This window comes from Ciconia boyciana, chromosome 2 (genome assembly GCF_034638445.1).
Source record: "Ciconia boyciana chromosome 2, ASM3463844v1, whole genome shotgun sequence".
NCBI classification, from domain to species: domain Eukaryota; kingdom Metazoa; phylum Chordata; class Aves; order Ciconiiformes; family Ciconiidae; genus Ciconia; species Ciconia boyciana.
In genome coordinates, this window is record NC_132935.1 from 102,871,600 (window position 1) to 102,997,956 (window position 126,357).

Here is a 126,357-nt window from a genome sequence, read left to right on the forward strand (position 1 = left end):
ACTGGCATGACCTGGTTGCAGACATTGATCCTTGGTGATATTTCAAAACATTAAAAAAAATAATTTAATAATCCTAGTGATTATTCTCCACACAAGCACACAATTCCATTTCCAGAAAGATATCTCAATTCTACCCAGCCTGTGAGCATTAAAACTGCAACCCATCAAGATATACATATTTGAAGCAATTTCAGTATGACAGCATTAGCATCACAGTTTAAGTGAAGGGAAAAAAAAAAAGTTATGACATTTCCAAGTCAGACCTAGGCAAAACACGTGAAAACACCTTCCCACTACTGCCCAGTGCTGCTGTTCACCTTTCAGTCTCCTCTGTGGCCTCAGGAGAGAAAGCTAAAAACAGTGTTGCTGACACTTTTACAGCTTATGAAATCTAAATAGCTCTCTTCCTGGTCAAGACTGAAAGATTTTTTTTTTATTATTATTATTATTAGTCCCAGCACTGAAAATTAGCCCACTCCAATTAAGGCTTCAACAAGAAGTAATGTCTCCCTTCAGGGAATACACTGACATTTTAAATTAAGAAACATTCCTGCTAACAAGCCTATAAATCTTCCCAATTAACTGTATTCTCCACTAGTTTATGAGTCTTCTGTTCAATTTGACAATCCTAATCTCCCAAGGGGTGCAGGGAAGGACAAGACCTTTGTGGAAGTTGCTTTCCATTTCTTGCAGCCAAAGGGGATACAGACACCCTCACTGACCATATTTTTATTTGGCACATCTGAGCCAAATGGCACCTCAAAGCCCAGGTAATTTTCATTGCTGTCAGGTGAAAAGGTTTTCAGTCAGCCAATAGCCCCCATGACACATTCCTCACTCAGTGAAGAAGCTCTGTGTCAGCACCTCTAGAAACACAGCGCCAACTGATTATCCCACAGGAGCACTTTGCACACTTCTCCTCCACAGAATATTATTTTTCTAACCAAAGCTTTCAGGGAACACATTCAGGGTCTGTCCTAGGAAGCAGTGTCATGCAACAGTGCTTGGCAGTGCCAGGTGAGGTAGGCTGGAGGAGAAAGCTAGCACAAGCACATCTGTCAGCAATATTAAATTTAACTTTTCCTTCTGTAATATAGATGGGTTTATTCCCTTTTAACACATTAAGAGGGTAGCTCAAAAGAACAGCTAAATAGTGGAGATAGACAAGAGACATCTGAAATAGTGATAAACAGTGAAGAACACAAGCCAAGAGGAGGGAAAAAGAAAGAACAGAATATATGGAGAGAGCCCTGCCTTTTTTGAAAGACAGATGTCAAAAGGTATGATCTCAAGTTGGATAAGGCAAGTAGGGGTACTGCCTGACACACCATAAAAACACAGACAGCTGAAACACCACTTTGGCGAAGGGAGCATGATAAGTCAGAGTGCAAGATGCAGTCATTACTCTAGGGTACAACAATGTGTCCTGATGTCAGGTACAAAATAAGAAGTGTCTCGCAGCTCCCCAGGAAAGTGTTTAGCACAGAAGTGGCAGAACAGTCCTCTGCCACAGCATGGCTTGTTACACTCCTTCTTTGGAAGGAATAGGCAATGATGTTCCCCACCAACACTGTTTCTTTTTTTGGTTTGTTTTGGGGTTTTTTTTGTTTTGTTTAGGCTTTTGAGGATTTTTTTAGGATTCTGAAAGAAAACAATCAATCTGATAAGCTACTGCTAGGGAAGATTGGTATGAGGTTCAAATCTTTGCCTCCAAGGGCAGTCAAGAGGAAGTCAGGCTGACACCCTTTGCCCTGCACCCAGGGATGCTGCAGGCACTCTCCTGTGTATTCATTCACTCAGCTGCAAGTAACAGCATCTCCCAGCAAGCCACAAGCCTTGTGCCCTACTATTTTGTCCAACTCCATGAACTTCACTTTCTGTTTTGTGTCTGGATTTCTTCTACTGCACAGAGGCAAAGAGCCAATGTTCTTCTTCCACTATCAAAGCTCAAGCAATCGACTAATATTTAGGCAATTCGTGCATGAGCCTTGCTTCTCAGGTATAAGATGGCCTTAGAGAGACTCCTCATCACATAAACATGTGTATCTCTACAGTCGTGCTGTCTGTGGCTGTAACCCACTTTCTCACCTATTTAATCCGAGCTATGCACTGAGGCAGACAACTGCTCTGTGCCACCCCACCACACATGCCGGCAACAACCATCCAGGGTGAGCGATTAACCACTGAGGCAGAAAAACCAGAACAGGACAGAAAAGAAACATCAAGTATTTAGAGCAACAACACACAAACATACAGCAAGAGACACACAGAAGGTAAAGGAAACACAAGTGACAGTGCCTGCCAACACTGTCACGATGAAATCAAGATGACAGCGTGTATATGTATATACATACACACACTACGTATTCCAACATAGTATAGACATCCACTTCCCAACACCAATACCCAATGTCACTCACAAATTCCCCAGGGTCAGAGCAGCACAGCCACAACAGCGCACCAAGCACAACAGTGCCAGAACAGCACATGTCTTGCAGAGGTGACTGTAGCTCTCAGTACTGTGCAGACACAGCCCCAGTGACCCCACAGGCACCATACCTGTTCACCGAGGAGTTTGCCTTCACTATGGTCATTTTCAGTCCAAGGCCACGGTACTACAAACTGGGCTCACAGACAGAGCGCCCTGTTTTGCCAATGTTTGTCAACTCTGCAGTCACTTCTGCATTCCTCTTTTCCACCCATCTCTGGCTCTTCTGTGAACACTCCAGACCCTTTGCTACATGGGGAAAACTCTACTAGGCTTTCCTTGGGTACAAACTCTGCCAGGAGCAGGACAAATGTAAGCAACCAGGAGTATATAATAACGTAAGTTAATTAGAATAAATAATGATAACTTGAAAACCTGTCCCAGAACATAAATCCTTTAGTATTTATATTTTGTTCTTCAAATTGCATGCCTTCACAGCTCTAGTCACACTTTGAGCCAGAAGGGCCACGAAGTTGAGAAAACACATCCTGATAGGTAAGGACTATTAACATGGGTACAGGCTGCTGCTCATGCAACAGTATGCTTTGGGGCTGGAAGCTGTTAGCACCTCTCCTGGCCCACAACACAGAAAGCACTAGTGCATTTCCTCCCTGGTACAACCACACAGGCACAAACAAAATATTTCAGAGACATTTTAAAAAGAAAATTTTGCTGATTTAAAAGAAAAAGAAACAAAAAAGATTTTCCCAAGGTTATTGTCCTGGGCAGAACTGGGGGCGGGCAGGGGGAAGGATGAAAAAAAACAAAATACACCACAGGTCCTCCCAGTGAAAATGCAGCACATGTCACTGCCTCCCTTAAGCATAACATGAAGCAGAGTTTCTGCAGCATGCCCTTTGCAAACCAAATTGCATTAGTGTATCACAATTAAGAACAGCCCTGTGCTGCCAGCTCTAGGGCCACTGCAGCTGACCTCAGACTACAAAGTGAGAAGAAAACATCCCTTCCCAAGAAGCTCAAGATTGCTGGAAAGGCAGGTAGTAAAGGAAGTGCAAACCTTCTGCAAACCCTCTAACCCACATTCTGAATCCAGCAGGTCTTACATCTGTCTGTATATCAAGGTTGTTCTGAGGAGCTTCTGTATTTAGAAGATCCTGGACAGAAAGTAGTAGACACACACGCATTAAGATTTCTCATTAAAAAAAAATCTCATTCCAGTAACAACAGAAATACACCACCAGCTAAGTGGGTCTGTGTTTACAAAACCTCTAATGCTCAATTAGGTCTGTTTATCACCCTGCATAGTTGTTGATCTTAATACAGCTTCTTCTATTGATCACCCTGCAGCAACTGCTATTGCTGCTGCGTAAAAATCTGTGCAGTGATAGAAACCTTTCCACATATGAACCTAAATGAGAGTGTTTGCCTCATTAGTCAGGAAACACTGTCATGCTCTAATTAATTCAGAAGAGGCAGAAAATGGATAACATATGGCTGTACTCTTACAGAATCAGTTAAAGAAAAAAAGTTTGCTTGTATTTCCACTACTAAGAGAACACCTCTACACATTTGCTAAGCATTTACCACCCTCCTAGAGGCACAGACAGCATCTTTTATACGTACAGTTCACTCTGATGTTGAACATGATGCAATCTCAGACCCAGAGGCAGACCACATGTGTGATTCATTGCTAGTTAGAACAACTATGGCCATTATAAATCCAAATAGAAAAAAAAGAATAATTCAGAATATAGGTTTGTAGTTAATCACTACAGTGATTACAATACCAAGAGTTGTTTCATTAACCAAACACAATGCAAAGATTCAGTAACATTCCAGCACATTTGTCCTTCATAACAACAAACCAAGAAAAACCACATAAGAGATTTAACATCTCTAGCAAGACAGATCTGGAAACTACTTCTTGGGTCAGTGAGCCCTACCTCTTGTTGTTAAAGTTTAAACCTCATTTAAATAAGTAAATAAATGAAGACAAAAAAGCACTTTCAAAGCAGCTGTGGTCTGGGTTAAGTTTTGGAAGTGTAGTTTTCAAAACTTCACAATTTTGCTTGGATAGGGAAATCAAGAATCAGAAAGTCTGTACAGACTCTGGACAATTGCTTTGTGGGACATTGCCCAACATCCAGGGGCCAGGGTGAAACACAGGTTCCTACTACTCCCCTATGTGACAAGGAGGGAGCTGGTGGGTGTCCGTCTGTTTTCCCAAGTAACAAGTGATAGGACAAGAAGAAACAGCCTCAAGTTGCACCAGGGGAGGTTTAGATTGGATATTAGGAAAAACTTCTTCACCTAAAGGGTTGTCAAGCACTGGAACAGCCTGCCCAGGGAAGTGGTTGAGTCACCATCCCTGGAAGTATTTAAAAGACATATAGATGTGGTGCTTAGAGAAATGGTATAGTGGTGGACTTGGCAGTGTTAGGTTAACAGTTGGACTTGATGATCTTAGAGGTCTTTTCCAACTTAAATGATTCTATACATTGCAGAAGTGCTTTGGACCTGCCTAACAGGGGAGAGAGACACCAAGGGCATAGTACACCTCCCTCTCAATGGCCAAACCAAGTGGAAGCTAAATTTGCTTAAAACCATATCCTTTGAGAAGGTTCTTCCATTTCCCCCTTGTCAGAGGCCCTTACTATCAGAAGGGGTTTCTGAAAGCTGCATAGGAAGCAATAGGTTTACACAATAAAACTTTTCCCACCCCCAAAGTCATCCTAGTAAGTCCTTCCATTCATCGTGAGTTGCAGAGCCTCACGCCAACAGAGAGGAAAGTGCCCTTGTGGGAGCTGGGAGAAGGACAGAGCAGCCCCTCTCCAGGCAGCCTACTTCTTCTGAAAACATATATAATTTAGAGTATATTATATATTTACTGTTATTGCTTCCCATAATAAGTTGCAAATCCCCAGGACAATCTCCAACCTTAACGTGGAAATGAGGTGAACTGCTAAAAGTGATGGGGCAGAGCAGAAGTATCACAGAGGGCTCCCAGATGTCCATAGCCTAGGGCCCAAGAGGTTGGGATTGCTCCACACATCACAGATCAACTGATAACCACCTAGCCCATGGATGCACTCAAAATAAAGAGTGAAAGAGATGGCACAGCTAGTTCAAACAGTGTAAAACATACAGAAGACAGAAGAGTTGTATGGATGCCAGCACCAAAGGACTCATCTGCAGTGAACATACTCCTTACTATACCCACCCGTTCGGGACAAGGGGCATCACTGGCACCTGCTGTTATCTTCCCTCTTTCTTGGTCTGGCAGCCACAGCAGGAAGCACCCCAGGTTCCCCACAGACAGGTGGCTTGTATCTGACCATCAGTTACCATCAGCTTCCCTCCAGCTGTGGGAAGTGTCCCTTCATCCCATGCATTGAAGGGAGTCTCCCTCTGTGGGAGCATCTTTTGGAGGTGCTGCTGAACTCCTTAAAAACTGAAGAGGTATTCAGAGAGACCCAGCCAGCAGAGAAACAGTATCAGCTAGCCTACCTCTTCTCCTGAAGCTGTCCCTGGGGGAGTTTTCCTCCCTCTGCTATGGTCATAAGTGATCTGTTCAATGAAAACTCCAGTTCTTTGCACTCCACATTCATTTGCTCTCAGCTACAGTGTTTTATCTCCCTTCAGTTTCTTTTATTTTCTTGCCCTGTCACTTGCCCCTTCCATAGCATTGTTTCTACTGTGGCAAAGGCTAATTTGAGCAAGTGTCACAGGGAATGAGGGGTGATGAACTCCCAGTGCGTTTGCCCACATGGAGCACTGGGCCTCCATCTGCTGGCTTCCCAGCATGAAGGGGAAGATTTAATGCCCTGGCTCTTCCTGAGCTGCAGATATAAGAGTGTCTTGGTCTCAAAAGGAATCATAAAAATGTCACTTTCTCATTCCTTGCACGTGCACTCAGACACACCTGGGCTCTTATCTTTCTACACATTTTTATGACCATTGAGGACTGCAACTTGATCTCAAGATTCATTTTTATACAAGGGATGATGAGCATATATAACAGGAAAAAACAAGAAGCAATAAAAGCAAGAAAAGGTGAAGTAAAAGCAACAAACCAAAGAGAAACACTTCATAAGAGAAGTTTTTAGTTCTCCTGAAAATAATCTTAACTACCCCATCTTACACCAGCAAGTATGAAGCTTGCTACAGTGGCACTTCATACCTCTCAAGGCAAAATTTTTACTTTCCCCAATTTCCCTTAGACTGAAACATAGCAAAAAATGCCTTCTTTGCCCCAATGTGCAGACAGAACTATATTTACATGTTTAACAGAAAGGAGCACTAAATCTTATTATTTCTTGCAAAAACCCAGACAAGAAAAGTAAACATGAATGATATTTTGATCTCCTTTGGCCTATTAAAATGCCACTATACAGTTTCCAACTAGAAGAGCAATCTTCTCTCCCCTCCCTTTCCTCAAAATAAACAAGAGAAAAAGCTGTGAAAGGAAGTACTGACTTGATTTCATCAGGAAAGCATTGCACTTGTCCACACTGACTAGCTCCTGCTATTGGAAATTTTAATAAGAAGTCAGCATGTCACAAATACATCTTGTCAAGAGAAAAAAATAAACAAAAAGATACTACACTGAAGAGTGCAAAAGTTGTTCTGAGATTTCACATTAAAACCTTAAACTTTCAGATTAAAACAGTATTTCTTAAAGCAGAAGCACTGTATCATTATTAAAGCTTCTGAAATCAATTCACCATTGCCCTGGGGCTTGTTTATTAAGTTACAGAAGTGCAAGATGGATGTAAAACATCATTATAAAATCTTACGTCGATTTGCATAGAAACCAAAGTACCACAAGGAATCAGGTAGGGCATAAGTGACATGATGAACAGATTTGGGATTCCCTACCATGGACAAAAGAAAGCTTAATTTAGGAAGGAGAGCAGGTGGAAGAAAGGAAGCTCGTGTGTGTGGTATGCTTAAGACTTGGTTTAAGGATGGGAATACTGAATATAAAGTAAAAAAGAGAGTCTTTTCTCCATACACACACCTTTTCTTGACATTCAAAGAGACAGACAATTAATTTTCTTACTTTCACATTTCTGTCCTTCCCTTTCTAGGGAAGGAGAAGTACCGATAACCTAGGGAAATATTTTTGGCATATCCAGAAAGACCTTGGAAAACTACAACTCTGAGTCTTACAAGATTATTTTTTAGACCACTGCAAATCATTTAATAATTTTTCCCCACAAACTTTCATCAGGCCTTTGGCAGTAGGTCAACTGGCACTCATGAAGAGCCAGGAGACAGAGTCAAGTGCTCAAGCAGTCACAACAAACAAGGCCCGCTTTGCTCACACAGTGAGGTTTACAAACTGCTCAGAAGGAAAACAGGAGTCAGGACACCAGTCAGGTTACTTCATTGTGGACAAACAGAAGGTGGTTGAAGAATGAAAATGCACAAGGAGGATGAAGGATTGTCATCTGCCACCTCTCCCCCACACAACATACTTTTCAAAATCCTCCCACTATATAGCCTCTAAATCTCATCCCAGCTTTTCCTCACATACACCTCCCACACTGGCAGGTGCTTCCAGCGTTCTCCGCTGGATAGCTCATGTTCTTCAAGCAACTCAACTCAAAGGTGCTCAAGAAGGAAACGTTAACAGTAGCTCTCATTCCTGGCACGTCACGAAGGAGCGGTCTACTTTTGACTCAGGAAACAAAGATGACAGCAATGGAAAAGCTGAAGGCAGAAGAGATGCTGGCTATGGAAGACGGGGCAGTTTGGAACTGAAACTTGGTAACATTAACTTCTACCTTTGAAAATGAGCACATCAGAAATCCTAGTCAGTGGCCTTGATCCTCTCAGTACACAAGGATCGCTTGTGCCTAAGGGAATCACCAAGGTTCATGGCCATAAGGTTTCTATATCTTATATCCCAAATACTAGCAGAACTATGTGGGATTTAAATTATATTGGGATATCAACACTGCACAGCAGCACCAGGATCAAAGGAACATGCAAGAAGCTTGATTTTTTTTGGTTCTGGGTTTGGGTTTTTTTGTTTGTTTGTTTTTGGTTTGTTGGGGTTTGGGTTTTTTTGTTTTTTTTTTTGGGGGGGGGGGGGTGTTTGGTTAGTTGGTTGGTTTTTTTAAGCCTTCTTCCGCAAGTGTGCTGTCCTCATCTCAGCAAAGACAGCTGCTCACATCAGTGAAGCTGCCTGGGTGTTGTAGTACTTCCAAGATTACATGCTGCACACAAGCGTGATTATATATTATATATATATAGGCAGCATGCTCCTAAAGGAGTGAATTAGGGACACACACTTACTCTGTATTGTCTCCGGAGAATGACTTTTTTTATTCTAGCACTGTGAGCTTAAAAGTCACAGCTCCTAGATGATCAGGATGACAGACATAGATTTGCTGTTGGGCTGGGAGCATTATTTCCTCCCACCCTCCATAGTTGCAGCATATATACACTGAATACTTCTGTACCATATGACACCATTATAGCTTCACAGCTCTTCCATAGTTACAAGACCATCCTGACCCCTAACACAATTATCGCTGTCCCTCCTTTTCTGCCTCCTGCCTTTTTTCTGTGATTGTTTTCTCTTTGATATGAATTTCCTTCCATCAGTGCCCATGGTAACATCCATAGAAATACCAGCAGGCTAGACAGTGGTCATGAACAGCTCCCTAACCATGGAAACCTGCCAACATTTATCACAAATATAATAAAATGTGCCACTGAAGCAAAAAGTATAACAGCACTTCTTACATTCTCTTGCACATTCTTCACACATTGTGGTAGCCAGAGCAATTTGTGAACACGGTGAACCACCTGTCTGGCCTTTTTACATTTATAAGCATATGGATGCACCTTAATAGCATGTTCAAAGATTCTAGGACTATAAATTCAACTAAATAGTTACCTTCACTTTAACCATCAAATAATACTTGAGTCACCATGCTGTCAAAGATGCTCTTGTGATATAGATGTACAACACACAGTCTGCCTCATGCTGAAAGAAACACTGAAACTGTTTTACGTTGGAAAATTTTGAAGACATGCAGTGAATATTTAAAATTCTCAGCAATTAAGGATATGGCTTTTGGGTATGGGGGGTTAGTTGGATTTCTTTTTAAGTAACTTTTGTTATGAGATTGTGATGGGGAGTGACACAATCATATCCCAAATAATTAATGATGATAGCCTGGAACCCTGCAGTGATTTCTTTTAAAATAATCACCAATTGCCTCCCAGAGTGTCTGTTTACTGAGAACATCTAATCATTAAGTTTACAATGGTGAGTCAGAATGAGTAGCAGACCCAGGCTTTTTTGAAAAGCAATCAAACTATATTTAGACTGGAAGATGTTGAATGCAATAAAACACAGATATGCATGCTGTTAGGAGGTTCCACACAGGGACAGAGAAACTTTCAGTGTGCAGCAGAGAAGTGGTCCATCCAGACCTGTGTGGGAATCAAGTCCAGGTCTATATGCATTTTAGAGAAAGGCACAAGAAAGTCCATGCCTGGCTGTCATGTGATGCTCAACTACTCAGTTTTTCCTCTCCTTCAATCAATTTAAGATAGCTTATGCCCCAGAGCACAGAGGTTCACATCCCTTATTTAACAATCAAGTTCATATCCTCAGCCGCTGTTTAACAGCCCTTGCCTTTAGGTTACATATTTTCATCTGAATGCTTTCCACTATTACTTGGAGTGCTTGCTCACCTGTAAAAATGCTTCTCCTTTCCAAATCCCTGTCAGTTTACAGGCTATAAGCCTGCGGATGCACCAAGCCTTGCACAAAAGTTTCTAACATGGAGACTTGCTAATGGCTGTATTTTAGCATTTCTGTACGCAGGACTGCTTACCAGAACAAGGAGATGATTACCATAATTGATAATACCATTGATAATTACGAGGCTTTATTTTCAGCCCCCCAAAATGTGCAAGATCTAATGTGTTCTGTATAATCCAAGGTATTAAACTGGTGTACTATATCAGTTTAACAGCTGCACATGTTCACACATACCTAAGCCAACACTTTCCCATCAGAGCATCCTCACATAGGGTTGTATGGATCTACCTACATCTATATAATTATATCCATATGACAAACAGCAGTACTTTTTTTAGAGGGGGATTCAGTCCTTCACCTCCAACATCCTAAATTAATATTAACTTCTTTCCAAGCCCCACTCTGAGCTCCTGAAGCTGCCTATTCCTTCTCTCACATATCCAGTTAAGAGGCTTATTATAGCCTCGGCGTGTCTAAGCTAGGGTAGGCGCTGCCAGCTCCCAACCTGCACTTTGCCACATCAGCCTCCTGACCCCTCCTTCAGGTTCACGGGGCCAAGAAAAAGGTGCATAGGCAGAACTGAATGAACACGCAAAGGTGGGGATCACAGTATCTAAAGAGGTGTTGTGAGAAGCAGCAGGTCCCTGCTCAGGCTGGAGTGGGAATCAGGGGACTTTCCATCACAAAAGTGAGGTGCCACTGTTCAGCCAGTCCACAGCATCTTGTCTCACTTCAAAAGAGAAACTCACTCTCTCACTGTGTTTTTTGCAGCACATGTAACTTCTAATTTGGGCGTGAAAAACTCCAACACACCACCTCAGAAAGGTGGTCTGCTCCCTTCCAGACCAACGTACAAGCAGAGTTTAGCATGAAAGTGAACTGACAGAGAGGACTGCAATAGCAGAACAGTCGTTTCACTTGTATTATTAGTCCTGTGACAAAGCCAGTCAGCCTTTATACTCCTGTAAGATCACAGGACTATCGTGCTTGGTCGGCAATTCAATATTCTCTGGTATTTTTCTTCTGAGTCATTCCTAACAGCCTCTGACTCACTAAGGAGGACTAAATACAACTTCTGCTTCATTCACTGTTACTACAACTGTGGGAAGAAAGCAAGCAGAGCCCAAGCACAGAGGTCTTAACCATACCACCCTCTCAACTCGCAAGCCTAACAAACCATACTGGTTCCCTCTAAATGCCCAATGAGTTAGGCACCACAATCCTAGAAACAGTTGTACAATCAGTAATAGCAAGTGAAATGCAAAAAATGTTATGTCTGTAGTTTCTAGCACTTCACTAATTACTGTCTGGGTAACGAAGCTTAACCTTTTCACACAGCTTGATGTTACTGCAGCAATTTGCCTGATGTAGCCTAAAGACTCAAAGAACATGGTATTTCTTTAGGAGTTAAGGGGGGTTAATATCCAAGTATAATTTAAATGATATAATTAAAATTCTCACTTTCATGCTTTTCTAAGAAAATAGTCGCTTAGGATTTTGAAGAACAAAACCTAGCCAGGCAGATGAGAAAGATTTTCACTAAGTAACAAAGCCAGAACATCAAGACAGAAATAAATTCTGTATGCTACCATCCCCAAGAACAGAAAGTAGCAATAAAGGGGAACCGAGAATGTCATTGTAGGGCTTGAGGGACAAGGCCTTATGATTGTATTTTTCAAAGCTAGCAATGGAATTGAAAATTTATCCTAATGATTTAAAATGATTTAAAATTTATCCTATCTCAAAAACATCTAGAAAAAGCACTGTTCTCTCTGGGTTTCTATAAGAACAGCATCCTCGGAATGAGACTTAGTGGTTATGGAAGATTCCTCCTTGATATTCCTTCTCAAAAGCTGTTGGGAATTCAACATATATATAGGCAAATACATAAACTAGATAGCACACTTTGACCATCTGGACTTCAATTTTATGTATTAGCTTATGTAAACCAAGTAAACTACAAGTTCTTGATATATGTGTGTAGCCTGCAATCTGCCCTTTCATCAGGTTTAGGCTGCATGCATTTGTTTTAATTTTAGGAAGTTGTCCACTTAACCTTGAACTCAAGGAGCAGCTATCACATGGATAATTGGTTTTGGTTACTTTCTTGATTTTCTTTCCAGTGAATACAGCAGGAGCACGTGCCCCTTTGACTTTCAAAATACAAAATTCAGAGTTAACATCTTTCCTGTTTCTGCCCTTTCCTGGTAACATCTTTTCCATTAAAAGCATCTTTGATAGAAACAGTCAGGGGTTGAGGCTGACTTGGGTGCACATAAGACTGATTAATCACCAAGAACACAGACGCTACCAGCACAAATGACTTTGACAAAGGATGTGCACACTTCTTACAGTGCAGTTGAACCGTGCTACAAACTGCCTGGGACAGAGACAGCATGGTTTATGCTACAGAAAGTGAGAGTATTGCTGTATGATAGAGAAAGCTTAAACCCAGTCCCAAAGCAGTTCAGACTAAGCTGTGGCTACTCTTTCCATGGCCTGTGGAACAGCATTCTAACCTGAAGTACCCAGAGCATCTGCTGTCACGGCAACATCCATCACTTGATTTTTGGTATCTTTTATCCCAAAGGCATCCTAGCTGTAGAACACCTGCATGCCCACAAAAGCAGTGCCTTACATTTCCTTTGCCGAGGAAAACTACGTTCTCATTTTGCTTTTAAAGCTTGTCTCTTAAAGTTATCTTCACAGTGATCGAGGCAGTGCACTGCCAGATTCTGGTGCCAATCTTAAGTTTTAAAAAGGGCATAGTTCTGTACCTACTTGCACTTACTAAAATTCCCGTTCTTCCTCTATCATTTGTTTGAGAAGTGGGTAGCCAATTGCTTATAGCATATAAAGCAGGCGAGCAAGCATGGCTTTTGAGGGGACTGGTGGAATACAGCCTTCTGTCAGTGGATTTGTTCAACACCTGCTTCCAAATTTCATTTGTGTTGTTCTAGATGTCTCACAGATAAGGACCAAAGCAAGGTACAGCTCCCTGCTTCACAGGCATTCAGTGTGCAAGAGGTCATGGAGCACTCTCAGAACATCATCCATCCTTCTCCAGATCTAGTGAGCACAAAAAGCCTCATACGTTACACGGTGAAGCTGTGTGCAACTTCACTTCTTACGCTAGAGGTTTCTGAGCTCAAAAATCAGAAGCCTGCAGATTTTTAAGCCTCATTCCTGCATCACAAAGCCAACCCAGCCTCACTGGAAGGAGATGCACAATGAAAGACACTGCAGGGGGGGAGAAGAGCGGAGACATTTGGAAGAAATCCTTCCCCCAAGTAGAATATGCACTCGTACAAAATCAGTACAAGGAAGAAATCAAGTTCAACCTCTCTCACGTGTGAAGATCTGAGAAAAAGGACAGAAGCCTTGCTAGCTAGCTTCAGATTCCCTCTCCCCACAGCAAGCAGTTTGCAGAACTGGAAACCGTTCACTCTATATTGGAAATAAGTAGTCTTCTGATGCAGAGGGGCTGGGAGGGTTGGCAAGCTTTACATAGAAGTGCTGAGCAAGTTGTACGCATGTACTGAAATGCAGAGCGAATGTGGTATTAGGAGGGCATTGGTGATGTTGATTATAGCTGTTAATGAGGCAATGGAAGAACAAGAGAAGCAAAGGTCACAAGCTTTAAATATTAACATGCTTGAATATCAATCAGCTCAAGAAAATATTTGCAGTGAGCAGAGAAATGATCTCATTGCAGGAAAGATGTTTCTAAAAGCTGACTAACCAGCAGAGCAGGATGATCATCCTGCAGCAAACTGGGTATTTTCAAAACCAGCCCAGTTTGAACAGGAGCTGTGGTGTCCTTGACAGATCTGCTAACATCCATTGTGAGAAGCACATGACAAAAATATTTTCAGAAGGCACCTGTGAGGCGTAAGAATCAATGGATGTTAACTTTTACACATGCCAGGGTTCATACATCAGTTTATGCTAGTACATGGGACTGAGAACCTCAGATCAGACATATTTAGGCACCTGTACCACAGGAAAGACAGTGTCCGAGGAAGCAGAGGTGGATCTCAAGGGGCTAGAGAAGCCTGTTGAGATATTCAGCACTTTATGAATTCCACTTTCAGAAAACATAGGAACAATTTATGCTCAAATTCAGGGCTCTTCAGTCATTGTTTTAAAACCTTGGAAGGCCTCATACTCGGATTTCTCAGGGGTATTTTAAGTATTTAAATCCTATTATCTTGTAGGGGCTTTCACAGATCAGCACCTCAGCATGTAATTCAGGGGATTTTCAAGCATGTCTTTCTCCCATTGGCTCCCGTGGGAGTTAGTCATAAAAAAAGATGTAGGACAGGAGTAGTTATAGAATAAAACCTGACAGAGGTGGTCTATCTTAAGGAATTTCTTTGGAATAATAATTTTAAGAACTATATTTAACTGTATAGCTGAATTCACAGTTAAAAAAATAGTCCCTATTATTCAAGACAAACTCTTGCTGTGCAGTATGTCTTGTTCTCTGCAGTGTTAGCGGGCAGCTGATTATCTCCATTTTTGTATCAGTCTTGAAATCTTATGCCCCAACTTCAGTTACTTTTTTTAAACAGAGCACAATTCCTGCATACTTCCTTTGAAGTGCATATTTCTGAAAGCTTTAGTTTTACTACCTCGGAATCTCCAACACTCTTTCTGGATGTTTCAAGACTAAACACAAGAATTCAGCAGTGTTTTAACATTGCCAAGAGAAATGTTACCTTGTACACAACTGTCCTGTTTAGAAGTTTTGGAATGGAAGCTCCCTCATGCAAAAGCATCATATTGATGATTAGTTATGTTTGTAGTCTCTGTTAGCTCTTTTCCAGGTCCTCTATTTCTATTTCCCCTTCAGCTTTCTTCAGCCATTTTAAAAATTAGGCCTCACACTTACCCTTTCCCTGTTCTCTGAGATGACACCCATCCTCTAATAGTCCTTATGGGGTAGCTGCTAATGGTATCAGACCTGCTTTGGCTCACTCTTTGACCACCCCAGAATGAACACATGCCAGTTTGAAGGAACTTGATTAAGCCTTTTGAAAAACACCCTTATAAAAAACACTGCTTAGAACAGTTATTCAATGGTAGATGCCCCATTGCAATCCCAAGATGTGATTGGAACTCATACAGATGTGCTCAGGCCAGACTTAAACCTGGTTATCTAGCTCCGTTTCCATGTTCTTACCAAGGCTCACTGACACCTGCTTCATGGCTCTGAAACCGGGTCCTAAGTGGCCTGGCTATGCATTCCTCCTGATGTACAAACACTGCAATATTTAGCTTCCAGATTATCCAGCAGATATCTCCTGAACCATTGGAAATGGCATCTTCCATATTAACCCAGGTGAGCCCTGTAGTAATGTCTGAACACCACAAAACATGAATACGAGGGGCACTAGTCCACAGTGTTTATATATGTGTATTCTCCCCTCATGTGTCTAGGGGAGAAAAAAGTTAAACACAATATATCTGTTTTCAAAAGAACCCCACATTTATTGCATTTCATTAAAAGATTTATAAATGGGTATGACTGTGAATGTATTTGCCTACATCACTGAAAATTCAGGCATGCAGAATCTAAGAACAGAGACCAAAGACAGAGGAAAGCAATGAGAAATGCCACATTGTGACCTTACCACCTGAGGAAGGTGTTAATGCCTAACAGAAGACATCTCTGTGGTAATCCAGTTAGCTCTTAAAATGCAATTATAACTTCACAGCAGCCTGGACCAGATAATTTACAATTTCAATCCTTCCAGGATTCAGGCAGAATCTTGCTGCAATTAAGCAATTTATTTCTCAATTAGCAATGAATTTAACAAGCACAGGTGACATGGGAGAAAATATGAAAGTGTAGGCTTTTGAAAAGTGAGACAGTTAAGGAGTTAATTATTTTATTAATTTATGTAGTGAGTTGTGCTCAGCTCTGCTGAGTCCGACCAGGAACCTGTATCTTAAGGAGAGAAAGGTGACCCCCTCTGTACAGCTAGTAAAGTAGTCAAACATGCAAAGGCCTCAAGTGACAAATCATCCTCTGGCTATATATAGCCAATATTTCGTCAAACACAAAATGGGGCTGGAGCCTTTCAAGGCTTCTTCCAACACACCCTGACCACGAGGGCTATTTTCTCCAGCCACAGCTGATTGATAAGCTCTTCTAGGCTCAGAGCTGAGAGAAAGTCAAGTTCCTTCAGATTCAGACAGAAGATCTGGATGTGAACACAGGAGCAGCAGAAGGGGGATGTCACTGAACAAATGACTCTGGAGCATGAACCTGGAATTTCGTGACTGTCCCCCATGGCCATGTCTATACTAGTGAACCAGCCAGGGCGCAGGTATGAGCACTGTCCCGTGACACTGCTTGTTGTCATGCTGCCTGACCCCATTTTGAGCCATGTCACCCAGACAATGCAGGGACATGGTCACAAAGCATGCTTCTCATATGCAGCATGGATGGTGGGGAAAAGTGGGGACAGACATGCGTGTAGCCCTACAGACAGAAGCCATGCCAGGCCAAGTTGCCCTCAAGAGCACAGGAAAGGACCTGGCCTGTTTTATTTACCGATAGGCATGTACCTTATAGAAGTACTGGGAATTGCAGAGACAATTGCGTCTGTTTCTAAGAGATGCCAAGTACTATAAAAATTATAACAGTTTCCTTGGTCTAAGAAAAGCCTGACATTCTTTTTATTTTTGACACAGATGACTCAGCAGATAGGAAAGGCAGTTCCCAAATATAGCACCTTACGCCAGAGGACATAGCAAGAAGAAAATTTGATCAGGCCTCCTCCCTCACACAGATCACAGCAATACATTGCTTGTGATGAGCCCCATCAGCCAAACAGCATTGCTCATCACCAGCCCTTCCTTAAAAGGTCCCTGAAGTATTCCAACAGTGAGCAAAAGAAAGCAGTATTTTGCTCAATATAAGATGAGGAGATTACTTCCACAATAGGTAGTTGGGAAACTTTCTGACATGGTTAAGACTGCTTGGGGCACCCAGTTGGAAGAAGAACAAACAGTGACCAAATAGGTAGTTATATGTATTGTCACTCTCTACCCGATTTTAGGTAGGTCTCTTACTAAAAGCATCTTCTCTGGATCATTTTGATCTTTCCCTGGCAAAGGCTTCTTGGACAGGCACTTCAGACAAGATACTTATTATATACGATGCTCAGCATCAACACCATGTGCTGAAAATTTTGTTAAACTACAGGTCTGTTCTAACTGTTGGTTGTATTTCAGTGTTGTGAGACATAATCCCACAGCAGTCCAGCAGCCAGTCCCTGGCTTGCCACCTTTTTCTAAAGCAATACTCAGAAAATCCACTCACCTTGAAACATGAGCCTCTCTGCAAGATGAAGAGTATTGCAATGTGATTCATATTTCAGAGAATTTCTGGCTTTAAGGCCACACATCCCAGAAGACGAAATTCATCACAGTTTTACCAACTTCAAGGAGAGCTATATCAATTTACTCCACAGAGGGATATGATGCAAATTACTACTTTTGGAGTCCACCCTGATGAAACGTCCATGAAAAAATGATGATGTTTGTAAGAGTTAGCTACAAAGATTCTGGGATAAAATTTTCTTTTTCTTTCATTTGCCCAGAAATCATATCTTACAGAGCTTTTGAGACATTATTATCTTTTGACTTGCTTGGTATTCTTGCACATTTCTCACTAAAAACACAAAGATTAAGTTACCTCCACTAATATTTGAGAGCAATTTTTCTGTAACGAGTTATACAATGCAGGCAGTTTCCTTTTGCAAGGTGGCTGCATACCAGGAAAGGGAACATTCTTATGAATACAAAAATGCAACCATTAGACCCTAAAACACGTGTTGTAGAACTGCTTTTTGAACATAAATACCAGATAAATTATGCAAGTCATAGTGTAAAGTGAACCTCATTTCTAAGTGCACCCCAAATACTTTGTAAACTGCTGTGCCTCACTGGAATACAGCAACAAGTTTGAATAGAAGTGTGGTTTACCAAAAATTCCTGCAACATTCAGCGTCAGTACTAAGCAGTAAAGAACTAGGTTTTAGGAACAGAATTTAATAAGCCTACATAATGCTCAACGTAAATCATGCCATCTACAATCACCACCACCTCAGATAACCTTGATGAAGCTGTCAACCATATTCCACTCCCTAACTCATTGCCTGGTCCAAGAACATAAAAATCTTGAGATATTTCCATAAGTTTCAAAAGGATTGGAGCCTTCAATTTTGGCCATTGTTTCTCATGCCTTCAGGATAAAGTTTATACCTTTCCATAAAGCTATACAGTTGCAAATATGTAATAAGAAATCACTACAGCGTACAAAGGCAAACAACCAGATAATTTAGCAAATTATAGGTTGATTCAGGCCTCCAAATCCATGGGTATCAAACCACTTAGCCCTGTTTCTATCACTGCCTCTCTATTAATTTCCAGTCTTATCTCACTCAAAATATACCAAGCACTGAGCATATTTATACGCCAAATGATTGTGCTGCACAAGGATGGAATGGATTTTTGAAGGATGTGTGCTAAGATACCCAAAAGACTAAGAAATAAGACCTCATAGCTGCATCGTTTTCCAGTTTGCACTCCCAAGTCACTGAGTACATTATCTGTAGCTAGTTTTTGAGCTAATTTTCTACTGTGAGGTATGAATGCATTGTTGGCAAGACATCTTCCTTCTTGGGAAGTACATTAATTACCTCAGTGCCACCCAGGGTTCGGGATGTTCTCAGATGAAAGAACAGTGGGTATGAGAACTTGCTACCTCAAAAACATGCCCTTAATAAATGAAGCAATCAAAACAGTTATCAGACCAAAAGCCAAGAACAACAGGCTCTTTTTTCCCCACAGTTACAGAGCACAGCACCCAGTATCTCTCACAAAATGCATTTAAGGCCTCTTAAGTAAAAGATACAAACCAACATGGCACCTTGAATTGTGTATATATGAGCGTGTATTTTAGAATATTTTACTATATGAGTATGTATTTTAGAATAAAATAGAAATAGTATAAGAGTTAGTAGTTAAGAAGGGATCATAGTTAGAAATAGAAATTAGCATACAAGAGTGTGAGAATCACAGACAGTTAGAAATAGAAACTAGCATACTAGAGTGTGAGAATTGTAGAATCTTCAAGGTAATAGATAATGCCTAAGTTAGATAAGAGGGTACGGGCACTGCATATTTTACTAGCAAGCATATGTTTGTCCTAAAAGAATGCGAAGCTGGAACCCTTCAAAGACCAATAACGGGAACATCCTCTTACCAGGAGAGCCATAAAGATAAAGGAACACCACAACAACCATGAAAACAACAGGAATCACAGTAACTAGGGGAAAGGTAAAGGTGGCAGGGGGAGATCGTGACCACCAACCCAACTGGGGGACGAAAGGACTACCCTCCCCCCGCCTTGTGAGCGTGCACAGTGAATTAAAATCATACTGGGACTTTAAACCAAACCAGAGAAAATATGGACCCATGGAAGAAGAGGGTGATTAGTTAGTCTGATGATTATGTATTAGATAGGTGTGATGTGTTAACTTTCATGTATAAATACTGAAAAGAACTGCAATAGGTATGCTTGATTTGTGGAAATATTCCACCTTGCACCCTGCGCAGAATAAAGCAATGTCTCCTCTCTAAACATACTCTGTGTGTTTTGGGAGTTATTTTACAGTGAGGCAAGAAACAGGTAACATGTTCTAGAGGCAGAAGACACCAGAAGTCTATAAAATATCTGGTCCAATTAAACAATAACTGATAGCAAAATCCATTTTGTCTTGGCACTAATGAATTTCAGTACAGTTTTTTCCTAATTTACCTCATAGTTTCCAAGGATCAGAGAAACATGCAAAAAGTATAATAGAAGAATGCCCACACATTACTAAACCAAACAGATACACATAACAAAGAGCAAGTTCCTTGCTGGCATTTCTATATTAACTTTTTCCACATCAATAAGAGCACAGCATGAATGTAATTAACATACAAGGGGAATAAGAGTCAAACTGGATCTCGAGAGGAAGACATAGCAGCAGATAGAGGCAGCAGTAGACTTTAAAGATGCTGGCAGGACCCAGTTCTCTCCTCTGGCATTTCTGAAGAAATATTTATTCAGAGTTAAGCATATGTCAATGGTCAACTTGCAATGTAAGCATTGTCTCTTGAGAGGTACCATTGTCAAGTGCACAAACTCAAATGCAGAAGTGCATGAAATTATAGCCAACTCACACAGCTAGTGGATGAGCTTCCTTCTACCCAGCACTCTCAGGAACAAAGCTTGTTCTTGAAAGTAACTTTACTTTTATTTTGCAACAAGCAATTTAAGCCAAGACTTGAGAAACTAATTAGTAGCCATCACACACACACCAAAGAACAAAGAGCTGGTACTAACTGTCTCACACTCACCACTTTGCAGGTCTACAGCCCCTCTACTGACTTTACCAAGAAGGAATTTGAGCTTCTCATCCCCTTATAGCCCAGGCAACATGTATGAGTGAACCTCATTATAATGCACTCCTGAAGCTGGGTTTAAATAGGGTAATAGATTAAATACCTATTAACTAGAAGTCAAAGGGCACAAGAGTGTTAATCATGCATTCAGGAGGCCCTTGAGCCATCATGGCAGCAGGTTTTAATTGGGTTATCTGTTGAGGCAATTCCTCCTTTGTGATTTATCATGAAGAAACAAAACAGTCTTATTTTGAAAAGCTAATTCATTATCTAGCATAAGCTTAACTTAAAAAAAAGCAAAACCAAAAAAACCCCACAACCACCAAAACCCTACTCTGCATAACACAAAAGGTCTGAAGAAACTACCTAGCCTCTCTGACAAAGAAAGTCTGGAAGACCTCCTCACACCACTTTATCTCTGTGTAATAATTCTAAATGCTTTATAGTAACCTGCCTCGGTACAGTAGGTACTAGAGGCATTTGGAAATGTCCCTGGCCTAAGGCATGAAGGAATCTGAGACTGAGGAGTCCTACTAGGCTATTCTTCCACATATCCGCATTGAAATTGCATTTGGACGCCATTACTACAACAGTCAGGCAGGAAGTCAAACATCTTGGCAAAACACTTTTATCACCCCTACCCATACAATTAAGGTTCAGCCAAAGAGAGCCTCAGGTTTTAGTCCACACAGCCACCTAAACTGAGGAAGCACTTACTGCTGAGTCAGCGGTGAAACGTGAACTCTATTGACATTATGGGGAATTTTGCCACTGACTTCAATGGAGCTATACTATTCCCAATAGGTAATACAAGGTATTATTCTCTTTTAAGATAATACTGAAAAGCACAAAAGTGTTTTCCCATCTTCTGCATAATTCAGGCTATACAATTTCAAACAACTTCTGAATGAAGCCTGTTATTTCTTGTGGACTGAGGCATCTTCCAAAAAGACTGCCAATCTTGACTAAGAAATAGAATGGAGAAGAATCTAGCAAACTCCTAGTCGAATTGTTAAAACAATTAGTTAGCCTTACAGTTAGAATAATGTTCCTCATTTCTAGCCTGCATTAGCATTGCATTAGTTTTGAGCACCTTTATCACAATACCTTATTTTCTTTTAGATTACAGTCATTAACTACCAGAAATTGCCTCTACTACAATAGCCACAGTGTTGATTACAGCAATGAAAATGCCATAAATCAACTAAAAAGCCTCCCATATAAAAGCCATAGTCTAGTTCAATGCCATTAAACAGATTATGACCAAGATGCACCTTTACAACAGCAAGATCATTTAACCACTGGAATAAGTAACCAAGAAAGTCATTACCCCCACTATAGCTGGAGAAACAAAGGGCTGGTTGGTTTGGTTGCAAAACACAAACATTTATTTTGGACTGACACAAAATGAGAGGTTTTGTTTCATTTTGGGACTATTCCATTTCTTTGTCTCACCTCTTCTCTCTCTGTCTTGGTCCATTTATTAAACAAAACCAAACCACTATTTTAATTGGAAGAGTCAAAGGATTAAGTTTCAAAATAGAAATATTGTGACATTTCAAATGTCATTTGAAATATTTCATTTTCAATAGTGCTTTAACAAAATGTTTTTTCAAAATCTTCCCTTTCTCCTTCCATTTTTTGTTTTCTCCACTGAACCAAATAAAAAAAACATATTTCCTTTTCCCAACCCTCCAGAAACTCTTTTTTTTAAAGTGAATTTATAGTCTGTCAAAATAAAATAATGTGTGCATTTATGTAATAGGTAAAAATAATTCCAAAAGTTGGAGAACAAAATTATTGCCCTTGGTTATGAGAGATGTTGAATAGAAAAGTATAATGGTACCTTTCAGCCTTGAAATTGATAACATGAGCAAAGAGAATTAGAGAATTTGCTTTGAATGCCAGGTATATCAATCATGAATGGAAGATGCTAGTTTTTCCACTTCTAGCTGTAGAGCATTCGGATTGCATTCAAAACCCCTAAAGCTAGCTAACTAAAAAGGCATAGCTGGTGACCCAGTGAAAGTTCCAAGCTATGTCAGTACCCACCAAACCATGTCAGTGACATCATGATCATCTTATCACCAAGCAAAAAATGACTGGGACGTTAATGCACTGCAGAGTGTGAAGTGGTAAAAAAAAATACACATATTAATTTCCTCAGATAGAAAAAGAAAAGCATTCAAATGTATTATTTAGGCAACTACATCTCATTGGTTTCAAAGGGCTTCAGTGAGATACCATTGCCTGAATAAGTAGATCCCAAAGCAGATTTGAAGCTCTGGGCCTTAGTCTTCAATCTTTTCTGCACAAAACATCTGGAGCAAGCAGCTGTCCTGAGCATGCTATGAAACACAGGCATAGAAAGAAAAAGTTACTTATTTCCCAGTTAAAAATTCATTCTGCAGAGGTACCTGGAATGTGATTCCCTTTCACAGTGAATTAAGACCACAACCCATTATAGCAGTTGCCAAAAGCAAAAGTGGATTCAAAAAGCAGTGAGACTCCTAAGTTCACAAAGGAAGGTTCATTAACAGCTATTAAACACAAAGAGGTGGCTATGACTTCCTATAGTCTGTAAGTCCCTAAGCTGCATGCTGTCAGAAGCTACGAGCTTGGAGAACCTGATGTGATCGCGGTGTTTTTATAATCGTTCCACATGCACCTGCAACTGGCCACCATCAGACACAGGTGGCTAGAGGGACACAGGACTGCCCAGTACTCTTAACTGACCTCTGACTTCAAAGGCATTACTCCTCTTTCAACACTTACGCAGCTAGCATATAATAGCATATAACACCAAGAAAGCAAACAGCAGGAAGGAGACAGTGAAGCAGATTTTGTTAGGGAACATGTGTGCTATTTCCTCATGAAGGCTGCACACAACTGTTATTCTACTCTGTTCAAATAAACAAGTGATTATTACACTCTCTTTGTAAGCGAAACAATATTAGTCAAGATAAGTGCAGGTAATTCATCCTTGGGGAGCAACAAAAAACAATGAAATTTTTTTGGTGGCAATGCAAAAAACAACTTTAGAAAAGGTCCTCTGGTGAATTAGCTCTACCAAGCGCAGAGCACCACACTCCCAGTGAAATATGGTTATAGAAATCAAAAGGGTTTTAAAACTCTATAGGCACAAGCAGAAGATTTACATCAACCAATTTTTCCTTGTGACATCTTCACAAAGGCAGCAATATTTTAAACGTCCCGCATGCAAGGCCGAGGATAATGTCAAAAGGATGATATTTGCACTGGAACCTTGCTGGCTTACACATCAAAGAGCACACGGTTACTCTTCTCACTCTCAGGTGTCCACAAGAGTGGAACCAGGCTGCCTATGATTGTTGCCTATTTACTTTTGAACATCATCAATTAATTAAGGTGGACAATGTCACCACAGAACTTCAATTATTTTTTAGTTCAGAAATAATAGATTGTGTTCTGCTCTCTCAAGGGTACCTGCCTGTAATCCCACCGGACCCATGCCCTCTGAAAGTGCATCAGGGTCAAAGGTGGAACCAAATTTTCACTGGACTGGCTAAGAAGAAGATAACATTTCCCTCATGTCTCTATTCAAACGCCTTGGACAGATTTGACACATTTATTTTGTCATAACATCTATAAATCATGTGAACAATCAGTGCATGCTCTCCTCAGTTTGGGGGTTTTCCTTCTAAATAGAGGTTAAAAGTTCTGGAGAGCCTCGTAGCAACACAGGCGCTGTCTTTGGGTTGCAATTGGATACAGGTTCCCTTGAAAGTAAATACATAGTTGGTTGCAAAAGCTGAGACAGCATTCATCTAATCCTTCTCACCGCTCTCAGGGAAGTAATTGTTTGGAGAGAGACTTTCATCGCTAAAATCCAGCAGTGTTTTCTGAACAAGAAATACAGATTAGCAGACAATCAATAACAGCCTGGCAATTGGCACTTGATATAGTGGCTAATTACATTACAAATACAGTGTGATTACACTGGTTTAGACAACAAAAACAAATAACTCCTTGAACCAGAAGATGCCTTTGCAGAGAGGTTTGTACAGCATCCTCCAGACGATGCGGTTCCTGCCTGATAACAGCTACTCGCAGACACTGCCAGTATACATGGGCCATAAAACATCACGGTGTCGTCCTTCCCATCTTTGGCCTTATAATCAAAATATGCCTTTTAAAACTGTTAACATTGATTACACTGTATTTGTGCACTACCTTCCCTCTGCCATGTTGTTAACACTTGGATTATACATAAAGGTATATGAGAGACCAACCACAGAGTAATTGCATTATAAACTTACAATGGCTGCTTTATAAAAGCCATCTAGATTATCAAAAGCTGATAGGAAGCAGTATAAAGACTTCTGGGATAGTGATCAGCCAGATTAAATGTTAAGACTCCAGGGCATTTTGAGAGCAGTGACCCTCAGCATTCACAGTAGAGGTCGAGTTTTCAGATGCTCCCATTTCGATGCGGGCACCAAAACACAGAAGAACTTGGCACATGGCATGTGGAGCATCTTTAGCAACCTCACCTATGGGAACAGAAAGCACAGGCATGCAAGAGTTACCAAAAGACACTTTGGTTCACACATTTTTCCTGACAGGCACGGGAGGCAGGAATACAGCAGAGAGAGAAACTCATCTGACATGGCCTAACCCACTCAAGCACAGTAACTCATGCATGTGGCAGCCACAGCTCAGCATGCCCGGAAACCTGGCCGCTGGCTGGCTGTCCCACTGGGAGCCGAGCACTCTCGAAAGTTTGCTCTTGACAGGGGTGCTCACCACTTGAACGTACCTTACACCATGTCTCCTCTTGAGAAAAGTGAATTTCTTAGACTGATTCTGAATAGTTTCCCCCCACCTGCCCTTGACTTTGAGTTACGCTTCCCCTGAGAAACCAAATTTTGTAAATTAACCCGAGCTCCTGGGCACTGATCTTCATAAGCAGTGTATTTTAAAACAACACAGCCGTCTAGCGGTAGTAGTAGCTGCTGCAAATAAAATACTCACTGCTGCACACATTTGCTGTCCAATGCTTGACACTTCTAGAAAATGGTGGTTTTGACATTTTGCCATTTCATTTGGATCTAAATTAAGGCTTTTTGCCTCTAAACCCTGCAGACACGCTGCATCTCCCAAGCTTATCTGGAAACAACCAGGCCTAAGAGCAAGCAAGTTTCTTACTGAACTCTGGAAATACAAACATGATGAACAGAGGCAGTCTCTGAGTGAAGATAGGTCACTAGAATACTTCTAATTCCTCCTGCCTATCCCTCTTTGCCCAGCATCCCCTCACAGGCAAATATTGACTCCGTCATACGAACTCCCTGTTGTTGCCACACTTCAATCACTTGTCTATATGTGTTTTCAATTAGACAGCTCCCAAATATTCCCTGATATCGTAATATTCAAATTACCAGCATCAATAAGAATGAAAAAGAGAACTAACAATTCCTATCCCATATATTTTCAGGGTAAGATAGAAAAAAGCACCCAGATTTATGATTTCAATTGTCAAGAAAGCATCTTCTGTATTTCTGGCTCAGGGGACAAGGACAAATCTATATACAAAGATGGTGATGGCAGAATATGACAAATTATCACAATTAATCATTTTTGCCAGCTAGAACATTCTGAAGATAGCACTGGGAAATACAGCAACATTTGAAAAACAAGTAGCCAAGCACAGATTTCTAGACAATATCAACAGGCAAATAACCTCAGATAAAACAGGAATGGAGCAGCTGGCAGTATCTGTCTAGAGTCCGAAAAAAACACCCCTTCCATTCATAAACCACCCTCTGCATCAGAAGGTTTGAAAAATTAAATACTCTTTATTATATACCCTCTCTGGCTACTTGATTCAAGTCAGTACGCAGAGCAAGTGGCAATGGCTGCCTCCCCCAGAACCAGCCTGTCTCACTAGATATCTCTCCAAAAGTAGCTGGAAGAGGACACCAATCTCATTTCAGGCAGGAGAAAGGCAGGCAAGAACCCGACATGTTCGCAAAGGTATTCATGTCTTTTAAGCTAGCACGTTGAATCTGCACTTGCGACAGCTATGCATTTGTCCTCCAGGTTCTGCTATCAGAAAGCAGTGTGCATACCAGGCATCCTAAGAGGAGCATCTGCTCTGAACATCGCATGGGAGGGGATGAGAAACTGCCACCTTTCCCCTCACAGCCTCCGCTAGGCATTTTGAACTGCCATAGTGGCAAGCAGAAAGAGCACCAGAAAAGCACTACAGACCTGAACTGACCTTGGCCTTTTTGCCTCATTCCTCCCCAGTATTTCTGCCCACTTAGAGGCACCACCTGTATGGCAGCAACAGCTCCTGGAGGAGACTCGAAGCCAGCAGCAGGGCAGATGACAGCTATTAGCTCCTGCTCCTCATGGAAGAGGGAGTTTTCCAAGAAGTGGGAGCGTTATGGGCCTTGCTCTCCACGTGAAGGTGAGCCAGGCACTAGGAAGGGAAGGACAGGCAACAGTGTCAGCAATGTCGCTGCAGCAGAAATATTCAGGCCACGGCTTTCCGCAACACGTGAAACAGAAGAAGGGCCTTTGGAAGTTGCCGTCACTGTTAAGCAAATAGGGACAGACATCTGCAACTCAGTGAACATGAGTCTCATACCAATTGCTGCATTTTGCTACAAGAGAAACGTGTTTTCCAGAAGCTGTAATTTCTCCTATTCAGCACAGGCTCCCAGAAGCTAACTAAGCCGCGTTCACCAAACTGGCTGATATAATCACTTCACCTCTCAGTAAGAGAGAAGCCTGTAAACTCTATGGCAACCAACACCACCACCTACGGAAGTTCTTGACAACACAGAATTTTTTCCTCGGCGTGCTCACTACTGTCCGTCACAAACCTTTAGCACAGCAGGTGGAAGATAAGGAAAGCACTAGGCTTGGGTTCCCTCTCCACAAGGGAAAAAAAATCAAGTTAACATCTACATCTTGAGGTAGAATATTACACTTGCTCTCCATGCCACTCTCAGTTGAAGCCTTCAGGATAAACACAGTCTAAATTTTGTGACAACTGAGAACTGAGGAAAAACTTAAATTCGGAAACTCCTTCACATAACAGCAGGTCACACCCTGAGTCACACCATGACCTATAGGTCCTGGTATTCTAAAACATCTTTGCATCGATGTTACTGATTTTAAGGCTAAACAGGACATTTACACTCTTCTGTTCATCACCTCTCATAACCAAGCTCAGCTATACTTCAAGAACAGCTCTGATCTCAGACTGAGTTTACAGTTTTCCTAATGCACTAAAAGTGCACTAAAAGCAACTTCTGAGATTATCAATGGTTAACATTCAGGGTTGTTAATTTGGAGTTCACAGACCATTTTTAGCGTTACTGCAAATGTCCCCATTGCTACAATACTAATTTGTCTTGGTTCGCTGAGCATATCACTTCTGTGTCAGGAAACAAAATTGTACTGGGCCAACACAGGTATTTCGTATTCCTTTTATTTATTCCCTTTGTCAGTAGGTAAGTAATCAAAAGAAACTAGCTTTGTGAATAGAGAGAGGACAGCTCTTGTAGATTAATTGCTTTTTCTATAGAAGACATCTTCTTGATCTGGGATAAAGCAGCATCCAGTCCTAACTGTGATACTACACGTAAATCTGGTGTTAGTCTTACAGGACAATCAATCAGAAAATCTCTTTTAAGACTGATACTCCATCCTGCTTTTCACTCATTTATCACTTCACTGTATTTTCCTGTTTTTTCACAAAAAATTGTCAGTTTATTGCCTTGTTAGATGCCTTGGGCTGGGGTATGCCAGCGCTACTCACTGAATAGCATACTGCTGTGGAAGTAGCTCTGTTCAGGTCAGGGGAACCACTTTTGGCATTACTCATTACTTGAAACATGAAAGGCATAACATGCCTTTGGAACATGCCTTGGAAGGACAGGATGAAATCCACTGAAACTGATGTTTCTTCCTCCAAATGTAATCCCTTACTTGCTCTTTTTTAATAGCTATTTTTATGATTCCTAGTTTGCAATTGCCCAAACTTACTGTTGTCATCAAATGCGGGGGTTTTTTCAAAGGAGTTTGGGCATTGCTATTAATGAAACCACCATTAATCTCAACTTCTTCTTCATGTACTATAGTGATTTAAGCACTTTAAAAAGACCTTGGTTTTCCTTTGGCTAATACTACCCCATTTTGCTTTAATGCACTTCCATTTTTTTCTGCATGCAGCAATACTCTATTTTTGTGCATATTTCGGTACAGAGCATTGAAATGACTCTTTAGCATTCTTGCCCTTTACGTTCTCATTATTTTTTCAGAGGAATTACATATTGCCTCTTTGTGGGATACATTTCATCATCTCCAGCTCTTAGTGCCTTGTCATGCTCTCTAACTCTTCCCTCACTACCTTCCTTCATTCCCCAAGCTTGCTTACTTGAAATCTTTTCCCACTGAAGAACCAACCTGTTGTTATCAGGGCAGACCCAAGACACTAATGCTTTGCCCTCAGCCTCACTCTGTTTTTCTTAAAAGTCCAGCTGGGTCTCCTGCTGACCGATGTATTTCCCCAACCCCCGGATCTCAGTGCCTTATTCCTTGTAGCTCATATATCACTTTTTGTGATGCCTATCCACCCGACTGGACAAATAACAGAGCATTGAGTCTCTGCATTTTTCAGTGCTGATTAAAAGGGGGGGAGGGTGGGGGTGGCGATTACAGACCTGGCCCAAGCCCCCTCCTGCTCCCGCCACCCAGGGAGGACACCCCCGTGACCTTGGTGGGCACCTGGGCAGCCGCTCCGTGCACCTGCCGGCCTGCCCGGCCCGGGGGACGGCCCGGCCGGTGCCGCGGCCGGAGGGACCCTCCTCACCGCAGCCGGCTGCCGGGGAGAGCCCGGCCCCGCGGGCCCGGTCAGCCTCCCCCCCCGCCGCCCAAGCCGCCGCCCCGGGGAGCCACCTCCGGGCGGGGGCGGTGGGGCGAGCGCGGCCCGGCACCCCTCCGCGCCCGCCGGCGGCGGCTCAGTGCGCAGGCACGGAGCGGGAGCGAGCGGCGCTCCGGGCCGTGCATCATACGTGGTGTCTGGGGCCGGCGCGGCGCAGAGCGGAGATGGGACCGGCGCGGGAGAGCCGCAGCTAGCGCCGCCGCGGTTGCTCGGCCGGCCGTGGGGAGCGGCAGGAGGGACAGGTAACCCCGCCGCCCCGGGGCCGCCGCTCCCGGCAAACTTGGGCTAGGCAGTTTGGCGGGGGCGGCGGACGGGGGAGGCTCCTGTGACCGTCGGCGCCCTCACGGGGGGCGTACCGCGCGGCGCTTCCCGCGAGGGAGGTGGCGGTGGGGCACCGGCTGCCCGGCGGGGGACGGGGGGGCTGCAGCGGGGCCCCCGGGCTTCGCCCCCCGGCCCGCGGGAGGGGCGGCCCGCCCGGGGAGGCTGGTGCCGCGCTGCCCCGCCGCCGGGAGGGGCTGCGCCGCCGCGCTGCGCTAGGGGGCGCCGTGGCCGGGCGGTGCGGGGCCGGGCCGGGCCGGGCCGGGCCGGGAGGGGTGAGGGCCGCCAGTCGGTCGCGGGGGCCCAGCTCTCCGCCGGGGTGCGGGCGCTGCGGAGTTCTTCCGCTTCGCCCGGGAAACGGGCGATCGAGAGCGTGTCCTGCCCGGCCTGTGCGGTCGTTGGCCGGAGGGGCCGCGACCTGGCGGCTGGGAAGCGAGCGGGGCCGCCGCCCCCCGGAGGGGAGTCCCCGGCCTGTGCCCCCCGCGGGGCCTTGCTCCCCTGCACAGGAGAAGGCCCTGCTCGCTGCCCTGTGCACGGCAGGGGGGCAGGAGTCGCCCCGGAAAGCAGCCGGGCACCGCAGCGGTCCTCGGGGGAGCGGCGGCGGCAGCCGCCCGTCCCGCTGCCCCGGCCCCGCGTGAGGGCAGGGCGCTGGGCGGGAGCCGCGGCTGCAGGGGGCTGGCGTCGAGTGTGGTGGACTGGGTCAGGCTGAGCACGGCTTGGCCTAGCCTCTGGCCTGGGACCGTGCTGGACGCTGGCATGACAGGTAGCTGAGGCATCAAAAACGCCATCTCGGAGGCTGCTGTCGAAGACAGGTTATTTATTCCGGTATCCACTCGTCACAGGGGTCTCACTTTCCGTAGGTAAGGACTGGAGACATGGCCCTCTGAACAGAAGGGTCGAAGTGTGTAAACCTGGAGAAGGGAGAGGGGGACTTCACCTGTGCGAACCCGTCGGCATTTGTGGCTTGCATTTGGTGGCTGTGTGGTGTCGCGGAGCAATGGCGCATCCTTATTTGCTTTGTCCTGCCTTTCAGATGCCATTTCCTTACATTTTCTTAAATGTGTCCAACCCTTCAATAAGAAAGCAAAGTAGTTGGAAAATTTATTGGGTAATTTTTCTTGGAGTTTACTCATCTTTTAATCTGCCTGTTCACCAATCCAGTCACATCTCCCCAGATCAGTGGAGAATAGTAAAGCTCAAAGTAAACAGGACAGCTTTTGCCATGGAAACAAAAGTTGCTAGGGGATGGATTGCTACTACGCGGTGGCGTGCTCTGAAGCTGTGATCATACACCTCGGGTAAAGGCACTGAAAAACTTTTAATGATTAAACCGCTGCCTGCAGCCTGGATGCGTGTTCTAAGCGCGTGCATAACACAGATTTGGGTAACAGTGACTCTCTCTTTTTAGCAAAAGTTTCCCAGCATTTCAGCATTTAGTTTCTCAGCCATGAAGGCAAGACATGCAAATACACATCAACACTCAAGAGATCATAGCTCCTGCAGTATTTATTAATCCCATGTAAATTGATGCTGTGACACGCGTTTCCTTCTTATTTATGGAGAACTGTTTTCTCCCACCATACTCTGACTGTTTCAGTTCCTCTGCCCCATCTGTAAGTAGGAAGAACAACATTATGTTTACATTGCAGCTGAGAAGAGACTGTCTTAGGCCAAATTACCGGGCTGCTTCAATGAGTCATGTAGGGCTGGGAAGCCTTCTTCCCTTCTCTCTAAGGGACAAGATATTTTGCAAAAGAGAGGAGATTACTTATAAGTGGAAGAATCTGAGCATAAAGAAAATGTTCAGTAGGACTAATGTTATGCAGTGCTTGAAAAGAATTAATGATGCTGGCCGTCTTTTTTTTTTTCCTTCCATTTTAAAAGGTCATACTGCTTGATGCTATCACAACTCTTTCAAGTAAAAGATCATTCTATTGGTTTTTGTTCCACCTCCCAGCTCTTATTTATCATTTTGCTCATATGCCTGACCAAAACCACCTATTAGCATTTTACATTGCTAAAGAAAAAGAATCTATGTGTAATATAAGTGATTCCAGGGTGTGTGGTTCTTATAGGCAATTCTTCATCAAACTGTTAGAAACACTACACCCTCCTTTCTCTCTCTTGACTAAACCTGCAGACAGTGCAGTGAATGCAAGATAGTGCTTATACAGCTTTCTGTCACATTACATTGAGTTTTCTTAAATTAATTGCAATAACTGCTGAGTCTGAACCAGCAACTAATGTGCTTCACCTGGTTTCTGAATTTTGGAGAAGCCAAAGAAGCTCTAAAATTGATTCCTGCTGGCAGCTAGAGTAATGCAAGTGAGCTTTGGTAGGCCACATTATCTGGTCATGTTAGGTCTGGTCCATCCCTGTGTTAACCTTATGGAGTCACTTACACCTGGGGCAAAAACCTCCCTTTCTGCTCATTATGTGATGCTAAATATGCTTACCTGAATGACTTAAGTTGACAAGGAGTTAAGCGTAATTTATTTAAGGAGGTAGGGTTGATGTGACAATAAAGATCTAAGTAAGGACCCGAGAGAATGAGTCTCTGCAGAGCTTTGGTTAGCCTCTTTACTTTCTTCTCTTCCTGATGTGGGAGATGGAGTGCTTGCTTACTTGTAACCAAAAGACACGTCGAGGGATATGGGCATAAACTGTTCTTATCCTTGAGGTATAGGCTGTGTGACCCCGTGTGTGAGAGCTGGGGCAGCTATGGTAGACTACACCATTGCTTCATACTCTCCTTTCACCCTAAGGTATTTTTATGAGGTGGGCAGAACTCTGGTTTTATGAGAACTCTGCAGTTCTTGTCCTGTGGAAGATGGCAGCTAGCTGTTGAAGAAATGGTGGCAGTGAGAAAAGAGGACTTCTTTTCCTCTCTTTTCAGGTAGGGAATAAACAGCAGAAGGAGAGACTCCCAAGGAAAGCAAAAAGAGCTCTTTTGCAAAAGAAGAAACAGGCTCCAAAAGTAGATTAACTTTCAGCATTTCCCTGCAAGAGTTCAGATTATATATTTATTTCCATACCACTATTTCTTTTTTTTTGTACTTCAAAAAGTAATAGTGTTCAAAAGCTCATAGCATTGTAGAAGGGCTCAACAAACTAATTTTTTCAACATATTAGCTGTAGTAGGAAATGTCAGTATTAGCGACATACAACTTGACACAGGGTGGCCCGGGTGCCAGGCTCTCCTGCTCACCTGGTGAGCAGCTGGTACTGCCCAGGAGTTTCTTGCTGTGTCAAGGTCTCCATCCACCCTGCCTGTTTCTCTGCCTTGCCTGAGAAGGCCAGCTCCTTGAGCACACTCTGGAGAGCACTGATGCTGTACCATCAGCAGAGAGCAAGCCCATCCACAGAGTCAGAGAGCACTTCTTTGATTTCCTAACGCTTTACCGTGGCTGAAGTGGAAAGGGGAAACCTGCAGGGGACGCAAAGGCAGTTCTGGGTTCAAAGACGGGGCTCCAGCCAGAAGCTGTGCCTGGTGCTACCCCTGCTGCTCTGCAAAGCTCAGCCACCAGCACTGTCCCCCCTGTCCTGAAAGGAGCTCTGGCCCTTGCTAGGGCCCTCAGCATCATGCGAGCCTCCTCCTCCACTCAGTCATGACTTCTGTGTGAGCCTTGAAACCTCATCACAAGTTGCAAGAGAGACATTTACAATTAAAAGATGTTGAGATCATGAAATCCCAAACTACCTACATATTAGATATACAAAATAAAAAACAAGATTATGGTTTTTTATAAAGAGGAAAAAGAAAACCCCTCTATCCCTGAGCCAAGAATGCAACCAGATTCCAAAAGGCTGAAAGATCACTGTTACACCAGCAGTGATTTCAGAGCCAGCCAAGAGCTTAATTCAGGAAGCCATTCCCCATTGATACCTTCTGGCTTCTACTTAATTTAAATGCAGCAGTGTTTGTTTTTCTTGCATACTCGGGTATCTCATACCCAGCAAGATCACCCATTCCTGAAGGGCAAAGGGCTGTAGGGCTGCAAAACTGGGAGGTCCTAGCTGCCATGAGCATGTCAAACCTTCCTTCCTTCCTTCCCTCTAAGTAAAATTGCTGTGGCAATCAGAGGAACTGCTTAAAGCTGATATAAATTGAGCTGTGACATTCAGATAAAAAGTACTGATTAACAGTTCCCTTTGGACTAAGACTTTTTGAACTGCTTTAAAGAGAAGTCAGTCAGCTTAAGTAACATTGACCTGTCACTCAATTTTTTTAAGGGCTAGTATTACTTAAATGAATTCAGTAGCATTGCACCTGTGCAAGCAAGTTCAGGCCTGGGACCTGCATAGTTAAATACAAATTCTGTGTGTTAGGAGAACTTCCATGAAGTGGAAAGAGGAGGGATCATTGTTCGTAGTTTTCATAGCAGGCAAAATTCTGATTTTACTGAAGTCAGCAGGAGCTTGGGCATTGCCTTCTCCAGCGGAGCAGTGGTTTGCTACAAGTTTAGTATTTCCATTTCACTCTCTTCAGTGGGCAGATTGGTGCTGTTATGGCATTCCATCTTTTTCATTTTTAATTATCCATATTTAAGTACAGGATATATACAGTTTCAATCTGTCTATGACGTATTTTGCCTCTGTTTCTCATGGCTATGAATGCTATATCAGTGCTTAGGCCTGCACTTCAAAAGCTCAGGCAAAAACATTAAGAAAACCTTACCCAGCAGTTTGGAAAGTTCCTAAGCTTGCAAACTCTAGTTAACTGATAGGAGCAGTCTGGATGAGAGGCAATGTGAGCCCTTGAGGGATGCTGGCTTTTGTTACCTGATATATTCTGCTTTTTTCAATCTCCATGGAAATGCAGTAGCATGCTAGTGCAAAAAGATGGGGAGTGGGCACCCTACATATGGGAGGGAATGTTCCCTGCAGCACCTTTAGGCTGTGCTGCACCAAGACGCTGAGTGCCTTGAGTTGGCTTGAGCAGAATCACCACATGCAACTCTACCAGGCTCACTTCTTGGATTGGAAAAAAGTGAAGGAAAGGTGTCTTCTGGGCTACTTTTCTTCGTGTCATCTGGAGAGTTTGTAGCCAGCTTTGCTCTCCCGCCACATCAATAACGATCTGCTTTGCATGAAACCTCTCATTGCAGGTAGGAAGGATGAGCTCCTATGCTGATATCTGCGGGTCCAAGCATGCACAGGGCAGCACCGAGGGAGGGCACCAACGCTACGGAGTTCGGTCCTACCTGCATCAGTTTTATGAGGACTGCACAGCTTCAATTTGGGAGTATGAGGATGATTTTCAGATCCAGAGATCGCCTAGCAGGTGGAGCTCTACGTTCTGGAAGGTACTGCCCATTGCTGTTTACTGGAGAGAGAAAACTCTCATTTCAGGACTTTCCCATGTAACTAATGGTTTTAGGTATTCATCCAGAAAGGCCTTCTTTTGCTCAGTTTTCCCTAAGATGAGTGAATAACCATCTGTCTGAAAGCAGGGCGCTCTTACCGAGATACATCAGCTTCCAAGGGAGTTCTGGGGTCTTTGGATCCTCTAGTTTCTTTGTCACGAGGAGCCATGTCACTGAAACATTAAAGTCTTGTCTGGGAAACCCCACCCATAGCTTGAAAGTGTAGTTTACCTCTGCTGTGCACCCACAATAGTCCTGCCAGATTATTGGGAATAGGACTGGTAGGTTAACAGCAGTAACTCTGGGACTGTGTGACCTAGGGATCAAGCAAACCGCAAGATCTCCACTAAGGTCAGGGAACTTGACAGAATTGGAGAACGCCAGAGGTTGGAAGGGGCCTGTGGGGCCATCTAATCCAGCCCCTCTGCTTTGATGGTAGGGCCATTCTCTATGAACCAAATTTTGCACTTACACTTTAAATGTGCTTAGAAATATTCTGTGATCTGTTCATGGCAATAGCAACTACCTTCTAATCCCTGCAAAGGAATGACATTTCATGGAGTAAAAGCAAGTGGTGGATATGACAGACTGTCAGCAGGGACTGAACTGCTAGTGCTAACCACCACCTAAAGCTAAAGAAATAATCTCTCGCACAGCACTGAGGTTAAACTGTGATCCTCTCTGTGATGGAGCCTTTGGACATGAAATGCTATTTAGACATATAGATGCATGTTCTATTGTTTCCAGAAATGTCAATACTGAATTATATAAATACGAGTTGTAAAAAGACAGTTTCTCCATATATTCTAGTTCTAGTAGGGCCACATAGGACCTAAAAGAAAAATATCAGCCTTCTCCTAGAAGAGAGAACTGAACCTGCAAGACACTGTGAAAGCTAAATGCCTCCTAGGACCACTTACCAACTAAAAACTGGAAAAGCATATTAATTGGGTTTTTTGTTTGTTTGTTTTCCAGGTCGGACTCATCTCTGGGATGGCTTTTATGCTGATAGGTGTAACGGTTCTTGTAGTGGGTTTTCTTGTCCCACCGAAAATTGAAGCTCTTGGGAAAGATGATTTTGTTGTGGTGGATACCCGTGCCATTCAGTTTAATGGGTCCCTTGATATATGCAAGCTGGCAGGAGCAATCTTATTTTGCGTTGGAGGGTCCACTGTGGCAGCGTGTCTGCTGATGTCTGCTTTTGCTAAAAGTTACTCCAAAGAAGAAAAGTACCTCCAGCAAAGATTTAAAGAGAGAATAGCTGATATAAAAGCCCATGCAAACCCAGTCACAAAAGCGCCAGCACCGGGAGAATCAAAGATACCTGTCACTTTGTCCAAAGTTCAAAATGTCCAACCTTTATCTGAAACCTGACCCTTTCCTTAGGTTTTGTTTCTCACTTGTAGATCACTTAAACTGGCAAATATCAGCTGTTGTTGGCATATGTGCTAGTCAATTACATTGAGTGCTCTGCTATACAAAGACACAGCTGATGGGGAAGCTGCTCCAATACGAATTTAGGATTGGGGAAAGGGAAATTATGTGATTAGACCTGTGACCAATATATTCAGTGTATTTGAACATTTTAATCTGTGTTGAACCAATAAGTCCTTGCAACAACGATTAGGTGTTTAGCTTATCAGATTGCATCCCTGGAAAACATAGGGTGCGTTTATGACAGCTGTACCAGGAACACCCTACATCCCACTGTTTAAAGTTCAGATGAGTTGGCTTTTTGTTTAAATTTCTTCTTGCCTTTAAAATACTGTTTAGTCTTACTTTTACCACCTGGTTCTGCTGTCTGGGAAGCCAAGATTCTGCCCTTGTAATTTGCACTTGTCCTCCTGTCACATGCTACAATCTGTATCAAAATAATACTGCACAGGTAAAGCATACATGACAGTGAGTGCTCTTAAGTTGATCCTGGCACACGTCACTTCCCAGCAATGTTACTTTCTGGGAAAGGCAAGTTATACTTGATCCTGAGTTACAACTAACCTGTGCAAAGCTGCCACTTTTGTCTTAGAAATTGCCATATTAACAAAAAATACAAAATAAAGAAGTCATATGGGAGGAGGAACATCATACTTGTGTGTCTTTGGTTTGGTATTGTTTCCTTCATTATATTGTATTATGTTAGAAGCTTATACAAAATATTTCAGTTTTGGCTGGGTATGGATTACTAAATGTGGTTTGATATGCCCAGGCCCCATATTCTGTCAGTACATTAATGCCATGTTAGAGGACCTTGACATAGTCATCTAAAGACATTTTGAAATGCTGTTTATATTTTTATAGAGGATAGAAAAAGTTATGCTTAACCAGATACATTTGTGTAAATGCTTACCTGAAGACTTGTCCTTTCATGGAAGACCCTTAATTATTTTCCTACCCAGGGCAATTATTTCACTGTCTTAATCTATGGATTTAAATTAAACTGTATAAAGAAAGATGTGACATTTGTACTCTCTGACAATATGTGCCACCTTATAGTTCTGTCTATTTTTTGAATGGATTGAATAAAATTCTAGGCGTGAGCCAACCATGCATTTTGTGAAAAGTCTCTTTCTAGTCAAACAGGTTTCTCTATAAATCTAATATTTCAGTTTGAAAGGAGAAACCAGCAGTTGAAACTCACCCGTCTCTTAATGCAGTCTGTGTTTTCAGCTTTCATAGGTGAGGAAGTCACTTACTTTGGTGCTGAATAAAAAAGATTCCAGCACACTAACGCCAGGTACGTGGTAACAACTGTGCTCTTTCCCTTGCTGATAAAACATTTTGTGATCCGTGACTGGGTTCATACTTCCACAACTTAAACCATAGGTGTTTGGAAGTTTCAGCTGAATCTGTGATAATTTTCATGGCTGACAACAGCATTGGAAGTAGAATTTCCTTCTGAAAAGAAAGTGCCTATCTCAGCAACACGATTGCAGTGTCCAAACATTAGCACTGAGAAGATGGACGATCAAGAGCTCATCACATGCACATGACTACAGAAAATGAAATGAAATAGGTTTTGGTGCATCTGACAATTCATTGGCACCCATATATTAGAAGTGCAAAAGCACATTGCACCCAATGCTTAAAAATAAGATTGTAATCTCGGGGGAGAAGCAGATGAAGCAGTGCTAAAGAGGAAAAGAGAAGACTGGTAAGGTGAGGAGCTGTGTGTTATTTATAAAGAAAGCCAGCAAGAACAGGGGTGATGGGTAGCGATTCCTCACAAGGCATGTGGCAGGACTGGGACATGGGGACAGGCTGTCACTGCTACCGTTCGTTAGTGATTCTAGGTAGAGGGTCCTCAGCGCTTTCTTTTCAGGTTGGGAGGAATTTTGTTTACTGCTATTAGCTTTTGCTGCTGTCAGGCTATTGGTGCAAGGGCAGCAGAGAGTCAAGCTGTCCTGACCTTTTCAATGGAGAGTTTTTAATTAAAAATTGTGCATGGAGGAAATGTGACATTTTAAGTTTTACAGGGGAATTCACCAAAGGAGATGAGAGTGAGGGCTCCTGTAGCTATTACTGAGTCCCTTCTCTCCACCTATCTTTCGTTAACACTGTACTGGAAGTTTGACTGAAAATCCAGCTGGAAAAGAAAGCACAGGTTGAGCTTGTTTACCTGAAGTAGCTATATGGGTATCCAGTTCTCTTTAAAACACACTCCACATGTAGATACACACGTGCAAGCGTTGCTAAATTTTTGTCCAGAGGACAGCTGACCCGACGGGTAATGAATAGAGCTGATACAAGCGCCAGGTGTTCGGTCACATTGTGCATCGCTCCTGCAAAACAGAACATGCTTTGACAGTATGAGAGAGGATGAGTCATGCATGGCATTACCCAGGTGTTAGGGAAAAAGAAAAACCCTTGAGGATCTTACTGAAGCTTGCTGGGATAGGAAATGCATTTGGGATTTAGCAGCAGCAGCAGCAAAACTGGTAATGCTGTCATGGCTAACGTTGCCACACACATTTCACCTCATTAAACCCTTGTTTCAGTTGCCAAGAGCTTTTCCAGTATTGAGACCTCCAGAGGCTGCAATCCTTCACAGCAGAGAATCAGGGCCGCATAGGGCTTTTGTAGAAATACTGAGCAGCAAATTACTCTGCTACTATTAAGAAGCCACATACTGGAAAGTTTAAGACATGAGAAACATTTTCAAGATCCATTTCCTTGTAACGTTTTAACACCTTCATCCTTTGGTGCAGGAACTGAAGCATCAGCAAAAGAGCAGTGGAGATGTGCTTTTTGCTGTTCTCATGGAAAATGCCTGCGATACAGCCTCCAGCTGGGGAGCAGTGAGGGGCAGCCAAGCTCTCTGGGAACTTTCCAGCAAGGCTGAGGGCAATCTGTCCCTGCACATATTGTTTTCCTACCATATATCTTTTCCCCTTTTCCCATCCTCACCAAATTGCAGTGCACACTCTACTCCGGGACTGCCTGGGACTTCCCCTCCTGGCACTGGCTGCCATCACCTTTCCACAGGGCACATTAATGGACTCCCTAGTGCAAATAAAATATGGCTTGAGCAGCCAAGCTCTTCTTTTTCCAACCCTCTGACTTCCCCACTCAAGAGGCTTCTTTCAGTTTCTTCATGCTCACCTTATTTCTTGCCCCTCTTCTAGTCTCATTTGTCTTAAAATTACAATGCAACCGTAGCCCAACACCATTTTCTCTGCAATTGTGGTGAAAGAAATCACATTTTTCAGTCTGAGTGGTAATCACTGACTTCATTTTTGCTAATACATGCTCTCCTGAAGGTTAGGTCTGCTTCCCCTACCACACTGTGCAGGAAAGGCTTCTCTTTAGCATCTGTTCTGTCCTCTCCCCTCCAGGCTGTCTTGACCTCTTTATCTTCCATTTGTTCCCAATGCACAGTGAATCACAAAGGCAGAGACGCAGAAACATCCCCTCCTCCCGAGCTGACTGTAAGCAGATTTAATTCCCAGTTTCTGCTACAGCCTCAGCCTGCCATTTCCAAGTATGAGATTTTCAATCATGCGCAAGTGAAGGCAAACAGCTCTTCACGAAAGCAGCAGCAGCAGCAGCATGGGGAGGCTGCAGCATCCTGACCAGCGGCCAGCAGAGAGAGAGGTTTGGCAGGGGAGAGCAGCAGCAGAACCTGCACACTGGGGAGCCTGTTGAGCCCCCGAGGATGTGAAATCCAAGTGAGACGGCAAAAGACTTCAAGAACCTTAGTTCGATGCACTTTGCCAGCAGCTTTCTATCAAAGGGCTAATAGCAGAGCAACAATTTTGGTAAAATAAAGGAATTAGCATTCTGGCTCATTCAGCACTGACTGGTCATCCTGCCATTACACAGCAGGCTGCCCTCTCAGCTCACTGCACATCACGGGTAGCGAGACAAAATGATGCTCCCTGAGCGGGCTTTGGAGGCACAGCCGCACTCCCTCCTCATCCCACCGCTTCCACTGCCAAGAGAAGCAGCATTTCTATGGAGCATTACCCCACGCTGGCCGTTTGGGGTTAATGCCCACGCACCACTTTGCAGAAGCGATGTTTGGGTTTTGCCAGGTCATCCCCATGGCAAAGTTTGTCCCCGAGGAACATCATCACAAATGGGGAGACCCAGGTAGCCTCTTCCTATTTCCGATATTTAGAGACCGCCTGTGCTCCTTCTGGAGCCTTCTGATCTCTGGGCAACCAATCCATCCACACCCTGATTTTCTTCAGCTCTTATCTGGACTGTGGCAGACCACACAGCGTGCATTTCCTGCATTAGTTCACTTGATATACATTAAGCAGGGCAAAGCTCAGTTTTGCTGTCAGATAATTTACAGAGGGACTGTTATGAAAATAATCTCTGCATATTAACAGTAAGTCAGGCCAATACTTCTAATGGCCCCACAAACAGAAGAGACAGCATGCAAGTAACTGGTTTTATTGTTTTGCCTAATCATTTGCAGCTGGTTTTTGCAGGCCCACTTTTTCCATAATTTACTATTCATGGGTTTTTGCAAATAAAGATGGGAGATCATTTTTAAAACACTGCTAATAAGCTAGTCAATTTAACAATGTACTAGATACTCTGCTCCAGCAATTTCAGCCTCAAAACTCATGGCTTCAGGCCGCTGCCTAGCTAAAGGCTACCCCCAGTCTGAGGCTGGGGGGGATGCTTGTTCGGCCAGCGAGAGGCCTTTCTGGAATACCATTATTTCCCTATGTCTGCTTACCTAATGACTTCAGCATCTGCTGCCCTTTCTTTCCCTGCCTCCTTCAGGAACCTCGTGCCCTGATATTTCCTTCCTCAGCCTCCGTGTCTATTTTCAGCACAGCAAGCAGGGGTGAAGGAGAGGGACCCCTGCCCCAGGCAGAACGTGCCTGCCTGAAACAGCGGCACGGGGGAGGCAGGTCTGCAGCACAGGCAGGAGGGAGACGAAGGGGGAGAGAGGTGAGCGGGAAGGAATTCCTGGGGGAGACCTGGCAAAATGCAGCATTTCAAGCATCAATATTGGTCATCTGTCAATGAAGATCAGAAGAAATAGTCAGTGAATACTGAAAGCACAGAAAAACTTGCTGCAGTCTAAAACCTGTGACCAGAACAACATAAATACGGTGGCTAAAATCTTCATGGAAGTAGAAATTTTTTTTAAAAAAAATGACTTTTAACATCAATATTCTGTTCACCACAGGTGGCTAGACAAGCACGGGGACCTTATTCTTGGACAAGTGCATCGTCCCCAGTGTGAGAACACATTTTTCCCTTTAATATACTATAATAACGAAATCTCTTCTTGTAGCTCTTGCTCAGACTGGGTTTAGCTCTCACCTGACCAGTTGCAAAGGGATTTCTCCTGAAATTGGAGCAAGTTTGTGCCAAGAAAAAAACACTTACTTCAAAGGCTGCTGAACACTTTGCCACTATCTCCAAGAAGCACAGGTTGTCAGAGAGTTCCCCAGCATCCATCACATAGAGGCTGGTTGGCTCTCTGGCTCACTGCTTTGTAAGGCCACCACCAAGTGGGCTCATCTGCATCTCCCTTTGCAAAGCAGAGGTGACTGAGCTGGCCCAGAGCAAGGCACACCGTCAATGCAAAGCAGAGCAGAGGCAGTCGCTGAGACCCAGGATAGCTGCAGGAGCCAGTGCCAGCTCCTTTCAGCTCTGTCCTGTAGCTGAGCTCTGAGGGTGGGGGCAGCCCCAGCATTTTTCCAAAACCACCATAGGAGCCATGTAAACTTCCACACGTCCCAAGAGCCAAGGTCTCAGATTTCCCTGGGGCGAGACATCACCATCTCTTGGAGTACTTATGACATGGGCTGTGGTAGGAGCTTGGTCCCTCAGAGTGAACACCTATTAAAGAGAGATGATTGCAGCCCGTGTTGCTCAACATCACAAAAGAATGGACTGCAACTAGCTTGTGCTCACCTCCAGGCAATCATGCAACTGTGGAAAGCAATAGGTTGAGTTAGTTTGTTTAAACATGTCTTGTGTTTGACCATATGTCTACATGAGCTGTCGTGATTTAACCCCAGCCAGCAACTGAGCACCACACAGCCGCTCACTCACTCCCCCCCGGTGGGATGGGGGAGAGAATCGGAAGAGTAAAAGTGAGAAAACTCGAGGGTTGAGATAAAGACAGTGTAATAGGGAAAGCAAAAGCCACACACACAAGCAAAGCAAAGCAAGGAATTCATTCACTACTTCCCATGGGCAGGCAGGTGTTCAGCCATCTCCAGGAAAGCAGGGCTCCATCATGCGTAATGGTGACTTGGGAAGGCAAACACCATCACTCCAAACATCCCCCCTTCCTTCTTCTTCCCCAGCTTTATATACTGAGCATGATGCCATATAGTATGGGTATCCCTTTGGTCAGTTTGGATCAACTATCCTGGCTGTGTCCCCTCCCAGCTTCTGCACCTGGCAGAGCACGGGAAGCTGTAAAGTCCTTGGCTAGTGCAGCAACAACTAAAACATCTCTGTATTATCAACACTGTTTTCAGCACAAATCCAAAACATAGCCCCATACCAGCCACTATAAAGAAAATTGACTCTATCTCAGCCAAAACCAGGACAAGCTGCCATCAAATCTTTGCCCTGACATGGAGCATTATCTGGGTCCTCTGCCCTACCACTGTCCCTCCAGCAGCAGGGACTGCCCTCTGAGGAGTGGCCCAGCATTGCCCTCTGAACCAAACTGCTCCTTCTGCAGACACCACACATGCTTAGTCTAAGGTATGACAGGAAAGCATCCTCCAGATCATGCAGAAGTTCAACTGCCTGAACCAATGGCATAAACTGAAGGCCTCAGCTCAAAAGTAGCTCCAGAGCCGATAGCCAGATCATTTTCTCTCTGCAGACGCACGCATGGCATCCATGTTGAGAGGGCTCTGGTCCCTGTCTGGTATGCTGCCAAGTCTATTCATACAGGCTGTCTGCAAGGAACCCAGCAGGCAGGCATACGGAAGGCAGTTCCCAAACCACTCTCCAAGAGCAGTGTAGACAAGGCCACTGAGTCCTCACCTTCAAAACACCCAGCTGTGGATCACACAGATGTTGATTTAGAAGAACCCCAAAGTATCTCCACATATGCTCCGCAAGGAGGCTGCTGGCTGCGTCTCCTGCACGTCACACCTGCATTCAGGCACACACACAGCAAAGCGCACAAACCAGAGGTGTCAAAGACTACAATCTGCATCCCACGTGTAAGGGAATTCATATAGCACAGGCTCATTGCTTGTAAGCAGGGGTGAGCAGTAAAGGGGGCAAAGCTGCTGGGAGCACCACATGCCAGGGAAATGACCTGTGGGTGGATGGAGCTGAACACCCATGGAGCCGAGCGCCCGACACATACATCGCTCCTTTCGGTATGGGAGCCCTGACAGGGAGGTCTTACGTGTAGTCCTTTTCAGTTCCCGGTGGAAGCAACAGGCTTCCAGAGAAGTAGACATCTGTCTGAAAGCCGTGGCAAACGTTACTAGGTCAGTCAGCACGCCACGATCTCCTTCCCTTGCCCACCAGCCAGGCACCTGCCCACCCCCCAGCAGCCAAGTGCAGAGGTCCTTCGCAGCGTGGTGGCTCTCCCTGCTGTGGAGCCGCAGCAGCATATCCGAGTTAGTAAGTGACAAAAGCCTAACACTAACCTTAAGGCCTTTGAGATGAACTACCCACCTCTCCCCCACAAAAAAACCCCACAACATTTATGCAAAAAAACCCTCTGCTTCAGTTTGCCCACAGAAACTTGCACTTGAGAAGGCTCTGCCAGGGAAAGGCTCTAATGCCCATGAGCGGGCATGATGCTGCCACAGCAGACGGCTGCCTCCCTTTGCAGACATGGGCCCATCTCCAAGCATCAGATGTGCTTGAGGGTGAGGTCCCCAGCCGGAAGCACCCAAGAGGTTTAGCTACCCTACCTTCCTTGTCCTGGGATAAGCCGCTTATAACCACGTGGTCAGGATGCTTTGAACGATGACCTCTTTGGTCATCTTGAACTAGGCCTTGTGTTGCATGCAAAGGAGAAATAGCCTTCATCCACTTCTCTTTCTCTGCAGAGAGAGACTACTTTTAAACAGTGGATGCAAATCCTAGCTCTTGGCTTACCAAGTTAATTCCTGTTTGGTGCTAACTCTGGGGCAGTGGGAGCAATAAGAGAATGACAGGCGAAGGTGTAAAGCTCAGGCTTCTCTGAGGATGCCAGCTTCACACCAACAATCTCTAACCAAGAAATAACGTGGAGCACAGGCATTATTTTCAGAAATATCATTCTCACAACCAAGCTGGAAGAAGCAAATGCAGCAGAGAAACAGAAGTATGCAAAGTTGGTATGCAGTAATGAAACCACGGCCTGTGGCAGTAGAGGAAACAAGGGCAACTTCTGCATGAGGATACCGAGCTGGGTATCCAAAGCGCGGCAGCAGCATGACTGCTCATCTCCGACACCACCGCCTTGTCACTGAGACAGAGGAGTTTAAATCAGTCAAATCTCTAGTCAAATCAGAAGTCCTTCCCAACTAAGACAAGCAGAAAAATCTACATATGACTGAGGTCTGAAGATATTTTCTGCCCTCCAGAGCAGAATCCACTCACCCATGTGAGCGCAAAGACAAAGGGATGGTGCCCATCCCCTAAGTATCGGCAAATAAAATAGCCATTCCCTCCTACCTCAAGCATTGACTTTGTGGTCTCCTAATTCCCAGCTCCTTGCTTCTGTGACATTCAACTGGTTCTTCCACGAAACTGCTTCAGCTGAAGGCTGGGGCACTTACCCCTCCTGTCCAGGGCTGGCTGTTCCCAGCCTCTCAAGCAGGAGTCCCAAAGCCTCCCACCAGCTTATCTCCTCCCAAGCATCCGCAGTTCCCAGGCTGCAGCTGTGAGAAACAGGGGGGCTGAGCCTCACTCACACAATTCACCTCTGCTGGGAAAGCGAGCCGAGGCCAGGAGTAAGGGGCACAGCCAGCCAGCACAGCTCCGTAAGAGGTACGGCTACAGCAGGGTTGAAGTCTGCAAGGGGAAGGAGGCTGGTTCTCCCCCGGAAGGGAGAGACGCAGGGCAGACTGCAGCCAGCGGTACCGGCCACACTGCCAGAGCCAATTCTGACCCCACAGCCCCGAGCGCCCGAGTCGCCCTGTCGCATGTTTCACCTGGGAAGGTCGGCATCAGCCACCAGCCTGCAGCAGGCGTACTCGCAGCGTGGGCAAGTCTTGCTCGGCTAGAGGAGAAAAGGGCGGTTGGAAGTAGTTTCCTTAATGACTAATTTCAGTAAGATTACCTTTTTTTAAAAAAAAAATCTTGCTTAAAAAGGAATTATTTAATTTTAGTGGTTTTGAGCATCTTGACAGGATCTATCCTACCAGATAATGCATTGGATTTGGAGTATGAGCTTCTAGCAATGCTTTTTCATTCTGTGGAGTTGAACAGGTTTTGAAGGAGGAGGAAACTCAAATGTTTTCATATTTGAAAGCTCTTTTTTTTTTTGCTTTCTGATATAGATAGGATGAGAAAGAAGAGAGAAGGAATGGCCCTGGAAAGATTTGAAAGCAATGCAGTGAGTCTTAAGAAATGTAGTTTCCCTTAGACTCTTCTTACAAAACCTTTTGTCCAACATCTCAACACGGATTCCCACTATGGAGAAAATGTGGTTTTACTCCAAAAGGTGAGGCTTGAAGTGTGTTAGACTTAGGGGCAAAAGTCACTCTCGTTGTCAGTTTACAACGCAAGCACCAATTTGATCTGTAACACCCACGTTGACTCTGTCTCCCTTCCTGCATGCAGCCTGCCAGAGGATGCTCCCCAGACCACACAGCCTCTGCAGCCCTGACACCCGAAGGCTGATCCACTGGCTGTAGAGAAGTTTGGGTTGGTGGTGCTAGGGCCCTCCTCTGTGTTTTGGCACCTTCCCTTTATTTGAGCTGACCCAATCCAGTTACCTCCCAGTCCCTTTCTCACTTTTCCCCACCCCCTCAGGGGCCCTCACACATCCAATGTTCCTCAGGAAATAGGCTGAAGGAGAAGAAAACCCCAAACCACAAGTAGCACAGTGGGAAAAAAAAGCACACAACTCTTTATAGACACATGCTTTTTGTTAAGAAAAGCATCTTGCCACTTGACAGTACAGGTTTTGATTTATATACCACCTCTGCAAGCTATACTTTATTTCACGCTTGTTTAAAAAAGAAGTGCCTAACTTTGTGGCAAGAGCAGCTACAGAATAACTCTTAGTGTTCCTTTTCTTCCTATCTGAACAGACAGGAGGAAATCGGACCATGAAGAGGGAACGACATTTTGGGCACGGCCCACCATTCATCCAACACCACTGGAAGTTGTTACAGGGTCAACGGTGCTTTGGTATTATATTATTTATACTTTATTGCATGCTATTATTGCCTTTTGCAAGCACCAGCCAAAGTTTCTCCTTCCTGTGAAAGTCAGCTTCTGCGAAGTAGGAAAGGAAGGGGAAGGATTTTGAAGCAGATCCCAAGTGGACATTATCCTTCCACATCACCCGATTTAAGGCTAATTCTTAAGCTGCCTCTTCCATTAAGGGTCACTCAGCCAGGATCTCAGATATTTTGTATCATCCTCTGGAGAGCAATTCTTCTCCAGTCACAACCTGGGGAGCCTAGAGGACTGGAGCCAGTATAACCACGGAGGCCAAATGTGTTAAGTGAGGTGGTTTGAAGACCTGGCTGGTGCTTTTTTGCACACCTGGAAGCCTGGAACAGGGCAGGACCACTCTCCTGCAAATCACCAGTGTTGAGGCTGTAACTTGAGTGTTCAGGAGAGTGTTAGCATCAGATAAAACTTTTTAATGTTTTATTTTGGAGTATGGAAAAAGTAAATGCCTTCAAAAATGATTCTACCGAGGGAGCTTGGATTAGGAGCTTGACTTCACCTGCTGCACACATCTATCAGTGCCAGCACAAAGGCTGGGGTCCAGAATATGAGAGTGAGCGTCCAGGCAAACAACCTGGCATTGGTTTTTACATTGAAATGCACGGATACTAATCAGAGAGTTCACAGTATAAATAGTATGCATAAAACCTGTGCCTTTGAAAATCTATTAACCATAATCATGAATCTACATGTTCTTGATATACAGAACTGTGAATCATTTTATAGAGAATCAGATTCCTTCTAGTTTTTACCAAACAAGAGATTCTGAAATCTTTTTAGGATTAGAGAGTAGAAGCTCTCAAGTAATAAAACCTGTACTTTGAATTAAATTTTGTTCCCACTGAGAACAAGGGAAAAGTAGAATTGAATTAGGGATTCATTTATAAAATCACAAATATTAGAGCTAAGTGTCATCACAGCTGTAGGTGACTGCAAGAAAAATATGAACATTTAAAGGCATTCCTAGTAACCGCATAGGTTGTTGGAAGTCTGCCTACTGTTTCAAAATACCCCTTTGTTTAAATCAGATGTTCCCTGCACTGTAGCTAGTACTAAAAACCTTTGAAAGTTTTGGTATCACATGTTGTAGTAAAGACTTGTACTTTCTTTCTTGAATTTTCCAAATCCTGTCAACTTCCTTATGACCCACGTAGCTCCCAGTTGGTTTTAGGTTGCTATTTCCATTTTACTTCAGGGCTTCAAGCGTTCTGAGCTTGGCTCAGCAAAGCACCAAAGTATACACATAACTTAAAAAGATATGTCACCCTTTTTATGAGGTTAGTTATTACTAGATTTAGCTATATTTCCTTGTATAATTATAGCAAATTTCAGCTACAATCAATAATTTTTTTCCCATCACTAACAATATAACAAGATTAGATTATTATATATGCACATTATTTATGTGTGCAGTATGAGTGAACATGCAGCAAATGCATTCAGTTACATTGTTCACACACATGCCTATAAGTTAATGCATACAAATATGCACATGCACAATAATCTAAAGATAGTGGATGGCTTCACTATCTCTTGCCATGTCTAAAGCACTTCATTTGATTAAAACTTAGATTGAAGGCTATGAGCCACCCAAAACAATACATCCTTGAGCTGCATCTCATTAAATCATCCTGATTGCTACTACTTAATAAATACACCCTTCCTTGAGATACTTAATTTTGTACTTATATTTATTATCTAATGGTTATTTTAATGTACCTTTGGGATAATCAATCAAAACATGCAAGCAGCAATCCTTCCCCCATATTTTCAAGTAATCAGAATGCTTACACTTATTCTTTTTTTCTTCTGCACACAGGTTTATTTTGCTTTACTTTAGATGAGACTGAGCGGGGATTATATTTTCCTTATTTTCATCCATTTCTTTCTGGACACTAACTTTATTTTGGCTCTGATATGTCAAAGCACTGAAGCATTAGATAAAATTTAATGAAAACCGCAGTCCTATGGGATTTAAGAATATGCTTTAATGCTTTGCTCAAATTAGGAATTTCAGCAGGAAGACACCTAGCAGTTTTGGTAGTTTTCTCAAGCACTGCCAGTGAACAGATAAAACTCATGCTATTTGCTGAGCATCAGCTGAACAGTATATACATACTGATAATCCAGTCCTAACCTGAACGATGACATTAAAAACCAGGGGCCAGTTTAACTGCGCTGTTATTCTTAGATCTATAACTTCAATTTATAACCATGTAACAGCTAAATTGTCAGCATATTTTCTTTCACAGTTGCAATACGAAAACTACCAAATCTGATTTTTTTTTCTTTTTTAAAGTTCTAGTTATGGGAGAATCCTATAATCTGCAAAATCACCAGGTTTATAAAGTCAGTCACCCAAAGATAGGCTTAACATCAAACAGGCCTTGATATGAGACAAAACACAGGAATATCTGTATGGTAGTTTCCTTTAATAGCAAATTATTTTTAAAAATAAAACCAAAACAAGAAAACAAGTCTTAAAAAAACCTCAGAGCTGTTGTATATAAGCTTAATAAAATAACATTATGTAAGCTTAACAAAATAATGTATTTCTCATGTAAAACTGAGTTAAGCCATCACACACAGCAAATCCAGTCAGAAAAACTATTAGCAAGACCATCTGTATGCTTCTTGTTTAATTTCTACTTTAACATCAGAATTATTTGTTCTGCATAAACTAATCTCACTGTGTAAAAGAACCTGATACAAAATACATGTTGCCAGTGTTGTAAGGTGAATGATAAAATAGTTATATCTCTATTTCCAAGAAGTCTGATTTGCTACTCTAAAGAAATATATCCTGTCTTTCTTACAAGAAAACAGAGGGGAAAACATTTTAAAGGCTGAATAACACTCATAAGGATTTCATGTTCCCATGAAAGAAAATTATCATATTACACTTCCCTAGAATTTAGTTTAAGCTTTTAAATTGATAAAAATCAATTGCTCAATTAATCAATTACTTCAATTGATATTGATCAATTGAATCAATTGATCAATTAATCAATTACTATCAATTACTCTTATTGATATCTGTAAGTCTTTGAAGCATGGAAGACACCAAACATTTGGGGAAAAGGAAAGAAATGACAGAAACTGTTGGCGAACAGGAGCTATAAATAGAAACCAAAGGGAGAAAAGTATCACCACACAAATCCCTCAGTTTCTTCTAAATATTGTTTCTAGGTTCAACATTTTGAGGCAAACATTCTACAAATTAAGTATCTCCATCAGATATTTTTGGGTGTCAATTTAACTTCAGACTTTTGAGGATGAGGAACATCTCAGAGGTTGTTCAAGTCTTAATCCGCAATAAGATGACAGCACGTAGAGTCCTGTATTTGGTACACCATTAACTTCTATCAAAGAGCCCATTCGTAGTAATGTCAATACAAGACTACTGTCATTTGTCTTGATTCAGCAACACATTTAAGCCCACGCTTACTGGTAAGCATATGAGCTATTCAGCTCTAAGTGAGCAAAGACGCAGCATCAGCCATTTTCCTTGGTCAGCTTTGCACAGAAGGTTCAGCGGGTAAATTCCCCTAAGCTCCCCAAGGAGACAGAGCTGCCTTCTCTGGCTGGTTAAGTATTGTTTGAGGGCTTTTAATGCTCCTGCATATATTATTCCAATGCAGGATTAACTATACAGATACCTAGAGGATTTCTGTGTGTCATTTTTCCTCACTAGCACGTACAGTTATTTCATTCATCCTGGTTGGCGGGGGGACAACAAACGACGGTTGGTTGTTTTTTACTTCTGCTTAACTTTAAATGTCTTCTTAAATCCCAGTGAAATCAAAGATATTTGAGCATAGGCTTAATTGCTGTATCAAATAACAGAAGCATACATACTTGTTTAAGAGCTTGGCTAAATTAGGAGCTTATTTTGAACTGATCACAAATGTAATATTCCCTCAGATCTTTGTCAGACAGTTCAACAAAGGACACGCGTATCATACACAATTCAGAGATGCCACAGGGCAAACTGTTCTAACCCTGTTCCTATGGTTTTTAACACTACGGTTTTTTTACTTACATTGCCAATACTCAGAAACATGCTGAAGGATCTCTACGTATTTCTACTCCATTGGAAAAGTACATTTAATAGTTAGTAGAAAAAGTGAAGATGTTTGTATGAGTTTTAGTCATGACAAGTGGTTCTTTACATTCCTCAAACAGTGCTCCAAGTTCAATTTGTTCATAAATGTAATTTTTGTCTTAATGGCATGAAATCAACAAAAATGACATTTAGTTTCTCATAGCAATAATTTACCAGCATTAACGATAAAGAAACCCACTATTTCATTTGTATAATTAGTGAAATTATGCTCAGGGCTGTATTACTATGAACTACAAATTATTCCCATTACTAACAGAGAAACGATAAGAGCAATAGAATTGGTGTCATTAAGAGAACTAATACTGTGGATCAATGCCTTATTTAATAATGCAAATTAAGCCACAGCCTATCAGGAGCCAGCTTGCTTAAAAAGATGATGATACACTTCCAACCATTAAGGCTATGTAAAGGATTCATAAATGCAGCAATTGTTGCCGACTTTTACAGAGAACTGGCGGGCTCATCCTAACGTGTTTCATATTAAGATGGCTCCATTGACAGCAACGGTTTCATGGCAATTTCAGTCTGAATCCAGGCCTATTCATTTTTTTTCATCAATAAATTAAATTTCACATACATAGACTGAATTACAAATCCATCCAAACTCAACTTTTGAAACTAACCTGCTACATATCTTCCTTTACTTTTTTTTCACTATGATAACAATTTACTGTTTAGTGAATCGATCAGTGCAGGACAAGCAACAAAACTTGCTGTAAATGGGAACAAGCTGCAGTATCGTAGGCTGTCTACATACATTCATAGTGCTAAATAAGTGCTATTTATGAATGTAAAAACTAACGATTCATTTTTTGTGGGCATAAGTCCAGTAAGTGAGGAATGTATTCTCATTATATCTTAATATTATGCCTGGAAATCATATATATAAGGTGGAATTTAAAAGGAAAAACTACATATGTCCTCATTAAAAGTAAAAAATTGTTTCTCTTTTCTGAACAAATCTGCAAAGAAGTTTTGACATTGAATTTGGGTGGGATTTTTTTCCTTCTTCTGGAATAGTGTCATTTTTGTAGTTATTCTATTACTGATAACCATCTTATACCACAGAATAGTTCATTTATTTCTAATACTACTATACAGTACTCTTGTATTTCCCCCCTCAAAATCTATCAGAAAATGTCACCTTGTAAAAATAATTCAGTGTTCTTCTAGTAGCTATTAATGTTTGTTTTCTGTATCAGTCCATATGGCATTAACATCTCAAGACTCAATATGTGGATACTCAATCTATCTTCCCATTATAAGTTATAAATCACAAAAAATAACATGCTTTATATTTAAAGTATTATAATCTTTCATTTTCTGCTCATTACATTTTTTCTATCTACGCAACTGCAGCATAGTCATTGCTCTGGTCATTTTTTTCACTTTCCTGTGGGCTGGTGATTGTCACCCTTGGATTTGTGGATGTTTTTTCAAGATGGGAATCAACCTAGAGAAAAAGGACAGGTACTGTTAACTTCATTGGGTAACAAAGATTTCACCTAATTTCAATACAATGTTAGCACTTCATCCTAAAATTTCCACAAGGTATTCTTAACGTGAAAAACTGTTTTCCGAGAGTGATCACATTAACATTTTTATTTACCTTATACTTATATACCTTCCAAAGGAGAAAGTACTCAAATTAGAGGTTCCCCCACAGTTCTTTCATCAAACATCCAGTTACCCACATATCCATTTAAAGTGAATGCTCACTCACTTTCTCCACTTCCATAAATAACTTCAGCTTTTCTAAAAACAAACAAACAAAATCAATATATCTAGCATAGAATAAATTCAGGGGCCAAGAAAATGTCATGTTACTCAGCTCTCTTAATTGAAATATGTTCTTGTGTGTCATACAGAAACAGAAGAAAGCCCAGTTGCAAGGTGCAAGAAACCATTCCCAGTGTCACAAGAAGCAGAGGAAAAGTCTGTTTTTCAGCAGCCTATAGGAATATGCAGCAAGTTGTTCTGCTTCTGACGCTCAAGAATCCCACTCTTCCCAGATCTGGATTCTCCCCATCAAACAAAACACTTTGTTTCCCACATTCTGTTCTCTGGTCAGTTCATCTGACAGTCAAGGTAGTCCAATTTATTTTTCTGGGCTGCATGCCTCCATCTAAGCCAACAGCATGTTACTGTGTCTCCTCAATTAATGGGATATTTGCTTTTAAACTGACTAAAGCCCCTTGCTTTGAGGATCTTGTTCATGTCCACTGTCTTTTCCAATTTCTAAGAAAAGGAGATGAAACTTCCACAAAGCAATGGCAAGAGCCTTTTATGAAATGCAACTTCTGTGAAAGTCAACTCATCAAAATAATGAGGCACTGTGGTTTCATGAACACACCCTTCTGCTCTGTCCTAAAGGACAATGTAGTGTGGAAATATATAATGATTATGCTTTTCTGGAAATTGGAAGAATTTTTTTTTTTTCCCCCCAAAATTCAGCATACTCAGGAAAGCAGGAGATGCAGATTCATCAAATAGCGAGAAACATCTGCTTTCTCAGTTGGAGGGCATATAATGTAATTACTGATGTAACTGATCTATACAGACGGAAAAACAGCTTTTCCCACAAACTGAAGTTCTCGTAAATGCTCTCAGGACCTTATCAGGAGTGAGCTACTTAGATACTATCTGAGAAGCCTAAGGCTGAGATGAATGAAGAACAATAACTTAAGAATAACAAACTGAAAGAATAAACACTCACCTGGTTCTGACTGTCAGAATCCTCTTCTTTTATTTCTTCTTCAGGCTGAAGATCACCTTGGTAGTTCAAGTGCTCCATTCCCCCACCATTTTCTTCATTTTTCTTGCCATTTAAATGGATAAGTTCCTCTTCCTCTGCTTGGTCAACATTCTCTGTTTCTTCTGCTTCATCTTCATAATTCTCATTTAATTTCTTCTTGTTTTCTTCCACTTCACTTGTTTCTTTAACAGTTTCCCCACTTTCCTCTCCATTCACTTCTGGATATTCTTCCTCTCCTTTATATGCCTCCTCTCCCCTGTCATTTTCCTCTTCTGCATTTTCTTCTTCATCTACAGTTTCTGCTGGCCTCTGGTGAAAGGAAAAGCAGCAGCATTATGAGGCATTTTTAATCAGAATGCTCCACGCAATTCTGAAACATGACAGAACAAAATCACAATTACTTCATTACTGGGGAGTAAGTATGCTAATTTGAGGTTTGTCTACATGGACAGAAAATGATGCTCCTGTACTAACACCCCATAATGCACTCTTATTCTACATTAAAAAAATGTGTTAGTGAGATTTAAATGTATTACACAGGGTTAATCCATTTGACCATACCCAAAACAACTGGAATTAACTAGATTTAATTAATACAGGAACAGCTATTTTGTTCCAGCTATTCCAGGTTCTCCAACATTCTAGTATTTAGTACGTACTTGTTTATAAAATCCCGTCACAATAAAATATCATACATGACTAGCCCACAAACTGTTCCCCATGAAGCATTTTACCTATGGACCAGACCATGGCATGCCAATTGGTCCTGTTGTGCAGCCTGTCTTCTTTGCATCCACAGAAATGTAGCAAGAGAGATGAGGTAGACCTACTGGTCACTTCCATAACATCATCCCCTTTCCAAAGACCCCTATGTAGGGTGGCATGGTTAGGATTTGCTTGACATTTAGCAATGAATTTTTCCTACACAGAGTCGGACCAGCAGACTCAGAGGAACAGGATCTTGTCCCATATTGAAGAAGAGTAAGCAGAAACTCACTATAGATAAAGCTGCTAGCAGCATCATTTCATGACAACCTGGAAGACTGATGCACATACTATCTAGTTTTTGTCATTTGTCTTCCAGTTTCATCTTTGAAGATTCACCTGACTATTCAGTGAACCAATGCCCCCGCTGCCAAGATGACTTATGTACTTGTGCTAAGGTCTGAATGAAAATAAAGAGAAAAAAAATCCCACAGGAGTGACAGGACGTCTGCCTCCCACACAGCCTCATCAGACTCTAAATCTAAAGCAAACAAGCTGAGAGCAATAGATTATCTCTTAATCAAAAGCGTTTGGAATTTTACTATCATTAGCAGCTCCTTTATGCAGGCAGCTATCTGTTACAGACCTATAAGTTATGTCTTCTAAAAATCTCCTTCCCTCACTAATACTAACATTTCAAAAGAATTCTCTCATCACCTTCAGCATATTAGTAAAAGCCAGTTCAGCAATACCAACAACTGATTGAAGCCTCTTGATGAAACACCTTGCTTTTGCTTTGATATCTAAGTAGCAACATAAGACAACTTTATTATGCCAGTGCACAATATAGCATTGACACAGCTTCATAAAGGACAAGTTATTGTGTTGTAATAATCTATAGAATGACAAATTACTAGAAATATTACATGGTTACCTGACCAGATAAATAATGGCTCCATAAGTAATTTTTGAAGTACAGTAGTCTCTGTGTGTTTTTTATTCAAGCCTTCCTGACTCACTTTCATCTCGTAACATCAAACTGGCCTTATTACCACTAAAATAAAAATTAAACAAGCCAAGTCTTTACAGACACCTTCAAAGAAGGCACCATCCAAAGCAAACCTGAGCCAACTTTGGTAACCTCCAGGACATAAAGATAGAAAAGAATCTGTAGATCCATACATTCTCAGAGGTTACCTGCTAGTCTTACACATGTGACCTACTAATTTGTTTTCAGTCTGCTAAGGAAATTAGCAGCTCTGGATTCTGACCAGAAGCAGGAGAGGGCAGGTCAAGTTACATGCACCAGACACCACTAGCTAAAAGTAAGCAGTTTTGGTTTTGCTTAATGACACCTGCTTGCTATGACATTACAAACATCAAATGGAAGAGAGGGTAAGAAAAGAAGAAAAGTAAACCCAGGCTTTCTCAGTTAACTGTTGTAGTCATCCAATATATTATTTCCAACTTTTTGTTACTGCCTGATAGTGGGTACAATCAGAAGAGCTTATTTGCCCTTGCCTGAACTGCTTTAGTATGGTGGCTCATTTTGGACTACAGAAGAAGGTGTGTAGACTTTATGCCATGGTGTAAACATATGTATCCTAATGCATATGCTTTTACTGGTTTCATTGCTGTGGAAGTAGTCTTTGGCATAGAAGCACAATGGGCATTTGAAGGGCAGTAACTTCCTAAGGTGCTATGCTAGCTAGAGTCATTAGACCTTATCTGTCTAAAATAGGTGTGGATGCAAAGTTTTTAAGAGTTAAAACTGAGCGTTATTGAGCCGTACCCAGAAACTCACTGGAAGCTCACAGGGAACTGGCATGAAATAAAATTCAAATTGCAACTAATTTAACTTGACCAGTTGCCTGAAAAATAATAGTACAAAATAAGAACAGTAAAATAAATGCCATCAGTGCAAGTATAATGTTTTTATAGTAACTGAAAATTTCAAGATAGCTGAGCATATTACTACAATGGCTATTACTACGACAGACAAAAATAAAAAGTCATGTTTACAGCTAATAATTGGAAAGCAAAATGCATTCTTCATTTAATTTCCTTTCAAGCTGCACTACATTAGAATGGACATTTCAAACAAGTTAAAATCAACATTGATCCAGAGGAAAAGACCTTCCGCAAGGTAATCTAAAAGGCAGTATGGTTCCCACTGCATGTAGAGTCATAGGTAGGCTTTCAAATGTGAATATGACCACAGATGATGCATTTCAGAACACACAGCAGACCTAAGACAGGACTGTAGGGAGGGAATGAAGGCCAAAATCACCCACCAAATCATACATTGCTCTTTACATAAAAAGTGTGATACTTTCTACTGACATCTTATTGATCTACTAGCTATGCATAAATTATTAAGTACACCTTCTTCACTGAGAAAGAGATATACTTAGTAAAAGTTAGATTTTTCATATTTAGGGAAAGAGAATGTTTATGTGCATATATACATGCAGGGAGAAAAAGAGAAAAAGGGAGAAAACCAGAGTTTTTTTATGGCCCAAAGCCTGTAAATGCTGTACATGCTTAACTTTACTATCTTGAACAGTTCCAGCGATTTCAATGAATCTGAAATAGTGAGCTAAAGCCTACATTAAAGTGTGTACTGGGTCAGGGTATAATTCAAAGTCCCCTGGAGTCAATGGGAACCTTTTCATTGATTTCGATACACTCCAGCCATCCCTCCACCTACAACTGTACAAAATGCCTATTTTGTATACATCATAGTTACTGCAAACTGTGTTCTCTCAGTCAGAATAAATCAGGATGGGCGTACTGAAAGCAAACCAGGTGCGCCAATTCAGACCTACATGTCCTTGCAGAAATTATCAGACTCATTTCTAGAAGTCAGCAATGATCTTGTATACTTAAGGAAAAGCAGTGACATTTCACATCTTAGTTTTTATCTTTTCATCAGTCATCTTTTGAATAACCAGAATATTTCCAGTAAGAGCTTCCTATATGGAATGCATTGGCTGGATAGCCAAGACCAATGTGGGACTCTGCTGCTCCTCTTTGCACCCAAGAAGTCACAGTTCAGCTTTCAGCCAGTGTGTTGGCTCACAGGAAGTCGTACAAGTACATTACATTTGGGATTCCGGTAAAAGCTCAGGGCATCTCAAATCCAGAGAACCAACTATGTCTCCAGGCCTGAGTGACTGAGGTCTCTCACCACTTTGTAACACAACTGAACAACCATGAGCATCAAACATTAATATCAACACATCGACATGAGAGATTCCAGGATCATAACAGAGAACACGGGGCACTTAAAAAATTCATGTTGAAAGCACCCAGACAGTTGTAGCCCAGGGTAACTAAACATTTATACTGTAACAAACTATAGAATAAGTGTTCCTGTGTTACTTTAGTCCACATCACAAAAAACAGCAACACAACTTGAACCTGACAGCAATAAACCTAGGACCAGAGAAGCATGAGGTGATTACATTTTTATTCCTTGAGGTAATTTTCACGGAAAAGTAAGTGACTTCTAGGACAGGGGACTTTTCTGGTGACTGTGATGGATTACCCACATTCCTGCTATAGTCAGAGCTACTCATAGGAAGGTTTGTAATCTTGCCTTTTGTATGATTGCAAGAAAATAGGAAGTAACCTTCTTTCTTGTATTGCTGGCTGCATCTTTTAAGTGAAGGTGATGCTTTTGCAGTTTCCCAGTTGAAAGTACAGTAGTTAGAATAACTAGTCTTCAAACCATTCCTTCATGACTGTGAGCACAATTCTTTGCTTGCCATGGACTAGCAATAAAAAGACTCACTGACAAAAGACTTGTATATGTATATTGAAAGGCATATTCAACCAAAGGCACATAGAACAACTGAGGTAATTCTCAACTTCATGCTGGAAACATGGACCCAGCTTGCCTTACTAGCAGGTTGATGAGGAACAGAGTGAATTTCATTTTGCATTCAAGAAGGATGATTGCTTGACGGTATTTTTAATCTCAGCAAAAACAGAGCATTTAAAAAAGAAAGATGTATTCTAATTACACTGATCATGCTATCATTCATTAAGAGCTACATTACCAAATGCCATCATCATTCAAAAGCAATAAGTCAGGAAATCTTCAGACATTGAAGCATTTGACTTCTTTTCCTCTAGGGATGCTAATGTAACCTCTCAGAAGGTTTGTACATGACTGATACTAGAATATTGAAAAGTGCGGTATCACAAATCATTTAAGGCGGAAATTATTTTGTACCATTAATGTAAAACATAATTTTGCTTTATTGAAGCCATTTGGAAATGTTTACTTGGCTGATGGTCGCAACAGACAAACAACAAGGTAGACAACAAAAATGTTAGTGGTCACAAATACTGGCATGAATACATCTCACAAACGCAGCACCAGGGACACTTGACTTTGATTGCACCAAACCTCTCCAGAACAGAGCTGCCCCTGCTCCTACCCAGTCAGGAATGCTTTGTAGCCACACTGCACAGATTCCAACAGCAAAACATTTTGTTCCTGAACCAGATAGGGTTGCTAAGTGACAGCAGCCCTCTTCTCTTCCACATCATTTACAAAACCCAGGCTCTTAAAAACAAGCAAATGAATAGTTAAGGGTTCATCAGTCTTACACATCCCACATAGTAAATGCACTGTTGTTCCTGAAGACAAAAAAGTCTTTATCCCCACAACATTTAAACTCCAACCTTCCAACCTTTTTATGAGTTGGATGCCTTTTTTTTTTTTTTTTTTTTACAACAATGCAGCACCTGAGTCCACAGAGTCCAATTTTTCATAAGATCAGAGCACCCAGAAGTCTAACTGAAATGAATGGAAATTATGTAATTTGAAGTGTAGAAAAAACAGCTTTTCAAACTCCATTCCTCAGTTTCATTGTGTGGTAACTGGAAGCGTGCATAATTCCTTCATCACAAGATGGCCATGGCAGAGAAGAAAACATCTGATCAGTTCCTTACTTTTTTAAGATGTACCTAAGTCAACAGTATTTTTCACCATCTTTTGTCACATGACAATCATGTCATTTTCAATGTGTACATTAAAATTTACCTGAACTTCATACCCTACAATACAGTATAATCTGTTCAGCATCCCTATAGACAATGAGAAGATTGATAAGCATTTAAAAAGAAGCCCTACTGAGGTTGCAAAAATACAGAAATTATTTTTTTTCCAGAAATAGACTCTTCTACAGTGAATGAAAAATGCCCTAAAAGTTAAGTAATTTGAGAAATTGTCTCCTCTAAGATTGCTAGATTTTTTCAAGACAGGTGCACACAGAGAGAGGTAACTTTTTTCAAAGTGGTATCAACACTAGTTTTACAACAGAACTGCCTTTGCAGGCTTCACTTGGAAGAAGTGAAGGCTGCACAGGCCTTTAAAGAAAAGATCAGACCTTGCTGCTACAGCTTCAGAAATCAGTCATCCAATGCAGAAACCGAGGGAAGAGCTCTGTTCTCATGCTGAGCTGCAAGGAACCAACCAGAATAAGTTTTCCTATCTTGCAAAGACAAACAATAAAAAAAATTAAGTGTAAATCAGTGGAGCTAAAAGAAGAACATGCAATGAAAAATCTTATCTGCTTGTCAGCACTCAAAATCCAGAAGGCTTAACTTACAGCTGCATTATTTGTAGTGAAATTTGAGCATAAAAAGCTTTTCATGTACTCTTTCCAAATGCCATTTTGAAATCCTTACTGATGTAGTGCAAAATGTTTCCTCATGAAAAGTTCTAGCCTTTTTAATCAAGGAATGTCTCTTCGAGCAGTCAGCTTGTTTTAATGTTGAATCAATGCAAACTTTAACATTTTGCCTTCAGCAATAGGAAAGATAAACATTTTGTTCTGTTCACTGAGGTGAATCTTGGGTCTCTAAAGCAAAATGTATACTCCATAATGAACACTGCAAATGAAAGGTGCAAATTTTCTGCTACTGCTGATACACTCCAGCTACAGAAAGAGCACCTAGGGGAGCTACACCATCTCACATCACATCACAGCCCAGGAAATGGGGAATAATGAGTGGCATCAGGACTGCATTACTCAGTGGATGTGTACATAGTAATGGAAAGCAAATGGCTAGTGAAAGAACCAAGAGTGTGAACATCTACAAAAAAAACCAAATCAGTGTCCGTTAGACAAATTTCTCACCTAGTGATTTTTACAAATAAACACAGAGAGAGGGACATGGGGCTGATGAATCTGGAGGGGAACCCTCCCCCCCTCAGATTCATTCTACACCGCTTACATCTTAATAGCCAGTATCATATACCCCCTGGCAAAGTAGGCTGGCACAACATGCCTGAATTCCTTGTAGGGATCATGCACTGGACAACTTCATATCTCATAACTTTCACGCTTACCCCACGTCCCAAGGGCTCAGCATGGGAGAACAACCACCATGCTTATGGAACTGGATAAACTAATGCAAACTTGCAGTGTTATTTCAATCCTATTACTACCAACTGCTGCTTTTGTATTTCACAGCTTATATAAAATTAAAGAAAAAGTAGCAGTTTGTTCTGAAAGCTTTATAAGTTAGAAAATTTTCTATCTCAGAAATAGTTACTTTGAATATATTTATATTATTATCAGCAAACTCAAAGTAACACACTTAATTACCATTTCAAATAAGAAACTTGTATTGTTTTGCTGTTGTTCCTGAAGGCAAAAAAGTCTTTATTCCCACAACATTTAAACTCCAACCTTTTTATGAGTTGGATGCATTATTTATTTTTTTAAATCCCTTTTTTAATCCCATTATTTATCCCTACCAAGAACTGCAATAAAATCACCTTGTTCCCTTGCTATTTGCACAATTGATTTAATAGTCTCTCATCAGTTCCCATGGATGTTGACACAGTGATGTAAACAACCAACCTGGAGTAAGTCTGCATGTCAAAAGAATAAACTATCCATTTTGTATTTGGAAACTGAAGTCTTGGTACAGAATATAGAACCAAAGGGTCTGGTTTGGTTTTAGGCAAAACACTGATTTTTATTCCTTGATGTTCAATTACAACTTTTCAGCTAGTCTGGAGTAAAGCAAATCCTGTTCTTTTAATGTGTTCTCAGCTGGCAGGCAGCATTTTACAGAATAGGACATAAGCAGGTGTCTAGCCAGTATTACACTAACTTTAGTTAATGGCTAATCTGGCATTTGTTCAACTGTGTACTTCAAATGGCAAGACAAAGAAGGTGCATAAAAAGAAAAAAGACTAAGCTCTATCTTCACCACCTCATTTACGTGGCTGATGGAAACGATAGCATATCAGAAGTGTCAGGATTCTAGTGAAAGCTGACATGTAAATATTTATGCATGATGCAAGATAGTCAAGCCCTGGCTGGCTGTCCTTTTCCATATTTCTAGCAATAACAGAAACTGCAGTTCAGATAAGAAAAAGCTATAAAGCTTTACATCACAGAATTTAAAACAATTTTAAATGGTCATTAATAAGAACCTGAACATGTAAAATGCTAAAGACTTCCAAGGTCTGAGTAACCTCAGTTATCTGGGAATAAAAAGTACTCAGTGCTACTCAGAAGCACCTGGCTTCTTGCCAGATTACCTAGGAAACTATACATGAAGTTTTAAAATGAGAAATAAACCATGGCTTGTGTTACAATAAATGTTGGTGCTTTGTTTGGCTTTTCTGAAAATACAAAAATCAGATTATTAATACTCTGCATTACTGTTTTGTTTTATTTTTTCCCCCTCAAACACACCTGCTTCCAGTTCCTTGTCCAGGTAGCAAAATCAGTTGGTAGCAACTGAAAAATATTTCCATCTGAGGATAATGCACGGGCCTTGGTACCTGAGCTTAGAGGTACCAAGCAAGCTCCTAGCATTGCAAGCTTGCCAGCACAAGCTGGCACTGTATCAACAGAGGCAACTGGCAACTCTATCAACAACCACAGCCACCACTTTCAAGTACAGAAGTGGCAGTGGAGAGTTAGCTATTCTCCCCTCCCTAGTGACAGTCACCATCTTCTGGCTGAAGCAAACTGGTGAGACCCACTGTCAGAGCTGTTGCCTGTAGCATCTCCATGCAGAAGTAAGGCTGCCGTCTCCAGGGCTCTTGGATTTCATATGAATTGCAGTCAACCTAAAAACTAAGACCTGACAACCCAATTTACACTGTCAAATGCTTTACACGACCCAGAGGAATTCTTTATGCACCTTCAGAGGCCAATAAACACGCTAATCATTTCTCAATTTGATTATTACGCTGTCAAGACCAGGGCAGGATATACTTCAGGATGTCATAAGAAACAAAGATTAAGACGACAAGTGGCATGTTCTTCCCCAATGTCAGTACTATCAGTACAACCCAACACATCCTAATTATCACAACACCTCACAAGGACAACTGCAATTAACAGGGCTGATGAGCCCAATGGTGTTTAGCATGCAAGTCTCTGAGGCCAGGACAGGTATTTGCTGTGAAAAGACACAGCTGTAGTATTCTGTATATCAGGGACCAGGACAGTCATGCTCTTGCCTCTTTCAACCACCTGATTCATATGTCTTCGAGAACAATGTCTATAAAATAGCTGAGCGACACTCCTTCCCATTAAAGTGAATAAATCACTGAGAATTATCCTTCTTAGAAACAGCAGTGTAAAACAAAATGGAGAGATCCAGATATTTTTTTCAGATGGGTATGGTGCCATTCTTCAAAATGGCTACAGCAGCGACATCATATGTGGCTTTTGTTCATGTACCAATCTGTATCACAGGCAAAATTAAAACAAAGTATAAGCTCATAAAACTTCTGTCTATTTTCCCCTCAGGCATTTTTTTAAGGGCAGAAGACAAGAAAAATGTATATGTCTAGTATTCTTTTACCCAATTCAAATAAATTGAAAAAAATCAGCCAGCTAAATAGTAAGCATAAGAAACCAAAGCTTACTAAAAAGAAAAAGTTGACTATAGGACTGAAATAATCAAAGATGAACAAATACAGAATCACAGAAAAATTAGGTTAGAAGAGACCTCTAGAGCAGCAGTCTCCAAACTGTTTTGATTGCACACCCCTAACAGTAAAAAAATTTTGAGCAGGTACCCCCAAATATATGTATATTTACTTATTTATAAATTATATACATATACTACTGAAGTTCTAACATTTTCTTCCTGCACCCCAATGGATTGTCTTTCATACCCCCTGGGCTGTGCACACTCCACTTTGGAGACAACTGCTCCAGAGATCATCTAGGCCAGTGCCCTGCTGGACCAACTTCAAAGTAAAAATAGGTTGCTCGAGGCCCTGTCCAGTTTAGTTTTAAAAATCACTGAAGACAAAGACTCCCGACTCTCTCTGGACAGGAAGGTGCTTACAGTTCTCACTGTTGAAAACGTTTTTCTTATGTCCAATTAGTATTTTCCTTGATGCAAATTCTGACCATTGCCTCATCCTTTTGCTGTGCAACACAGAGAAAAGGCTGGCTCCATCTTCTCTGTAACTCCATCTGTAGCTGAAGTGAACAATTTGATCTGCCTTCTCTTGTGAGAGAAGGCAGATCTTCTTTAGCCTTTAAAGTGAAACAAACACAGTTCCCTAAGCTTCTCCTTGTGTCATAGGCTCTAGCCCCCTACACGTTTTAGCGTGTTGCTGTGCTGAACTCTCTCCTGTTTGTAAATACCTCTCTTGTACTAGGAAGGACTCAAAACTAGACAAAATATCCTAGATGCAACCTCAGAGGTGCCAAGCCAAGGGAGATAATCCATTCCCTTGATGTGCTGGCTGTGCTCTTACAAATGCAGCCCAGCCTGCACAGTCAACCCTCATCACAAAAAGGGAGTACTGCTGACTCATCATCAACTTGCTAGCCACAAGAACTGCATGGCCCCTCCTGCAGAGTTGCTCCTTAGCCTACCCACGCCGACTGTACCAATGCACAGTTACCCTGTCCCAGGTACCCCACTTCATATTTCTCTTTTTTGAACTTCATGAGGGTCGAGTCAGCTCATTCCTTCAAGCTATTGAGATCGCTCTGAAAGACAGCCCTGCATATCACCTGATAAATGATAGTTTGGCTTTACTACTGACCCTGGATAAGGCTGCATCCTGTGCCATCATCCATGTTATCGATGAACATGTTAAAAAGCATCAGAGCCAGTATCAAACCCACCATCCATAAACAGGCACCAGTTAAATTTCAACCAACTGACCTTTTAAGTCCCATCGAACCAGGCAGTTTTTCATCCACCTTGTAGCCCACAAATCCAGTCCCTACCTTCCTTAAGGATATCTTCCTCCCCATATCTACCACACTTCTTCCAATTTCACCTACAAATATGGTATTCTATGCTGAAAGCAAGATAAATGACAATAACTGCTCTCCATCCACAGAGCCAGTTATTTCATCACTGAGGCAAAGAGTTTGGCTATTCCCAATCACAAGCATCTGTTTCCATTTCTCGACAAACTTCGGCTTTCCAAATTTCATCCCTGCATGCCCAGGCAATGTCTCTATACTGCTCCTTAGCAGTCCATCGCCTCTTCTACCTACCACACTCTACCTTTTTACTATAAGGTCAGGAGTCCTCTGTTCAAACTGGCCTCCTGCTATGCCTGCTTGTTTTCTTGCATAGGGGGATAGTTCTTGTGCTTTGAGGAAGATGCCCTTGGAGATCAACCAGATCTCCTGTGTTCCTCTGCACTTCAGGGCAACCTCGCACAGGGTCCTGCCTGCCAGTTTCCCAAACAAGCCAAAGTCCACTGTCCTGAATTACAGGATTTTTATTTTGTTATTTGCCACCCCCACTTCCTTCAGGGTCTTAAACCCTATCATCTCATGGCTACTACAACTAAGGCTGCCACTGAGTATCATATCCCCAGCTAGCTCCTCTTTATTCATGAGTAGCAAATCCAGCAGAATGCCTCTCCTAATCATGTATCCCACTACCTACATCGAAAAATTGTCTCCAACACACTCCGGAAATCTCCCAGATTGTAAATACACTTTAGCTACCCAGGGAACAAACAAACAACTATTTTTAACTCCCTCCCTCCCATTTGTTTACAATCTCACATTAACAATTGTTCCTCAACACTGAGCTGACCACCAGGAAGTCAGTAAAATGCTCAAGAATCGCTTACATTGTTGGGATGATTTTTAGCTTGAGAAATCTGTCAGGTAAACTGTGATTCCTTACACTGCAGCATGGATCAGAAATATTATCTTGTGGCCTAGGTGGCTGGCCCCAAGCCATTATCAACAGACACCAAAAGCACAATGCAACATCTTGTGGACTGGACACAAAGTTGAACAAATTGGCAAATTCCTACCAACACGTAAGATGAAAAAGAGGACTGTCTTGTGAGCAATTCACTAACAGGAAAAAAAAAAAAAGTAAGTTTTCAGCAAATAATTTAAGCAGTTCTACTCTCCACTTTGTCGGAATAAACTTCAACTTACCTATTTCCTGTATTATTTCAGTTCGCAGGAGTTTCTTTTAAAAACAAATGAAAGTAAAACAAAGAGGGTATAAACTTATGTTTAGTTATCAAGACCTATTTATTGCACGGAAGTCTTACGATGAACAAGTTGGCCAACTAAGTACCCTGTTGTTCCAACAGAAGAAAGTGCTGGCAGCTTTAATAAAAATCAGATAAATCCACACCTGTTTGTGGTTCAGGACTGCAGGAATTCTGACCTTGATTCTGTTCCACAGTCCCTTTACACTGCTCCACCAGTACAAAGTGACTGTGATTCAGGTGCATCTATTTGGTAGGTAGGGAGTCCTGCTCTCTCAGAGCAGTTCTCAAGCTGATGTATGATGAAAAGGTAACTGATATTTGACACATTAATAGAGAAAGGAAGATTTGCTAAAGCTCCCATAAAAGAAGCCATATCATTGAGCTGTTACAATCATCCTCACAGAATTATGCTGTACACTTGAAAGAAACTGGGGAAAGAAAAACTAACACACAACCTGTGATCCTAAAAAAAGCAATTTATTTAAAGCTCGATCAATACCTGGTCCAGCGGAACTTCTACACAAGTATCTTCATCTTCCTGCACTTCAGCTGCCCCCCACATTTCAGACTGCTCTTCACAGGTTTTGTAAATATCTTCACCTACAATGGGAAAGATACAGAGTGGAAGGAAGTGAAGTCCAATTGTGACACTGTGTGGCACAACTACTGAACTGCATTCAATTTTGTTTCTGAGAGCAGGTTTCTGAGCTGACCCACCACTCCCTATACAGTTCTTTTAATGTAGTTTTCAGTCTCCCATTATTGTCAATTTGTTTTCCTTTCCTTTTTAATAACAAATACCTACATGCTACACCATTTGGGAAAAGGAAAAGGAAAAGGAAAAGGAAAAGGAAACGGAAACGGAAACAGAGACTGAACAAAGCCCTGGATCTCAAGTTTCTTCACTTCTGGCAAATGTCAAGAGTAAATCGGAACTTAATACATTACAACAACATATTACTTCTATTTCTACAGTTAATGATAGTACCCTCTAGTAATTAGCATTATAACACACATCTAGCAAAAGTCTCAGGCTCTAAATAAACAACAAACATGGTGAACCAGGAAAGGAGTAAAAGATTAGCAGAAATGGTGGGATTAATGCTAATCCCCACCCTTGGGCATGTGCAAGTAGAATTATAGCTGAAACTTCACACCCGTATTAAAAAAAGCACATACTCCTAGCTAACAAGGTTAATGTTTACAATGATACACAACTGTGCAAAGATTTTACACCATTTAGTTTGAGTATTTTTTTTCCCCCCAAGTGTAAGTAATAACTAGGGGTCTTCAAGATTTCTAATGTGAGTCTTTAGTGTCAGCTAACTAGGAAAGTGAAGACAGGTGCACACAGATAACAAACAATTTCTAAGTGACATACATTCCTCTCTCCCTCCCCCCTAAACTGAAAACAGCCCAGAAATTAAAAGCACAGGTTACTCCAAATCATCTCCCTCTCTCTCCGTCTATCTGGGAAAGACAGATGGTCCTATGTTGACGTGTTCATATCCAACATAATAAGTAGCTACAATAAGAAAGAGGAAAAATACTTGTACTGTTTTGGATTGCCTCTTAATTCTTCATAAAAGGATGTGAACTTGATAATATCAACTGACTATGCAAATTGATCGACATTGCTGGACACTGTTAAATAAACAGCCCTAGTAAAGCACTGAACCATTCACAGAACCATTGACAAAAACTAAGAAGAATGCATTAAAAAAAAAAGACTTAGAGAAATCCAGAGTCCATCTGCATAAAAAGTCAGCATTGACTACTCTGGAAGTTAGTTCTCCAGTTACTTTCTCATCACTATGAGAGCCAAGGAAAGAGTTTACCCTGGGAACAAAATTCTAAGGCATACCATACGACTGCAAATGGCTAACTGGATGGGAGGTGCCAGCTCATCCAGATGGCCTTAGATGTCTACTGACAGGCCACTGACCAGAGCACCAGAAATGAAAGCCGTTCTCACAGTTTGAATTGAAGAGGCAGAAATGGGGAAGTCTATGGAACATTAGAATGATATTCCAGAGTGGTACTGCTGGCTGCATCTCAGGAGAGAGATTTTCTGATGGACATAGCAGCTTGTGTACCTGAGCATCAGTCCCGCTGGAACCTCCCCACCCCACCAAAAGATCTGTATTACTTGTCCTCTGAAAGCATTGGTGTTGGAAATTCCACAGGGTTCTTAGCATCATTGATTGGATTCTTATCCTAAACATCTCACACATCTTGATAAAGGTCCCATCTTCATACTTAGCAAGGAAATAATAATTTTCTTTTCTTAATTTCCTTTTTTGTGTGTGGATTATTAAATATAATGCATCTGTTGTAGTACATTCCATTGAAACCAACTAAGGACACACAATATTTGCTGGCAGTATGGTAAATCTTGGACGATCTACATGTACATATCTCATTACAGACCCCCTTTGCCAAGACAGGTATTTTTGACAAATTCAGCAGTAAGAACATGGAGTGGTTGAGAGTAGCAACAAAATGCATCTGAATGCATGTACTTTTTCAAATAATTAATGCACTTCACATTTCCCATTTTTCTGAGCTCTTTAAGGGACAGAAGGTTCTGTTTCCCTTACCTGATATTATCATTGTTGCCTCTCATAGACATTGAACTGAGATATAGATGACTACCATATTCTGAGAGGAAAATGTAATGTGTTCCTTGAATGCCACTGTGATGTCTCTCCTAACTCAAGGTCTTCCTTTAAGTATCTTAAGAAAAATAACCTTGTCCTAGATTCCTTGGCTTACTGAACTATAAAAAGTCAAATCAGTGTCTGAGAGAACTGCATTTAATACCACCACCATTCCATTTAGAGTCTGTAATAATACCTTTGCCTTCAAGATCCCCAAGTCTTTCAACCAAAATGGGGATTGTCTGGCCTCTAGAGATAAAAGGACTTTGGTGCAGAAGTAATTCTCACCAGGTTTTTCTCTGGCACGGCAAAAAAGGAGGTACAAGGAGATTAACATCTGTTGGCCCTGGAGGTCAAATCCACAAAATTAATCTTAAGAGTTGAGGATTCTCAATTTTAAAGCACCTCTCCTTAGAAGAGTAGATCAGCCTCAGGGCTATGCCGAATAACCCAGCAACTAAACTCCACGCAAGCAGACAGACATGCAGTATTTTCAAAAACCTTAATCATGAAACCAGGAGGGAGAGGAAAGAAGACAATAAATTTCTACCTGGGTCATGCAACCAACTTTCCCATTCAAAGCAGTGTACCCAGAAAGCTAGTAACGGGGGGATTTCAATAAGCAAAAACTGAAATCCCCATGGGATTTCCTCCAAGCACTTTCTAACAGATGTTTGCTCAGAAAGCTGGTCATAAATGAAAAGAGATTAGTTGAAAAGAGCTCTGCATAACCTTCCAGCATCTCTCAAGCACAACACTGTTCATTGTCTTGCATGGAAAGCACTCTAAAGTGAAATAGCATTCCTGCTCTTCCACAGAGTGGAAGATGCCAAAACTACATGGCAGACTGCAATGGGAAAGAATAGCAACCACAGAAGTCACCAAAAAACCTTCAATGACAGTGTTTTCAGACAAAATGGGAAATTATCCCATTTTCAGAACAGCTATATTCTTTGAAGAAAACAAGTAGTTAAAGAATAGCATATTGCAAATGCATACAACACAAAAGATAGTTAGTTGGTTTCTGAAAGGATGGCAGAAAAGATTTGTTGTCAGAAAAGAAAACAGAAAAAATTATTCAAGGAAATAAGAAAATTGATAACAAAAGGGAAATTAATTATTTACCTCTGCACAAACCTGAGACTTGTGCAGACAAATGTCCAAAACACATGTACCATTAATAGTCAGGGAAGGAAGAAAAACACTTAGGTCTGAAATGTGTCAAAACAGGTGAAGAAAAAAATGACACCAACTGAAAAATGGGAAAGTTGTAACACTTGAACAAATAAAAAATTCCAAAGAAAATAGCAAGGAATGAAATTAGTCTTACATTAGGACATGTACCCTTCTTGTCTTTTGGTACCAAAAGTGAAAAGAAATACAAAAATAGTAAAATAATTTACAAAAAATTAACTCAGTTAAATGGAACATTAAGAAAAGAACTTAAAATGTAAACATTATTAGTGTTGCTACTCTATTTCAGCCAGAAGTATTTACACTTTTTGCATGTGAATTCACAAATATCTGGAGGAGGGCAGCTCAGTGAAAGGCCAACATATTCCTTGTTTATGTGATTCTGTGTCAAGATCCTGTCAGCAGGAGTTTGGAGACCACATTAATCACTATTATCAGTGCTGTGAGTTACTCAGCACCTCCCAAGCAAATGTGTTAGGTTGGGTAATTTTGCCTCATATTTTATAGGTAATATTTCAGAAATGCTTTTTGATTTAGGAAAAAAAAGCACCAAAAAAATCTTATTGATGCCATGTTTCACATCTCTGTCTCTGAATCATTAGTTAGTTTCTACACACATCTCTAAGGGAGGAAAAAACAAGAAGGCATTTTAGAAAATGCTATAAATTAAACAAAACCCATTTTTGTAAGTCTTCATTCTATATTGTTATGGGCTTACATTGCAATCTCTACTAAAGTTAGAAATAAGTAGTGTATCTTACTGAAAAGAGAATTCCCAGCACTTCCATTAGATGGAACATTTATGCCTACCCAAAAGGTTCATAAAATATTGTAGATTAAACATGCTCCTCATACAAGAGCTAGTTCTGACTTTCTGTGCCTCAAACTAATTGAGAATTGGCCACAGTTAGTGTCATGGCAACGTTGGGGCAGAAGAGCTCTAAAAGGGGGTAAGAAAGGAAGGTAGGTCTGAGCCTTACAGACCAGCTGTGGCATACTCTACCCATTTGCTCCAAGTAGAGTAGAAGATGATGGCAGCAAAGCATTCAAGGGCACTTTAAGCTCCAAAATGTCTCCCTACAGCTTTGCTGACAAGTATAAATCAGAGGATTTATTTCACCTAGGTTCTCAGTTCTCCATGCCACAGTTAAGTGCTGCTTCTGTCAACAGGCCAAGCAAAGTATTATTGAGAGTCTCCTGACCTTCTGTGAGGATATTTTTCCATGGTGTCCACACAACCAGAAGAGACTGTAATTTTTCAGGTTTTGCCAGTCGCTGTGTGAAAACAGACTGTCTTGAACTAAAAATCACCACTATTTTTATACCCTGTACAGAGAGAAGTGAGGTAACCTAAACAAACATCTCCCATTATTTCTGATTATTTTAAAGCAGGGTCATGTTCAGTAATTCTGGCAAGAGGGAGAAAGAAAAACCCACAGAAGGGCAAAGAACAGATCACAAGAGGGAAAAGGCATTCAAGAGGAGCAGCCAGCTGGAGAGAGAGCATATGCAGAGGCTGGAGGATATGGACACAGAGGGAGATGACAAGGGCACAGTCATGTTAGGAGGAATGTGTGGAATGAGGAACTGTACAAGAGCAAATAGGAAGATGAGGAAACACGGGTGGAAATTAAGGGAAGAAATGGGGTCCAGCACGCTGGCAGGAAGGCAAAAAAAAAAAATGGGCTACATGCAGTGGAAGAGTAGAAGCTTGAAAGAATGAGAGGGGAAGAAAGAACAAGCCAGCAGGTGCCCATGCCAATTTAAGCTTCTTAAAGGATTCTTCCTTCAGGAAAGCCTGGGAAGAGGAATGCTGTTTTACTAGTACCTATCTGCAATTGAATTTCTATGTTCAGATGCTCCCACACATACTCGTTTGTGACAGAGGTGCAGCAAAAACCAACAATGCAAAAATGCTCATTGTTATCAGGCAAGTATTTTTCTTGATTTCTTCTTATTTATTCCTACAACAAACAGTATTTAGTAAGACTCTGGATAGTGGCTCTATAGTCTGAGGAAAGAATTCTTACAGCATTTTTTGGCTTCAGGCTGAAGGGATGAATGAAAACTGCAACTGCAAGTGCTTTCCTATGGAGCTTCTTCAAGAGCTATGCTCTATCTTATCTCTTCTCCAGCTCTGTAATCCCACAGAGGAAAAGACTACTGAAATCTCAAGAGGATCCAGACTGCTTGAAGCTCTGAATTCCCCAAAGCCTTGTGAGGGTTACCAGGAAAGGGAACACTTGGAGCCTGGTAACAGCCCTACTGAAGAGAGGTAGCTAGTGTCTCAAAAAAGCGGTGAACCAACTCAGCCTGCCCTAAGGAAAGTCAAATAATACAGCTATTGAAACACTGGCACCTACTTTATGGCTAACCTCTACAGCTAGTAGCAACGGAGCCACACCAACAGTAAGAACAAGACAACATTTTCAGCAGAAAAAGGTGGTGAAATTACATGAGGAAGAATGTTCCCAGAAGGCTTAGCTCTTTGGAAATGAAGCCCAGAGGCTATGGGTAGGAGAAAGGCAGAGTGGTCAGGTTTGGATCAGAACCTTAGAAAGGATGATGACTGATAAATAGTGTGTGGGGTTTCTGATTTTGTACTTGGCCAGGGTCTATTTCATAAGGTAAGTGGCTTGGTCCCCAGCTCGTTTCACCAAAGATAAGAAAAGGTGGTACTGTATTCCTACAGTACTTTTTCACCTCTGTGACTTTGTTGCAAATGGACAAATAAAACCAATACAATTAAAGACAAAGTTAAGACTGCTGTAAATTATGCTTCTTGCATAATGGATCTTAATAGCCAAGGATCTTCATCTTCAGAGTTACCTACTCTGTCCTGTCCCCTTACCCACGCCAGCAATGCTGGCTTTGTAGCCCCTGAGAATTCATTTGTGCGAAAGGGAGTCCACTGACCATTCAGGGGAATTTTCTAGGTATTTTATACTTCTGGCTAATCTCCTGAGAGGTACAGAGCAGATTAATTATCAGCAACAGCAAATTTATAAATGCCCAAAACATTTTCACTAACAACATTTCACCTGATACATGTTACCGGTTGTCTCAATACACAGATGTTCAGTGTATTGTGCAGTCACTCAGTTCAGTATGTACAGAAAGAAGCAATGAATTGGTTCATGTGTGACTGAGCAGACCTTGGCTAAAGTACAAAGATCATTTTCTCTCTGATGCCATTCAGTATTTCAGCTGGAATCCTTTTGTACACTTTGATAAACAAGAAAGTTATATGACTTCATTAAATAGTAATTGAGTTATACATTGAATTAACTCATAAGAAATCTATATATTTTAAATAATTAAGCATAGCAATTAATGGCTCTTGTATAAGCTCCTTTCCTAACCAGCATTAACTGTAAAACATTTATTGCAACACAAATTACAATATTATACAGTCATTAATGCATTTCAAATTTTAAACTGATTGAAGTTTAGCAGTAGGGATTAAAAAAATCATTGTAATAATAGCCTGCCCTGAATATTTTATGGAAATCAGAGGCATTTACTAACTGCAAGCTCTGTATGTAAGCAAGGAAGTTAATGTGACTATAAAAAAAAAAGTAATGTGACTTACCACAGAGGCTGCCTCATAAAAATGTTAAGTCAAATTAAAAACAAAATGTAAAAAAAACTGTGGCTCATTAAATTGAATAGATTGGTATGAGGAATAGGGAGGACATGTGTGTTTATGCCTGTCTACAACATCATTTTCTTTTCTGCCTTTTTTTGTTGTGTTTTTTTTAATTATTATTTCAAAGTATCAGTGTTGTACAAGGCCAATTTTCCAACAAAAAGCCACTGCCTTGGTGATAGGTTTGCCTGTGTATGTGCCTGTGACTTCTTCATCAAAAAGTAATGGAATTAAAGAGAAAATGGTAGCAATATACATATGAAACTGTTGGGAATATTAAAAAATACGTATTTTTCTTCACCTGATACTATTGCAGCTTCAAGCTTCTAAGCAATTAGTTCCTCTCTTCAGAAAATACTGAATTTCTAACAAGATTTCACACCATTAGAGATTGCTGACATCTGACTACCTCAACAGAAACTGCAAAAGGTGCTTCTAAAGGTTGACCTTGTATGCATCAGTCTCCTTTACTGACAGGAAATATGGTAATGCTAGAGCAAAGGAAAAGCTGCCTTAGTAAGCTGCAATAGCTCGGTCATCTTTATACATAAACAGCTACAAAAATAAGGACTGCATGTCATAATACAAGGCTTTTTCTTCCTTCTCTCTACTTTGGTTGTTCACCTCATTTATACTCTGTGTTTCTAAGCATCTAATTTATTCATTTATTTAAATGACAGATCATTAAGACCATGTGCATTTTGAAATTAATAAAGCAGCTCCCGCTCAGCCACATCTTTTTTAATTCCATGCGTGTTCCAAAACTCAGCCTTCTCTTGGGTACAGCTGGGTCCTAAGCTCTAAACTATCACAAAGCAAATGCAAAAGCCCTGAAACGCCTGTCCTGGTCCAGTCTTTCCAAACTAAGCATCAATACAGCTACACTCCATCCTGCAGAGACTTAAGCAACATGGCTTTCCTGCTGCCAAGTACTATTTGACCGCTTTATGTTTTGCAATGTATTCATTTTACTAAAAGCAAACCCAAAGAAACTCATCATGTGCTCGAAGTAAGAGGACACAAGGTTTATCATCATCTTAGCTCCCCACTTCTTACTATAGGTTGCAATTTTGTCTCCTACTATGCAAGGAATAAACCTACAGGTCCTGTAAAATCTCTGCAAATAAGAAACAAGATGATCTCTCTTTCTTCAGCACAGTTTTTGCCTGCTTTGACAACACAGCAGTGATATGGTCTATGTGTCTATGTTTTAACTACAGATAGCTTTTTAATCCGAAAAGTTGTCAGCAGGAAAACATGGACAACAATAGTTTTAGCTCACAATGCACAGCGGATATTCAGCGGTCCAGGTTTCCACTCTTTGGCAAGTTCATAATTTTATTGAAAGCAGTTCAGAGCATGATAGCAGGAGTGGCTGTCATACCTGATGTTCTGTGCAGCTTTCCCTTTAATTAAAGGCTGGCCTTTTTCTTCCTTTTTTGACCCAATAGCAAAACCAGGAAATTGAAATGATTGCTAACTTCTAAGACCTCAAAATACTCAAAACTAGATCTGAAAAACTGTGGAGTGGCTCAGGCCATCCCCAGTATAGTACTTTTCCAAATCATAGCAAGAACTCAAACTTCACATTCTATTATCTCTAGAACTTGTTTTATAGTTTGGCTGGGGGGGTTACTTTGCAAGCCGTGTGACCACAATTAACTACTGTATTTGAATGGAATAGGCGTTAAAGTGAGGGTGCTCCCTTACAAGAATTTTCTACTATGCTTCTGAATTTGCTACTTTCCTATTCGACTTCCTACAGTATACTATTTACAGAATGTGGTGCAAACCAAAAAATAAGTAGGTTTGGGGTTTGTTTTCTTTTAAATCTTAAACCAAGATGCTGATAATTAAATGTGCCTTTCCTGTCACTTTCATAAGCCCAAATTCTGCTGAACCAGCTGCTCTAGTCTAAGCTCTAAACTTCACATTTCCAGTTGCAATTACTGTTACATATAATACCTTCAATATTATTTAGGTTCCCACCCGTGCAATGGGAGTCCAATCATAACTTTAATAGCATGCCTTATAGCTTACAAAAACCAAAGCACCAGTTCACAGTCTACTGGATTTGCTCTAAGAAGTGGTGAATTTAAATCTTGGCACAAAGAGCTTTCAACACTAAGAAATTCTTTAATCATCTTGATTTGAGAGGATTATGACATGGATCAGTTGTAATATGAATGTCATGCTGGTGAAATGCTCAGTGTATTAAAAAAACCACTCAAAGTAAATACACGGCTAGCCCAACCAAGCTCTGTTGGAAGATTAGGTTAAGCTTTAAATATGCTATGAGCATAATTCTTCAGATGTTAAGTCCCAGGAAACAATCACTTTCAAACAGTCTGGCACTCAAAAGAGAGAAGATTCCACATAACTGCTAAATTGCCAGCAACAAGGACAGCAAAGAATATGGGATACATTTTCTTCTGTGAATATTTTCTTTTTATCTACTCAGTACACTCCAAAATGTGCATGTGTAAACTCACTGTGCAGTTTATTGGTTTCAGATTAAAATAAATTAATCCTACAACAGTGACAGCCAAATGCAGCCAACTAAAATGCCAAGAGTCTTTTTCACTGTCCATCAGGAAAAAATAAAATAAAAATCCTAAGATGGTGATAAGTGGTTCCCTTACCCAATCCAAAGCCTTTGAATTTGAAGGAATTTTTTTGAATAAACCTGCAAAGCCAACTGAGGAACTGCAGTGAGCCTTCAGAGTAGACAGTGGAGCTATGCTGACCAAAACAGTACTTGGGAGCAATAATTATCACTGTGTCCCTGGAGCTGGCTTCTAGCTCTCCATCAAAAATCCATCTCAATTTCAGAATTAGACTCCTCACTCTAAAATGAAACTGAAAGTGTCACAATTCAAGGCAGGAATTACATACATGATACATGCAATACTTCAGCATCTGGTCTAAGCTAGATTTCTAATTTCACTGTCAACTGAGAGAATGGGTGTCTCCAGACACACTTGTCTCTCCTTGACAGCTGGAGCCTAGAAGCCCAGCTTGAACTAATCCTCTAACCCTCATACAGTGGGAGGTAGGCAAGATGCATCTTGCCCTCAACAAGTTTCCAGAACCAGCTGGGATCTGAAAAGGTACCACGGTCAAGAAACCTTTAGGATTTACTGAATCTTTCTTGTTGCTATGGGGAAGCAGATGGAAACAAACACCCTCTCCAAATAAAGAGCCTTTTCTGAACCTCTGTTCACGCCTTCTGAATGGACAAGGCAAAGGTAAGGCCAAGTACACTACAGTTGGAGTCTTTGCAAATAATCCTTTTAGTTCTTGCTATGCAGAGTTTGAATGCTATTAGCCTGAGCAGCAATTTGGCTAACAGCCAGTAATGCAAACAGGCAACAGATGTGTTGAGAAGTCTGGTGTGCTCATGCCTGCTCTTACTTTTACTCTTCACCCTGCAAGGGCAGAGCTTACAGCCTGGCATTTCTGGGCAAAGGTAGGAAGAGAACAAAAGTGCCACTTGCACACTTCCCTCTCAATTTCTGTTCCTCAAACATATGTTTGAAGCAGTCTTCAAAAGGCACAAGCAAACTGGCAAGAAAGCTGCAATACTCCTTTCCACTAACTGAATCTAGCTGAAATACTACAGCTAATTGACTGCATGGTACTAGTTGCCTGCCTAAAAGGGAAGCTGCACCTTATACAGTCATCTCCAGGTGAAACAGAAGGGCCTTAATATAGAATAAACCACCTCCATTACCAGCTTTTAAAGCCCTTGTATCATCCACTTCAGTCCCACTAGTCACATAACTGCTGCAGGAGTCCATCTCACCCAGAGACAAGGTGGCAAACCAGGACAGAGTGAGGGAAAGATCCTATTGACAGGGAGACATTTCAGAGCACTAAAAGCATACACATTAGGAGAAGGGGAAGAGCTTGCACTAATACACAGAGCAACAGCCTATATTCTGCCCTTTCAAGTTGGACTGGATGTTAACGCAGGTCTTCGGTATATAAAGAAGTACTGAAAACAATAGGTGAAGAAAAACAGCACTCTTAGAAAAGGGCATGTACCCTTCATCTGCCCTCTGGATCCTAACATACTGTCCCAACAGTATAAAATCCTTTCACACCCAAAGGGGAGCACGATGGGTCCTCAGCATGCATGTAAATAAAGCATATAAGTACAGGATAAGAACAAATAGGCACACGGCATGTCTGAGTGCCAGTGTAAGCCATGGTCACTTATTTGCATTCTGAAACCCAGAGGCTCAGTATTTTAAACATTAACTTCAACAAAGCTATTTTGTTAAACAACAGTTCTTTAGTTTTTAAACAAAATTTGTCCAGGGTTTGCCTGTTGGTTTTCTTTTCTTTCAACTGAATTAAAGATTCTTGTTCCACAGTTGTAGCACAGCATTCATATTAACTTGTAATGAATACTTAAAATGCAAAAAACCAATAATCTTTGCTCTGTTGAGTTCTTGTCACACTTCCATTATTTTAATACAAAGTACACTGCAATTGCACAGAAAAATACTTTTGCATTAAAAAGTCATAGGCCATAAATCAACCATGGAAAGTACACACAAGAACTTTTTAAAGAGTATCAGGACATATATTTAATGGATACGTTCAAAAGAATAACTTTGTATTAGTCAGAAAAGAGTTATATTTCACACTCACATAATGACTTGGAGCTATAAATCACTCCAAAAGAAAGCTACAAAGCTATGAATTATGACTTGAATAAAGTCTAAAGAAAACTTTTCAAGCTATGAAGTTACTTTATAGAGATGCCTGTTATACAGCTGATGGAGCCTCTTGACAAGTCTACTCTTCAAAACCACAGCACGTGTCACCACCTGTTGCAAAGCTACACATGGCTGAGTACAAAAGGAGGAGAAAAATAGTCAAAGGAGAATGGCACGTCCTCTCTGCTCCCAAGCTGATTAAAGGAAAAGGCTTGTGATAACCAGGTGGAGAGGGAAACGAGGAGAACTTCCCATTCAATACCTCTGACCCTATGCAGCAGCTCCACAAGAGCCTTGGCAAACCAAGCATTTCCACAGCTGCTCTTTGACATACTCTTTAGCCACACAGAGGAAGTTTCAGAGAGGTGATGGGATCAGCTTAGGAGGCCTGAACTGCCTCCTGTTACACACATTTCTCTCCAGGTAAGTGTTTCATTGGCTGCAGAATGTATCCAAGCAATTGCCCAAAGTCGAAGAGGAAGCCTAAGAGAGAAAAGGGAGTTGAACACAGACATCCAGATCCTGGTGAATCAGTGCCAGACAGAAAGGATTACTTGAAGAAGGACCAACGAATGGCATGGAAAGAAAACGGACAAAGTCAGATAAAATGAAGTGCCATGTGGACCCAAGGAAAAGCATCAGAGAATAACTGGAAAAGAAGTGTAAAGAGCAGAGGGAAGTCAAAGGTGGGGAGGGATGGGAGGGGAAGAGGAAGGGAGCAAAGCAAAGGAGGTGTAGAGTGTGCAGGGAGGCCAGACTGATAAGCAGTGGAAGAGTTGTTAGGGTAAGCTCGCCGCAGGACGAATTAAAACAAACACAAACAAACAAAGTTTCACAGACACATAAAGCCTTCTTCCATAATAGTATCAGGAACAGGAGAAAACTGCAGGTATGAAATGTATCTGTCACAAACTTGGGGTAACCTGACAATTTTGCTGCACTCAGAAAATACTGATACTCCCATTAAGACGAGTAAATGGACCTATACTAGGTTGGCTGCATTTGTCACTTTAATTATAGAAGTATGCTACAAGTACTGCTAAGTACTAATGCACATTATATGTTTTTCCTCTTTCCACAAAAAGCAGGGTCCTGGCTCTGGACTAATCCAATCCTCTCCATTAAGTCTGATTCAGCTTGACAGTCTTCAAACATTAGCTAGGAACTATTTAAATGCCAGTGTTTTAACCATAAGTCCTTTAAAAATATTTCCATCAAAAGAAAAAAATAAATGCAATAAGCCTCCTACTGAACTAATGGAACTCTCACGCCACCTTATTAAAAGGACAGGATATTCATACATTTCTACAGCTGTTTCATCTGAGCTGTGTGTACATTTTATATTTTAAACTGTGCAGTTTATGATGGGCATAAGCATCCTTAACAACATTGTTAATTGGTAAATGAAGAAGAAAATAAAACACAAAGGTACAGTGGGCACATGTTTACACTCGATCACTGTAGAGATCAGAGGCTTTTATGAGGCTTGGCTTATATATAATTTTTTAAATCTGTTTTATCAATATCACTGACATTAATAGATTCTTTCACTTAATATAGTAATGCAGATACACTCATATGATCACATATATGCTGAATAATTTTTTTGGTCCAGAATATGTCTCTGTGCAAAATATATCAGCCACTAGTAATTCATATAGTTAGGAATGATATACTTCTTTGAGGTCTTGTCATTAGCTTTTAGCTCTATTCCTGCAAGTGAGACTACAAATTATGTCATATGAAATATGAACTGTTTTATCCACATTGTTTAATGATGATACTCAGAAGACCATGTGTGTGAAAACTGCCATTAAATATTAAATAATAGTACTGAACAAACTCCTATGTTTTCCCAATGAATTGTGTGGTGATTTATATATTTTAAGTTTAGGATAATAGCTCCTTCTTCAAAGACTAAACATGTGTAAAGCCTTGAGCTTCCAAATTCTCATGTCCATACTTAAATTTAAGCAGATGAGTGAGTCTAACAAAGACACAGTTAAGTGAGTAAGTGACTGACAGATTGGGTCTCTTCATGAACACTCTCTCTTATTTTTAAGCAAGCAGGTGCCAGAGTTTCAGTAAAATAAATGAAACCTAGACTGTACGCTTAAAAAGGTTAAGCATGCATGTTAGCGCAACTTGGTGAAAAAAATATATAAATACATGCTTAAACACATTCTGAAATTTGGCTATTTTGATAGTGGTTCATCTTGACTTCAGACTCCACGTCATCTCCTGCAGAATCCCACACCTCTTCTTGCAAGAACCTTTCATATGGAGCACCCTTCACCACTGAGATCTCAAAATTCAGACCCGCCGATGGTTACAAAACCTTTATCTGAGCTGTGAGTTAACAGAAGAAAGCCATGCTGTGGGACTCAGGGATTAATTCAAAACACAAGCCATATAAAGTGAGACAAACAGAGGAAGAGAGATCTTGATGCACTGACTCACATCACAGTATCATCCACCTCTTTAGATACACTTGCAGAAGAAATTGACTCAACTTATTTGGAAATTCAGAGGGCTATGTGTCTTATGATATAAATAAATATATTCACATTTGTGCCCAGATTAACCAAAATTTATAAAACTTATATTCATTAATATATTCAGATAGCAGCATATTTAGACTCTGGCAGCAAAAATTATAGAGACTAACACTATGTAAATAATTGACCTGAAACAAATCAAGAGGGTAAGAAAAAAAGAGTATTTTCTACTTCACATCTCTACTCTGCCTTAAAAAGCCTATTGATTTACCGGTATTCTTCATTACTAAATGCATGGTACACTTAATGTCAGTCATCCTAATTTATTGCCAGCATTCCTTAAATTAATTTCCTATGATTTTACCCTCCATAAGAACACTTACCAGCTACTGTAAGGATAAAACAACATCAGAGATCTGAAAAGGCATTAAGAAAATCTTTCTGTGGGAAACCAGACTACCACTGCATTCATATGGAAACAGAAAGTTATTATATGATAGACACTAAAAGCCTCATTTCAGAGATCTAGAAAGATGGAGGGGAAAGGAAGAAAAGACAATTCATTTCATTCCCCTCTGTGCCATGTGCAAACTGTCACACTGTTGGTGCAAAAATGAAAATGAATGCTCTAAACACTATGTGTTTCTAGCCAGTTTTAAGCCTCTGCTGACGACTATTTAAAAGAAAGGTCTGATTTTCTAAGAAACAGAATGTAGCGCTGTAGAAACTGTTGTACCAGATCAGATCTGTGGTTCATCCCTGCCAGTACCCTATGTCTGACAAAGCCACCACGGGGGGGGGGGGGGGGGGGGGGGGGTGGAAAGAAAACAAAACCCCAACACCAGCCAGATGATGGCTAATCTATGGTTTGATTTGAAATACTCCTTCTAATTAGCAAATCGTTTAGAACTTGGTATGTGAATTTTCACTTCACATCCACAGTTTGTTAGGAATATCTATCATACTGCTGGGTATTATTCTTATCCAACACAGTATTTTTAAATAAAAAGACTTCCTTTTTGATGCAATAAAAAATCCCAGGTTCTTTTTGTTTCATGTGTATTTTTTCAGATCCCTAACCATTTTTTTTTCCTTCCCTGAGGTTTTCCTAAATCTACAATGCCCCTTTCCAAGAAGCGATTTCAAAGAATCACAGATGAGCTCAAACCATTGATTTTATATACAATGTGATATTCACTATTCTTTATCTCTAGATACCACAATATCTTACTGACTTTCTAATTACCTCTGCTGTAGTGTCAGAAGAGATTTTCACAAAACTGGCTTCATCAATTATTTTTCTAAACCTTTATCATTCAATTAGGACTCTGTAAAGTATTTCAGTTCATCATTTACCTACCATTCTGCATTGCTTTTGCTTTACCAACATTAACTTGATATCGCATCATCTAGATGGTTACTTAGCTTTCTGCATAGAAACTTTGACTTTTTTAGAAACTATGAATATTCAATGAATTCTTCATCAGTGAATCTTGCAGCCCCACTGAGCACCCTTTCATTCAGCACTTTATTATTATTTATCTTTGCCATATTGATACATTCAAACAATTCTAACCCTGAGAAAAAAATCATTATTTCCTCAGAAATAGGTTTATTTCCTTAGAAAGAGGTCAGATGTCCTCTATTATCCTCCTCAGTCTTAATGAAACCTACAATAACAAGAGAATCTGAAAGACTCCAAAAATGATTATTCACTATGAATTTTCTTTAAAAAAAGGCAGATAAAAAAATGCATACATACACTATTAACAGCTTCAGCTTCATAGATGAGCAATCGGCAATGACACAGATATGAAAGTGTCACAGCACCCTACAGTATAAACTAGAAAGCTGCTGAAGGTTGACTGGTTCAGTCATCGGCAAGAAGTAAGCCTCTCCCTGATGTACCACCTCAACAGTATGGAAAGCATAGCAGACAGCAATGACTCCCTACAAGATGTCCCCCAGGGATAACAAAAGACAAGTAGAAATGGAGTTGGGAACTTTTCCTGCCGATCATCTTCTCTACTCTCTCTATGGGGTTAATCAGAACAAAGGTTGTCAAAGACAGTCTGGCTTGGGTGAGAAAGCTTTCCCTGCAGCAGGACCATGACCACTGCAGGACACAGGTACAAGAAGTGGGCTTAGCTTACAGATTTGCTTGAAGACCTGCCCGTTCAGGATACTGATTTCTGCAAAGTGCAGAAATGAAGTTTATAACAGCGGGCTGAAATCCAACTTCAGTAGCAGCTATGTTTGGGAACACTTAGACAAGAACAATGACACCACTGTTGCTTGACATACAGAAAGTTGGAAATAGCACCAGACAAGCCGCCTGGTGAATCTGCTGCCTCAGATGTTGTACCAGAATACGTTTTCCAAAAAACACTGCAAATGATGATTCTCACACTTCCTGTTCTTATTTCAAGAAGGAGGTAAGTACATTCAGATGTACCCCCTGGGAATAAGAGATGGGCAGGCAGGTTAAACCCAAGCAGCCTACTGAGCCATGAACAACAAGCTGTAGGATAGAGACACATTAGCTCATCTGGGTATGAAAATATTTTCAGTGTTTGCATATTTCTAACATTTCTTTCCTTCCTGCTTCATTGGTATGCTAAAGGTCACCTTAGTATGTCAAAAGAAGCAGGCAGAGAAGCCAGCCACAACCTGGTCGGCTTGAAAGAGACAAACTTTGGTTAGCAAGGAAACATGGTAGTGCAACTTCCTCGCTGTGAGCATTTTTTCTGGTAGAGAAAGGGCTACACAGGTCAAAACTGAGCCAGGTGACTCTCCTATGATGCACCATAAAAACAATGCCAATGCTGATGAGGGCAGAATGTTTCAGGCTTTGCTTACTTCAATGCATCTACTTGTTTCTCAGATCCCCCACTGACAGAGTTGTAGGCTTGCAAAACTGATTTGACTGATGAGCCTCTCTAGGGAAAGCTTTTCAAGGGGACTACACTGCCACCTACCTCTGTTCTAAAATGTACATCAAGCAGCTAAGCACTTCCACTTCCCACCTGCAGATAGATAATTTGGTGGAAATACTTAATCAAGCTCCTGTGCTATATTTAACTCAATAGATAGTCCCACAGGTGAAAAATATTCAGTTAATGAGAAATAAAGAAACAAACTTGATAGCAAAACAGGGTATCAAGTCACAAAATAATATACCTTTGGCAGTAAGTTTAACATCATCACAAATCATACAGCAGTTCAGTCCCTTCAAATAATAAAAGACAGAAATATGGTGTAATGCTGACCTCTGCAACCCTATATTTTTATGGTCCAACTAGGTTCCTGTCAAGGTCAGTCTTTGACACAGAGGGTTGGCTGGGCAGGAGGATACTGAAGCTGCAGCACCCCACACTAACAGCTCACAGCTCCTACAGCCTGCTTGCCTGTGCTTCAGGTCACTCCATCTTGAGGTGTGACCAGAAAAAACACTCCGGAGACAACAACTGCATAGAAGATGACACTTTGGGTTCAGTATAGTACATTTTCTTTGAACTACTTCACTACAAGCTATGTATGTTCTGACTACAGTGGAGCTCCCACACAGGGTCAGACCTGAGTGAAAAGACCTTTGCTCTGATTTTTCAAGAGCTGTCCTCTTTCCCCAAATTTTGCCTGCAAGTGCTGCAGTCTCTCACAGGCAGACAAATACGGGGGAAAAAAGTGCAAGAGCAATTTAAGAATCCTTCACATCCCACGTGGAGATGTTTATTTCCTAGTGCTTTTGACTCTCCAGAAAGAAGCCTACTGTTCATTTACATGGGAAAGAACAATGAAAAGGAACATACAGTGATAGACTTTGGTTACCAAACATGGCATGGTGTGTTAAGTCCTCTTTTACATTGCTGGGATCCAATAGAAAAAAAACAAACAAACAAACCTGTCTGCATGCATAAAACCTAGAAAAGTTATTATCTGAGTAACACATAACCTATTATTAGTATATTGCTCAAGAATAGTTCCAGCTGTAGAACTACCATCACACTAATAATTTTAAAAAAATATTTTAGAAAAGAGATGTTGTCTCCAGAGATTATCAAACATAAGGGTAAATTTAAACAATTGTAGCTATAAATCTAGACATTTCCTATCTCTCTGAAAGGCATTATTGTATCCTAGGGAAATGTGTATACGAAGTACATTGAAGCACTCAATTTCAAAGTAATTGAGTGGTGTTAGGTACCACTGACAATCTTATAGGTGCATTTTAGTGCTCAATGTTAATGACGAAATACATTAAATTTTTTCTGGCACGTTAATTATTTCAGTATGAAATAGTTTCCTATATTTTTGTGTCCCATTCACAACAATAGCACAATAAAAAGTTCTTGTGTACAGTTATCACTGGATTAAACATTGTGAATTTTTAGATTTTGCCATTATATGAGTAAGTTATCCAATTCACCATGCTTCAGAACAAAACAAAAAGAAACTGCACTCAGTGTAGAGCCTTCAGGTTGGCTGGGTTAACATGGTGATTATGAAAAAACATGTCATTTGATATGAATGCCTTGCCTGCTTCCTGCAATAGAAGCAGCAGCAGCTACTAGCACTCTTCCTTAGTCCTGGCTCGGTCTCCTCTCTAACACTGCACCTCAAATGCCATCCACTTCCAGAAGGACATTTCTGTTTCTCTTTAAATGGTGGCACACACCACTTGCCTCAGTGGGTCAAAAGAAACCTCAGATGTTTTGCCAACAGCATCAGCTCTTGTCAAAAGGTTGGGTACCTCTACCACTCTGTTAGACCTCAGACAATTCAGAAAATAAACTGGGTAGAGGCTGAATTATGCTCTCTTATGACAAGACTCACGTATTTCAGAATGTGGTTCAGATTGGTTGGCTACTATGACAAAAACTATTGCAGCAAGCACAGCTGTACCTCTTCTGGAGAACGGAAAAAATCTAAAACAAACAAAAAAGCCTCTGTGGATTTTAAGGGATCTGGAGCAGTCCCTTACAAATTTTCAGCCAAAATTACTAAAGGGAAAGAAAAGGGACAAGGGGGATCTCTCTCTAGTGCTCCATGCACCCTTCACATGTTTTCCATGATAAACCACTTTTTTAAAAAAATTCCATAGCAAAAAAGTGTTCCACTACGAGCTAACAGACTCAGAACAACTGCACATGTTTTCTCATGTGAAATGGTGAATATAGGATATTAGCTACATCCCTGAAAAGCAAAATGCAGGAAACAGCACATGCTACTTTTGCTCTTGATAACAGAAAATTTTTTTTCATACTTACTGCAAAATGCCAGAAAAAAAAAATGGAACCAGAAATGGAAGGACAAAATACAAAAAGAAATACAACATCATTAAATTTACTTTGAATCATGTGGCAAAGAAATACATTTAAGCAGAACTAGAGTAGTGTAATAATAAGGGTGCACCTCTTGTTAAAATACAAGCAGGGCTGAAAATCACTTTAAATAGTAGTGTTGCAATGAGAAGCTTAAGGCAACTGCTTCCTGAAATATTTTCCACTCGATCTGGCTGAACAAATATTGGTAACAATTATATTACAAAAGATTATATTTCATTGATCTTTTAAAACTCGAATTTACAAACCTGCTCCTGACTCAAATTTACAACTCGTGATCCTAGACAAACAGAGGTACAAAACTGTGCTGTTGGATGACATATACTGAAGTTTTAGACCACGATTTGTTATTGCACACTTAATTATTAACACTTAAGCAGCAGTGAGAAGAAATGTCAAATGCTATGAAAAGTATAGTTTATTTCTCCTGACAGATATTAATTGGCCTGTATTAATGACTTTTGGAACTATTACTAATGAGGAAAAATAGCCATCCCAGCATGTCAGCAATATCTGTAGTGAGGGGACAGTCTTCTAGCCATTAAAAAAAATGGGGGGGAAGGGAAATATCACACCATAAGAAAAGAAAAGCAGTTTCTCAAAAAGGATGTTTAGGACTAAATTTCTAAATTGCTGCCAGAGCACAGTGGGAGAGAAATTCTGAAAGTGCCTCCAGCAGCTCTGCTGTATGATTAGTCTCAGCAGCTATCGGCTAACTGGCATTCATGTTTGTGTTATTCCCCCAGGGTCTAGTCATTTTGTTATACAGAACCAGGCAGCTAACCAGGGAGCCTCAGGGAGAGCGAGGTATCCTTTGAGCAGACCAGCTCCTTTTCTTCACTTTTTTTCAGGGCAGAACAGTCAGAAAATTGTCAAAATATGTCTTCTATTACGCTTTTATCAAAAGCATAAAGACAGGACCATATTAGTTTAACTTCCAAGGTATAGTAAATATCATATAGTCTCCTGTGGTATGTAAATGAGCAGTTATGCACAGGTACATTTCCTAAGCAGAAAGAACTTTTGTAAATTCAGTTAGCCAGAGTAAACGGACAATTCAAGAACTATACAAGCATATTATTCCACTGTTTCACTGTTTTAAGTGAAGATCAAAAGCCACTATGCTACAATAGCATTCATTATCTCAGTACTGACCATTATCTCGAATGACTCCTGTGGAAGCTGTTACTCTTACTGTCTGTTTAACTTTTGTAGAGTTGTTAGAAAAGTGTCGTCTGGACACAGAATCCTCTGGATTCTGGCTTCTTTTGTCCTTCCCTTTAGGAGGCTGAGGTGAGGAACTGTTTTCTCCCGGGTCACTGGATCCAACGGTAGATTTAGATTGCCGATCGTTTCCCTGAGAAGAAGAGTACGCAATTATCACTGATGAAAATGACAAAGTTTATTTTTTTAATTTCAATATTATTTCAACCTTTTAATACTAAGGATTGGTATCAGGTGTTAAAGAAGTATATTAATTTACAATCATTACAGTTAAGCGATATCTTAAACTATCCAGAAAACTGTAACTATCTCATCAACTTACTATATGATCTCACTGATTAAATGCCCCTCAAGAACTCTCAGAGGAAAATAACACATTTATTATAAGGGAATAATGCTTCATTTGATGAAAAGAATGGCTAGGTGAATCTATATACGCATGTGTATGATCTATGCATATAGTGTAGATACATCTATGCATATGTGTGGAAAGTCACAAGATGTAACAAATATAACTTCTGAATAATTCATTGCCTGTGTAAATGAGACATGGGCATTAATCTGCTAAGTGTCAAAAGCAGCTGGAAGAGGATGACAGTCTTCATGTGGCAGTAACGCTGACTGCCAAGTGGACACTAAGAAAGAGGTCTGCCAACACATCACCTCTGAATCACCTCCAAGGACATCAGCCAGCTCCTATGCTTGCTCTGTGGTGTATCTAGAAACAGAAGCAGAAACCTGGTCCTTATTTTTACAGCTTTGATGTGTGTATGATCCTGGGTGTACTAGCCAGAGATTTTATTATTTATACACATTTTTCTACAGTCTAAATCTGTTCACAACCAACATGGTAAAAACCTGAACTGTACATAGCACCCCTTTAGGGTACCATTTATATCATTCTAGGCTGCGTAAAGACTTTACCAACTGAACACCCTCATCGTTGCCTCTCATTAGAGGCTGTCAGCCTCCTACTTTTGCCAGTCTAATGGTACGTGTAGTTCCTTCCTAATCCAGTTCTGTCAAAACAGTCCATATAACAACAAAACACACAAGCAGATAGGGCAGAAAACCTTATCAGTATCTGGAACTGTTCACCTTATCACGGACTTAGCTAAATCACAGAAGACAAATATATTCTACTTCATTTTTTCACTTAGTGTAGCTGCATGAATAATTCATGCCATTTTAGAACTTGCCCACCAGAAAGGCCTTTCATTCTGCAATGGTCATGGACAATTCTTTTCACCTCACTGCTAAAGTTAGAAGGTAATACTATATAAAATTAAAATCTTTCAGAAAAATAAGTCCTGAACAAAATCCTGTATCTCTTAAAAAAATCCTGCATACTTTATTATATTTTTATGTGATTCTTCTAGTTTTCACATAATCAGTAGAAATCAGTTCTGTTTAAAATATCTTACTTAAATACCATCTAGCTTTTACCATCTAATCTACCATTTATCTACCAATACCATCAAATCTACCACTTATCCTTTCTCTATAAAAAGAAATGAGGGCACAGCAATATTTCAGCCTCTTCTAATTCAAACTGGAGACTGTTACTCCCAAGCAATAATAGTAAAAAGTGTAGATATCAAATTGAAGCAAACAATTACATGATTTATAGCAGTTCAAGTGTTGCATTAGATATTTAAGAGCAGTAGTACATATTCCTGCCTCCTTGACACTTGTTATCAGTGTGTGTTACAATCCCAATGGAACAAAAGTGAATATCAAACAATTTTCTGTACGGCTGTTAAGTAATAGAAGAAGAGGCAAGAAGTTAAAACTGTTAATGAGTTATATTTACAAATGCTAGAATTGCAAAGCTCACATTTTAGAAACAAACACCACTTGAAAGTATGTTCTTTACTGAGGTTTTATCTTCTACTGAATTTCAACAGAATGGAACAGAGACGCGTGTATTTTATTGCTTATTTTGTTTAGTGGCTCCAGGCTTTTTTGGTTTGTAAACAGTGAATGGACATGATCAACTACCACACTTATAATGACAGACTGTGAGTCTGAGTCTCTACTGTCTTGTACTTGTACAGTAAACTGCACTTGTACAGAACCAGTGCAAACAGATACTTATATTCTGATCTGGCACTGTTTTAAATCCACAGTGGACTCATTTTGTACACATATAAACAGCTATACAGGATACAAAGCAGTGGAGGCTCAAGCTCTGTATTTAATGGTTAGTTAGGGCAAAACACATCAGATCGGAAATTGTTTTAGGGCCTCATTCAGACTCAGCATGCAGAAATGCCATTTTCTGCAAGACATTTTGCAAACGGTTCTGTGTTTTTCCTCTAGGTGTCTAATTTGAATAAATAATTTCACAAATAAACAAAGACAGCTGACAAGGTGTATGGGAAAGACCTCAAGGCAGCAGTTGATCTTTGCTATGGAAGGTTTTATAAAAAATAAAGCAGCCATTATTGCAATAATATTTTCTCAGATTTCTTTTGTCTAATTGACACTCCAAATAGCTACAGATTCATCAAGCTTTAATAAGCACACCACCAGGTGGCTGTGGGTTTTTTCTCTTCAGATTTAATTAAAACCCAAAGGACAGGGACTTTCCATCTGCTGGAATTAAGCAAAATTAGAAACAAACTTTATTATGGCACTTGATACTTACACTGCCTTTAGACTTTCGAGATCCCACAATCGGAGGTAGTACAGAGGCTTTGGAACTGAAGAAATAAACCATATCTTAGAATTGTGTACACTGTCACTATCATAGACACTATGTTATCTATAACCAAGTCAGATAACACCAAGTCGGCTATGGCAACAGAGTTAATTGTTTTATTCATTGAACATTTTTACTAAGAATCACTCATTTCTGTTCACTAGACTATATTTAAACTCATAATCATTAACTTATTCAAACAAATGCATTACATTTCCCCACAGTGCATACTTTATATACCAAGAAATTAGAGTAGTATTCAGTGAATTACTACGTGAAAGATCCTTACAACTATTATAATGAAAAGTTCCAGCAATTTCAATAAAACTCTGTTTACATCAATTGATCAACATAGCTTTTCACTGTCCTTAAATTCATTTGTTGCAAATGCTGTTTCCCAAAATACTTTCAAGTTATTCACATTGTCTACAGTTGCTCACTAATATATATATATAAAAATTACTATATATATATAAATTACACAGAAGTTTATATGTAGAATATGGGAAAAATTCTCTAAATTACACCAATTTGTGGGACAAAATTCAATTTCTTTCCATTTATTTCAATGAAATGGCTCCCAATTTTCATGTTTTCCAAAGAGACCAAAAGCCCAAGTTTCTCCTTACAGAGACGCGGTTCAGGACTCTTATTATGTGATCATTCTAGCCCACAAAAAATAGACCCAAACATAAAGCATTCTTAAGGGAGTACATATTCCACAAAGCATTACCAAGCAAGAATAGATCTAGACTGGCGTAGCTGCACCTAATCTCATTCAGCTGTACACATTTATATGCCAGGAAAAAAATAAATTAAGCCAAGTAAAAAATAATCCTTTCTCTAACATTAATTTTGTGATACATGATCAATGGCATGTTTATGAGGTGAAATAGTCTTCTGAATTTCCACTTGCTCTTTTGTTTTTGTTATCTCAACTTTCTCAGAAGTTGTCAATAAAGTTTTGCATCCATACTAACCCATCCGTCCATCCATCCCTCATTCTTGGAATGATGATTTTGTACTTTACTGGTGGTACTTTGAAAACAAATTGACACACACAAGCACATGAGAAACACATGTGTAAACACATATGACACACCTATAAAACTTACCCCTGTGGCCTTCTTATTGTAGATTTGCTAAACAGCAGATCACCATACGGCAACTTCTTAAACTTTTCTCTACCCACTGCAACATAAATTTGCCCATTCTCCAAGTCTGACCCATTCTGAACAAGTTTTCCATCTAAAGTGTAAAGTCTGAAAAATATGAAAATGCTTAATATAATAAACCTCAACATTTGGCTAGGTATATTAAGTGTTGAAAGCTACATTATTCTAAACTCACTAAAGCATGTTGAATTTCCAGATATGAAACCCAATAAAGTACAGTGGATGTCATACAATGATCAAAAACAAAAGACAAGGAAAGACAGCGCAAAATAATGACCTAAATGACAGTTTATATAAAACTAATGAAGTATGAAGTGCTACGACAGATGAAATACTCTCATAATTTCTAAAATGAAATAAATTACTTTGTACTTAGAAGGTCTTTAATGCCTTTCCCCTGATACCTTGGAAGGGATCTATTCCATGAGTTCCTGACCCCTCTCATACCAAGTTCTACGTCCCATCTGTGCTCTGGGCACAATGCAGTAATCTGGGAAGAACAGGGCATTCATGGCCCCACAACTGAAAACCCAGGACCTGTCCACCTAACACAGAACAAATTGCTAATATTGTATTTATATCATTATATTGTATAGATCAGAAGGTTGGAACATGGCTGTACCTGGCGGGGTAAGATTGGAAGTAGCAGGAATTACAATAATACATTATAACAAGAAGCTGTGTATCTTAGGCGCCTACAATACCAATAATTAATATGTCTATTACACCAGGTAGATTTTTACTACAATAATTTCTGCTTCTATACTTTACCAAGAAAGAAGAAATGCATTGGGGGGGGGGGGGGGGGGCAGTCAACACATTATTTCTATGCTATCCCAATTACTTCATTGTCGAGCTTGTGATTTTATTTAAGGATGGTCAAAACAATGAGGAAGGAGGAAATATTCAATAATAAATAAGCTCTTTCCTATGAAGCATATTCCAAAACCCAACAATATTTATATTTAATTTAAAAGTCAACATTAACGGTTTTGCATTTAAGTCTTAAACGCAGGAATGTTGAATGGCCATCTTAACTGCCTTTCTAGAAGCCTTCTACAGGAGCTACTATCTGTGTTACTCATAAATTTCAACACAATGCAAGGAGATATGAAATGATACACCACCTATATGATGAACCTTTTAGGAAGGTTAAAGAGCCTGCCTTGAGAACACACCTGACTTATAAAGTGCAAAAATTTTCAGTTTAATAGAGAAAAAGCTGCTTCTTAAGTTCATACACACGGTGGCACAACCTTGAATAAACACAGAAAAAAAAAGATGCAGCTTATAGAACCAGGAATCCCAGAATAGCTGAGGTTGGACACGATCTCTGGAGATCGCCTAGCCCAACTGCCTTATGCAGAGCAAGAGCAACCAGAGTAGGTTGCTCGGGGCTGTGTCCAGGTGTGTTTTGGGTAACTGCAAGGATGGAGACTCCACAACCTCTCTGGGCAACCTGTTCCAGTGTTTGACGACCCTTACAGTAAAAACGTTAGTTTCTTCTTCTGTTCAAGTGGAATTTCCTGTATTTCAGTTTGCGCCCATTGCCTCTTGTCCTGTCACTGGGCACCACCGAGAAGAGCCTGGCTCCAACTTCTTCACTCCTTCCCACCAAGTATTTATACACACTAACAAGATCCCTCTGAGCCTTCTCTTCTCCAGGCTGTAGAGTCACAGCGCTCCCTACGTGACAGGTATCTTCAAGCCCTTCATCTTTGTGGCCCTTTGCACTTGCTCTGGTGTGTTCAAGTCTTTCTTATAGTCCCCTCATGGAAGTACCTCAATTTTCTAGGTGCCTCCTGCCATATAGAAGTACCTTGCCATGTAGAAGTACCTTGCCATGTAGAAGTACCTTGCCATGTAGAAATACCTTGGTTTTCTAAGTGCAAAGACCAAACATTCTCAAAGGTGAAATCGCAGATTTTTAAAATCTTGATCACATTGCTGCTTCCTTGCGAAGAGGTATGCTAACTCTGGAGCACCCTCTCTGTACTACTCATATTTACTTTTTAGAGCAAACATTTCACAGGCATGTCAGCAATTCAAAGAGCAATTTATGTTTCGCTATCACACAGACGACATCAGTTACACACAAACAATGAAAATAAAACAAGCAATCTAAAAATCAGCAAGAAGCCTATTTCTGAATTAATCTCACTGTGCTTTGCTAGATTACATTTTGCTTTGGGGAACTCAGGGGGAAAAAACAGCAAATCAATGTACCACAGTTTAAGAACTGGTGCTGCAGGTATATAGGAGTACATACAAACATCACTGTGGGTTTCTGTTCCTGATCTTTCACTTTGCTTGTGTTTTAATATTATATTTAATTCTCAAAATTTGTTTGCTTAATAGAACTCCCAAAAATGTTATGGACAAATATCTGGCAGTCTCTAGTTGTATAATGCACCCTGAAAATAATAACCATAATAACTGAATCAAGCATAATCAGTCACTGAAGATGAAAGTGAAGTTAAAAATGCATTTTAAAAAAATGGAACTTCAAACAAATAAATGACTATTGACTTAACAAGCATCACACAAATGTTGTGACACTTAATTCTGAAGCCTTCTACCTACCCACCTGGCCACAACCATTCAAAGACCAGCTGGGTTCTCTCTGGCTAGTATTATGCAACAAAGATGTCCTTGTGGTCACCACTTCTGGTCACTGGGGGATGACCTAGGGCTTGTCCTGTGGGATGTCAGTGGACTTCCATTTTCCCTCCTGAAGCCAAGCCAAAAAGTGGCAGCCAAAACAAAGCAAGCATACAGGCTGACAAAGGAGACAGCAAAGACACAACTTGTGGGACCAATATCCCCAAATTCCCAGTTGCCCATGCACCAGGTACCTGCCCATCAGGTTGCTGTACCCCATCCCCACACACAATCTGGCAAGCAGAAAAGCTACTTTCTCATTGTCTCCTCTCTCATATTTCTTACTTACATCCCTGTTCTGATGGGGATGATCAATAATTTTTTTTTTTTAAAGCCACATGTGAAACTGCATAAGACTTGGCAGCTTTGTATGTCTTTTAATAACATAGAAAATAAAAACTGCCATATAAGTAATGCAGGTTCTCATAATTCCACTTAGCCTTCTTTAATGAGAAATTATATCTTCCCAGCATCAGTGGTCTTACAGGACCTCCCATAATGCTAACACAGCTTCAGTAAACCCAGGCAATTAATGTGTAACCTATTAAAGAACAACGATCACTTTACTAATGTATTTAATATGTATTCCTAGCATTTTAAGGAAAAGAAAATGAAAACTGGGTTAATAGAAAACCAGAAAAAGGAAAACATTAAATAATTCAAAATGTCATGTACATTTTCTTATTTTTTTAAAGGATTAAAACTGAGCACTGAAGGGAACTTCTCAGAAGCAATCCTAGCTATGTACAGATGATTTATGCTTTCATGTTACACCATTCAGTTTCACCAAGGAGTGACACCAAGTAATGAGAATAAAATGTGAAAGGTTTTTAAATTGATAAACAACCTGAGAGCAGAAAGAATTGGTATGTTGTAAACAGCTGTTATTTTGCTCGCTTCCGAGTTACACTAGCTGAGAATCAGATCCAGAAAGCTATAACACGTGTGTAGGTTTACTTTACTGCAAATAAAAGTGATAAGTAGCCAGATAATAGGAGCAAAGAAATGCAAGGCTGAGAGGAAAAATTAGATGAGAGCTAATAGTCAGCAGATAGCATTACCTTAATCTTTTATCATCTGTATCAGCTCCAGAAAAGCAATCAGAAGAACTGAAAGACTATTTTATCTTCACTGATTTGAGAAAGATTTTGCAAGCTTAGCTTCAGACATTGCGTAAGCTGTGAAGAATGATTTTCCACAAAAGGCCTTTTCCCATCTGAGGAACAGATTTCTGTAATGTGCTCTGCATGGGGCAACACTGGAATGTCAGTAATTTGCCAGTACACAACTTGGCAGGCCCCTTACACTGCAATGTTTCTCATGGAAACTGCATACATCATTTCACTCTAAAACTTGCAACAACTACCATATCCTATTTTAGAGTGCTTGTTTTACATCGTAAAAGCCTTAAGGGACTGAAACTTACCTATCAAAGAGATCACATCCTATTCCTTGGATACCACAATAACTCAGACCAGCTGAGATACTGGAACCAGCAAACCAGCAACTACAACTTTGGCCTTAGCTCTTATTAGGAGGCTGAGCATAAAGCACATCCTAGTCATAGCACAGGTCTTCAAAAACCAAAGAATCTATAATATTTTCCTTGAAATAATTTTCCCCAATGACTTTAAAGAACTATCAAAATTAAAAGGAACATGGATCACATCTATTATTGCACATTCCTAACATTTCAACCAACTTTACTGTGCTCATTTATTTTATCCTGACATGTAACTTAATTATTAATATAAAATATATTGTATTATTATTGTATTATTACATGCCTGCTAAATAAATATTTAATCAAGAAATAACAGTTGAAACAAACTGAGGTTTTCCTTTTTTTAAATAGCAGTTGAAATGAAGCCTGAAGGTTACCTGAAGTCAATGTATTTCCATTTTGTGGCTTGTTAATGTATTTTAATTTTCTTATAGTGGAATTTCCCAAGAAGCAGGAATGATCCATTATATCTACCTATGGAGTTTTAAAAACATATGTATGCATATGAAATGTATCTTGCAAATATTCAGCTTCCTAATACCTGTGAACAGCTCCACTTCTGAGGGTAACTTTTCCTGTAACCATTTCAAGAACATGATCCCAGTGATTCAGCGTTTTCCTGGGAATGAGGAGGCGCACTACAGGGCTAATAAGGTCTCCATTTGCAATCAGGCTGAAATAAAACAAAGTAAAATAATTTGGAGGAGCATTTTAAGCAAAACTCATCTGAAGTTAAGACACCACGCCCCTCCGAAATGGCAGTTCACTAACTGAAAATTCTACTTACAAAATAGTGTAGGGCTCCTGGAGTGGTTTTCGAAACCGTGCTGACACAGTGATTCTACTGTGAGTAACCGGCTTGACCTGCAAGGAGAAAAAGAGTTAGAAATTACTCGGTCTTCACATTGGGAAAGAGTTTGCCCTGACCACCACCAGCAAGGGAGGCACTGTACCTGCAGAAAGAAGTTCCTGTTTTTAAAACATGCATTTTATTCCATTCCAGCTTCACCTTCTACACAGCATACAAAATTACTGCTGCAGGTTCATATACACGTTGAATAACAACCACAGCATAGTATATCACAGTGCAGCATGGCACAACGTATGGTTTCCACTGAGAGGTCAGAATTGAATGGACATCTTTGGTGACTTCTCAGCCGTTGTTCCTAGACACACAAAGCAACACTCCCAAATTCTGTTCTTGCCTTCTTAGTCCTTACTGCTCATAACCATGGCCCAGGCAATTAAACCATCTTCTCTCTTTAACAATTAATGCCATCTCTATGTCCCTCTGCTATTATGCAATAAGTACTTTTGCTCTTGTATAGGTCTTTACATTCAAATCCATCAGTGATTTATAAAGGTAGCTGAATACTATCCTCATTTTAGGGCAATGACTCACAAATGAGGTGAACTGTAGATTTTTAGCTCTCAGAATAAAACATAGGCTACTTAATTCCCAGCATTATTCGCTGTACTCTTTTGAACAGACACTGCATTGAGATCAATCAGGTGGCTCAACATTAATGCCATTATACTGAACAGAAAGTTACACAATACTGCCTAGCTAGGATTCCCTATCGCATTTATAAACACAATTTCAATTTTTTTTAAAAAAAAAGGGATAAAACCAAACTCCCAAATAATTAGGAAGATATGATTTTTTTTTTAATTCTCCGTAATTAGCAAATCAAAATAAGGTGTGAAACCCAAACAAACATTCGAAAGTCACAGTATTTGCATTAACAAGTTGGCTACATTTCTGAAAAACACTATAAAAGCTTAAAGGATTAAATAGCCGGCATGCATAGAGATATGCTTTCAAATAGATGTACAAAGTTTATTTAAACTGACAGTATTCCAGTCACTATGTAAAGCAGTCTAATGACGTGATATGTTGCATCTTTATCACACTCTGTGCTAACTTAACCAATACTTCTCATTTAATTTACGGAAAATGGTCTGGGCTCCAGTGCTTAAGTCTTTGCATGGATTTTCACACAAATTGATTTAGTACTGACAGGACTGATTTCCAGATCTTTCTCTTGTATATCATGAAAAAAGCAAGAGAGGTGGTCAACCTACTAGCTATTTCAAACTAGCTAAAAACAATTATTAAAATAATCAAATCTGACTTCCCACATAACCCAAAGAACCTCACACAGCAAATTCTGCACCAAGCACATAAATTCTGGAGCTAAAATAGCTCTCTCAGGAAAAAAGCAACCAACAAAACAAAAGCAAAACTGGCATTCCTTGATGTACAATCACTTCAAGCGAAAGACAGCAACAGGTAAATCTGTTGAACAAAATCTATTCTCAACGTCTGCTAAAAAAGAAGCATTTCTATTCTGAATTCAACTCACTTCAGCTTTTCGCCTTTCTCAAAGGCCCTTGTGAGCAGTCTAGCCCTCCCAATCTGCCGTTTTCTAACAGACTCAGAGGACATGAAAGCCTACGCTGGTCGTGGACAGAGGAAGGCAGAATTAGCCTTTGCACAGCACAGTGACTAAACCGAAGCAATCAGAAGCACTAGGGGCACGATGATCTGAAGCTCAGTGCAAAGGGATATTTTGGCCAGAGACTTCTACAAGAGGAGAGACAGCAAGAAAGATGTTACTGCTGCATTGTGCCAGCAGTGCTTGTGGACCAGGCTAGGAAACAGGCTTCTGGAATAGCTAGGGACCTTCCCTTTATGCAAGCAGTTTACTCCTTAAGATATATTTTGTAGATACATGTTTGGTTTGGCCCCATACAATGAAAAATTTTGTACTAGACTGTACATAAGCTATGCCTTAATGCCTAAGGGAATTGCAATTCACAGACTTGCTGTTAATTCCAGTCTGCTCTGAATCAGGTGGAAGATTCACACCTACTACTACAGGCTTGGAAAGAGAGTAAGAGGTTGCTATCGTGCAGCTCATTAGGGGAAGCAAGGAAATTTTTGGAGACTGCCAAATAAATTAGGAGCTCATCCATTCTTGCAGCAACATTTAAAACACATTATTCAGAGTATAACTGGTCATTTATGTCACCAAAATTTGAGATGAATATTTACTGAGTCTCTAGGAAGAAAAAGAAAACACACCTTAAACTGCAACATCTGAAAACATTTCTATTGCTGCTGTCAGCCATGAAGGGTTATTTGCCAAATGTAAGCAATCTAATAGAGAGCTCCAGAATACAGAAAAAATAAGGTAACTTTCTAAAAAGTAGGCTACTGAAGGCTGAGGCAATACTGATTTATTTCCATAGCATCAGGTCCTAATATCTAGGCTCCAAACACAGGTTGCATCCAAAATGGGAATGGCTTCACTTAGGCTGCCCTTACACCTCTCCGTGTAGCTGCTAGGTTGCCAGGCTAATCCCCTATAAAATATTCAATCTATAACTAGTAAAGCTTTATATCGCTTTTTCTAAAAGTTGATTCCTTATCCATTCCTGATACTCATGTTGTTGATACCTATGCTCAAGCTCTCACACACTGCAAACAGTCCATCAAACTAAGTTCTCTGATCCAGTCTGCAACACTTAGGTTTCAATGATTCACACTTTACTGGAACTAGTTAGAAAGTATTCACTAAGCATAAAGGAGCCCTTTAGGATAGTCCCAGGTGTGCCCAATTGTTTAGTTGTTCCTGCAAGCTGATGAAACCATTAATTTTGATGTAGGCTCCTCAGAAGGCCATCATGTTATTGCATGCAGCCCGATCACTGAGACCTTGAGAAAACAAGCAACCTGACAGATGTTAAGAGCTCATTTATTATTTGAAGGATTGTATTTCTGCCAATAATAGATACTGTGGCATCAGCTTGCAAGTCTGTCTTTTGGGTTACTCTCTCAAAGATTAATTAATATTTCTGGCAGCATTCTGTGGCCTAACAAGTCAGCGCTGTTCTTAAACAAGCAAACTGCAGGGGACTGTAAGATGGGATCAGCTTGGGCAGAGACTTAATATTTGTCTTTTCTACCTAAACACGGCCTAAACCAGAACAAAATACAATCTTGCGTTGTTTTGCTAAGTGTGTTTAAATCAAATGTACCTCCTATATTAAAAGGTGAAAAGAATTTGTTAGTGCAATGTTACATTTGCTAATGTAACACCACAAAAATCAGTGCATGGAAACACTAAGATGACTATGACACTATTAAAACACCCAGAAGTATTTAGCATAGCACACAGACAAGACCTCAGTTTCTGGGAGCGTGGAACAGAGTAGCCCAGACTAAATTAAGCAGATGCTGAACCACGGTGGCACAGAAGTCTCTGAAGAGTCTTTTGCCACACCCAACATGAACACCAGGGGCAAGTGTACTGCATCTTTTCTTGGGGTCCCACATGCTCTTAGGCAGATGTTTAGGCTTCATTGTCTGTGTGGAAGAGAAGGGACAACTAACGTCTTTGGGACTCCTTGCCTCCTGAAGGCATGTTTTACACCTGATCTGCTTTAGGGCCCAAAAGAAAGATAAACTCTTTATATTCATCCAGGAAACAGGGACACTCTGATGCTGCAAATGAGAGAGAGGAAAGGAGAAAATATATACATTATAAGAAAATTTTAAAAAACAGAGGGAAGTGCCTGCACAGGGGTGCTGCAAATGAGCTGTGTACAACACCTTTAATGTTGAAGCTGGCAAGCATGCAGACATGCAAGCAACTACAATATAATATAATATAGTATTCCGCAATGCACAAGAGATAACTCTTACAGATGCCCAACGTATGTTCTGGCTACAGCATAGTATATCAAGCTCTCCAAGTACAGCAGCACAAAAACTCAGCACAAGCTACCCTAGCCTGGTCTGAAGCCACTCTTTTAAAATACAGTTTGGCTAGATCTATACTGCAGTGATTTAAAACAAACAAACAAACAAAACATCCTATATACCATTCTTCTAATTAACCTGACTGTCCCGTTCTTTTTTTTTTTTTTGGCACAGTCTTCAAGTTACTACCTCATAGAGTTTAGAACAACTTCTATCTGATCAATGTTAAACTATTTATGGTTATGGAAAGCAAGCCACATAATTTCAATACACAAAAGTATACATTAATAAAAGACCAAGTGCTCAGACACTGTAAATCAATCCAGTTCCTTTGAAGTATATGGAGTTATGCCAAACCACCCCAGCAAAAGACCTGATCCAGGATTTAATTAAAGAATACATGGTTGTGCTCCTATTTTGTTTGTAGGAGTTACCACACTGTTGCAGTGTCTGGAATAGCCTGACCCCTCTGGCACTGCAGAGTTACATATTAACAACGATGTTGTCTTGGGTGAAAGTTTGTGCTTACATTAAGAAACCAGCATCACTAGCCCCCTAAACCCTTTATTTTCTTTTCATTTCACCAGCTACATTCTCAGCCGATGTAAATCAGCACTTTCCCATTTACGTCAGCAATTGTAAGCAGTTTTACATTAATCAATGGTCTGGCCCCATTATGATTTTATCTTTAGATTTTGTACATTTTCAGTTTGTTTGAAAAGACCCATTCCGTATCCTACTGACAAATGTTTCCAACTTTTCATAATTTGTGACGAGATACTCATCTGAGGTATTACCTGACAACATACAGCAGCAACACAAAGCATTTAGGGGAGGAAGGAGAAAGCATTACATCAGTTGAAACTCAGAGGGAACTTCAAGTAAGCTGGAGGCAATCAATCAAATGAGAATTTGCAAGGCAACAAGAGCTAAACACAGTTGAAAATACACCATGGGATCACAGACACTCATAACCACCATAATTCTTACATTTCTATTCTACAAAGAATTTGTTATTTCCCACCGTGCCCCTTATACCAATAGCAGTGTGGATCTTTCTTGCTTCAGAGAGGAGTTACCACCTGTGAAATAACTTTGCAAAGCACCTTGCCGAGTCTGGGAAAAACAATGCAGCTAAACTGAACACAGGCTAGGTTCTGGGAGTGGGGATCAATCTGCAGTATTTGAGATCTCTGTAAACACTCGAATTTCAGAATACATTCTACAGAGAGTCTCTTAGAGCCCAGCTGTCATCTTCAGTTGTAATTCACTGTGGTTGAATTTGTCTTGCTGAATGTTAGCTGCAGCTGAGTGCCTCCTAATATCCCTTTGAAAATACAAAGCCAAGATGCAGATCAGCATGTAACTGAAACATGGTAAAAAAACCCATACCTTCACAGCTGCTTTATAACAACATTCTATATATTTTCCCCTTATACTAAAAAATATGCTAAATATTAACAAAATTTAACAAACACAGACAAGACACTTAGCAAACACATACAAGACATTGCACAATCTACTTTAGGTACTTACATCTTCCACTGTCGACTGTTGGCAAAAAAAATAAAACAAAATGATCAGCAGCCAAACCATTACCTCAGGTATACTATCACATGTACGTATATGAAAAATAGTTTTTGTAAGAAAACCATTTTGAATTAGTGTGTGCATATCCACATGTGTATATGTGGATATAATGTGTGTGTATGCATACACATATACACCAATTTAATACAATTTTCATACAGAAATTTCTATTACGTTCATGTGCAGATGACCACATGAAAGACTGAAGATCAACTAAAAATATGTTTCTTCTTTTTAGAACACTAAGGATGTGCTTGCTCATGCAATGCTTCTAACACAAAGAAGTGTTACATTGGGAAGAGAATGTTATATATATGGCATTACAGGGAAATCATCATTGAGAATGGCTATTCATGTAAGGACTCTGAGCAACCCACATATTGGTTTGAAATACACAGATAAAAAAGAATGGTTTTCACTTCTTTCTTCAGAAATGTGTTAACCAGTAAAAGGTAAAAAACATAATTCCTAAAATGGAGATGTAGCAAAATGATGTGTATTTGTTTTGGTTGGTGTGAACTTATTTGTTGATCCCCATGCGTAAAGTTTTTCCTTCTATGAATGCTACATTATACTTTTCACACTTACTGTTCAAATATAGACTGGAAAGCAGGACAGACCCAGCAAACTACCCAACCTCCTGTTGGCTACTCCGGACTTGCAAGAGGCGTGTGACACTTCAGAGAATCGATCCTTGTATATCAGAAAAGTACACAGTTCATTAAGGGTTATTTTAATTATCCTCTGAACATACCATGCTGCATATTTGGTTTCTAAAAAGGTGACTTTTATGCACTTGAGAATAGCTTCAAATAGAAACATGCCATTCTTAGCTTTTTTTTTCCCTCCAGCGTTTATTAAATAACTAGAGACATGTTAAATACAGAGGTCTGGCAGCACTTTCACAGGCTGCCATGAAGACACAGGCTAGTTATCCATAGCTAAGAAATGGTATAACTATCTGATTTATTTCCTTTTCTTACCAGAAGTGCCCCCCATCAAGGGGGGCAACTGAACAACTGCAAGATTTACAGGTTTACACATATTTATAAAGCCATACTGGACGGCAGCAAAACAACAGTCAAAAAATGTAACCTCCCTGAACCAGATGCTCTGTGCTGGTTTGATTTATACAGGTTTAAGAGCTGGCCTTTCTTATTGCTGTATTGATACAGTTGGGTGCTATGAACATCTCACTCATTACTCATGTCACTTTAGAACTAACCTTTTGAAGTTTTAAATATTTCAACACAATGTCACATTCCAAATTTATCAGCTCATGCAATGAGCCATGGCTTTGCCAGTTTGTTACAATGGCCTGTTTGTTAATCAATGTGCCCAGGAAAAATGAGAACAAATATTTGCATTCCCCTAGGGTAGAACTGGGGTCAAAAGAACCAAAATCCCATTTATATACACCATCACCACCCTGTGAAGTGAAAGAAAGGAATGTTCAAGCTTCAGTGATCAAAAGCAAATTAGAACGATAAGTTTTCTAAAGCTATTGCAGCATAGGAAACATCTTATCTTACCTATTTCATAGAAACACAACTTTTTTTAAATGGGCATTTTTATACACTTTGACTAAAGATGCGGAGTCAAACTCACTGAGGTGTTTGGTCAGTACAAAAACGTTTCAGTTATCCTACACAGTGATTAACCTGGATAATCTACATTTCCCTGGCTACTTTGCATTGCTAGATGGTACACTGGATAGTACAAAACAGCCTTGAGCAAGAGACTACTAGCCTTTCTACTGGTGTGGATACAAAGCACCACTCAAACTGCTATTAATTGACCAGATTTCCAAGCTTACATACGTAGGTCACAACAACATGGCGGTACACCAACTTCTCAGCCCATATAAAGCTGAGATGAGCAGGAAACAAACTATGCCAGAATGAACGGTCATGTACTGATTCAGGAGGCCTTCTAGACCGCAAAGCTCCTACAAAATTCCCGAAGTATTTAAAGCCACTCTGTTCACCTCCAAGGTAAATTACCCTCCTTTTCAGCCACAGTAAGTGAAATGGAGTTCATATCCCCTGTGCATCTGGGGGAAAGTCTCACCCCATCTAGCTAAGCCCTGGAAAGAAAAATGTTTCACTTGGGATCTGTCATAGTTTTGGGGCATTGGATTAGGGGCCAGATCTTCAGCTGGGATATATCAGACAATGGCATGCCCTTATCTGCCCAGGCACTTAGCCTGTGCAGTGCTCCAAAATACTTGTGTTGATTCTGGATCCCAAGAATAGCTCCTATTTCTTCTCTGAGTTGCATGATGCTATACCCAACATTGCTTACGACACACACAATGATGGGATCAGTAATGTAGGTTTTATTCAAGCAAACTAGATCCTGATGCTCGTTTCTGTCACTGACATAATCCTGCCAATTCCAACCATTTTTGCCTCTCATAATTGGTGTATTTTCCCCAAATTACTTAGACTCATTTAAACCAAAAGGAAGTCTCCAGCCTTCATGGCTGATCAGAAGGGCCTGAGCCTGTGAACAGTGACAGCTGAATAACAAAAAGCAACCCCTCAAAAAATCTTTTTTTTTTCATCATTTTTAATCAAAGGTAAAAGTTGTTAATGTTTCCAGTAAGTCAATTTAGTATGCAGCAACAAGTTTTTAATGAGACTAACATGCTGCATTAAAAGCCTCAGGACTGGCATCTCTTCCCTTCCTCCCAGCCTGCCCACAGACCAGAAAGAGGAGTTACCCTACAGAACAAGGCAGGCATGTTAATCAAGGAAAAGACCAACTTTCAAGTTTCATATCAAACTCAATACAGACCATGAAATCTCCAATGGCATCAACTAAAGCCTCTACAAGTCTTTCTGTTGCTCCAAAATCCACTAAATCTATCTGTAAGCAAGCTGTTAATTAAAATACTCAGAATTACACAACTCAGGTATACAGAACTATATAAAGGAAATTTTATTAATTCACAGGCCCAATTAGAAAAAAGGACACAGCTTATGTTTTAACTGGATGTCTGGCCAGTTCTTCTCTGATTCCTCCTGGTATTAGATTATGAAGACTCGGAAAGAGTATCTGTTTTGTATGTCTTGTTGTGCTAATTATGTTACCAGGATACTAAATACCAAACAATGACATATAAAGTTTAACTATCAGGAGATTAAAGATGTATATCACATTTTTTTAATCTTTGCATTTTGATAGTTTTACTCCCTAAACTATATCTACAGTAGAATTCCTAATTAATTCAGCATCAGAAAATGAGAAATTCCTTACTCAGTCTATGACACCAGCAGTAGAAGAAATCAAACTGGTCAGATATGGAGTAGCAAGAAGGTTTAGTTTTGCATATTGGCACATGAATATGAAGTGGATCTTTATACACAATTCGCTTCCAGACATACAAATGTTTTGTGTACAGTAATTTTGGGTAGCACAAATTGTGTTTGTTTCTTTCTCATTCTTAGGAAAGAATTAGGAAAGAATATCCTGTGAAGATAGACTGTTTTGACATTAAATGGCTCTAATTTGCACATGCTGGGATCATTTCTTTTATCCATTCAGGCACTCTCTTATCCTCACAAAACTATGTCCTGTACAGAGAAAATATCAATGAACCATTTCTAATTGACAGTTAAAAGTTAATCAAGAGTCTGCTCACTGAAAAATGACAAGTTTTTTCTTATGATTAGACATGTACATTATTTGACAGACATGATAAATGCTAAGGTATACCCAGCATAAATATACCAAAATAATTTGTGAAATCAAGACATCATTATAAACTTCCAAAATTCAATTTTTACAAATTAATCCAATCATGTCACTGCCAACAGATGAGCAGTGACTCCACTGTCTAGCAACAAAGATGCACTTAAAGGATGCAGAAGAAACAATTGCCATAAATGGTACTAAGAGAATTTAATTTTAAAATATGGAGGAACAGAGGGAAACAGAGAAATGGCAGCTCCTCAAAATACTTTTATAGCAACATCTCAGATGCTTTTTTGGAAAATTCTGATGGTAAATTCAGATCTACCAAGTCTCAAACATTGTATTTTCCACCTCACATTCCTCTCTCATGGTGCCTGCCTCTTCTGTCAGCATTGGACAACTAGGGAACCTTTCCTGGCCCAGGATCTCACCAAGAACGTAGTGGCCAACTGACCTAGGCTGGTATCTGCCGATTAACTATGTCTGGCCCACAAGACCCCACAGCAGGAGTGGTACTATGCTGATGTGCTGCAGCTGGAGAACACCAGTAGAAGGGACGTTCTGCCAGTCAGTTTCATTCTGCAGTCATACTTCATCACAGGAACAGACACACTCTGTGAAGTTCCCTAGAAAGAAAACGTGCTCTACTCCATATCCTAGCACATATCTGTGTCATCCAGCATGTGACCAATGTGAGGACTGACAGGCACTGGATCAGAAAAAGAAATTTAAAAGTTTCAAAATGTTCAAACACTCATTCAAATCCTTGTAATTACCAAGTGTTTTCACTAGAGAGAGATGTTCTGGGGTTGCATGCAGATACAAATATTCAGGTCATACATGTATGAAAGCTTTGAGGAATCTTTACTAATCCTCTGAAGAATCATTAATAAAAATATTGACTATTCCATTCTATAAATACTCCTCCAAATATGACCACACCTAAACCACCTGATAAAAGAAGAAGCTGCAATTGAAATAGAGTTATGGAACAATAAAATATGTTTATGTAAAACAGTGAAAAAAAGTGATGAATCACTGGAAAAATGTGACCAGGACACATCTACTACATGTGAGGCAACAGAACTGCAGAAGGGTACCCAGGCTGAACACAGGAGGAACATGGAGCTAGAAAGGTAGGACAAGACCTGGTGGGTGGCAGGCAGAGAGTCCCTAGTGCATCCCTTGCACCAGGGCCCCTGACACGAATCCGACAGTCCAAGAGCCATACACAGCCACTTGTAATGCTAAATGACAGCACTCCAGAATGAACCCACCACTCAGAGAAACTGGGTAAAGTCACCGTTCCTCAACCAGCCACACACTTGCCCCAACTAACTCTTAAAACGTCCATTTTCATACTTACTGCCCTACAGCAGTTCCCAATCGATGGGTAATAATGTTATAAATACACTGTAAGTAGGCAAAAGTCATAAAATGTGGACCAGGATGTTTTCATTGCTTAAACATCATAGAAAACAGTGGTGAACCTAAGAAAAGGAGTCTACATCATCCTTATCTCTCTATAGTATAGCGATAACTCTCGATGTGCCTTACGTAGAGTAAGACATAAGCAGAGTTTTCTTAAGTAACTTTATAAATGTTTTTCTAGAATATAAATCCATTAAAAAAAAGCAAGTGGAACACAAAAGACAATTAATCTGGAGCAGCACAAAAAATACTTTTGTCAGAGCTTGCCACACAATCACCTTGTCCTAGAAGCCCAGGAGAAAAAGTGAAGTGCAGACAAAAAAACTCAATGTTTTTACTACCTAAGAACATCTGTCTGCTATCAACCAAGGGCAAATCTATCTGTCTGGTCAGTAAAGCAGCTTAATGCAGGCCTACTATGAACTTCTGATAATAGATGCTGTTTCATACAGATACTATGACCCTCCTTTTTTCTTTCGGTTGCAAGAGACTGGTTCTTCAATATCAAAATACCTCTGCTTTTCTTAGGTGCCTGCAATTCTTTGCTTTTACAATAACACATTGCAAAGTCCATTTACTTCAGTGTGTTTAAAAAACTGTTGGTCATAAGAAGTCAAAGAAGAATGGAGGTTTCAGCTGAACACAATTTTGTGAAACAAAGAGAATTTAAAACAAATAGTTGCCCACAGGATTTGCAAATACAAAAGCTCAGTTAATTCTTCAGCAGCTTACCCAGCCCCAATGACAAGTAAAATTCATCTTTTTGAGTGCACAGGGAGACACCATCTAGATCAGAGATAGTGCCTAGAGAAATATAATTGTCCATACTTCACACATTATAATTGGAAAACAATGTTCAGTACCTTTTACAAACAATTAAGCTTATAATAAACAAATGGTAACTCTTGGTCCACACTTCCTCAAGAGATTAATTGTTAGATTCCTCAAGCACATAATTTAAAATGTATTTGTACTTGCAGATCACCTTCAGTACAAAAGGTACCTCTTGCAAAACAAGAAGCTCAGTTGCCAAAACAAGTGATGGATGGAAACATACCTGAGGAATCATTTGTATCAAAGCTTTAACTTGGGTTAGGATGAAATCTTATTACTACTTTCCCTACCAGTAACATAACCATAAAAAGTTTTGAGACATATTACAGCGTGAGGGCTCTGCCAGAGGATTTAAAACAGCAAGAACCTGGCAGACTGACGCAGAATTTTCCCATGTTTCTGGGACAAATGTCTTCTTTCACCCTTACTGCTGTCCTTGGTTGAAAGAGGGAGAAAGCAGAAATCTGAACCTAGTCTCTACCCTCGCTCTCTCTTCCAAAAGTCTAAACTAAGATGGGGTGTGACAATTCTGGGAGATTAGCTTGTTGCAGAGGCCATCAAATGGGGACTGAAAAATCAGATGTTTCCTAGGACACTTGCTCCAGCCTTCCATGAAGAACAACTACCATAATGCTACAGTGCAAGAGACATGTCATCACTTACCTGCTGAGATAAACAGCAAAATAGAAGGGAAAGAGTATTGCCATGTCAGTAAAATGCTTGAGCCAGATACAAATTTGCTCATACAGGCAGTGTCTCTCTCTTCACCACTGCTGCTCACTGCCTTTAGCTGTGATTTGATCTTTTCTTTCTCCCTCTTCATAACCTACAGCTCACCCTTCTGACCATCATGCACACTCCTAGTCAAGTGAATTTGCAGCACTGTGAAAATCAGCTGAGTGGTGCACTGATCTGATGTTACAGTAGCATGAGAACTAAGGGGCTTTTCCTAAACTGCTGCACTGCTCCTATTGCTAAGGAGAGCAGAGTACAAACAGGCAAGGAAGTGCCCAGTACACATAACAGCGGATGAAGTGAGAAGAGACAGAGATGTGGCTTTCAAATCCCACCAGCTCTAGTAGCATGCAGCATGCATCAAGGTTATCTCAGAAATCAGGGAACTGAAGTCAGGTGTTAATATGAAACTAAACAAATTGCAGACTGATGTTTTGAAGTGAAAAGGATCTTGCAGGCCTTTTCTGTTCTAAACTACCTCCTTTCTTCCACATAGTCATCATTTTTCTCTTGAACTATTCCCTTCATCACATGCATATGTCCAACAGTCTGAGGAAGATTTGCAAAAGCAAAAATGGTATCAAGGCATCTAACTATATTTGAAATCCAGTGACTGTTAAAGTGCCACAACTACCATTGGTATTTCTGCAAAACCAACAGCATCCCATCTCCTTCCTGGCCCTGGGTATGGCACAAAGTCTACTGAAGTCAATGATCACTGAACTACAGACTTGAAGTGACACTTCAAGTGTCCAGTAGGAACTCCTGCTGCTTAGAAACATTTAATAAGTGTTCAGTACCATTTTCATGTACTTTGCTTCTATCATAAATTATATAAACCTGCAATAAGATATCAGAGTGGCTCTCCCTCGTTCATCATCCTATACTGACACTGGTCTATACACAAAACTTCACCCAGAAGAACAGGGCTAGAAGTTCAAGTCTATATCTGGGGTAGATTGATCAATAAAAATACCTATTTTCCATCAGCTGAGCATTTGGCCCATTTATTTCAGTTGTTTGGAGGCCTTAGACTGGTAAACTAGATTTTAAGAAACTAGACACTGGATTAAAGAAATCTATCATTGATATCAGAAATACTAACCGATAATGAGATGATTTCATTGAAGACCGCCTTGAAACCTGATTGACTAAGGTAGAATGACTAAGGGCTTTTACAATAATATTTTCTTTAAATGAACCAAGTCTGATTGATGGTTGGGACTCAAAGACGAAGACTACAGTTATTTGGAAGATTTTAAGAGCATTGTTATTACTGTCATACTTCAATTATTTTTAAAACATTGCTTATTTTTAAAATAAAAGCCCTTGAAATTGAATTGCTATATGCAGTTGATACACTAGAAAAAAGCAGAATAAAGCTTTCTTGCATTGCTCTGCTTATGCACTTTTGGATGCTTACACTACTGATGGGGGACATGTAATACACTCTTTCTACTTCATCCATCTTTCACTGAAGACAGCCCGTGGTGAAATCAGCTACTGATACTATAAAAAGGTATTTGGTGATATAGACCCTCATCTATAAACCTAGCTGTTTAGACAGAAAAAAATGTGTCCTCCCAAACTATCCCAACCCATCTTACAGACAATTACATCTATTTGCATGTTCCACCTCTCATATTAAATAGATGGATAGTGCTTAATGAATTACACAATGTTACATAATTGGCTCATTGCTGTGTTGTAACAACACATCTACATTAAGACCTTCTTGATGAAACCTTCCCCAGAGCTCCTCTTGTCAGTTGTAGAGGACACACAGAGAACACAGGCACTTACTAGCTGTAAACCCTTGTTAGGTCCAAACGTGTCAGGCAAGGCAAGGTGCACCTTACAGGCCAACAGGACCACGGTATTTGAGAAGCTCCAGCTAAAACTGAACCAGGGCATAACAGAGGGAAATAATATTGCTCTCATCAGGGACAGAACCTGTTCCCAAATGTTAAATCAGCACCTTACAAGAATGGACGCTAAAGGATTTCATTAGATGAGTTCCCAGAATACATGAGATGGAGAACTTTCCATAATTTTTTTTTTTTCCTTCCCCAGCCTGGAACACCTTCCTTGCAAAACCAGATTCACAGATTTCAGTAAAGAAAAGAAACCTATTTCTGATGGACTACTTATTCTCTCTTGTCACTCCATGAGAAAAGTGAGAAGAGAGTTTAGTAAGAAATTAATGCTTTATACTTCCCATCTATTCTTCTTCTGAATGTAGGTCACCGTATTTACACTGTATCTTGAGCATGAATTTTTTCTTGTTTATTCTAGTTTGACACACATTTTCTAGTTTTATGGAAATTTAAAGTAATTGAGATGCTGCCTTCAAAGAATAACATTTAATACTCCCAAAAGCAGATGTCAAACATTTGGCAGTTTAACTTAGACAAAAGAAAACCTACAGCTGCATACAAATACACAATGTACAGCTGCTGCATAAGATTTTCTTCCTTTTGCCTCCCTCTCCACTAACCAGAATTGGAAATAGATATTTGTAATTGTTTTACTGGAGAAAAACCTGCACCAAGAAACACTCATCAGGTAGGAAATGCCAAATTAAGTGTGCTTCATAGAACCAGAATTGATACCCTTGTACCTAAGCATGATGATATCATCCTTAATCACCAAACATGAATTTCTCAAATACTGTTTCTGTGCTGCCTTTTTAAAGTTTTCAGATCCTTGATACACGGCACTATGCAGATACAGAAAAACTGTCATCACCACCAGGCCAGTATCAATGTGCTTCCAAAACCTGGTCTAGGGCAAGCCGGCTCTAATAGCTCCAAGATCATCTCCTCCTGTGAGCAACAAGAAGTCCTGCACCAATTCTGAACGCACCACCAGCACTCAGGAGTACTGTGGCACAAGGTCATTGCTGTGACTGCTCCCTCTCAAGGCCACGGCCAGAGCAAGGCCAGCTGCCAGGTGAGAAAGGTGGGAGGCAATCCCCAGAAGCATGGTTGAAGAACAGTCTTTGCTGTCTCCAGGCTCCAGCTAACAGCAGCACTACTGAGGTCATAAGAAAGGGCTGGCGTCCAGACCATTAATGTGGGAGCCCTGGCAAATTATGTCGTGTTCTAAAAACATTTGGGGGGCTGGGGGAGGAGAAGAAGGGAAGGAAGGGAAGGAAGGGAAGAAAAGTAAAAAAGAGGTCGAGCTAATGAAGGAGAGCAGGTTAATACTTCAGTACTAGCACAAAGAGAGCAGGAATTGCCCTGGCAAAGATCAGTCTGAAAACACACACTGATGTTAGCCTGGAGTTGTCTGTGAGGCCACCAGTGAGCTTTTTATTCAACACCTAGCACACTGGTCCTTGACCTGTGAGGAGCCCACAAAGCTGCAGTGAGCCAAATAATAAACCAAGTAATTTTATTAATTTCTTTCCTTCTGCCTCCACCCCAGCCCACCAGAACACTAGAAACTCAGACGTTACCCACAAATTTCTCTGTACATGCATAACTCCATGGTAATCTTCCTACTGAAGTCTTTGAGACAATTCACAAACTACACCTTGCTGTGCTTGCAGGACTGAGCTATAAATTTCTTTCTTTAGCAACGTAGTCATTCACACATACACAGATTTTTTTCTTCTTCTTCTAATGAAACAGGGAGGATTTTATTTCTGAAATTCTATCTAAAATAATGCCTTACAAAAGCAAAACACCTTTGTAGGCTAGCATCGCTACAAGGTACCAGGGAAAACATTATTTTCTTGTTTGCTGATGCAAATCCAACAGAATCAAAGAGAATAAAAATGTAGCAATACTGCTGCCCTCCTGGTCCTAAAACACATCTAGGTTTTTGATTTCTAAGTGAATGCTTGAAAAAAAAGTAAAACCAGAACTTGCTTCCTCAAATCATTTTAACATAAATATGTTTAGGCATTTAAACTTCTCTTACTAGCCTCTTGAAAGTTCATTCCTAGGACTAAATAATTAGGGCATGAAAACATGTTATTCATAAGCCCAGATAAAAATCTGTAGACTACTACTAGGTTTCGTCTCATTTTTATGACTCCTCAAATAAATCAATCACATAAAGTTAAACTCAGCACAGGGAGTGAAGCTCTCCAGAGAGACCATGGAGATTGCAAACGTAAGTCAAATAGGAAGAAAGCAAGCTGAGATACTGGATGATGTATACTGGTTTACTTCAAAGCACTGAGAGATGGCTCAAAGTTTTAATATACAATGAGCACTGACTCCAGAAGAAATAATAGAAGCCTCTCTTACCAAACATGCAACTGTAAGTAAAACACCCACAACTTCTACAACTACTTCTCCAACTGCAGAGAATTTCTATTATATCGAGAATCTAAGGATTTGCAGCAAAATCATCAGCCTTAAAACTAGCCTTAAAGTAGCAAGCCTGTGGTTGTCCTGATAACTGGCAGTATCAGGAGATTCGGTTAAGAGTCTTCCATGAAGACAACTACCTTCTCAGCAAAGGGCATATGGAATTAGTCACTCTGCACACTATTAACGGGAGTCACACATAATAGTGAATGCAAACCACTGCATTTTCAGAGATAATTAGAAGCAAATTCCTCAAGTTCTCTTTTTCTCATCCTGGATATGTAAGAATCATTTTCTTTTTCACCCAGACACTGTTTTAGCATAAAATATGGTGCTATCTACACATTCAGGTGTTCAGAAAAAATGGTGAAGACTGGTCATACATCCAAATGTGGGGTTTTTGGTTCAGAACTATGTTTTATGTGTTGAAGGTTTAGATAAGTGCAATACTGCTATTGTACAAACATTTTACCTCCCCCCAAAATTATAATCTCTTACTTAGATCACAATTAAAAGTGAGATGAATTACTTGATTCTCTGCCTGTGTACCTTGCAACACCACAAGTAACTAGTTTCAGCAACATTCACAAAGTTTGATCAGAGGAGACTCAAGACTGGAATAAGAAAATGCTTGAGGTCAAAAATGGAATTTATGAATAAAAGATATGGGAAAGCTTAGATAGTGGATATGTGAAGGTATGTTGGTCAGTTTTATATACGTCAGTATATATATAACACAGTATAACCCTGCTGCCTCATCAGTGTTTAATTAATTTTTCCTATTTTTTAAAATCATTCTCTTTTTTTTTGTAAAAAAGACCCAAACAACAGGGAGACATGAATGGCTACACAAAAACAACAAAACTATCTCTATAATGTTCTGGTCAATTACATAAATAAATAAATCAGAAAAAAAATGCAATTTAGAGTAAATTTATATGGTACTTGTAGTAGTAAAACAAATCTCTGACTTGAATTTGATTTTCCTGTTGATTGTGCCCATTTGAATGAAAAAAAAACAGGTTACAAAGTTATGATCATTTATAAAATGCAGGTGTCTTATTTCGTAGCCTCTGAATAAGAAGTGTCAGAGTATCACAGCAAATGTCATTAGCACACTAAGGCCTCACTTTTGAGGGTCTTTTAGTACAAGGTGTCCTGCTGTCTGCTACACAAACCATTACGTTGCTGGAAACCTGGCATGAGAGCACAAGGCGAAAGAAATTGAAAAAATAGTGAGCTGATGCTTCTTGTCAGGCAGAAGCTGTAATTCAAATGTTTGTTGGAAATCATTGCTATCTTCATACAGAATAAAACAGTAAAAATAATGCAGAGTCACACATCTCACAAAAATCCACATACAGTGTTTTTTGTAGCTTGCAGTTACCTCCTCAGGCTATAGCATAGCACTGTTCAGGAGAAACAGGTGACTTTGGAGAATTATGGACTAGAACTAGTTAGAAGTTTACAACTGACACTGGCAGTGAGTAGGAAAAGCATCTCAACTAAGAGTGATTTTTTCAAACAAAAATGTCCCTTCTCCAGAGAAAACACCAAACTTTGAAGAGACTCCCAAAAGCCTCATTCCCACCATCTTTTTCTGCATGAAAAAGCTCCCTTAGGTTTATGACCAGATCCAATGATGACAACATGAGATTTTCTTTACTGAAAGTTTTTAACTGAATGCGGCAATTCAGAAAGCTGAGCCAAAGACAATCAGTGCAGCATGCTCAGAGCAATCGGAGTAATAATCACTGAAATAATATGTTCAGAATTCTAGATAATTGTATTATTATTAAATGTAACAAATACATATAAAAAATCAGGCATAAATGCAGGCATGTCACTAACATTAACTGCAGGTTTACTTCTTCACTATTTCAGACATCCTACCTCGTTATTGACTTCAGCAGGTTTTTTCTTTGTTTCTCCGATGTCCAAATAGCTGTGGAAGGCAAACAGTATTGATTATTTACAGAAGCATCTAACTTACACAGTACAAATATTTCTACGCTTTTTTCATACATGAAGCTTTTAAAATTTATCATTCCTCAAAATAACATAAAAAGTAACTAATTCAAGATTTTAATGAAGGACTGTTAATATAAATCTGCAAGCTAGCCCTCTGGGCTAATACAAAACACAGGGGAGAACCAACCATCTACCTTCAACTGACTGGTGATTAGAACAGACCATCAATAACTCCCTTGTCAGAAAGAAGCTCACATACTACTGTGAGGTGGATCAATAAATCTCAGCACAATATCAACTTACCAGAGTTTAAAAGTCATCATCTGCCTCTTAGTTTCTCACAGTAAGTCTCTGATAGATTTAAAGCCTTCCTCCATACCCAAGTTTAACCCAGGGCATCAGCTAAAGTTTAAAAGGATCTACACCACTTGTGTTTCTACAGGATGTGGACACATCGGAACACTGTACATCCTGGTTTCTCGTGGTTGTGATGAACCAATAGCATCTTCACAATTATTTTATGAATAGACAAAATACAAGCCTCAACTAGACAAGAAAAAAAAATACATCTATTTGAACAATACTGCTCTCCATCAGACTACATATTCCCACAAAAACATTGCATTAACACAAAAGTGTTAGTTAAAACACACAGTGATGGATTAGCTGTATGTTGCTTTTCCCAAGAAAGGGAATTAAATAAGCCTTCAAGCATGAGTAACCCATAGACCGACAAACAAGCAACTGTCCAGGTACCCAGACTACGCTAACTCCTTTCCCTTGTCAGCACTCTAAGAGCCATGAGAGCAGTTCTCATGAATACAGCTCTCAGTAGCTGCTAGGACTGCAAGATGTTTCTAGTTCTCAGCGCTGTAGAAAGAGACACCTTTGTGGGCAGTTATAACTCAGTACAGCAGCCCCTTTCAGCACCTTCTGACAAGAGCTAAACATGAGAACAAAAACGGCTGGGGCATCTATTCTATGCCAGAAGCATCTAATCCAACATTAGGTGATCAGCATTTGTTACAGATTCTCCCCATTCCCACTTTCAGTGGGAAACCACAGGTGCTTTCACAGGCTTTTAAGACTAGAAGACCCTATCTGAGAATGTCAGCTATACCTGACGGCAAGCAAAAGTGCAGGCTCACCAGAAGACCTCAGAGCCCATAGTGCATCTGCAGCCCTCCAGTAATGTCATGCTTTGTAGTTAATGACTGGGATAAGATTTGTTTGCCAGAGGAAACTTTTCTGCCTGGCCAAAGTTGAGAATTCATGAGACCTGAATGAAGGTGTAGAAGCAAGAAAGAAAAAAAAGAGAAAGAGAAAGCATCATTCATTCTATGAAGGAATGGCAATCATTTATGAAGGTACCACAGAATGGTCACAAGGATTTCAAGGCTTCAGTGGGCAGGGACAGTAAGACACAGCAAGGCTTCCAGGCAGTGCTTGAAAGTGCATGCCAATACTTTGGAAAAGGTAAATGCAGCAAGGTAGGAGAATGTTTAAAAACAAAGTGCACGAGACTCATGTTTAAAAAAAAAACAAAAACAACTGTTGCAAGCTTCTCCATGTAAAAAGGAACAAGTTCTCTTGAGACCAAAAAAAAGAAGTCTTAAAGCCTACAAGACTGAAAAGAAATAAATGCCTCAGACAAAATACTTCCAACAGCCTATAACAATAGCTGCTGACTGTGGTTCTTGTTTTCTGGGCATCTGTGAATTACTTCGAGGAGAACTAAGAAAAGTGACAAAGAAAAGTGAATATATAGTCAAAGGCTTAAATTCACTATGCAGAAGTCTGGGCATTCAGTTATCAAATTTCAGGGATCTACAAATCTGAAAAGATCTAAATAGGGACAAAGGCTTTTCTTCAGATAAGGGCACCAAAAAAATCCCAGACCGAAAACTTTACAAAAGTATTCCCACTGCTAAGAAAGCAGAAATACTTCCACCCGATGGCTATCCAAGCCAGTGATGAAACAACAGTGTTGTCTAAAGAGACACTGCTGGAGCAAGGACAATCTACCATTAATTAATGAGCACAGATACAAGTAAATGGGCAAAGGAAGGAGGAGGGTAGAGTAGCATGGTGAAAAAAAAGCTAAAAATCAAAACCAGCTCCAGCTTTCAGGAAGAACTCCACAGGAGTGCAGGCCTGAACATGCATTCTCACTCACAACTGCAACAACTACAATATACCAACACATCTCACTGCATATACACCAAAAAAGCTTGTATTCACTTGGCACACCCGTAAATGACAAAACAAGCTGAGAAACTTGATATATTTTATGGAAATTCCCAACATTGGCTAATAATTCTTCCTTTACAGAAAATTTCTACATATTTTGCTAAAAGAAGAATTTTTAAATGCTGATTACTTTATTTTTATTTAAAAAATGAAACATATCAGCAGTTTATATTAACTATATACCCTCAGAAATATCTATGTGAAGATGTTAAGATTCAGGGCTTGGAATGACAGAGGTTCATGTGCTAAAGGTGAGCACAGTTTAGTCTAGAATTCACTGCAGACATGGAAGAAAAAGATTCAGTTCTCAGTATAAGGCATCTGAGAAGAAACAAATGTACTGCTTGAAACGGAGCAATGACACTTTCAGCTTCTGCTTCTCCTTGGATACTCTCTCCTTTCCAATATGCTCCCACACATTGATGCCACAAGCCTCCATTTCAAAGTTCAGCCCTGCATAGTCTATCATAGAAATGAATATGTCTAACAAGCATCACTGCAAAAAAATTGTAAAAAATGTACAAACTCCTTGCTGCTATCAGACCAGACTCAGATCCTTTAGGGCAGATGCTTCGGTCTCCCACAGCTGCAACTGCTTTATCTTTGCCTGTGATGCATACACAAACATATGCTCTTTTCTTTAATTCCTTCAATTCCTTCCAGAAAACTGTCCCTTTCAATTAACCCCTCCTCTCCTCTGACCTTTCTGGCTAAGAAGGTCTCCCTAATTATCATTCTGTCTACAACCCAGTCAAGAACAAGACCAACATTAAGCCCTTCAGCCTGTCTTAAATAATGCTTGTAAAAGCACTGCCAATATTTACAGCACTATATAAATAAATACTAATAGTGAAGAACTCCAACTCTGAAAGCAGAAATGGAAAAGATCTCAAGTCATCCCGTTTATCCTCCCTACGGCACACGACTATGACATACTACCAAGAGACAGATAAAATGGCCTGCTTTTACCGAGTCCTTTAGGTTAGCTTTTCTTAAAGCATTCTCTTCGTTGACCTTAAATACTTAGGTATCTTGTTGCATGTTGCACCCATAAAAGTCTGAAAAGCTCTTACCATAAAACTCTGACCGTGAAACACAAAATGACAAAAATAAATGCTTTTTCACACCCAAAATAAATCCAGAGTGCCCAATTCTCTACACAGTGCATGCTAATGCCAAACACTTGCTTACTTTTAGCCTGTCTGTTGAACATAAAACACATTTAGGGAGGTGAAACATGACGTGCTGACAACTAAGAATTTTAAGCCATCCACTGAATCTCAAGATTTAATACCAAAAAGATATAGTAGATCTTTCTTGAGAGTTGAGCACTACATTTGACATGGAAGAGAGTACAGAGGGAAAGGGGCTTATATTTAGCCTGTCATACAACTTTCTCGCTAGCTTTGCCACTGAAGCACAAGAAGCTTCAATAAATCTTCAGAAGCAGACAGTGACAAAAATGGTAAGAGTGCTCATAGAGATCCTGTTCATTACACAGAGAGTTTCATCCTGAAACATAATGAGCTCTCCTGAAAAATCTAGTGTCCTCAACTCTACACGACCAAGATGAGTGAGGTCCTGTAAAGCTGGTAGTTTAGCATATAAATTCCCAACCACCTCCAGAAAAGGATTGTTAATTTTGAGGTTGTTTTTTTTTTAATTCAACTGTCGGAAAAATGCCTATCAAGACTGAACAAAACATATAATTAGGCAATTGAGACCATGAAATTACTGCCAGAATTAAGAACCATTACTGATCACATGCAGAGCCACTTGGGAAACACACCTGAAAGCCCAGATCTCCTCCACAATATTCTCCCAGTCACTCACTAGAAAACAGAGAAACTGTTAGCATAATTCTTGGTGTGTAGGCAGGGAAAAGAAAGTGAACAGTCATCTTTTAAATAACAGGAGGGACTCAGCTATTCCGGTCATAAAAAGGCTATATACCTACCCAAAATGAACAGAAGTGATGGAGAGGTGGATAGCTGGGTACACTCTTTTAGACTTTTTAAAAATAAGCAAGAAAGGAAGTGTTGGGAATGAAATTCCCAGGCTCACCAACTTCACAGCAGGACTGTCAACACTCCACCTTTCTACAGCTTTCTCCCCGTTACCACTGAGCACAAATACTGACACTCACCCCTCAGTTAAGCACACACATCACAACAACATGTGATTGCCACATGTCCTTCGGGTTAAAGGGCTGTTTCTCCTTTTCTACCATCATGCCAAAGAGATGGCACTATGCGACTGATGGTAACAGCAGCCTTTCTGTGGCTTGCCTTTAAAGCTCTTTTGTAGTTTTATCTGTTAAAAGTACCTGTCTTTTTGCCTTGGGTGACAGCCTTTAAGTCCTCTTTGCGCAATGCCTAATAAAAGGGGTGGGGTGGGGTGTCCTCTGAAGTATTACCACAGTGCCAAACCTCAAGTGCTGATATTCAAGTTCCCTATAAATCTTACGTTACTTCTTAGCCACTCACTTGAGTTTCTTGAAGGCTTCCCTGCCACCAGCCACATACTGCTCTCCGCTCTGAAGCTCCTCCAGCTGCCGGACACGATGCCCACCCCGGGGGGTATAGATGTTACGCACAGCTCCAAAGGGTGCCTTCACCCTGCCTGTCACCTCTTTCAGGAATACCTCGAAGTTGGACACTTTCTTCTCATTGATGACAATACGGCGCCCCGGGAAGAAAGGGTCCCCGTTGCGATACACCAGCACGCTCTTCACCATCGGCTGCGAGAGCCATGACCCCTTAGCGCCAGGACTAGTCATGCTCGGTGGTTTCGGACCTCCCGTGCAGCCCAAGCCACCCCGATGCGCTGCCTGCACCTGTTTACTCGGGAGAGGGTTCCTGGCTGAGCACCCCTCTCACCTCCGCCCTGACAACTCCCTGCCAGGGGTGAAGCGCCCACACCCACGCCGGGGCCTGGGCACCAGGGCCCACCTCCAGGGAGGCAGAGGAGGGAGCCCGGCGCCGCGGGGAGGGATTACAGCCTCCGCGGGGCTTGCGGCACAGCTCTGCTCAGCCTTTCAAGAGCGGCTCCTCCTAGGCAACCAGCTCTTGCTGCTCCCTGGCGCCTGGGGACGTTAACGCGGATTACGCTAACCCGGGCAAAAAAAACATTGCATGGAAGTAGATCCGACACAGCAGGAAAAGGGACTGCAGGGGACCCATGGCCTCCCAGGGTCTTTATCCTCCGGCTTTGCCATCATGGAAAGCGCCTTGCCGCTACCACTCTGGTTTCCTCGGGAAACTATCCCGCGTGTGCTCGTCGTCGCCCCTGCCAGCCAGGCGAGAGCCTGACAGGAGCGTGACAGACCCAGAGGCACCGGCCGCGCCAGGGGCAGGACAGTGCGGAGGACAGCGCAGGGGTCAGCACAAAACACGGCTGAATTCTTCACCAGGCGATGGCTGGGGGAAGGAGGACGAGGAGGCATCGTGCCCAGAGGCAGGGAGAGGGAACCGGACCAAGAGCCCCGCACCTGAGTGAGCGAGGGAAGTCCCCGCCTGCCTCCTCCTCCCCGGCGGCCGAGGCGCTGCCGACCGCCGCCTCTCCCCTGCAGCACGCCGGGGCTCCCCGCCCCAAGGAAAGGGCCGGCCGGCTGAGCTGCCCTGAGGGGGAAGCGGCAGCGGCGGCGGGGAAACGTTGAGCCGGCTCGGCGCTCCCAACAGCGAGCACGGGCGGCGGGGCGGGGAGAAGGCAGCGGCCGGGCCGGGGCGGGCAGGGCGAGGCGGAGCTGCCGTGACATGGCGGCTCCGCGCGAGACGGGCTGCCGGCGAGCGGCCCTTGCCCGCCGGTAAGGGTCCCCCGCGCCGCCGCGGAGGGGCCGCCCTTCACACGCGTGTCGGTGAGTACAGGATTAACCACCCGCGAGTCTGTCCCCTGACGGGCTCTGGCCCCGCCGTAAAGGGCCGGGACTTTGAGGCCGTGGCAGGCTGCGGCCTGTGCTGCGTTTGGCCCCGCCCGGGCGGGCGGAGGAGAAGGGTGGCTGCAAAACACGTATTTCATTCACATCTGGCCAGCTCTTCTTAGGATTTATTACTAAAGGGGTCATCTTTTCCCCTTGTAAGAATAAAACGGACTTTTACTAGACCTTCCAGATCAAGGTCAGGAAAATGTTAGGCAGCTGGCCCCGCGTGGAGGCAAGGGCAGGCCACAGCCGTCACCAAAAGGGAGTTTCTACAACATGAGTGACTGTCTCAGGCTCCCTGTCCTGCCCTGCCTTCTTTTCCGTATTCCTTTGCTGATTCTGATACATGCTTTCTCCACTGGAGATTTAGTTATTCGGTGCCTGATTTTGCCTTTGGTTCATTATTGACATCTAACAGTTACCACTTGTGTGTGCAGGATGGCCCATCACAAAGCAAGCAAATGACTGAAAAATCATACCTACTAGTATTTGTTCTTACTTTCCTTCTTGTCAGTTATTAAAAATCCCACCTGAAAACTGGATCTTTGCTCCAGGTTGCCTGTTGCCATTTGCTGTTTACATTTGCTGCAAATCAGAAATAAAGCTGGGCCGTGATCTTGCAGGGAAAACAAATTATCGGTAGGGTTGAAATTAGGCTCTTGGACTACACAAATGAATTGCATATATGTATGGGCAATTGATTTTTTTTTTAATGTGCCTAACAACATGATGCCCTCAATGTCTTTTTGAGATGATTTGTAAATGTTATGGATACTGCTGGGTGCTTTCCCCCCTCCTATCATCTCAATGGGCAAAATTTGCTAGTAACACAAAACTAAACTGCACTCCCCCATTATTTGGGTAAGTTTATTTAGCTATTTGCATTCCTGAAATATTTAAAAGCTTTTCAGTACTCCTATAATTGTTTGGTTGAGTGAGTCTGTTATAATTTGTTCTCTTAAGAATCCAGGATCTATCACAAGAGCCAATATCGCTTCCACTGAGCTGGCCCAAACCTGCAATTCTGTCTGGATAACTTCAGTTAATCGGACTCAGAGGTGACTTGCCCCAGTAAACCAAGCTCAAATTCGAAACACACCATGAACAGTAGCCTGATAAATCAGAAGAATATCCTTGGGCACAATTTATTTTTAACAAAAATACATCAACAGAATAAAACAGAAAAACAATAGACAAAAAATGCAAAATAACCCATTTGTGGTTCAAAGAACATAATGTAAAGTCAAATTGGGTTAATGTTGTACTCTCCCAAGTCAATTTATGTAATTCCACATAGTAGGTATGATATAGCATATATAAAACATATATTAATGTACATATTAAGGACCAGATCCAACCTTTACCATCATCAAAAGACCCCCTTAGATTTCACAGATAAATATATCAGATCATGAAATCATCCTGATACCATTTTCATCTTAAACTATTTTAAAAACTTTGTAAACAAATGATCCACTTGAAGCTGCATTTTCTTTGCTAATTCTCAGCCAAACATCTCCAGCCTGTCCAATGTTTGGGAAGTAACTTTGGATATTGCATTATCACAATAGTAGATTCTTTTTAATCTCAGATTATTAAAAATTGTAAAAAATCAGTCAAGCATGCATCTTGTGGGCTTATTCAATGAACAGGTGAGCCTCTGATGTGTCCAAACAAATTCTGACTACAGATAAGTCTTCTTTACTTGAAAACACTTTAGGCATGCTTGGGACATGACTTTTGGCTATACTTTTTAATGCTACTGCTTTGCTCTTTCCAGGAAGCTGCATACAGAGACTTTGATTCCACTGGATTTTTGCCACACCTTGGGTACAAGAAGCCATGAAACCTGAGAGAAAATAAACAGAAAATGCCTTAAATTCAAACTGAATTCCTTTAACAGCCCCTTTTCCCCACTGATTGTTGCAAAACTAAAACTGGTCTAGACCTTCCTACCTGGAATTGTTTCGTGTACAGTAATTATTGTTCTTCCAAATGGATTTCAGTACATGTGATGGAAGGAATTTTTCTTTCCTTTTATCTTACCTTCTTCGATGGGAAAATTAACCCCCTGCTGTGAGTTACAACAGGGCAGTTAACCATTACAAAAAGAGCAATTTCAGGGTGAGGGAAGTCAAATATGCTACTGTTATTGGTTAACAGTTCAATTTCTCTACTTGCTGCTGGGTTTCTTCTAACTAATAAAGGGGAGAACCAAGCATTTACCATCCTCAAATTAATACTGTTTAACATTGATCTATTGCAACCTGAAATGAAAATTTGTATTAAAAATATGCTTATGTGTAAAAAACAAAAGTGCTGATGACCTTCACACTGTTCTGCAGTCAAGTAGTGGTACGTCAACTATCTTCTATTTTGTGGCCAATTCTACCACTTCTGGTGACCTTGGGCCTAATTTGCAATCACACAACATCTTTGGCATAGGAATAAGCCACTGAATATTTTACTCATGCACCCATTTCAACACTTGTGCTACTCCAAAGTACTGTTGGTCTTTACTTATTGCCACACTAGTTACAATCACTTTTGTGGACTGCAATAAAATACCCCTTAAGTGGTATCAGCTCATTGCTAGCCTTAAAGCAGCCTAGAACTGGTGGGCAAAATCTTTGTCCAAAAGTGGGAGTACATTCTGAATCCTTTGAAGAACTGCAATGCAGAATTTTGCCCATAGTTTAACCTTTACATGGCTAATAGCTATGCCTCTGAAGACTTCATCTTTCAGATTCAGCTGCATTTCTGCCCTCTATCCCTTTACTTGTGCTGCAGCGGAATCTCCCCATTTTCTTAAGGCAACACCTTCAAATTCAGCCCCTGAAAAGCACTCATGACTGTCCAGCCCACCATGGGCTACAGAGCTCACCATTTCACACCAACCTTTTCAGAACAATACATTTTATTTTATAGGAACAAAGCAAAACAAAACCAGAGTGTTTCCAATACGGTATAAAGTCAGCATGTTTTCTATCTTCCCTAAGTACAACACTGCCCAAAAGCTGAGAAAAGCTCAGACACTTCAGCCCGTGATAGCAAAACCTTCATCCATGAGAATCTGCTCCTTCTAGCCTTTCCAGGGCCTGACCTCTTATCCGCACTATTGTTTCAGTTTCTAAGCTATCTCCTATCACATTCTCAACAGTAATGAGACAAGCTGCTGAACCCACTAACATGCATGATTAAAATAAATGCAGAGACACAATCTTTTTATGATGGAGTGATGTCAGACCTCTCATCTTACTTGAGGCTGATGCATGAGACCCAGTCAGTCAGGTCGTGTGTCAGGATCACATGATGGACCTGAGGTCGCATAACAAAGTACATGTTGGGGGATGTGATGAGAACAGAGCCATGGCATAGCGACATAGCATCAAACGGTCATGGCATCAAAATGCCATGAGGTCTGTGCCATTTCAGGACCAGGAAGGATTTTGCAGCTTGTTGCAGGTCCCTGACAGGCTCAGTGATAGCAAAACATGAGGATAGGAACATGTCCTAGTGCTGAAGAAAAGACCAAAAGAATGTACAGAAAGGGTAAGGATAACATTTCTGAACACAGAGAATGACATTCAGCTTGTTCTATTGCACACAGTGCTGAGAATCACACTTAATAACTACACCTTTGTGCAGCTTATCTAAAAATCAGACTAAGCAATAGCAGCCATTTTATTCCCAGTTGTAATTCTGGGGTAATCAGACTGGCCGCATGGACAGTTTAAAGTACATAAATACCAGGTGTTTCAGATCTGATGCACACACACACTGACTGGAAGAAACAAAATGCTGATGTACTGATGCAGCTGTAAATTTTAAAACCCATGTCATAGCAATTTCACCTACTTATGCAATTGCCAGATCAAAAACTCCTTAGAATACTAGGATCAATTATTTTTGCTTAAAAAAAAGGCATCAGACAATCACAGTTTAAGCTACAGCTTTTGATGACACAGGTGTTTTCTAACAGTATTCTTGAGACAGCTGAGATGATAAAGGGTTACACAGGGAAAAAGGCTTTGGCAAACCCTTAGAGGCACATGAGGAAATGGTTCTCCATGGAGAAACAAATTCCAGGTGGTTAGCACAAGTAGGGAAAAAGTTGAAAAATATCTGTCATGTGGTCTTGTAATGAAAGTGCAGTCATCCTTTCTAGGCAAAGATTTCTCAGTGTGTTACTGTAGCTATCTTTGATTAAGGCACTTGAGATTATTAATGGAGTATTCCTGATTCATTCACATAAGAGAAATTATTCTAAATATGAATAGTATGTATTTTAAGTTTTCCACGGGGTCTTTCCTTTATTCTTATTCAGCTGCACTCATCATCCACTAGACACTCATCTACTGTTTGGAAGCAAACATGGTTTTTGCTTAATCTGTTTTTTTGAGTTTTGGTTGGGGCTTTTTTTGTTCATTTTTTTTCCTTAACATGAATAAATGGGGCTCCTGTGAGCATTTCTTTTAGGAGAAGAAACAGGCAATAGGTTCAGGCACGTCTTTGTATATAAACAGGATTGATTAAATGTACAAATCATACACTAGGAGATAATTTCTATATGCCTTTCTACCATAATTTTACCAAAAAGTTCTCTGAGCTTTTCTCCAGTAGAGATTTATAAGGACTCCTCTGATGATACCTATGATTTCCTTCTCTTTCTGTGTCTTTTTCTTTGGTGTTTCTGCTCTTTCTCTTCCACATACCCCAGCTGCAATCAGACCAGTCCCTCATGTCTGCACTGACATTCAGCCGACAGTGGAAGTAGTTGCTCACGTAATTCAACCTCACCAATGGCTTCTGATTTGGATGGCAATTTCATGGCTAAGCAAGCCTGTGCAGGAGCTATCCTCTCATTTTGGCTGAATGGAGGAGAGCCGTCATGTCCGTTTGTGTCAGTGAGCTTCTTCAACAAACAGCAGATGAGCTTGCCCCATTATTTTTTTGATGAAATACAGCAAACTGCTCCAAAGGTTGGCACTGCAGGACAGACAGGATACCTGACATGTGCATGCAGCAGAAGCAACAAGCAGCTGGTTGGTATTTAGAGCTGCAATAAATAGATGGCAGTTCTAGATCTCCAGTTATCTTTTGTCAGCAGCAATATAAAATCAGACATTCTATTGTGCTTCATAACTTATCCCTGGCTGCCAGTTCACACCAATGTGTTGCCTTCACCTTTAAAGGTAGAGGTGATATTTGGATATTGTCTACCCTTCCAGACAATTACGATGATGACTGAT

General features: G+C 40.6%; 2 protein-coding genes across 3 annotated transcripts; one reads left to right on the plus strand and one right to left on the minus strand.

The window, feature by feature from the left end:
• The first annotated feature begins 29,446 nt into the window (after positions 1–29,446).
• NRSN1 (neurensin 1) lies at positions 29,447–37,856 on the plus strand. Of its 2 annotated transcripts, none has more exons than XM_072853378.1 (3): positions 29,447–29,882; positions 35,067–35,264; positions 36,300–37,856. In XM_072853378.1, exons 2-3 carry the CDS (start codon positions 35,076–35,078, stop codon positions 36,696–36,698), a joined length of 588 nt encoding a protein of 195 aa, XP_072709479.1. In that variant the 5' UTR covers positions 29,447–29,882; positions 35,067–35,075; the 3' UTR covers positions 36,699–37,856. The 2 variants fall into 2 exon arrangements, with proteins under 2 accessions (XP_072709479.1, XP_072709480.1); XM_072853379.1 differs by lacking the exon at positions 29,447–29,882 and adding an exon at positions 30,274–30,818.
• Positions 37,857–49,667: 11,811 nt separating this feature from the next.
• Positions 49,668–120,053, minus strand: DCDC2 (doublecortin domain containing 2). Its single transcript, XM_072853387.1, has 10 exons — positions 119,673–120,053; positions 114,859–114,910; positions 96,374–96,450; positions 96,128–96,259; positions 91,362–91,508; positions 90,193–90,247; positions 87,474–87,675; positions 66,748–66,848; positions 54,014–54,361; positions 49,668–52,750 (listed from the first exon to the last, which is right to left on the minus strand). The coding sequence occupies exons 1-10, from the start codon at positions 119,963–119,965 to the stop codon at positions 52,643–52,645; spliced, it is 1,515 nt and encodes a 504-aa protein (XP_072709488.1). The 5' UTR covers positions 119,966–120,053; the 3' UTR covers positions 49,668–52,642.
• Between the last annotated feature and the right edge of the window lie 6,304 nt (positions 120,054–126,357).

What these genes read in the sequence shown, in the direction of transcription:
- NRSN1 (XM_072853378.1), top strand. Translation starts at nt 35,076, where the DNA reads ATGAGCTCCTATGCTGATATCTGCGGGTCCAAGCATGCACAGGGCAGC. An exon ending in GGAGCTCTACGTTCTGGAAG is followed by an intron (nt 35,265 to 36,299) that starts GTACTGCCCATT and finishes TTTGTTTTCCAG; the next exon opens with GTCGGACTCATCTCTGGGAT.
- DCDC2 (XM_072853387.1), bottom strand. Translation starts at nt 119,965, where the DNA reads ATGACTAGTCCTGGCGCTAAGGGGTCATGGCTCTCGCAGCCGATGGTG. An exon ending in CAGGAGCCCTACACTATTTT is followed by an intron (nt 96,260 to 96,373) that starts GTAAGTAGAATT and finishes GTTTTATTTCAG; the next exon opens with CCTGATTGCAAATGGAGACC. An exon ending in AGGAGTCATTCGAGATAATG is followed by an intron (nt 66,849 to 87,473) that starts GTCAGTACTGAG and finishes TTCCCATTGTAG; the next exon opens with GTGAAGATATTTACAAAACC.